This window comes from Ammodytes marinus (assembly GCF_949987685.1).
Source record: "Ammodytes marinus genome assembly, chromosome: 1".
Taxonomy (NCBI): Eukaryota; Metazoa; Chordata; class Actinopteri; order Uranoscopiformes; family Ammodytidae; genus Ammodytes; species Ammodytes marinus.
The window spans coordinates 26282720-26426898 of NC_137230.1; the positions used below are offsets into that span (position 1 = coordinate 26282720).

The 144179-nt window shown below is 40.4% G+C and overlaps 1 protein-coding gene across 1 annotated transcript; it reads left to right on the top strand.

The window, feature by feature from the left end:
• Positions 1-56837: 56837 nt before the first annotated feature.
• On the top strand, positions 56838-105832 carry LOC307251363 (nuclear receptor ROR-alpha A-like; the record flags this gene model as incomplete). The annotated part of the gene is made up of 12 exons (XM_080028712.1): positions 56838-56865; positions 64718-64803; positions 65897-66038; positions 66350-66612; positions 66721-66931; positions 68532-68653; positions 68796-68928; positions 69602-69709; positions 70058-70168; positions 70298-70410; positions 70525-70683; positions 105713-105832. The coding sequence occupies 12 exons, from the start codon at positions 56838-56840 to the stop codon at positions 105830-105832; spliced, it is 1596 nt and encodes a 531-aa protein (XP_079884838.1).
• Positions 105833-144179: the final 38347 nt, after the last annotated feature.

Genomic DNA, 144179 nt, shown 5'->3' on the forward strand with positions numbered 1-144179 from the left:
CTAATCTCACAATGGCCTATTTTTTAAAAAAGAGTTGCAGGTCCCCTCGTAAATATACAATCTTTGAGCTCCCCCCGCCCCCTGTCCGGAAGCGAAGCCAGATACGCCTCGCCCTCTGTCTGTCAGGGCCGTGGACCAATAAGAAATAGGGGTGTGGGCTGCACAGTGGAAGCTTCTGGCTTTACGGTTTGTGAGGTCAGAAAAGGGGATAATTCTGACTGGAGTGTTTTTTGGGGGAGGGGTGGGGGTTTCAGAAAAGGGGAGAGTGAGAAAAGGAGAGATTGTTATTTTTTTTGATATTTTGGCAGTCTCTAGGCACACCGTGGACGCATGGATATGTTGGAACACATTTAAAAAGTGCATTTAGCATAATATGGGACCTTTAAGTACATCTTTTGTAACATTCAAACACTAACTTTTTTAACCAGCATGATGACAGGGAATCCCAGCTGAAGTTCTGTATTTGTCTGTCATGTCAGTCAGACCTGCTCTGTGAACTGATCCTTTCCTTCACTCGCTGTGACTTCAGTGTCATTCACAAACCAGGACAAACCGGCTGCTGAAGATGAATGATGTCTTGAGTCTTGCAGTCTCTACGCAGCATGGACATAGTCCATGAGCCAGGGGGGTTGATCGGTATCATTTTGGGGACAATTGCTAACAGTGATTGATGAGTGATCCACCTCTTCTCCTCCTGTTTAATGACACTTCTTATGGACAGATTACACACAGCTTCTAACTCAGGTAAGTAGCAGAATACCCCAAGGTTACTTTGAATGTGAAAATAAGGTTGGAAGGGTTGAGTAACTGCAGATCAAATAACAACTAGAAAATCCCGCAGAGATTTCATCCCGCCGACCGCCAGCCCAGCAAAAGTCCCCCCCCCACCCCCCGTCGGCCTGGGTCGAGAAACGCTTCACCGCACCGCCACCGCGCTCTTTCTGAAGTTGGGGCCAATCAAACAGTTGTCATCATGACTAATAAGCAGCAAAGGCCTGCTCTTGCGAAGACGTTTTGGTCAACGGCGGCCATGAGTTATCTCGCTAAAACTTTATGTGTATGTCGGTCCCCGAAGGCTGTGTATACAATTTGTTGATGATAGGTTGGAAATCCATAAATTAGGTGGCACTTGACTGTATTTCAAGTCATGCAAATTACGGACCAAAATAAAACATGGCTGACCCTTATGGTCCAAGAGGCTTTATTGGAGAGCACCATGAACTGTACATGTGTAAGACATTTCAAGTCAATCAGAGTAAGTGGGCGAGGGGCGTGGCCTGTCAAACATTGCATTTTTGAATTATGGTTTTCGCATTTGTGGCGCCCCTATGGGTTAATCTCGACATTCTTAGAGGGACATGCTACCACATGTCTTCTGCACATATCCAGCAACTTTAATGATGATAGGACCTATGGTCAATTAGTTATGGCCAATTTGCTAATAAGCCCCGCCCCTGTGTAAACGTTTTGGTCAATGGTGGCCATGTTTATATTAGTCCCCAGAGGCTTCGTGAGAAATTTGGTGTTGATACAGTGAAATTTGAGAACGTTGTGGTTAAAACCCTGTTTTTCAGTTTATGCTAATTAGCAGAACATATTCCCAGGCGGATTTATATTACCCTCAATACTTGAGAGCCTGTACTTAACTAGTGATTTATAGTGATTACTTAAAGCCAAAGTTTTGTTTTTGGGGACAGAGTGTTTAATTTAGCATGTATCTATCCATCTATCTAATATATTCCTCAAACGTGTGTAGCATATCCTGTGAGAATGTATCTCTTAAAAGTAGACTTTTCATGAGCTCAGAAAAACAGCCCTGTTGGATCAAATGCATTGTTAAGGAGTGCTTTACATGCTCCAGTATGTGTGAAATAAAAAAAAACTAAAAAGAAAATACCTCACTAATTTAAACATGTTTTGTATTCACTAAGAGTCACATTTACAAAGTCATTTACATCTTTGCAGTGTCGAAAATCATGCACACACTTAAGAGTTTACTCTTGTTTAACTAGATGATATTATTATCATAAGTGGTACTACTTTTCTGTTTAATTTGTGTAGCAGCCAGTTCCCATCACCCCAATCTGTTCCCTGTTTCCTCTGACCTTTGGGAGAGTTGGAGACCAAGCAAACTTTCTCCACAACTTGAGCTCAGACTTCACACATACGAATACCAGATCAATGCTTAAAATGCAAAGCATTGCATGCACCTTCTCTGATCTGGGCTCAGTTTGAAGGTGGATGGTTTCTTTAATCCGTTGTGAGATGGAAATGAGTAAAATGTGAGTGTTCCCAGGGCTGTTCACTGCAGGCTAACCAAAGACTGCTAACCGCTTCAGTCCTTATCCAGACTCTAAATAATCATTAGATTCAGCGCTTTTTATTTCATCTGAACTAATTAAAGTGATGCAATCTGGAGCAATATCCTAGTTTTAAAATGTTCCCGGCACTGTGAAGCTTTTGGCCAGAGGAAATTAGCAATAGTAAAAGGCTGATGATGAAAAGGTAGAGAGGGAGGCAGTAACAAGCTTGACAGGGTTCGCTGAGTGGAGTAAGGCTGTGGTCAGACATCATGCAAACAGGGCCGTATCTAATCATTATCAGCATTGAAATATTCATATTTTTATTTTATTTTTATCTTGATAAATTGATCAATTGTTTCGTCTGACATAGCCTTCTCAAATAATTTGTCTTTGTTGAAAAAAGCATCAGAATCTCTTTATATTTTTGCCTAAAAAAGTGATTAATTTTATTTTTTTTTCATAAATGGGGACATTTTCTAAATAGCAAATTGTGAAATATAAACACACACACACATGGGTAGAGAATACAGATTTGAAAGTTTGAATTAATTAAAAGTTTCTGTCTGAAGGAGAAACACCTTGTAAGTTTATGATTCAAAGTGCGTTTTGAGCAACTGTTTAAACTAGGCTACAGTAGGCTATCAATCCAGCAATAAAACAAAAGCCTACTCCTATTGCTGGATTGTGCAGTGATCCTTTCTGCATAATGTGAGTATAGGCTATACTTTCGGTAGGCTATTTGCCCAATTTGGATGTCTGTCATTCTGAATTCGGTTAGCCTATATCTCTATAACCTACTGTAGGCTATTAGGCCTAGTAGCCTACTTTAAGTAAAAGTTCTGAGTAGCCTTATAGCTTTTCCCTGAAATAATTAAAAGTGCCTGTGCAGTGTGGACACAGTCCGGGTCTCAGCCTCCAGGGAGGGTAGACCAGCTCTCCACAGCACCGCCCTCCCTCCCTCTCTCTCTCAGCCCGGCACCTTCTCCTCCAAACGGCGCTCACAGCAGCGAGCTGACAGCCGCGCAACTCCCGCTGTTCAAACACTACACCGCTCCGCTGGCTGTTCGCTTGGGTTTATCGTAACAAACACAAACCGCTGAGGGAGGACGTTGTTCATTTCGAGAGTTTTTTTCCTCGGTGAATATATGGAGTCGTCCCTGCAGGATTCTGAGAGCGACCCTGGCATGAGCGGCTCTGAGCCCGCTACGCCTGTCACGGAGACGCCGCCGAGCCAGGAGACTCTGCGGGGCGAAGAGCACCTGACTCCGCCTAGGAGACACAGCAGCCCCGGCTCCAGCTCTACCGGCTCATGCCACAGCAAAGGTCAGGCTGGTGTTTGTGTTTGTCATATTTGACCAAGAACAGTAGGCCTATTGCCAAACAGTCGTTGGCATCATGATACACACATGCACACACACACATGATACACACATGCACGAGTGCGACATTGTGTGACACGGTAGCTCTGGTGTTTGTGAAGCAGTCGGCGGTCGGAGTGAGCACTGACCGTTCAGCAGGAGGAGCAAAAGCTCTGAACTGTCACTTCAACTTTAACGAGCGGAATAAGTGACTTCAAGTTGACGCCCACGTACATAGCCTAGGTATTTTTCCTGCTTTGGGTTTATAGTTTCAGCGTATGAATGTATTGCTGCAGTCCACAGTGATATTTCAGCTGTTTTCCGTATTAAATAAACTCCCATCCAACATCTTTGAGATGAACTGGAACTTTATGCTATGATAAATCATAAATCGATTATTGGATAGTATATTAATTGGCGACTATTTTTATGATCAACTCATGTAAGCTACTTTTTATATCAAAAATGCAAACATTTCATAGTTAATGTCATGATAGGCTACTGAAACTTTGAATATGTCACATTCGGCTCTGGGAAATTATAAAGAGCAGTGTATGTTGCACCATAATACAGAATAATAATAATAATAAAAAAGATGTGTGTTGAGGTTTGAGTTGGTGTGTTCGTAAAAAACAAATTCAAACTGAATGTGTGCTTAAACGTTGATACATGAAGCATGTGACAACACTTTTCACTTCCAGAGAACTATGTGGAGCAAAATTTGATTACACTTTTGGCTTCTGCCAAATGTATTATATGCATTGATTAAGAGATGATAACTGCCGTATGATGACAGTGTTCATTCTGTGGAGCTTTATGGGCTTTCGCCTCTATCTCCTCTGCAGTTGTGCTTTGGGCTTCTGCTCTGCTATAGAGGCACATCCTGAGGTGTCTTAGGGAGAAAACACTGAACCCGTACTTGCAACTTGTTGGTTGGCACCCTGTGTGAGTGGGTGAATGGGAGGCAACAATTGCTCATGAATTGCATTACCATCCGTTCGTTCCATCTTTATCATATATATTTAATATATTTTTTTAGTTTCAGCCCTACTCTGCTGCTTGGATATGCTTTATTTGCTTGTTCATAAACCGTCACACATTATTCTCTTACACACATAATTAAACGCAATGAGAGAAGTGCAGTGAACTCCCGAATGCCCCCTGTGTGCAGCTCTCAGGCCTCACTGTTTGTATGCAGACTGGAGAGAGAGAGAGGCGGTCAGATCGAGCTTCATTGAGTTTCTCAGAGCAGAGTCTGTTACGTAACGGTTGTTTAAAGACAAGGAGAAAAAAAACATCCCAGCGGGTGTTTGAGCTGTGATTGAAATTGTTTTAACTCAGGAGGAGTAGGCATAAATTCCTAAAATGTTCCAAATATTGAAGCACTCTTCAAACTCACCTCCCTCTCTAAAATATAGGTTTCAAACTCATTTTGGTCATTACACTGCCTTTAATGTGTTAAGTTCAATATTTCTGGCGTTGTATTCGTCTGCGCAGCATTTCTGTCCTCACACAGTTCTCTTGTCATTTTGTTTTCTTCCTCTTCTCCTCCGGGACGAGGCAGCGCTCAGCCCCGAGGGTTCTCCTTCTCGCCCCCACACAGCTTTTTCTTCTTTTTCCATTTAGTTTTTAGCATTATTACAAAACATAAATCCTAATGTGGTGAGTTTGACTTCTTGTTGTTTTGGTCGGTAAAAGCTGATTGACACTGGACTCCTAGAGAGAGTGCATGAATGAACATGATTTTTTAATTAAATTGTTCCTTTAATTAATGATTGATCATTGTAACAAATTATATAAACAGCGCTCAATTACCCAATGTTACCATGGTGATCCAATCGATATGTTAGCATCAATGTTCAGTTGTGTGCCGTTCTGATCAATGGCAAACAAGTTATTTATTTTTTATGACGCTTTATTGAACTGTTCATATTCTAGTGTTGACCGTTGACTTCTATGAATTCATAAAAGTTAGTCACTTGTTTTGACTTCAGTAAAAGTTTCTCTTAGTAAATCCTTGTTGTAACACTTCATCTGTTCTCTTCTGTGTTTTTGAACAGTTGTATGTGAGCTGAAAGTTTCTGTCAGTTAATATAACTTAACTTAGTGAAAACTGAACACACACTTGAGACTGAAATGCTTTCATTCCTATATCTTAAAGTTGAACCAATGAAGTTGGGCCTGGTTTCTTTTTCTGAGACTTGTTATTAACGGTGTCCATGCCATGGTCAGATACATATCACCCAGTTTCACAAATCCCTGAGCTCTGACTTTAAAGCATCAAAGCTGCGCTGAACTCCACAAACTCTGCCAGGTCAAAGGTCACATACCGTTTATGGTGTTACACATCGACCCTGATGCACATGCAGCTGCGTTTACTTGAGCCTCGCCTTCAACTGCCGCAGTTCTTCTCAGACCAGGTCTTTATGAACTGCTTTCAGAAAAAGTTGAATGTCAACGTGTGACCCAGTTGAAAGTGTTTCACAAACTGGGTGACGATGTGCTCAGAAACATTGCTGTGAAGTTATTTTGGCCGACAGGTCCCCGATGGCTCTGAGGTTTGGATGTGACTTCTAGGGCTTTCATCCTGCAGCTGGATGTTGTCATGGCAGAATTGAACTAACCAATGTTACCCCATTCACACCAAAAAGAACCAAGAGCCAGTTCCGGGCTGGTGCTTGGGCCAGTTCAAAACTGGTTACAGCAGTATCCCAGTTATGAACCGGTTGGTTTCACACCGACCAGAGCCAGCCATGGAGCCGGCAAGAGAGCAACGTCATGACGTCACTGTAAACGTCTGTGTACGTCGCCCGGCGCCGCTGCTCTCGTGTCTAACGCTAAAGATAGCGCTAGTGTTACAGATATACAAATGAAGCTTGGCTCTCTCCTCTGCAACACATTTATTTCCTGTTGGAAATATAAACAGTTCACATTAAAGATGCGCTCTCTTTAGCGTAGCATACATTCATCAGCTATACTTTTTGTACTGTCCTACTTCGACGCTACTGGCCCATATAATCTAATCTAATACATCTCCAAAATACATGCTCTTAATAACAATACACTTTATAATACACATTAATCATATACACTTGCAATAGACCTGCTACTCTTAGCACAATACTCAGTATCTATTCTACTGTTACTAGTCTAACTACCCATGCTAGGCACCTAAATACATGTTCACTTTACTATCACAGGGCCCACAGGTAAGTATTAGCATGTAACCTCAGCTATGAAAATACTGTCTCTTTTAAGTGTAGAAATACCTCTTTAAACATACTGTAAATAAAGGTAAACATAAATGCATAAACTCAAATGACAGAGCCTTAAAATAACATTAGGCTACTCTCAAACCAAACAACAGCATTTGACCACAGACTATTACACTCTTATCCAAACGCTAAACTGTCCCTTTAACTGACGTGACCGGGAGGAAATACCCAATGGCTATTAGCCCTAGCATTAGCGTGCTAGCGGGGTCTAGCTCGGCCCCGTTCATCAATACCCACGGCTCATTCCGTCTCCCGACCCATTCACCCGTTTCATCATGCATCAAACAGTCTGTCATCACTCCCGGTCCCCAACCACACATAGCCACACACTAACCCTAACCCCACACAGGACGTAACTAGCTTATTTATTTAGCCGCGTCATTGCGATCGGCGCCGCGATCTTAAACACTGGCTCGTCCAAATACAACATCATCACCACCCTTAGCCATGGCCAACTTCAATGTTCCTATTAAAACAGGGGAAAGTCTAATCTCTACTATACATTTCACTAGTGTGTATTACAACATACCTGTTGGAAATATAAACAGTTCACATAAAAGATGCAATCTCTTTAGCGTAGCATACATTCATCAGCTATACTTTATGTACTGTCCTACTTCGGCGCTACTGGTGTCAGTCACCGATGCCCATCCACCTGTAAGGCCTAGAGCGCCCTCTGATGGTGAATACGAGTTCATCAATAATGTAACCCTTTCAAAATACCTTGTGATATATTATACGACAGAATCTGTGTTTAGCTTGTTGACTTTGGCATAAATATTTAAAAGGGGGGGCAAATAATCCTTTGTCTTTTAATACACAGTGCCACACTAGCTTTAAGCACAACAACAGCGGTAGAAATGTCTTATTTTTACACGTGTTGCCTCTTGCTTTGCTCTGTTAACCCATACAGCGTATTTCCGCCAGTCAATTTGATCGCTAATTCTGTAATAATGTTATGTTTACGTCTCGTAGTAGCAGTGTTTTTAAATATGGCGGGCTCTAACTCGGAACTAGCTCCGATTTTTCGGCGGTGTGAAAGGACCATGTGTGATGTGATCATCCAGACTCTTGACTTTCTTTCTTATTCTGTATGTCCATTTGGCATTCTTGGGCAGTTTGCAGGGATTTAATTGGCTCAGAAGCAGCTGTGAAAGGGAAGTCTGTAAAGTGCAAGTTACACTTTTCTCTCAGCAGTTCGCTTTAACAACATATATTTCTAGGGAAAAAAATAATTATGTTGATTTGAAGAATGACACATGCTTAATGTTTCGACAAAATTCTGCCCTTTGAAAGAAACATCTCCCAAATGTTTTATCCTCAAGCTTAAAACAGGGCAGTTTTTTTTCTAACTAAACAACCTTTCAATTGTCTGTGTCAGGTTGTTGACTGAAACCATTCTACACCCTCAGGAAAAGCATATATCCTAACGTTATTAAATTATTATTAGGGCTGTCAAATTATTATTTTTTTATCGTGATCACTTGCTGAATTTCTATACTGTTATTCACATTTTTTCTACTTTTTAAATCCTTCTTAATAATGTTGTAAAACAATCCTTTCCAGTGTATCTTGATTGGGAATCAAATGATGACAAGGAAAGTTAGTTCATGAACTTATTTAAAATCCAGAGGAGTGCAATGAATAATATAAATCACAGACTCATTGGCATATTTCCCTGTTTTTTTATCGTTTTATGCATAAACCATGCATCAATTATTCAAGAGCAGATACATCAATAATCAAAATAATTGGTTGAACTTGTTGCATCCATAAATTAAATATTTGACAAATTTAAATGTCCACATGATTATGACGCAAGATGAAAAGTCAATTTCAAGTCAAAAGTTAACAGAGCAAAGGCTTTAACTCACAGAACAAATCAAAGTGAAGTTATGTGCATCCAACACATTGCATGTTTCACAGATATACAGCCCTTTAACATTACAACCCCCCCCCCTTATATTTTATACAACCATTGATGAAGTGAACTCACTAACATGCTTAGACTTAAATTTAACCCTTCACACTTAACATCAATGTAAAGTTCATCTCCATCCACTATTTTTAGATAAATGATATTTTCTTGACTTAATTTCATGTAAGAATATATTTCAAATGAAGGAAAGTAAGGTGAAAAAAAACATTAAGCTTCCTACAGGTTTTTTGCTTTTTTACTTTGTGCGAATCATGAGATTTCACTATAAAACATCTCCCCCTCCTCCTTCTCTTCGTACTTGAGGTTATTTACCAAACGCTTCCTTGTCGTCCAGACTCATAACATGAGGTGAATAACTCTTGGCTCTGATGATAATTACCTAGAGTGCCTCTTGCTCTGGTCTGTAGCCAGCTGTTAATTAGTATGTTGACGGCTCCTTTGTGTGGCAGCGGCCTGTTTGGCTGCACACGCCTCGTTGCTCCCTGATAGAGACAGAAGTGTGCTGTAATGGAAATTTCATTATCTCCGTCAGAACTCGATCCGGGCTGTGGGATCAGATAGAGAGGAGAGGTGTGATCACGTGTCCAGCTGCAGAGGAAGAAAAACACAAAAAGTCCTGACAGACCAGTGGCGAATCAGATAGATTCATCAAGATTTTATTAATCCACAATGTAATGAACGCACAAATCAATAGCTTGGGAACTTGATCAGTTTATTTGATGGATTCCATTAAAGGCAAAGGAAACACTTTCAAAACCAGCAAAATCAACTTAATACTTGTGAGGTTTTTACTTTGTACCCTTTTCGCCATGACTTTTATTTTGAAGGCAGATATGTATATATTCCATTCTGTCTTATTCTTGAAAGGAATCCCAAGCACCGTTATACAAATCTGAAATGTGTTCATCTGAAGGTGTGTCGCCTGTTTCTGCTCACGCTGTACTTACTATCTCGTCCATCCGTCAGAGTGTTGAGTCGGAGCAGCCAAGGAAAAAATAAGACGGATATGGTGGCCTAATTGTAGGTATAAAATATATATCACAGGTGTGATAAATTCACACGTCACTACTGACTGACCACGGCCCTGATTGGACCAGACCATGCCCCTCCCCACTGAAATTGTTAAAAGTCCAGACTGATCTGCAGGCTAGAATCAATATTTATTATTTATTAAGGTGTACTTATGTAGGTTTTCCTACATACCACTACTTAAATGTGTGTGTATACTGCAAATATAGTATGTATACATAATATAATGATATATGAATATATTCACATTATTGAATCTTTTTTAGAATGGCCATTCTTTTTTTCTGACAATATCACTTATAAATCTCTTCAAAGGAAATATATTGACTTTGATCGATTTCTTAACATGTATGTGCAGTTTAGGGGCAAGGGACGATTATGACACTCCTTTCATGTTTGTACCCTACACAGGGCTTTCAGAGACTCAAGGACTCAGGTTTTTACACACACAGGCAATTCATGTAGATACCATCAGATATCAGCACTTAATGATAAAATGATGAGGTCGATCTGTCTGCGTGACGGTTGACTGAGATCAGATGGTCTGTTAACTCTCACTTTTTCAACTTTCTGTTATCAAGGTGCCTCCTGGGGCTCATTTTCAATATATTCAACGTCAGTTGATTAATTAATACAATTAATTAAATTGTTAAAATCTGAATAAAAATTACATTCTTCCATTGCTAATAATAGTGTGTGTAGAAGTTTTATAAGTTTACCTGCAACACAGAACATATCTGATACATTGTTGTTCAAGTGAAGATTCCCTGCAGGAAGACAGTGAACTATCATTTAACTGCTGTGAATCCTGATCAGCTTCTCTCTGTATACGCTCGAGTCGTGTCAGAACGCTGCCTTTGATGTCGGGATGTTTATTTTTCTTTCTCTGGCGTCGGTGAAGGTGGAGTTGGTTTGGGGAGGAGTTGATTTGCATACAAAGCTATTCTTTTCTCCTCTTTGTTCATGTACAGAGTGTGGAAATAATTGTGTGTTTGTTGAAGTGTTTATCTTGTTGGCTCGGTAAAGATCCAGCAGGTAGTCGGGCTGCGGCAGCAGCAAATGCAGAATGAAAACAATCTGCTGGGATCATTGCCGTTCTGTCATATCATCACGGTGAAGCTGGTGTTAACAGTACCAACAGAATCAGCTGAGGCTGTTGTGCATGTTATAAAACGAACAAACAATCAGTCCCATAGTTGTTTGTTTCTCTGACTCAAGAAGAAGATAATTCCAGTTTCTCTTTACAGTTCATCCTCTTCACACTCCACCAGCTGACTCTCAAGCACCACATACTAGTAGTCAGTAAATAGTTTCTATGTCATCTTTTATCTGCAAGACAACCACGGGGTCTCTGTACTTGTGTACATTTTGTTATTTTGAATTGTCTGTGGTGGCAACAAGACATGGACATTTATTTGAATAAATTAACCTATTTATGCACAAGAAGACAAATATTTAAAGCCACACTTGCTTACGGTTTGATGAATACCTCGCTTTTATGAGTGCATTTTACTCACAAGGATGTGTTAACAGTAACAGGGAGTCATTCAAATATCTAAAGACTGTATCTGAAGACACTATAAGGTATTCAAGGTGGCCTGACAATTTTATAACAGAGGTTTTCCAGCTCCTAATGGAGCTTTTGCAGCATTGAGATGAAGTAATGATGTAGTGCTGCAGCGACGAACAGCTACAGTAGAGATGCACACGTCAGATCTAAGGTGTGTGTCTGTGTGTGTGTGTGTGTAGTTGGCAAGTCCCCAAGGACTAAAAGAAAAATGAAAGAAGTTCTTCTGTCTCTGATTATTTTTCTCTCCGTGAATCCTCCAGGGAGCAAAAAATGATGCAAAGATGTTTGTTTTTCCAAAAGATGAAAAAAAAAGTGTGAACAAGATTGTGTGTGTGTGTGTCTGTGTGTGTGTGTGTGTGTGTGTTTTGTACAGAATGCAGACCAGCTTGTCCTTCAGTTTATCATCTGCACAAAAAGCGTGTAGCAACGTGTTCAAGGTGACAAACTGTGTTATCATGTCAGCTGTCTTCTGGCTGCTGTTAACACACACTCCCACACACACATACGAACACATGATTTTCTGTGTTTGTGTTGTGTACGTACATTAGATTGGTAGATTAGATGGATTTAATTGTTATTATTCTTGTTTGGCTCACCCTACTTACAGCAAAGACACTCAACCCCAAGTTCAACATTCAACACTGCTGCTCAGCAAACAGCGGTGAACACTTTTATAATATAACTTTAAGCTCTTCTGTATTATTTATGTCACATTGAAACACCTGTATCCATGTTACTGCTCATTTCCTTTCTGTAGTTTGCTACGATATTTGTATTCACAATATACAACATATAGTGTTGTTATCAACTGGTATTGGTAACAATGGCTAACCAGAGGTGATTACTCAAGGCAAGCTTTCGCTTGTGCTACTGAAACACAGACAACTCAGATGTGAAGTCACTCCCAGTTGAGACCTCCGACTTCTAACGGAAAAAGTACACAGCATAGTAGACCACATTTGCATGGTAAAATTCAAACTCAGAAACCAGTTTTTAACCTCAGCTTTCTGTTGTAGATTTGTCGTTTTCAAAGTAAAGTCAGAACAACACTGATGACATCATTATGACATCACCATTTTTTTTGTCTAATTATTCAGGTAGCATATTTCATAACCTGCGATCACGAAATGAATGTACCGAACCCTGACGTGTGAGTGTCTCACTATGAATCAGTGAAAGGGTAAAAGAGGAGGGAAGGAGCGAGGAGTCGAGCTGATCTCACCAGAGACTGTTTGATTTATATCACAGCACACACCGTCAGAGAGAGAACTGAGGGCAAGGTCCCACATGCGCGCAAACACACACACACACACACACACACACACACACACACACACACACACACACACACACACACACACAATTTGCTCCCTCAGTTAGCTCGTTAGTTTGCGCACCCTCTGTCAACTGAACACAGACTGTCCTGTTAAAACTATGTATTTTTCATATTTTCAGATAAAATAAAGGATAACGTAAAGGATTTAGGGAAAAAAAACATTTTGCACTTGAGACACAATCTGCTCCATACACACATGCTGTATTTATCAAACAGGCCGGTGTTCAGTTCAGTGCAATATCAGTTATTTGAGACTTTGCAGGATTGGGCTAATAGGAGACATGTAGGCCTACTCTGCTGGATTTATCTGCAGTCATAAACACAGCGCAGCCAAGAGGAAGGAACTAAAAAAATATTGTTAGAAATAAAAAATAAACTACTTAAGCCTTGATTTAGGAAAGGTATATATAATTATATTGTAACACAAATAAATAACGAATGTTTTTGTTTGTGCTCATTTCATCTGAACGTGACCAACATCAAACTATAAAATAATTTCAGGCTGCAAATAAACTTTTCTTTCTTTTGCTTGGACACAGTTATCACCCATATCATCGCTGTATCCACCCATTGTTGAATTTGTTGCTCATTCTCTCTCTCTCTCATCTTTTTGCACATGAGTGGAAACTGTTCTGAACTTTTTCCAAAACTATTTGCTAAGGTTAGATGGAAACTTGAAGTGTACTTGGACATCTTATTATATATTGCTTGATATCCTTTAAAATAATAAACAATTATGTTGTTCTCAGCTGTATAACTATACCAGAGATTATAATATCTTCAGTTCTATTTTGAGTAGCAGTAACAGTCGTGGTTAATGAACTCACTGAGGTTCTGGACCAGCCGTATGTGTACACTTTGACAGCAGTTTTTATACCTCACCTTATATTAGGTATTTGTGTTGAGAGCATATTCTCCTACTTCTTTAAGGAGAAGTAAGTGATATGGTCCTTTTAGCTGACTTCCTGTCAGCGACTGCAGTTAGCAGTCCCTTCCCTCGTACTTACGTCAACACCAGATGAATGCGCAGCCAAACAAACGAATTGTATCTGGCAATTACTTGACTACAAAGCTGAATGACTGGAAGACCTGTGTCATGAACTGTGCTTACTGTTTAAGTGATTGCACTATGAATATAGAGTATAACGGGTTAACGGGTATATTAACAAATGTCAATTACTTCTCCTTTAAGATAGATAGACTGTTAATCGATTATGAAGCTGTTGATTTTAGCCCAGGACATTTTAAATTGTCATTAAACCCACTGCAGCTAACAGACCGAACCACAGCATCGCCTCATCTCTGACTGGACTGCAGAGACTTCCAACCGCTGACAGCCAGCAGCTCTTTGAAATGCAAAACCAACACACTCAGTTGAGATCAAAGAAGGTGTATCCTGACAGCCGGATCTGATCCGGTGTCAGTCTGCGGCTCAGCCTGCCGCTGCTCCAAACAAGCTGTTGCAGGCTTAAGGCCTCAGTGCGCTCACAGCATCTACTCTGTATACGTGTGCAGACTGTACAGGGGTCCTCTGCACACTCTGACAACATATAGTAGAACAACAACAGGGCCCAGAGCTCTAATGTGAGCCAGGAGAAACTGGATCCATGTTGCAGACTGACTCTTTGGTGTCGTTCAACCACCCTGGGTCCACTGTATAGAGCGGGGCTTCAATGTCCTCAGTTGAGCCAGCTGTGAAAAGGAAAATAAGCTTTCTGATCACCTAATCACCAAAAGTTCAGAAATATGGCTTCACATTTTTCCAAAAAGTTATGACTGATTATTTACTGTTTATATAGCTGTGAAATAAATTATAGACAAATCCAGGTTGAAGGTGTAAGCAAGAATATGCTAATTGTTTGGGTGACACCTTTCCTTTAAACCTGTGTAAAGGACTATACTTCTTAAAATCTCTTTGCAAAGAAAAAAAAAAAATATTAATCAAAATGTATTTTAAAGAAAGTTGAATGTAATTTCCACTTAACTTTGACATTTTTTAGTCCAGTTTCAAGACGTCTTTTCAGCCGCTTCAGCAACAAACTTTGGGAAAAGAAAAAAAAGGCAAATCCACAAAATTAATTGAATTGTTATTCATCCTCATTAAATCATCACTAAATCCTCACATTCGCTTCATGCAGCATGCCGCCAACATACCGACCGGGAAAGTCTGCCTGTGGCGTTCCACTGATCTCTTGCATAATGTTTTCTGTGTGAAATCCCTATTTTACAATTTCACGTGTTTCATGAAACGCATTCTTTTTTTTATTAAATTATGTTTATCATTTGATTACGATGCAATAAATCATAGATTGCTTATTTGTTGATAATAAAACAGCAATAGTGCAAGTAACACAGTGCTTCCACCGCGACACTGTGGAGGTCAGACAAGGACTTTAGTTGTCGAAGAAAAAGCAAAACAGACAATTTCGCCTCCTTTATGTTGAAAACATACTTCATTTTGTCATTAAATTGTATCACAACATAAACTGTTTTCACGGATGAAGAAATATCTTCAAGAGGCTTGAGGTTTCGGAATGAGAAAACTAAGCATCTACAAGTTGTTTTCAATCAGTTTCTAAAGGTGTAAAGGCGGCCATCCCACCCTCTGGAAGTGGGACGATGTTTGAAAAGCAGGTGATGGATGATGAAGTTTCTCCCATCTTTTATATTGGTGGGTCGGTGTTTGCTGGTATTCTTAGACTGACCTGACACACACACACACACACACACACACACACACACACACACACACACACACACACACACACTCACTCACACTCACACACATACACACACACCCACTGCATTGTATTAATAAATATTCTAAAGGAGGTCGTCATGTCTCTTCGCTGTGAAACGTGTCGGGATGGATCAACTTCTGGTGGTTTATTTGTCTGGTTAACTTTGAGCAAAGTTAACTTTGAGCAAAGTTAACCAAAGTTGAAGTGAAAGCGATGTTTCACTTTTTTCCTTTTTCATCTCTCTGGTCCACCCTAAGGAGCTCAGCAGCTTCTCACATTAGTGATTGATTTCTGTTTCCCAGACAAGATATTTCTGGAGAAATGACATGCAGTCATACTTAAAGCTACAACGAGTAAGTCGGCACGTTGGCGACACCTTTGAACAAAAGCGGTAGTATTTTTACGACGCCAGCTGTCGTGAAGCTGTTTTCTAGCTCGTGCAGGGGGTGCAAGATTCAAATAATCAGGAAGCAATATAGTGCGTGTCCGTGTGTTGAAAGTGTGAGGGCACCGGACTCTTTTCGGCTCGGTGAGAGTGGTTAGTGACACAGCATAAACTACACCTGATTGCAATGAGTTGATCCATTGTCACCTCTCACGGAGCTGAACGAGTATGTGTCCCCACACAAAGCGAATGAACGAGAGACGGCAGTTAGTTATGGATCACGATGAGGTAATGTGTTTATGTTGTTGTAAATAATGACTATTTCAGATGAATAATGGTCATCTGATGATGCTGGTGAGGCAAAGTAAACTTTGTTTTAGTAGGCTACCGCTCATTCATTTAGGAGTAAACACTGCAGTCTAGGTTCACTCCGTGAAATTGTGTATACGTTGCTTGGCAACGCCCTCCAGCCCGCATATCACTCTCCCTTTTAGCTTTTCTTCATTGCATTTTCTTTTTTTTCTTTGATGGTTCAGCCCCGTTATCAATCATTATGACGACAAATAACTGTCTCAAACATGGCTCCCCTTCTAGGGTGACCAGATCGCATTTCCATTACTTTTCACACGTCCCGCAAATTGAGACGTTGTCCTGCATTGTTATTGAAAGTGAGCCCCCCTTTTTAAATGCGTGTTTTATAATCTGGCATTTATCCGATAGCTGTGAGGAGACAGCAGTCTCCGTTTGTCTGTGTGTGTGTCTGTCTGTGTGTGTGTGTATCGGGCTGCTGGGCTCTGTGGCTCTGTGAAGGTGCTGCCTGCAGTGCTTCAGCGTTTACCTTCCTTTTACTTCAAAATAAAAGCCAACTAACGTTTGTCAAGTGAAATGCTAATGTGAAGCCAGTGAAATGCTTTTAATGTGAAGCCGCAGCCTTAATGCTCTATTTGTTTAACAGTAGCTAACTTAACTGCTGCGCGCTGATCTAAAGATAGTGTTTTTTTAATATAGAAAGCCGTGTCTCTGGCATTACCGGTGGTGAAACAAGTTTATTTTGCTAAAAAAACGGCACTTTGTCCCGCATTGTCCCGCACAAACGTAGTCTTTGTCCCACATCTGGTGAATTGGGATCTGGTCTCCCTATCCCCTTCCCTCACCTGGAGTGATAGGCTTCTCAAATCGCGTTCCTGCGCCACACTGAAATCTGCGACCAATACGGATATGTGACCATAGAGCATGCACGCGTGAACCGAAAATCGGACTGGGTGTACGACCAGATCAAATGCAGTAATAAAAACTATATAAAAACGTCTTTCTTTGCACTGATGGTCTCGTTTGCTGTTAAAGGTAATTTATGATTATGAGAGGAAACATGAGGCTGTTTAAAAGATATTTAAATGTTACTCGTTGCCGCTTTAATGATTGATGGCACAGAGTTAAAACAACCCATGGCGCTCTTTTTAAAGGGCAGCAGGGAAGTTATTTTTCTTAAGTGACAGAACTTTACAGATGGGGTGTTAAGTAAACTTAACATCATGAGTCGTGAGTTGCTGTCCCCGGCACAATCTTAAATGCCTAATTTGAGTTTTCGGAAGGAAAACAGAGATGATTTGTAATGTCTAAGCCATGACATTAGACTAGCTAAGCTGTCAATTGGTAGTTCAAGTAGCAGTTAAAGCCAACCTAAACTGATAATGATCGAGTTACTGCTAGCAAAGTATCAACTTATAATAATAAATAAAACAACAACAATGTCCTTAATACTGATTCTTTAGATTTGATTAGATCTGGGAATCAACACTATTTTACCAGAATTTGTTTGTACTCTGAAAGAATTAAAGCCTATATGTATTTGAATTTAAACTCCTTTGAACTAAATGCAAAGCAAATCAAAAGTAAAAAAAAGGTTTAAAAAAGATTCACGACAATATTTTAAATCCTTAATTCACCAGTGTATTAAATAAACATGAAAGTGATGCCCTTTCATCCTCATCAACAACTGTCATCATTAAAGTATTCGACTATAAAAACTGAGCTCCCAGACCCAGCTTAAAAGGTAAATATCATCTCACAATTGTGAAATAAATTACTCATGGGTTCTTGCTGGATGTTGTCCCTTGCCATTCATCAAGCTCAGAGGCTTCAGCTCTAATGATTGACACATTCACAGACCAAAACGACTGAAACTCAGGTGAGAACGCGGCACAACTCTGAAACACAAAGTCGAAAAACAACCTGTCAGCGGTCAAATCCAGAGTTTAATATTTCTCCTGAGGCAGACACCATTATCTCTGATGTGACACACTCACCCACGCAGGCACGCACGCACACACACACACACACACACACACACACACACACACACACACACACACACACACACACACACACACACACACACACACACACACACACACACAGAGTCCAGAGTGTACTGTTATCTGTCAGCCACATATGTGAGTAGTAGGCTGGCGTTTCAAAACCCATTTAAATTCTAATATCAGGCATTATAGCTTATCAATCACACCTGGCATGTTTCTATACCTTGCTTATTTATGGAAAACCTGTAATTAGACAAAGTTGTTTGGTCACGTCAGACCCACTTAAAGCGTGTCATCACACCGTACATGTGCGAAGGGGGCAGTGAGAAGGGTGGCTGATAGGGCTGGCCCGAATACCATTTTACAGGCTTTGAGTACTCGTTGGATTTTCCGAGCGAGCATTCGAATACTCGTTCTAAAAAAACACACCATCAAACCAACATTAATAATCCCAGTGTACTCACTGAAACCGAGTGTGTGAGCCGAGACAGCAAGCTGCGTAGTTTGTTGATGCTTTAATAACTTTCGAACGGTAATAGAGTCGGAGTTCCTTACTTTTTCCAAGGGGAAGCGAATAGCTGTTGTTCCGTTCCAAAACACCTGTCCTCTGCGCCATCATAACCCGTACAGGAGCTTATCAATTCATCCAGGAACGTGCATCTTTTCGGCGATTTATAAATCCATACAAAGATCCAATATTGATAGTCTTTTGTGTCCATATTATATCCATTATTGACCGCCTATTCCCATGATGCAAGCAAGTCACGGTTGATGATGGGCAATAGCAGCACTGAATGTAAACAAACAGCTGAGCTAAGCTAACGTTAGCACTACGCCAAGCATTACCTTTCCTTCCGAAATTGCGCTAATGTTGTGGTATAGAGTTAATAGGAACACCATCTATTCTTCCTCCATCTCTCTCTCCCTCCTCCGCTTGGTACCGCTTTTAGTTTGCCTCGCTCTGGTAACATCACGTAGCCTACTACAGCTGATATCACCAGTTGCGCTTTGAAAGGACAGCGGCCAACTAGGTCAAAGTTCAAATAATTCGATAATATATTTTAAATGAACATCTAATTTGTATTTTACAATTGTTGTATAACTTGTGTATCCAAATATTATTTGTTGAAAAATATACTGCAGTTTGAGCTACCTTTGCAAAAAAAAAAAAAAGAAGAATATTCCGAATACTGAATTGAGCTCCGAATACTAATTTAACAAACGAATACTCGGATTTTCGAATAATTCGGGCCAGCCCTAGTGGTTGATAGGGATGTTTACTTTAGTTAGAACAGTCCCTTTATAACTAATGTCCCTCCCTCGTTAATATTCTTGCTATAACCTCTCACTCCTGTGCAAATTAAACTCAGATTGAAGCTCGACTTCTGCATGGAGAAGTACATTAACTTGGGGGAATTTCCTTTTTTGGGTGTGAAATATTTCTGATGTTTCATGGACAGTGTGGATGTTGGGGTTTTGATGGGGTTTGGAGATCTTCAGTTTTAGCTGTAGCTTTACAGCTCCCACAGAAACTTCACTTAAGATGTATCTGTCTCCCTCCAATCGGTAACAAGGATGTTTGTTTCCCCTTTGATCTTTAGAAAGTCTTCCCTGCTTCTTGTGTCCTAATGAGGTAGTATCCTCCTCCCTTGCCCTTCATATAGAAATGTATTTTTCCCCCCTTCTTCCATCAATGTTAGGAAACTTCCCCCTGCCTTGTCTCTCTGATGCTTCACTCTTCGTTGAATTAGAAAACTTCCTTCCTCTTGGATAATATAGCTTCCTCCTTCTTTGTTCTACACTTTCTAATAAGGCTTCTCCACTCTCTATTCCACACCAAACTATACTATCTATGCACCAAACACACACACACACACACACACACACACACACACACACACACACACACACACACACACACACACACACACACACACACACACACACACACACACACACCCAGGTGGTGTTTGAACATACTCCTCTTGTATTCATGAATACAAGAGGAGTATGTTCAAACACGAAGAGCATGTTGCATTACAACTTGTGGGATTCTATTGCTGCTTTAAGGATTCCTTCTCACTGACAACATTTTCATTGCTGTGGGATTTCTGTGCTGCATAAACCTCGGCAAGTCCTTCAAAAGTATAGACTCAAATCTACTACTGTGTGTGTGGGATTTTAAAAGACTCTGAGAAAAAGAAAGAGGTTGAAAGGGCCTCCCATTTTGTTGCAAGCAAAACCTGCTATCAGAATAAAGAAAGACGAGTCATTGCAGAAAAAAAACGATGAGTGATAAGGTTGTGTAGGTGAAAACGTGTGACAGTGTGTGTTTGATTCACCATCTTGGCTCTCCCCTCCTGACATTAAGGTGGGCGGGGCGTCAACTTTCACCTTGTCAGCCTGGTGGGAGCAGATGGAAGAAGAGATGCCTCGCCACCGTGACAAAACCAAGATGAGAGTTTAGAATGAGCCTTAGAGATGCCAGGGATGACGCCCATGTCAAACCGGCTGCTGCAGAGCTGTTGTCCACCCACCCTCAGTCTGTCACTCCACCTCTTTCAAAGACCTCTAACAACCTGGACCTGAGCTGCGCCAGCAGAACAGGTCAGGACGGGACTAGGTTAATGTAAGGTTCAATGTTGCATGATTGTCGTTAGGACTTTTAGATAGAACTGACTGAGTTTGTGGTGCATATTCATTCTGCAAGTAAGATATGAGTCTTAGGGTTATGCTGCGTTCACATGGATTCAGATGGATTTTAGTGGACAATGTAGAATAGTTAAAGTGTATATATATATTATACTTCACATATTTTTAAACGTTTATATTTAAACGTCAAAATGTCTTTGTAAGCAATATATCATCATCATAGCAAAATATGTTAATGCAGGTTTTATTTTGCTGTCCTGCCTTTCTGTCAGAACTGTTTTTCCTACACTGCCAAAATGTTGTTGTTGTTCTGCCTGAATCCATTGTGGACGCATCATGACAGTGAGGCAACTTAGATGAAGCGGCTTTGAAATCTTATGTATGTTCACATGATGCTATACAATTCAAAATGCCCTGACGCACATTTTATTTGCAGAAAGCTTTAACAACAATGCAATGTCCGCCTGGACGTGGTCTTAACCCAGGTGAAGCTTTTTTGTTCGTTTGACCCTTTTTAATTTTTCAAAGCAGGTTTAGGCAGCTAGCAGTTAAAGGCAGAATTCTTGCCTGCCATGTTTCTGCTGTTATATCAAACACAGACGGATTCTGGTTCGTAATGGGATTTAACTTGTTTGTATCTATTTTCAATTTTATTTTGGCTGGTGTTGAACAGAAATGTGTAGGCCTTTGATTTGCCTGTGACAGTTGGGTGATGCAGAGGCAGACAAACGATGTGCTGCGTTCAGGCTCCTGATGGAGCTTTGTAATGTTGGTCTGTGATATGTGGCTGATGAAACCTTCATGTAACATGAACCCTCAGGGCTGTTTGTAAAGTATATTATGAACACCATAAGGACATACAACACAGCCACGCACTGCAGGCAGCTTCAAATCTGTGATTGAATACATTGATAAAACTAATGGTATTATCCTCTTCAGTTCAGTGATTGTGCAGCCAATCAGATTTCACTGCTGCCATTAGAAAAAGCAAGCTCATTGACCTAAAGGATTGACACAAATCTTTCAAAAGGTTAAGAAATGGATCGGAAAACACTTAAACAACAAATGTAACTTCATTTGGGACTTGATTTAAAGCAGCTCCGAGTAACATTTAAATATCTTTTAAACAGCCTCATGTTTCCTCACATAATCATACATTACCTTTAACAGCAAACGAGACCATCAGTGCAAAGAAAGACGTTTTTATATAGTTTTCATTCCTGCATTTGGTCTGGTCGCACACCCAGTCCGATTTTCGGTTCACACGTGCATGCTCTATGGTCACATATCCGTATTGGTCGCAGATTTCAGAGTGGCGCAACAACGTGATTCGAGAAGCCTATCCCTCCAGGTGAGGGAAGGGGAGCGGGAGCCTTGTTTGAGACAGTTGTTTGTCGTCATAATGACTGATAACGGGGCTGAACCTTCAAAGAAAAAAAAGAAAATGCAATGAAGAAAAGCTAAAAGAGTGATAGGCGGGCGGGAGGGCGTTGCCAAGCAACGTATACACAATTTCACTGGAGCGAACTAGACTCCTAAATGAATGAGCGGTAGCCTACTAAAACAAAGTTTACTTTGCCTCACCAGCATCATCAGATGACCATTATTCATCTGAAATAGTCATTATTTACAACAACATAAACACATTACCTCATCGTGATCCATACTAACTGCCGTCTCTCGCTTTCTGTGAGGACACGTAATCTTTCAGCTCCGTGCATCAACTCATTGCAATCAGGTGTGTGTGTGTAGCACTGACTGGCATTAGTTGATGCTGTGTCACTAACCACTCTCACGGAGCCGAAAAGAGTCCGGTGCCCTCACACTTTCAACACACGGACATGCACTATATTGCTTCCTGATCATTTGAATCTCGCACGGCCGGCACGAGCTAGAAAACAGCTTCACGACAGCTGGCGTCGTAAAAATACTACCGCTTTTGTCCAAAGGGGACACCAACGTGCCATGTTACTCGTAGTGGCTTTAATTAAAATAATTGTGATTGTGATTTGGAGAAGTTGAACCTGAGCTCAAGTTTTCTTGGGATTCCAGATATGTCGAACTTACAAATGAAATGCTGGTATCTGGTTTGGACTCTAGTGGCATTTAGCAGATCAGACCCAAGGAATACACCATTCAGTGCTTCACATAGGCTACCATCTAATCTGAAATGTGGAGTAGCGCTCTAAATTGTGAAAGTTGACTGATTTTGTAATTGCCTTAATGTGGATGTAGGTCAAGGTCCAGGACTACACCAACCTAGTCTGGTTTGTGGCCTTTAACAAACCAAACCAAGCTATGGTAAAGGAACTTGATATAGATTATTTTTGGGTTCAAAGCCAAAGAAGCCAAAATGTCTTCTGATAACAAAAACAGGTTTTATGCGCATGTATTTGCCCGCCAGCATAATATTAATATGATAACTTCTACATATTTGGTCCAAAAAACTTCAAAATGAAGGATGCACACCGTTGTGCCGTGCGCAAGCAATATCCAGAAGCTCAGGCCGATGTGACTAAAACTCAGAGAGATATGCGAGCCACATGAACACAGACACACAGACACACAGACAGACAGACATTTCTTGCTTAAATAGATATCTTTTTGGAATTTTCACCTTTGTTGGAGAGGATGAAAGCTAGAAGGCAGACACAAACCATGGGGAAAGAGAGTGAGGTATGTCATGCAGCAAAGCTTGCTGGCTTGCATTGAATCGAAGACACTGCTATTAACTAAGACTAAGAGGTTGTTATTTGACTTTCTATTTGAGGTGTTTGAAGTTGTTCACTCTCTTATGAAAGTTCTGCTAGTTCTGTGTTTTAATGCATCACTTGGAGTCTGTCTAAAACTCTAGGCGTGTGCATGTGTATGTTTTGTAAATGTATTTTTTTTTCTGACCAACGCTTAAAATCAGTAAATCAGCGACAACTTGTTTCAAAGTACAAACAAACAGTTTTTGTAAAGCAGGATTCAGCTAGCTTTTAAATGTTTTATAATGTGTCTCCATTTTAACCTGCAATTTTTATTTTATTTGCTTCTTTTATTCGCGTTTAAATGTTTTATAATGTGTTTTATGTATTATAATCTTGCCCCTGTAAAGCACTTTGAGTGGCCTTGTGTCTGAATTGTGCTATATAAATAAACTTGCCTTGCCTTGCCTTGCCTAACGTTCAGAATACAGATGCAAGTCAATGCTGTGGCCTCCAGAATGTTTAACTAACAATTGTGAATTCATGTGGAGGATATCAGGGAGAAGCAAAATATCATAACTGTCTCCCATGTTCTTCTGCTGAAACTGGTTGCATCTGAAAGAAGTAGGATAAAAAGAAATGTCCGGGTCACAATGCAGATAAAAACTTAGAGAGTTGATATCAGATTGTGTTGGTGTATTTATAATGGATGAGGTAGAAAAGTTAAGCTGATGTTAAAGGCCTACTTCACCGGTTTGAATATGAAGGTGTATTGAATTCTGAGATCCTATGTAGTATAAATGTGCGAAAAAAATTGAAATCGGTTCATCCTAACCTGAAAAAAAACATACTTTGTAAATATTACTGTGATGTCTTTTACTGTAACATCACAGTAATATTTACAAAGTAAGTTTTTTTTATATAGGGTTAAAAAAACACTCTTTCTGCCTTTTCTCAGGCTAGGATGAACCGATTTGAATTTCTTTTGCACATTTATACTACATAGGATCTCAGAATTCAATACACCTTCATATTCAAACCGGTGAAGTAGGCCTTTAAGCAAAAAAAAAAAATATATATATTGTAATGTTAAACTAGGAATTGAAGATTATGTAATTGCATTTGCTGTAGATAATAATTCATTTGAGTTTTTCCAGAAAAAAATAATAAAAGAAACCAATTTGGTTGACACACAATTGGCTATTATTCAATGCGTTTGAGCAGATGCTATATGTTAGGAACTGTTGCTTTTTTCAGTCACCTTAAAGAAATACTGTGACATTCTTTAAAATATACTTATACATATAGGGGAGAACGGGGGAATCTGAGGCATCGGGTAATGTGAGCCACCCCCTATATCTAGGCAACGGAAAACATTTGTGGTCATGTGAGATATATGTTTTCAAGCCCCTCTCATTTCCCCATGGCCCTGAAAGAGAGGACCTCATGGTGCTGTGGTAAGCATGTTTTTTCACCAAAATAGGTATTTTGCATGTAAAAGTAAATTGTCTTGCTGTCAACTTAATCAACTGTTGTGCCAAAGCAAATGTATTCACGTATAAAACTTCTATCATACGTGTTGATGAACTACCAACATATAAAAACCATGTGATGATATTACACTCAACAAAAATATAAACGCAACACTTTTGTTTTTGCTCCCATTTTTCATGAGATGGACTTAAAGATCTAAAATTCATTCCAGATACACAATTGTACCATTTCTCTCAAACATTGTTCACAAATCTGTCTAAATGTGTGATAGTGAGCACTTCTGCTTTGCTGAGATAATCCATCCCACCTCACAGGTGTGCCACATCAAGATGCTGATCTGACATCATGATTAGTGCACAGATGTGCCTTAGACTGTCCACAATAAAAGGCCACCCTGAAATGTGCAGTTTTGTCTCACAGCAAAATGCCACAGATGCCACAAGCATTGAGGGAGCGTGCAATTGGCATGCTGACAGCAGGAATGTCAACCAGATCTCAACCTCGTGCATTAAATGTTCATTTCTCCACCATAAGCTGTCTCCAGCAACTTCGCACAGCCATTGAAGAGGAGTGGACCAACATTCCACAGGCCACAATTGACAATCTGATAAACTCTATGCGAAGAAGATGTGTTGCACTGCATGAGGCAAATGGTGGTCACACCAGATACTGACTGGATCTGAGTCCCCAGACCCCCACTAAAGCAAAAAAATGCACCTGTGCACTAATCATGATGTCAGATCAGCATCTTGATGTGGCACACCTGTGAGGTGGGATGGATTATCTCAGCAAAGCAGAAGTGCTCACTATCACACATTTAGACAGATTTGTGAACAATGTTTGAGAGAAATGGTACAATAGTGTATCTGGAATGAATTTTAGAACTTTAAGTCCATCTCATGAAAAATGGGAGCAAAAACAAAAGTGTTACGTTTATATTTTTGTTGAGTGTAGCTAAAGATTAGCCTGAAATGCTAAGAGATGTAGTTTTTTCTCAAATTGCGGTGGTGGGGAAAAGTGAGCCAAATGCTGTGTGCCAAATGCCCCACCGTGAGGCACAAGTTAAGTTTAGTCTTACACATATTCTAATGTAATATTACATAACATATGTTTTATTTTAATGTCATACACATTGTAAAGCCATCATGCCAAGGAAATACACCAGGTAGACGACCTGGGGCAACCACACGGAAAGAGCACCTTCCCTGTAACCTTCAGGGCTGGAATGTAGAGTAGGCCTGGTTGTAGAGTATGACAGGCTGATGTTATAATCCAGTTGGGTCTTCTCCTGTGTTCTGAGTCCCAGGCTGTTCTCGCTGGTTCTGATTTTCCTATGCTTTGACCCCCAGACACAAGCTGGCTCTAAGTGTCCTGTGTTCTGACTTCTGACCCCCAGACTGTGTTCTAATCTAACTGGTTCTATCTTTCATTTGAATCTTATTAAAACCTTTTGATTTATAATATGTTGTATTTGATTTTGTTCAGAGTTACTTTCAAGTGTTTAGAAAATTTGCTTCGCTTAATTGACCAAACCCCATCATTCTTTTACCTGTCCGACATTAGTTCTGGGGCCTGTTTCAGGTAGCTGGTTTTACATACTCTGGGTTTAATCATACGCTCTGAGTTGGTTAACTCAGAGCGCAGGGTTGATAAGCAACTCTGGGTTTTCGGTTTCAGAACAGTGGATCAGCGTTGGGTTTATCAACTCTGAGCGTGTTCACTCTGGGTGGAGCGTGTGCATAAAAGCCATCGTCAATGGATCGCTGATAACATGATTCACCATGGAAACAGAAGAAACAAATGATTGATCCTCCCACTTCTCCACTTCTCAAAAAAGAAAAAAAGAAATCTCCGCTCCTCCCACTAGAGTTAGAAATATTAACGAATGAGCTTATGGTAGCATGGAGAAGAATTAACGGGATATTGTCTCATAATCTAATCTCCTCGGCAATTCAGAAAAAAAACAGAGCAAACATTTTTTGTCAAGATAATCATTTCGCTTCCGTATGAGAAGCCATAGTCTATTTTAAAAAGTTACGCATATCAGCTGTAAAGTAATAAAGCTGGCGCGGCACAGCATTGCTTACAGTGCCTAAAGCCTACTGTGCAGTAAACAGAACAGACTGTCGCTTCTTTTAAATGGGGAGTGAAATACATTAACGTCAAGACACATTAGGTGACAGTTTCCATTGAAGAGCCTGATTGATTTATAACCAGATCCATTTTCCTCAAGTGATCACAGTTTAAATTATTATATCATTTTTATATTCATATTAGGCTATTTAACGAGGCTCGTCTGTGACTTTAGGATCGCACAAGTGAACTACAACGATCGCGTGCAGCCGCAGCGTTACATGAATCCACCTGACATAAATCTGTTCAGTGGCACAGACGTTAAAAACATACAATAGGCTACAAATAGGTTTATTAATCTGAATGTAGAGCATGTCACGATGTGTAAGGTGGCCGCCTATATGAACGGACCGAGGGCTGAGAACAAGGCTACTGATCAGATAAATGATTTGTCAAACGTAAAATCATCAGGAAATGATAAAAACATCCCGATGGAGATTTCTATAGAGTGATTTTGCTTCAAACTGTACAGGGACGCGTGTGACAGTGACACTCTTTCTTCAGTCGGAGCTGCAGCGTAAAGTGAAAACAAACTCGGGTAGGTCTAACCACCTATCCAGCAGGTTAGACCCACGGCGTATGTTGCCGCAGTAACTGACTCTCGGTTGCGCTGAACCTGCTACCTGAAACGGAAAACCCAGAGTTTCCACCAACTCAGAGCGAACAAACTCCGGGTTGCCTCAAAACCAGCTACCTGAAACAGGCCCCTGGAATGTGTGTGTTACAATATGTGTTGTTATGGTAGTTTCAGAGTGGAAAAAGTAAGTGGATCAGTTTACCCCCTTGATTTCTCTGGTCTGTCTCAGTTTACCCCACAGCTGGGGTAAAGTGAGCCATATGACATCTTTTTTTAAAACAATCATATTTTCACTGCCCTTTGTCTTGAAAAAAATCTGCTAATGCCCATTTCTAGAAAACATCCTGAATTAATGGGAAATGTGTAAATTTGAGTCATAAATAATTTTAGCTCGCTTAGAGGGGAGCAAATGTAAAAAGTTGCTCAGATTACCCCGTTCTCCCCTATACTGGAAGCAGAGGGAAACTGCTTCACAAAAAAGAGACACACATAAAACTTCCAATAACTCCAGAGTCTGTATGATTCACAAACATATGTATTGATCTCGCTGTGGTAACATCTGTATTTTTTTGTCAGTTGGCTAGTTACAGTTATAGAAAGGAGACAAACTGCTTGACGGCCATATATAGTATATGTGACTTAAAGTACTGAAATAAGAAGCCTTAAGGTGCGAACACACTGCACACCGCCGCGCGGTGAGTTTACATAGAAAGTCAATGTATTTCGCGAATGGGCGGCCGGCGGCAAGCGGTCCACGCGGCGTGGCGCCGCAGAAGTTGAAAATATTGAACTTTTTGCCGCCGGTCACGCCGCGATAGCCAATCAGCGTTGAGCTCCTCCCGACATCACTCACTTCGGGACGACTGACAGAGGAAATTAAGATGGATGAAAACATAATAGTCACAGTTTGCTCCCATAAGTTCTGTGAATAGCCTCTGTGTCTGTTGCCTGCTGTGTACAGCTTTTCAGTTTTGCTTTATGAACCAAGTTAGCACCAGTTAGCTTGGGTAAAGCACCATCAGCACAGCAGACTGGTGCTCTCAGCACCGGTTAGCACCAGCGCCAGCATATCCCCAGAGCCCCAGAGTAGGAGAAGGCTACTCTGGTCGGGCGGCGGACACAATATGACCCAATATGATCACGCGGCGTGGAACCTGCAATTCGCGCGGCCAACCGCCGCGCCGCGGAGTGCAGTGTGTTCGTACCTTTACAAGTTGACTTCGAAGCACCTCCCAGTGTCATATAACTGTGTGATGTGTAACAAACTACACACTCACAGCAGGAGACAATGATCTCCACGAAGCCTCACATTCAAAGTGAACCACTGGAAGATTATCAGTGGAAAAAGCCTTATTAAACCAATTTGCCAGCGCTTTGACAAAGACTGTTTGTGACAGTTGTGCAGCGAGCCACGGAAACTCAAGTGATCATGCATCTGAGGGAAACTAAGGGTATAATGTAGGGCAGAGAGAACTATTGTTTCACAAACTTGTATTTCTTTAGGGATAATTGAGCTGAACAGATTTCTTTCATGGATGTTATGTTGCCATGATTCAAAACCTGTGTGTACTGCTGCCAGAGGGCACTGTTGTGCGTTGCAGTGTGCCTGGCTTTGTTTGTAACTGTTTGTGCGCTGATGAATTGCAGTGCAATGATGTCTGCAGTATGGAAAGCCAACTTCCTCCTTTTTATAAAAGCTCAAATTACTTACCATCCATTTGAATCATTAGAAATGTAAAAACCTCCATTAAACATAATCTCATTACAAAACCCATGCATTGACAACATTGTAAAAGTTCTGGTTTTACAAAAAGATACAAGATACAATCGTATGCACAAAGGAATAGAAGATACAATTATTTTCATTGACTAAAATATTTCAGTATATAGATTTAACGTTTTAAATAGTTATTAGACGTGCTAGCAGCCTGGCTATGTGATCGGTGATGTTGGTCAATCAGTTTGTCCATCACTTCGGTCCAAATTCAAATATCTCAACAGTTATTGGAAATTGCAGTCATGATCCCCAGAAAATGATTACTTTTGACTTTTAAAAATTAGTGGATGGTTTGTCATGCCATTTGGTTTAAATGTTCAGGTTCATAGTGATTTTAATAGCTTTGACTTTTTGACTTGACTGAAAAAGGTGGACCTTAGCAACGTGTTATTCTCCAAGATGTCTTGACAGTGTAATCAGTAGCCGGACAATTACCCTCTCCTTCAGAAAAGCTACACTGATACACAAAACCTGGCTTGTTATTATGTTCTGATCTCTCTCCTCTCTCATTTCAAGTATTTTTAGGTGCGATGTTTCCTTCAAGTTTTTCACTTTTTGTTTTCAGTCTTTGTGTTGAATTACCCGAGTCCTCGACTAACACTGAGGCCCCGCTGTCTCCCTCATCTACCTCCTGTGGCGGCAGAACAAACAGTGTGTTCGTTCATTAGCCGGCTGCTTCTCCTGCAGGCCTATAGCTTCATCCCCGAGCCGAGGATGAGGAGTGGAACAGGAGTTAATCAGACTGTGTGGGAGCTCCTCCACATCCCTGGCAATAGCTGCAGGAGCTCATGTGTTTCATATTACAAACTCAGACTTATGTTTGATTGTTGCACAACTTCAGCTCAGAGGAATGTCAATGTGAACTGGCAAATAAATAAGACTGAAAAAGAGATAGAACTTTTAGAATAGGAAAGAAAGACCTAAATAACACAGCAAAAAGGGACATTTATATAACAGTCTTGCAACCATTTTCCTTATAATATTAGCTTTTACAACATTTAACAGGAGGATCACTTTGAAGATACATTTATAGTTATAATAATAAGTTAAAATAAAACATGTTGCTAATGTTCTTATGTCTGTGTGTTATACGTAGAGAGATGGAATTGGGGACGTGGTTTACTTAGCTTAACAGCTTGGCATGGAGACTGGAATTCCCTGGCCTCAAAGTAAAATATAACCCAACCAACCCCCTGGCAAACACTGTCACAAATCACCATCCCATTTAGACAATTTTAACATGATAAAAGCCAGGAAGCCACCGCAAGTGATAAAATAATTCTGTGTCTTAACTTTGTTTCCCCCGCTGGATGTCAAAGCAATAAGCAGGTTGTGACATCACTGATGGCAGTCCTTCACTCCATACTGCATTCTGATCAGTTCAAGGAATGCACTTAACCTTGAGTGATAACCTCATTATGACAAGTTATAACACACGCACACACGCACACACACACACACACACACACACACACACACACACACACACACACATGAACAAATTTCCCCTCGAATTGATGGCTGATGGACAGGTGAACTCAATATGATGAGTCACCGAGAGTTCAGTGAGGAAAAAATTGACACCTGAGGTGAAAAAATACATTTTTAGATTCAGTAGTTTATCTGTGTGTGTGTGTGTGTGTGTGTGTGAGAGTGAGTGTGTTTGTGTGTGTGTGTGTGTGTGTGTGTGTGCGTTTGTGAGTGTGTTTGTGTGTGTGTGTGCGTGTGTCTCTCTGTTTGATGGGCATGCAGGACCGATGACTCTCTCCCACCATGCGAGCTGCAAGCAGGACTCACCAATGCTGACCTTTAATTGGATTGAGGATTGCAAACAGACTTGCTCTAAGATATAAGATATTAAAAACAAATACAAAATTAGACCAGTCAATTTAATTTAAACCCTACCTTGCCATTTCAACAATTTCTCCACAATTCCATACATTGTATAGTAATTTCACACACAAATGGGGCCAGGGAGATGTTTCAATACTTCAATACTTTTTAGATATATGAGGAAGGTCTCTCTACCTTTTTTAAGTTTGTGTTCACCACATTCACTCCATTTGATAGGAAGACATCATTCAGGGCAGGTCCCATCTTGTAATTTTAGTTAAAGAATACACACATATTTGCATGCTGATTATGAAAAGGAAAGATTAAAAAAATATGTTATTTTTCTCCAAAATGTCCAAAAAAGAGGTCCACCCTTGGTCAGTTCAGAATTAGAGTCCACTGTTGGTAATATAGAAATATATTTGTGCTTAAGTGCGTGTGTGTTTGTGTGTGTGTGTGTGTGTGTGTGTGTGTGTTTAAGGGTGTCTTTGTGTGTTTTAGTGTATGTGTGTGTGTGTGTGTGTGTGTGTGTGTGTGTGTGTGTGTGTGTGCGCATGCTTGCGTGTGTGATGGATTCAGTGCAGGGCCTAAGGTAATAATAGCCGTGATGGATTCTCACCTGGCCCAGCGAGCTGCGGCTCAGTGGATGAAGATAAAGATGTGTTGCTGCTTCTTCTCCCCGGGTCCGAAGAGCCATGGGGTCCACGGAGATATTAATGACAACGCCATAACACCAACACCCCCTACACCCCTCCCTATGTACCACCACACCATTGGTCTTCCACTAACAGCACTGTATTTAGGGCGAGAGCATCAATCTGCGTGGCTCACAGCATGCAGGGTTAATTAAACAGGGAACCAGCGTAGATGTGTGTTTGCGCTATTAGTGAAAAAAAGAGACAACACTGAGTACCATCAGCAAATTTTTAGTGAGTCCAATCTGGATTCAGGATAGCAAAAATACCTGTTTGGGACTCCTCATGCCTGCATCTTTTCAATGTGAATTTAATTATCCCCTTTGCTGGGTAACATCATCAGCTGACATGTTTGCTGATTTATTCTGAACTTGCAGGGTTTTCTTTTCAGAGGCAGTTAACAAAAGGGAGCTTGTAAAAAGAGGCAGTTTTCTCGTCCCATGAGTTGTCATTTTCTTTTCGAAGGCTGTAGAAGTTTTGTTAGAAATGCTTCATGAACAAATTTGAAGGATTGATTTATAGTTCCATTGTTGGAGTTTCAGTTCATCAAGAAGAGTTCTTGTTAAATCACAAATATCTGAGTTAACACTATGTTTCAAGTCATGTTGTGTAGGCTGTTAATGCCAGCTGCATATTTATTTGTTTGTCTGAATGGTTTAAACACAAACAGCAGCTTCTAACCGAGACCGTTTGATGGTTTGATTCCAGCCAGAAACCTTTGTCGCATGTCATCTGTCCCTACATCCTTTTTTTCTTTGTACTATAACTCTAATTTAATATGGGCAAAACAAATTCCAATCAAAATGTAAGAATAAAGTCTCTTGTCATGATGGTAGGATAGATACTGTATCTTGAAAAACAAAACAAAAAAAGACACCTGATTTGGCTTTGCAGATATCGTGTTCTGAGTCATTTGTTGGGGCAGTAGTAAGAAACTTTGAATCTTTTTTTTCTCAGTTTGTCCGAGAACGTTGCAGCCCGCAGCATTTTCAGGGCAGCAGAGATATTTCAGATGTTTCTTTGCGCTCCAGAGGGACGAGCGAATCGGCCTCTCTCTGTCTCTGCTGTCCTGTTTTTAGCTCCTGAATGTCTGAAGACGCTGCAGTGATTTATTCAGCCTCTCTTCTGCTGCTGCTGCTGCTGCTGCTGCTCAGGTGAGAGGCGATTGTACCAACAGGATGAATGAACGGCTGTCACACCTGTTTACTCTCTTACACACACAGGCTTATTTTAGGTTGCCAAGATGGTCTGTTTATGAGTGTGTGTTCACTGTTGATCCAGTTAATGTTGACTGAGTGATAGGACGTGCAGTAATAGGAGTTGAACTGTTTAAGTGTTAGCACTGAAAGTGTCACGTGAGGCTGACGTACTGAACTGGGATTTAAGTGGCAGATGAAGTGCAACTAGGAGTCTAGGGGCGACTTCACACCTGATAGTCTGCTTTAGTTCCGCTTCCTTGGTTCACACCAGCTGAAAGAGTTATACATTGTTTTTGTTTTTCACAAAGTTCTGTTCTCTTTCACACCAATTGTTTCCTCTGGTCCCAATCAGTTAAGTCGGTAAGGTGAACCAAATGCAGCGGCGTAAGCCATGTGAGAACCTTCTTTTCCCTCATTGGTCAAATGTGTTCTGGGCGGGACCAATAACGTAGTTCCTGAACTGCCCTTCAGTTGGTCAGAATTTTCATATGTGAAAACTACAGAAAGAAACTACAGGAAGTATATTGTCTTCTTCATACCATACCGCAAAGCGTAGCTGGCTATGGGATCTACTGTAGTTCAGGTCGAGTATCATCACGTTATCACCAAAAATAGACCGCAACAGAGTTTGTTTGGAAGCGTTAGGACACCACCTCTTCAACAAGGTCTCAGTCTGTGGTGAAAGTTAACCCCAACCTCTGCAGTGTTGCTGTTTTAATGCCCCTTTATCCACACCAACATGTACAGTTACTAGAGAGTTGTGTTAAATCTATTAGGCAGAAGTCACATTTATTCACTTTTTTTTTTTTTACCTTCCAGTAAAATAAAAATACGGTTCACATCTTTATGAGTTCCCTCTCATTCCACTCCCAGGCTGTATTTCCCTGATCCTTCCTCTCACTGTAACAGCTCCTAGACTTTCCTCCTTCACCAGATTCTTTCAAACTCCCATTTCAGCATTAATTTTGGTCGCCCTGAGGCAAGGACACAGCTAAAAGGATTAACTTATCGTCTACCAGTTTAGAGCTCTTAAATTCAGCCTGATGGCCCCCCTAGAAATTGACAAGATGGATGCCATAGAGGCTCCATTTGATACACGTTAAATTAATATCCTCCTGTTTATTACCAAGGGGGATGCTGATGTTTAAAGCCTTAAGCGTTTGAAAGATGGAAGAAATCTGAAAAAGGAAGTTCACTAGTATGCACAGTATGAGCAGGTTAAATGCATGTAAACACCATTCAAGCTACTCTAATAAAACATTGCTTACATTATTAACTTTATCTGTGTTACATTGTAAATACAATGATCTTTAATTCAATATTTCAGTTTATTAAATTAATATTTTATTATTGTTAAAAAATAACTACTGCCAATGTCCTCAATTGCAACAGAATCAGGCCAACAGGCAAACTAAATTCAACCTACAATTAAAACTGCGAGCAGTAATGACCGGGCCCTCGCACCTCCGTGCTGGACGCCGTCCTGGCCGGCCTCGGTGCTCCGGGCGACCGCGTGAGAGAACAGTCGCAGTCTCCTCCTCTTCGGAGCACACGGCACAATAATACCTGTCACCGGAAGTGTGGAAGTTGCCGCGACGCGCTTGATACGGATGCGAGGAAGTCCTCAGGCCTGGGCTCTTACCAGGCAGGTGAAGTTTGGTCACATGGGACAGTGCAGAGCGAAATTACAGCGACTTCCTGTTTCGTGGCGATGACGCCGAGAAACTATGAAGGCCATGGAGCCAATAGAACCGGTTTCCCGTGTTATCGTTGTCTCTGGACCTCCCTGAGCTGCTTTGAGGTTGATTTGATCAAGTGTGTAGGACTTGGAGGTAAATAATTAACATGCAATATTTACTTTGCCCAGCAGGTGGCACTCTCACTTTTTCTTAATATTATTGTGTGGGCTTACTCAGGCATTGGATCATTAAGCATATCAAATGTTGAGAAGATCAGACTGAGAATAGCGAAGTTACAGCTACTTCCTGTTTACTGGCGAAGACGACAAGCTACGGCGAAGGCGTTTTGACAGGTGGCGCTCTCACTTTCTATGAATATTAGTGTTCGGGCTTCCTCAGGCCTTGGGTCTCATTAACCATAACACATTTGGAGAAGATGAGACAGAGTATGGTGGAGTTAGGCCAACTTCCTGTTTTTTTGGCGAATATTTCAAATTAAAAGACTTCCTGTTGATTTTGGTGCGGGGCTTCAAGAGGCTTTTTTGTTTGTCCTGGGATTTTACATTGTTATATGAAATGTTGTGCATCTAGGTGTAACAAAGCCTGAGCTATGATCAATTAAAGGGTTCATGAGGTTAGTTTTTGATGTTTTTTGGCGAATGACGCGCCGGTGCTGCAAGACGGTGGTTCCGATTAAAACAAGCTTTCGGTTATATCATCTTCCATGTCGGAGGACATACCCTATCATATTTTTTTTTTGCACAAAAAGTTGTTATGTGTGCACTTTACTCTGCAATCCTGCAGAGTAATGTGGAGTTATGACATATGACGGAATGTTGGCGAATATTGACCGGCATTTCGTCATAGTTATTCGGAATCAAACAAAACTTTTTTTGGTGTATATTCCATGTCTGATGAGTGTCCCTAGAGTTTTCGTTTTGCTAAATATGTTCCTGCTAGGAGTTATTAATTGTTGAACATTGTGATGATTTGAGAGTCAGAAATTCACATATTTCAAATTAAAAGACTTCCCGTTGATTTTGGGGTGGGGCTTCAAGAGGCTTTTTTGTGGGGCCTGCAAATATACATTTGGGGTTTAAATTTGGTGCAGCTAGGTATAACACAGCCTGAGTTATGATGAATTAAAGTTTCATGAGGTCCGTTTTTTATGATGTTTCCGTCAACTTTGACCCCCAATAGCTCCCTGGTACTACTGTGATTTTGAAATCTTTTCTTAATTTAACATCGGGCAAGCGTCTTGAGTATTTGAGAAGTGGTTCGACGTTCCTGGCGTAAAAACTCTAGGACGAGTTCGTCGATATGTGAAAATTTGTATCATGGCGATTTTAGGCACTAAATCCAAAATGGCCGACTTCCTGTTGATTTTGGCTAATGACATAAAATTGCATTTATGTGCGCCTTGGGCCATTACATGTTGTCCTAAAATTTCAGGCCTCTAGCCCAATTTTTTAGCATGCATTTCCTTACAGGGGGCGCCGTTTTTTGGCCCGGTCTCGAAACCAATGATAACTTTTTTTGCAGGTCTGATGGGTATGCAAAACATTTTCAAGTTATGCATGAGGGGAAGGGGGTGAAAAGTGCCAAAAACGAGTCGGAATATTAATAATAAAAATCCTGGCGGTTTCAATAGGGCTTTGCTCGGGCCCTAATGATGTGAAACAGAGACAAATAGCAGATGCTCCATACAAAAAAACAAACCAAAAAAAATGCTTGCGTAAATAATCCCTGATGAAACCCATTTTGCATGTTTATCATGTGTGAAAACACAATTTATATATCTTTTAAGTGGTTCTTCATCTTGGAAATTCATGTTAAAATGACATGTGATTTTTTACTTAAGGAACAACATTCAACTAAAGTTAACCCATCCAGTTGTTGTTTTTGTTGGTGGAAAATGTCTTGTGTTTTTTTCTAAAACAAAGTGTAAGTGTCCTACATGCTTACACAATGTATGGGTGCCCTGTAAATTTGGAGTATGCATGTAATTACTTAAACAAACAAACAAACAACCAACCAAACAAACAAACAAACAAACAAACAAACAAACAAACAGACAGATAAACTCACACATGGCGGCAGCAGCAATGAAGCAGCAGCCTATCACCAACACACACTCCGTTCCCACCAGATGTCAGTGTTACATAATGACTCTCTGATGTAACAAACACACACACACACACACACACACAAACACACACACTGAACACATGTTCAGTGACACGGACAGATGAAGGAACACAACAAACGATTTCTACGACAAATGCAACCAGAGCACCTAGAGATTTCAGGTTGACAAATATACAATTTGAATGGTAAATCAAACAATTTTGTTTTTGATGATTTTGAATCACAGTGGATGTACTTGCTGAACAAAAACACATGCTGGTTCCATTAATATCAAAATTAAACTAATATACATATTTACTTATACGTTACTATATTAAACAATTATTACAAATACGTTTTGGTTGTTGTGCTCTCAATGTACTAAACCTGGTAAAATATGGCGATGCTCCTCGACCTATGGACCAGCCTCCTCTGGTCTATACTCACCGGCCACTTTATTAGGTACCCCTGTTCAATGGCTCATAAAAACAAAAAGTTCATCTTCCAATCACATGGCAGCAACTCAATGCATTTAGGCATGTAGATGTGGTCAAGACATCATGCTGAAGTTAAAACAGAGCATGAGAATGGGGAAGAAAGGGGATTTAAGCAACTTTGAACATGGCATGCTGATGGTGCACGGCAGGATGGATCCATACTTTCATTTTGTGTACGCCAAATTCTGAACCTGCCATCTGAATGCTGCAACTGAAATCGAGACTCATCAGACTAGGCCTGATTTTCAATCTTCTATTGACCACTGTTGGTGATCCTGTGAGAATTGTAGCCTCATTTTCCTGTTTTTAGCTGACAGGAGTGGCACCCGGTGGGGTCTTCTGTTGCTGTAGCCCATCTGCTTCAAGGTTGGTCGTGTTTTGCGTTCAGAGATGGTATTCTGCATACCCTGGTTGTAATGAGTGGTTATTTGAGTTACTGTTGCCTTTCTATCATCTCAAACCAGTATGCCCATCCTCCACTGACCTCTGACTTCAACAAGGCATTTTACGTCCACACACATGCCATTCTCTGTAAACTCTAAAGATGGTTAAGAGTGAAAATCTCAGTAGATCAGCAGTTTCTGAAATACTCATACCAGCTCTCCTGGCACCCTCAACATTGCCATGTTCAAAGTCACTTAAAACCCCTTTCTTCCCCATTCTGTTGCTCGATTTCAACCTCAATAGGTTGTCCCGTCCAGGTCTACATGCCTAAATGCATTCAGTTGCTGACATGTGATTGGCTGATTAGTTATGTGTGTTAACAAGAAAATGAACCGCTGTACCTAAAGTGGCCGGTGAGTGTATATATAGAGTTTGAAAGGCTTTGTGATTTGTTAAAGTAGTTGTGTCTTTGCATGTTACTTGTTGCTGTATGATACACATTTCAAATATGAAGTACACTGAATAAACCTGCATTTAATGTAATTGATCAATAAGATTACCTTTCCACAAGTATAAACAATACCAAATACCGCTCATACTGTGTCAAAAAGATGGAACCTTTTTCAGGAAGATACAGGTTGATGGGTTTGTTGCAAATTTGGAATGAATCTAAAGTGAAAAGAAAGAGTGATTGAATCACACCCGGACATGTTCACAGTTGGAGTATCGCCAGTCCCTCTGCATCTCAAACAGAACAGCAGTGCAGAGATAACATACACATACATACAGATGCACACCCTGCACACACACACACACACACACAGACACACATCTTGTTGGTATTGTATGGGAACCGATAGTGCCTCCAACATGTCACAGGAGGACGTGTTATCAGGATGTAAGAAAAGTTCCTCCAGACACCAGAGGTGTAGTGCTGTGTATACACTGTGTGCACATCTCTTGTCAGGTACTGTTCTTCATACACAGAGCAGGCGCCATAAACAGGCATCTATACAAAGAGATTCGAATGTGAGCCTATAACTTTTCTCCAACCAATCAGCTACAGGCAGTGTTCGTTAGAGAGGAAGGAGGAAGGAAGAGGGGCTGGGGGTGGATTTGTTTTTTGGTGGTCAATTCGATTATCAACAAGCTATCTCTCCAATGGATGACGGCTTGACATTTGATTTATTGTGTGCGACAATGAAAGACAGTTGTGGTGTAAAGCCGACGTGATGTTCACTACACTATGGAACGTCTGAAGGTTGTGGTCTAAAGTTGTGTAACAGGTTTTCACCATTAATCATGATATAAATGTGGTGCTAAATTGGCATTTAAAAAGATTGCAGCTGCCATTCATGTATACTGTCACACTAACGATCAACAGGGGCTTTTCTACAATTGTTTTACTATTAGTTAGGATATTCCCGCTGGGGGAAGAATTAGGTCTGGCTTTCCTTAGTTTAATAATACCATTTTAGATTTGGTTCAACATACAATTATTGCTGGTTTGATTGGGGATTGTGTGTAAAGCAGATGTGAGGACGACTACAAGATAGAACCTGTATTTAATCTCTTAAACTAGGGTGGTAGGATGGCCTAAGGGTGGTAGGATGACTTAGAAGAAAGGGGGCCGACCATTAACCATGAGGTCGCTGGTTCAATCCCAGGCATCGGACAGGAGGGTGTTACTGGTAAAACTATTGGTGGCTGGTATTACATCGGTGCCCACATTCTCTACCATTGTGTCCTTGATCAAGGCACTTGATCCAGGGGCACTGTACTTTGACTGACCCTGCGATCGGACCCCCACCCAATCGTTGTAACTTGAGAGAGGATATGCAAAAGACAAATTTCAATGTGTCTTGTGTAAATCGATTAATAAAGATAACCTAATTTAACTTAACTAAGAAATTATCCTATTTAATCTGTTTTATTCCAGTAAATAGTCTAGTGATTACACATACTGGGTTCCATAAATAAATACAGTAGAACATTTATAGCACCTTTACAATGTACTGTACTGATAGATTGTAATTGCTGCTATGTGCAGGGCTGTCTGTGCGAGCATCTTTAAGAAGGAGCATCCATCAGGTCCATATGGGGGCCCTGAGGGCGGAAAGGGGATTGTGTGTGTAAGAGTGTGTGTGTATGTGGTTTGAGAAGGGTGCACAGAAGGCTGAGCAGCATGTTTCTCTCTCAGTATGAAGTCCAACTGGAGCACCAAGAGGCTCAAAGTACCTATTTAATATATTTAATAAGCATGGGAGGGGATGGTGTGTGTGTGTGTGTTTGTGTGTGTGTGTGTTTGTGTATGCATGCGTGCGCGTGTGTGTGTGTGTGTGTGTGTGTATGTGTGTGTGTGTGTGTGCGAGTGTGTGCTAGAGGATAATGTTGTTAAGGGGGATGTTTCACTGTCATGTAAAGGGGTCTGTCTGCTTTTCTTTACTTGTCAGCTTATATCATGTTTAGTTCAGTAGAATTACTCTCATGTAGATTAACACTGGGGCAACAATGAAATTAAATGAACCGGATGAAAGTCAGGCTCAGCGTTTAGACATTAGAGTACTATAAATACTGTAGTAATCAGACAACTATTGTGTGTATCACAGACTGATTCTTTTGAGCCATCAATCTCTATTAAACCACATACATTTGCCACACTGTTGCAATGGGTGGCATGTTCACCACAAACACACACACTGTTCTTTTTGGACTGAAACGCACATACACCGTACTGCTGCCCCAAATAGTACTCAGTAAAGAAAGATATGTAACATATGAGTCATCTACTGCTAAATTGAGTCCCAAAAAAATTCAAAATCCTGTTTTGTTTGCTGAAAACTTTGTATGCGATAAAACTTACAGCGTCAACAGCTGCAGTGTTATATGCTGGTAACAGGACATGCACATACAGTTGTCTGACGTCTTTAGCCTGTTGGTTCAAAGCAATGATTTTAGTAACCACAGACACCTTTAGAGCTGCGTGCGCATGCTGGTTTGCTTGTTGGTTGGAACTCCCCGGCTGAGATACCTGAAGAACGCTGTGTTTGGAGGAACTTCAGTTGCAGCAGCATTGTGTCAGTTGTGTTTGGCTGATGTTGATAAGCTGCTGCTCTTTCATGTGGCAGAGAACGTTACTGTGGCAAGACAGGAAGCACTACCAGAAGCCCTCTGTGTGTGTGTGTGTGTGTGTGTGTGTGTACACTGTACTGTTGCAAAATTAAACCTAGTATATTCCTAATAGCTCCTGAACTTTAGTTTCAGTGTGAGTCCAAATCCATCTTTATTTCACATATGACACATACAGTAGGTCCATATTATAATATTTAAACTTTTTGGAAATCGAGCCTTGTTAAACCTTTAATCAGGGTTTATTATATATGATATTGCTGTTTTACTGTTTAATGAGTACAGGTCTGTAATACATGCAAAATTAAATTTTAGCTCTAATTCTCTCAAGGTTTGATCTTTCCTGTGTTGCATTTCAGGATACGATTCCTTCAGCCTCCCGCAGCAGCGTTACTCACTTACTGTTGTCATTTTAAAACAAGTCACCAAAAGTTCACTCACATCTCGCTGTCTAATCCTTAAATCTCATTTTATCTTCACCATCTTAAATCCTCGGTTCATGTGATGCTGCAGGCGACTGAAGGCAGCAAGACGAAGGGGTGGCTGTTTTTTGCTTTTTGTTTTGAGCTCTCTGATGATCGGCGGTGAAATGACTTTGGCGTCTGCTTCTAATGCGCTATAATTGGAACGAGGAGCCACTCGCTCTGAACAATTATAAGACGCAGGAGCTGTAATCTCTGCTGAGACTGTGAGGGATACAGATTCTCTCCATCTTTGGTGTCAGCCTGCCGTGTTTTATGTCTTTCGGAGCTTTTAAACCGTTTTCAGACACAGTGAAGCATCACAGACTCCAGTTTTCTGACAGCACAGGTTGTACCTATACTGCAGCCGGGAGCATTAAGCTTTATTCTTTCTGTTGATTAGTATTAGAGAGACAACCTGACAGACGGCAGACTGACAGCCTCTGCTCCTTTTTAAAAGGTCTTGAATTACATTTGGCAAAGATCAGGCTTTAAATGCAGCCCTGTCTAGTTTTCGTATAAACACACTGGCCCTCATTTATCAATCTTGCGTAGACCAGAAAAATGGGTGTACGTACATTTCCACGCAAATCTCGGCATTTATCAATATGGACGTGAGCGTAGGGTACGCTCAAATCCCACGCCAGCTCTCAGCTCGTGTACGCAAATTTGAAAACAGCTTGGACTCGCAGTGCAGGCTGTGCCGGGTAGCCGATGACTTTGTTGGACAATTATTAGAAGATAATACAAATGCAGTGCAAATAAGACCGAAATAAAGATATTAATCACTTAAAAATGAGCAGCTTATGGTGTGCAACTGAGTAGGAGAGCTGATTCAATAGTGCGCACACGTAAGGGCAGTTGTCTCCGTTTTGGAGCAGCTGGGGGGACACTGAGGCACGGGGGCTGCATTCATTCAAAATGTTAGCCTAAGTATTAAATATGAAGTAGGCCTACACTGCTCTTTATGATACAAAAAAATACACGGCACAACATTCAGCTTAACATTTTATTTATTTGACGCACTTTGTAGATGTTAGTTCCTCTTTTAATGTGTCATTGATGCTAAAGCGAGCGATTTATTTCCACCTTAACCGGCACGTTGTTCCTATCTGCTGGTGGAGCAGGACGGTGGGCGCTCTCACAGCTGATCGCTGCCGGGTCGGCTTGTGCAGCTGACGGCCGGGCTGACCACTCGTGCCAAGCGCATGCTGTCATACAGTAAAACGCTAAATGTGTTATTTTTAGTTTTTAAAACCCTTTTGAGTAGTGCTATCTAAAAGGGCCAATACATTCTAATCATTCAAATCTCTGCAGACCTCTATTTATTTTATGGGGACCATTATCGGACAGTTGGTGCGTCTTTTTCTCCTCCACCACTTAGGCTATATTATGCCCGCAGCCCCGCACCCCCAGTTAGTTGCATTTCAGAACAGCAACACGCTTTTTTTAGTGGCGATTTTGAGTCAACACCAACGCTGTTGACCGCAGCAGTTATTTTCTTCCTAACTGCTGCCTTCTGTCGTTATTTGATGCTGCTTGTAGGCTAATGCTCCGAAATGAAACTCTTTTTTTCTACTTTCGCTGTTATTCTGTCAATTTCTACTTCAGGGAAGTGCCGTATTGCGCATATCCATGTCGCAAAACCTCTGGGCGAGGCCTCTAAACTGAGAAAATATAGGGGCGTGGTACGATTGTTTTCAGCCGCTGCATTTATCAATAATGGCGTGGCGTACGCCGAGATTGGCGAGATACGACTGTTTGATAAATCCCACGCGATACCTGGCGTAGGGAGGTATTTGCGCCAGAATCTGCACCAGTTTCCACGCAAGTTTGATAAATGAGGGCCACTATGTATAAACCTTCCCTCAAAAAACAGGAAGTGAGCTAAAAGGACCAGATCGCTTACTTCTCTTTTAAGCAAACAATGAAGACATGATGAGATTTTCTGAAAAGATCAGTCTCCTCGTCACTTCCCTCCCTCCAGGTAGCTCTGACACTCCAACATGAGCACATTGGTTTGGTTGATCTCTGAGGGTGGGGGTGGAAGTTTAGGAACTATGTGGTTGGAGAGGGATACCTCTGAAGTTATTTGATAAAAAAAACAGAACAAAAACATATCAAAAGGAAAAATAAATATTTAATGATCATGATGGGAAATCACTTAAAATAGATACAATTATTTGGTGGAATCCACATTTTAAAAATTGACAGTAGAACTCCCGGCTCTGTTTAATAGTGAAAGTAAGAGCATGCACTGCAAAGAGAACATAAGGGATATGGACTACGTAGATATGTAGCCTTAAGAAAACCACTTATCAGTGGGGCCTATCAGGATAAAATGCTTCGATTTGCCGGGGAGCATACAGATTGGACTCTTGAGCAATGGACGAAGGTTGTGTGGTCTGATGAGACCATATTGACCCTGTTCCAAAGTGATGGGTGCATCAGGGTAAAAAGAGAGGTAGTAGTGCCTATACTGTACAAGCCTGTGTGGCAGTGTACAGTGGGAAGTTCTAAGCAACCATATGTGCCAAAAAAGGCCGGGCACTGTAGAATGTATTATTATTATTATTATTATTATTATTATTATTATTATTATTATTATTATTATTATTATTATTATTATTATTATTATTATTATTATTAGTAGTAGTAGTAGTAGTAGTAGTAGTAGTAGTAGTAGTAGTAGTAGTACAATACACAAGACAGGACACTCTGGTGTTTTCGACACTTTCATTGAAATTATTTGCGCAATCCTAGAATCTGGTATCTAGTAATGTTTTAAAATGGCCCCAGTACAGTGGTGTTTTGGAGCATTCAACTTAATGAAACGATACAAGTAGACGGTTAACTAAAAAATACATGATTGTGTTGGATTAACTTAAGCTCAGCCTCCTCTGTGATTGTCCGAGCTGTTTCTCTGTCCCAGAGAGCCCTCTCTTCAGCATCCTGGAGGCTCAGCTCATTGTGAGCAAATGTTTGTCCCCTCCATCCATCAGAGCCCTGAGGGATCCACTCAGCATGTCGCCTGCTTCTTCTTGTTAATGCCTCCTCTCTGTGCCACAACGTCCAGCCCGGTTGAAACCCTACAGGGAAGCAGCTACTACACCCCTCATGTGTTTCCTTATGTTGCTGCCTTCTGCTCTGCTCAACTGATGAATTATGTAGGAGAGTCGACAGAAACATAGTATTGAGAGCATACTCAATGTTTGATTCGATTTAGAATGTAACAGAAAAATGCAACCGAGGCGCAGGAAGGGAAAACCCTTCGAGAAAACACAATTGAAGACTAAAAGTCTCCAGTCTCCTGCTAGCAGCTCTAAGAGGCTGCACTTAGGCAGTGTGGTGCTTTGAAATAAAAGCGAACATCAACATGCTAATATTTTAATAACGCTAACATGCCGACCATCTTAGTTGGCTTAAAAAAAAACTAAGCTACTAAATAACAAATTGAGCTTTGAATACTAATGGACGAATAGTAGCATATTTGCATAATTCGGGGCAGCCCTAGGTTACAGCCCGTTTTATCTGGTTTAATGGAGATGAAAACAAGTCTGTGAATCAGTTTCTGGTTTTGGTTGTCTGTGTGTCTCTCAGAAGCTATGTTAGACTTTAAATATTGGTGGGCAGCGGCAACACATTTTCCATGTTCAGTTAACAGGGATTGAACACCATGTTGTGTTTTCACAGTTTGAGTCTGTATTTACTAATGGGTTGTATAATAACACGACTATCTTGTCTCTAAAGAGGCACATCTTGTTTGTTGTATAATGTGAAGCTGTCAAGTTTATTTTTAAGGGAGGAAGATAACAATTTAACATGCTGTCCTCTGTCCTTAGAGTCGTTGGTAACCAGACTGTTAATGTTTCACATGAATCCCTGGCCTTCCTCTAACATACCGGTAGTAAAGCTTTGAATATTTCAGCAGTGAGCTGCAGGTTCTGGGTCAGTGTGTCAGTGTGTGATCAGCCTTGACAGACAGGGAGGCAGGGAGCGGACACATCTTACCGAACTGAAGAGGATGTCGTCTGTTGGTGTGTTGTAAAACTGCTGCTTTAAATCTTATTCTAACATGTTCACTGTGGACACACACAACTCCATAACGCAGGTTACCATTATCTGTGCACTTCACCTGTCACCTGGCCATATTCTTTGTCTCATAGAAAGAACATATGCCCACTTTTACTGGCCACGCTAAGAAGTAGAATCATCACTTTCGCTTCTGCAAAGCTGCAAGGATTTTGAGTTAATCAGATAGCCTACTCACACCAAAAAGTGCACTGTAAATGTGTGTAATGTGTACACAAACACATGGATGGATTTTCTAACTCGCCTACTGGGCACATTTCTATGGGAACTCTACCACTACAAAGAGACGTAAATGGACCATAAAGAGATCTCAGAATACCATAAAGAGACACAAAACAACCACAAAGAGAAATTAAAATATACCACAGAGGCACAAAACAACCAATAATACACAATGATGTATTTAAATGTGTTTTCAATGTGTTTACTATTTTCATTTAACAGAGGATGATCACACATACTTATCAGTTTCACGTCAGTGATTGCAGAGATACTTCTCTCCTTCTCAGGTTGTTGTATTGTGTTCATTGACGTCTTTTACTTTACACCTTGACAGCCTCCAGTCTTTCTGTATTTCGTCGGGCCTTAGCAGCTTCTCCTCCTCCTGCAGCCTGTAGTTGAAAAGGGCAGAGCTAATGAATATTCTAATCTGGCCTAGATTCCATGATAAAGCCTTGTAGGTGAATGATGACAACGCCCATTATCACGTCTTTGAAATATGAAGTGCATGGAAGTGGATGCTTGTGTGTTTGCGTGCAGGCAGGATTAATTTTAGGGGGTAGTCAAAGGTCGCTGCAGATAAACAACGTGGAAACTTAGCAAGTGTTTTTCTGCTGATGAGGGGTTTTCGCAGCCTCATGAAATCAAGTTGTTTTCCAGGTCAGCATTTGATGATCAATGCAATCAACATGATGGTTTATTTTTACCTTCTTCTTCTTCTCCTGGAGAATGAGGTGTTATGTGTGCACCTAGCTTATATTTTTTCTCCGTAATGGGTACCGCAATATTGTGTTTACTGACTCTCCTGGCAGGAAGCAGATCAGGAAGGTGATATGTGATGGCAGTTACTGATAGTGTCAGAGATACTTCACCTCCTTACAGAGCAGGTTTGACAGCAGAGTAAAGGTCCACTTTTTGGTTAATATGAAAAAAAATCTTCTTCTTCTCAACACCAACAAGAATGTGTGTTCAAACATCTTAAAACATACTTTATTACAGCGAGGAATTTATTTATAGTAGCATATCGTTTTTTCCAGCACTCCTTTCATCATATTAGCTTTAGCTAGGTAATTAGCGCTAAATAGGCAATTAGGCGATTTGAGCATTTTGAGCATTAACCTTTTGGTAATTGATAACTTGTACTCTGGTTAACTCTTTAATGTTTCCAAATCAATTGTTTTGAAAGGGGAACATAATTTCGAATATGCACACTATGACCAAATACCTGAAGAAATAAAGGTATTAATTTAATTGTAAGCTCCATCTCATAAGTAAATGTTAGCATGCTAGAACGATACACTAGTATGTGATCATTGTAATCATTATACCTGCTTATTAGCCTTTCAACATTATCTTTTTGATGTTGATGTTAGCATTAAAGGTGCTGTAAGCGGAATGGTTCTTTTAACTAACTTCCTGTCATTTACTGCAGTTAGCAGTCCCCTCGCTCGTCCCTACGTCACCACATTAATGCACTGCGGTCTTCAAACAGCGAGTTATCTAGCACCATCTCAGATAAGTAATTGTGATAAAACATGATAACAACCATCAAAACAGACATTGGGAAGGATTTTTAACTGCTCCACCATTGTAGGCGCATAAACATTCACCCAATCTGTCCTCTGGCGTGCACTGGCAGTGAGACCATTAGTGAGACGGGTGTTGGTTTGTAGCGTTCTCTCTTGTGATTGGATATTAATTTTGGGATCCGACGAAAAGTTTATTTGCCGATTACATGCAGAGCAGCTGACTGAGAGATCGGCTTTACGAAACGCGCACATTATGTAAGTGATCACTGTGAATAAAGAGCGATTGAACACTTATATTAACATAAATAAATCGCTTACTTCACCTTTAAGCTCAAAGCATCACTGTAATTACAGTCTCACAATGCAGCTAGCACGGCTGTTAAGTACAGCCTCACAGCTGAAGGCCTTCTCTTCTAACCTTTCACTACACAAACAAAGTAGTTTGTTGATGATATGCTCCGTGGCTTTGAACGTGACACTGTGTTACCATTATGGGTAACAAGGTGCTTGTGTGTTTTCTGTTCACACACTTGCTCCATTTTTCTCTCCCGATATGACCTGAAAAACTAAAGCCAACAGGCTTGAATCACCTTCTGTGGCCGTCAGGGGACAGCCTACATGTTCTCATGTGCTTAAAAGCTGTAACATTTAAAGTAGATGTCATGTAAAAAGGTGACTCTGATCTATCAATGCCATTACTTCCCCTTTCCTTCTCATTAAAATCTTAAGATTGTTTCACTGTATTTCCTGGACAGTTTGAGGTCAAACTGATGTCAGTCACAATCACAAAGATGTTTATTTTCAACTTTTGTCCTTTTGTCCTTCATCAGTCTGTAGATGGACTGACAATTTATATTTGATTCCCCAGAGCTAAAGGAGCATCTGTCTGTCTTGTGTTCAGACTTGTGAAAACATTAAACATCAAATGTGACCAGGAATAAGCCAGCAAATGATATGAAATGCTCTTGAACATCTCGAGACAGCCCAGCCTGCCACTGATGAAGAATTATATTTTTTCTAAATAATTGCTTCTAACTGTAACACCATATCCAGGTTATCTCCACCTCTCTTCATTACGGTGAGAGTATGAAGAGATACAGTACAGGGGATGGCGATTGGTGACAGTTTTGTGAGCCAAGAACAAGTTAAGAGAGCAAGTGAGAACACAATCAGTTTTTGTCTAAAAAAAGGGATTGTAGCATTAGCTTATCCTCACTCATATCAACAAAGGAATTTAAAGAAGCGAGTTGGTTTAGATTTGTCCACAAGAAACCATCTGTTGACGTTTTGTCATCATGTGTTCATGCTGTCATAATCTACAACTTCTCCATGTATCTTTATTGTTGGCCGTGGAAAACACATCTCGTAGACTCATTACTGCAAACAACCCCCGTATACTTGTAAGACTGTGGTGAATTGTGGGATATGCTAGTGTGTTTTATGTGTTGGGTGCTGCATGTTTTTGAATATGTGTACAACGCGTCTATGGCACAAATATTTATTTTGGTTAACCGTTAATAGCTGTGCAATTTAGGGGGAAGGAGAATCAGATCAGACTTGTTAGTGACAGCAACTAATTATTAGAAGAGTCTGAACTGGATCAAGGCCACATTTGATGGTGACATCCCAAACTACACATGTTTATAGTTGGAGATAACAGCCAGATATGGCATTTTAATTCACCTTTCACTTTCTAAAGAGATCAAAATCAGACAAAGAAAAACTATTGAATAAATTAAAGACTGCGTATACAAGTGGAAAACAATACATTTCATGAGAGACTTTATAAAGTTTTGCTGGCCCTCAGGTGACTGAAATCTCAGGTGAGTGGAACGACTGAACAAGGAGACTCAGCCCTCATGTCTGCCTCCACAGGCTGTTCGACACTGATGAAATCTCATGCGGTGTGTGTGTTGGTGTGTTTGTCTGATGGCAGACGACCAGATGGCTGATGGGAGGAGACTTGACAGAAGAGGTGAACTGTACCAGATTGGTAGTGCCTGGGTTGGGTGGAGGGGTAGTTGAATGGAAAAACATACATAGTACACATACTTAACCTGGGATTTTATCTGAAAATACAAGAAACCCCAACAGAAATGTGCATTCAAATCTCTTTTTTCAATTCAAAATTTGCAGCGTAAACAATTGCAGTGATAGGGATTCTTGTTCCTTCTCGAATTTCATTCAAGACATTGGTGTCGCAAAATAGTGTCATATTGACATTACAGAAGTGTAAAATGAGCTCAACAAAAGAAAAACACAGGAGAATATAAATTACAGTGCAGTAAAACACATGAATAAATAGTCACAAATTTTAAGCGTCAAAAAATAAATTTCTGAGTTAAAATTATAAACTGAAATATTTGTTGCATTATTGACCATTCTGAGCACTACGGACACTTAGCTGCACTTCTTCATCCTTTTTATCATTTAGTCGAAATGGTTGGTTTTGTTCTGTGTAAACCTCATCACTCTAATTCTAATGAAGTTTGAAATAAATGCAGGAGCACTCTCAACCAGTGAAAATACTCCTCATTTTCTTTAAATATTCAACAGTTCACAAGTCTCTATTGACAAGGTGTATAGTGGAGACACTAGATTGATTGATATTTGCTCACATGCTGCATGTGAAGTGACTTAATTCCTTTCTGCTGCAAGTGAGGTGAACGATTGGGATCACAGGGCTGGCGGTTGGTCCCTACTGTCAACATATCGAAGTGTCTTTGGGTATTCTGGAAACTGTGGGGAAGAAGCATTCTCCACCTCGATTTTTCCCAATTTCTGTGTTCAAACAGGCCAATCAAAAATGTTTTATTCCTAAATGAACAGTATGTCACAACAGGGCTGAATAAAGATTTACTCACCCACAGCTGTTCATTGCTTTTGTGATCAGCACTTGGCTGATTGCTTTAGACTACTAAGCTAAGGTAAGACCTGGTCACCACGCTTACAGCTTCCGCCTCTTAGTGGCTGTCTGTATTGATATCTAACAGCAAACTCCACAAATGGACCTGACATTATTATGATCAAGCACACACACACAAACACACTCTCCGCGACCTCGCCTAGATGGGCTGAGTGAGTAGAGCGTTACCAGAGGAGCCAGTCACTGTGGCCCCGACAGATTTTGGCCCGAGGACAGTCTCAGCCCTCCCCCCTCCCCCCGACCCCATAGCCCTCTGGAGAGCAGCCAGACACACACTGATGGTGTGTGTCAACATTTACCCCAATACATCAGCCTCACATTAGCACTGGCAATTAAACACAAGACTGTGGAAGACATCGACGATGAAAGTTAAACTGGAATAAACAAGTCTGTTGTGAAGCTCACAGTGAAAAGGGGATCTTGCAAAAAAGCAAGAATGGACTTGTGTCTTGTTGATTTAGTTTTCATTTAAATTAGAGATGTTCCAGAGTTGGTCCACCTTGTTTGACCAACAGCCCCTCAGTGTGTAGTCACAACTGGGTTAGAATGGATGTGGGAGAAAGAGGTGCTGTAATCATGTCATATAGGAAGTACTGTTAAGATGAGAAACTCGTCATGTTTTCATCCACCATCTACCTTTACATCTTAGAATTCAGCAATTGAGCATTCAGCTCATCAGGCTCATGATGGCTGTATGATCACAGATGGAGTTGTTAAAAGATTTAAATTATTACATTTACCAATAAATACACATTACATATTGCAATTACATATTGCATTTCATTTACTTGAAGGACACTCTTTGACTTGTGTAGTGTCCATATTTGTTTGAATTTGAGGCACTTATCGTAAGTGCCATATTGAATAAATCACAAGTTTCCCAGGACCTTGATGTTGATGTGAACGCTACTCTGAAGTTGGAATGTCTGAATGGCAGTTTGCATCTGGAGTTTCGTTTATTTTGTTTTTCCATGCTGTCACCATGTCATATACCTCACAACAACTTATGATTGACAACAGAAAAACCAATGCTTTCCACATGATCTGCAGCTGAAATTGATGGTTGTATCTGTTTGTGTCTGTGTTGCAGGCTTGTCAGCAGCTGTGAAGAAGACACACACATGTAAGTATTTTCATCATTTGCTGTTGCATATATAATTAATGAATGACTCTGGGTTGGTGGGAGTTTTGTTGACGGTTCAGTTGACGGTTGCTTGTGGATTTTAGGGTGAAACCAGCATTCAGGATGCTGGTTGTATTGTTTTAATATGGGACATGCAGGCCTGTGTGTTTTCACAATAACCTGGTTGTAAAGTTGTAAGGTGTTTGCTTGTTTTCAATGTGTTTAGGTGTGTTATCTGTTGATGAGTGGCTGAGATGATTGTCATGGATTGATATTTGAGGGTATCTGGTGTATTTGCTCTAATGCTTATGTCATTGTTTCAGAAAAATACTATTTAGATTAACCCTAAAGTATATAGCTTTGTTTCAAAATGTATTTCCTGACAAACATCAGACATGAAGCTCAGGAACGGCTTTTGATTTTGAAATCTGTGACCAGTTTTGACTGGGAACTACTTATTTGGTCAGAAGTGGCTAGAAACAGTTGGATAAAACACAACTACCCTCATGAATAGAAACCATGAGGTACAATCCAGATATTTATTTGGATAATTAAGGGGTTTCAGCTGAATTTGAACATATATTAGATGGGTTTTGGATGCAGTTGTTGCCTTCTGGTGCAGGTAAAATAAATTTTTTTTGATAAAAAAATAACATTTATATTTTACAAATTAGCACCAGTTTTGACTGTCAAACATGTTGTGGGCGTACAGATGATGATGAAATTGTGTGACTGGGTACTGCTGCCAGAGTTGGGTCTCTCTCATTAGAGATGATAAGGACGGATAATGAATGTGAGATGCTCCTGTATTTGTCTGTGCGTGGGCCTGATTTGGAGGGAGAAACACTGCTCCTTCAGGCACTGAGGAGGCATTTTCCAAACAATTTCGTACCATTCTGCTGTGAATCTATTGACTGGGTGTGATGAGGGGAGGCAGAGAGTCTTTTAAAGCGTATAACTTCCCCCTGTTCTGCCAATTTGGAGGAAGAATGAAGCTCCCGCTGCTGCTCAGTTTCCTCTCCTCTGCTAGCAGGAGACTCTTTCGCCTGAAGCCCTCTCGTCGTCAGCACACTGAGATGTACTCTGCCGGCGGTTTTCAGGCAGCTTAATCGTTTTCAATGACGCTCCGCAGTCGGGACTTTTTTCTAGTTTTATGAAGCTGAGTGATTGGGATGATGGGTGAGGTGCCCGGTTAGATCGAGATGTGCTTAGGTCTTTCAGTTATGTAACTTAACTTATTTAGGAAGTGTTCAGATTTCTGGTCAATGCACGTATTCTGGAAAAGGGCAACACACGCCTTACCTGCCGTGACACCAGAATGTTTGTAATTTTTAACCAGTGGCTAAATATGACAAGTGGCTTCCTGCATTTTGGTGCTTTGCAAATGATTAAATAAATAATGATGTCACGTAGTAATAATATTAATATTTTTCACATTCAGACTCTAATTTTCACACTTGTATGCAGTGAAATGCTGCTCTGTAGAATCAACTGTCCATAAGGACAGCAGCAGCAGCTGTGGGGAGAAACACAGCGGCAATTTGCAAAGAGAGAATCATACTTTAATTGATCCAAAGAACTCCTCAGTGGTGACAGTGATGGACAATGAAGTAGTTCAGCTTAGTTTGCATTCATACTGTCTTAACCCAAAAGAAGTGAAACCCATACAAATATAGCTGGGAAAGGTCTGTGGATATTTAGGCAAAAAAACAGAGGCCGCAGCCTGGCTTGTGCCCCCCAGCTCGTGTGGAAGGACTTCCGGATATGAGTCTTACAGATTTACTTCAAATCCATGGACGTATATCAGTCATAAAATAAACATCTATCTGGGGTTTGGATTGAAATCAAGTCACTGTTGAGGAAACAGAACTCTCAGTCTCCCAAATATATAAATGTCTGAGAATATTTTAGTTTTGTTGCATTCATTTTCTGGTCCTTCAGTCCATTCTGTTGGCATGTTGTTAATGAGTCGACTTCCTCCAGGCAGAGGATTATTGTCTTTATGTCTACAATTTTTTAGAAAATCCCACTCAACACCCAGATGCTGTACTGATAGAAATACAATTGAATCGTTTATACAGATGATTTTCAGTGTATAATATCTTTATTTTAATACTTTTGTAGCTGATAAGCAGTGAAGAGTTTGACTAGTAAATAGTTCAACAATATTGGTCGCGTTCTCGGTTTATGGATATCTTTAGATTTGTGCTTCTGTGGGAGGATGAATGGATGCCTGTGATTGGTCCAGAGATTTCTGCTGAGGCTGCGTTTCTCTATGGTCTTTCCTTTTCATGTCTTTTCCCTCTCCTCTTTCTTTGAACTGTTTGTTCTGTGAAGCATGTTAAAGAAAGGAGGCGGCACACACACGTCATCTGCGGTTTGATATGAGTTTGTGTGATGTGTCCATCATGATGCTTCTCTCTGTCTGTCTAAAAGAGGAAAAACAACTTATTTTAAATTTCTGTGAGATAAATTTAATTGTATAATCCAAACACAAACCCACCTCTGTTTCTCCTGTTTTTACTGGCTTGTTCCATCAAAAACCAGTGCTCATTAATATTCAAACCCCCTGTCTGTTTGGAGCTGACCGATCAGAGCAGACTGGTCTTTTTAGAAAAGGGCGCACTCACACTTGGCTCAGTTGATCTGTGCCGTGCTTAAGCGTGATTGTGCCCCCTCCAACCTCCCCCGCTGGCCAGGCCCGGCAGGCACTCACCAACCATGTCTCATCAACATTACGTTCCCAGAGAACTGTTCGGCATTCTCAATTACATTTGGCTGACAAACGTATTTTGTCCCTGATTACGTTTTATGATGCACGGCAGACAGTCTAGGAGTCGAATGGGTCCACCCAGCCCTAAAGAATGATGGGAAATGTAGGATTACATAGCAACGGTGGTAAATACGTTGGCAAAACAACTATCTGGGAACGTAATTTTGATGAGACAGGGTTGCACTCACAATACTGCATCAAAAGATCAAAGACATAGGCACGATTGCTTTTTGCCTATACGTCATAATTTCATGATACAACACACACACTGGCGTGATCACGATGCGTCTTATGTTTTAAAAATTTGTGTTTTTTGGGCTTTTAGTGTGTGGTATCCAATTTATTTATTTTTTTCACCTTTTTTCAAATTTACATCAAAGATTCCAATTCTGGATCAGACGGACGCAAACCTTATGGCTTAATTTTTGAAAATGTCCATCATGGTGAAATTTGACGCCAAGGCCGCCGTGTATGTGCGTGCTCTTAAATGTGCCAAAGCACACCTCTTCCAACAGGGCCAGGGCCGAGGATGTGTACCGTGATTGACCCTAGTACAGATCACTCACCTTAGTCAAATGAACCAGACTTTGGCCATCAATTGCGACTCAGACAGAGGGTGAAAAGGCTGATGAAAAAATAGGCAGTGTGAGAAAATAATGTAAATTTTTCAACAATAAACCATTAAAACTGTTTTTACACACACGATACAAATTTCAATCTTGAAATAAGCATATCATCACTTTAAAGAGAAAACAAAGTAGGGATTTGAAAAAAACAAGCTATAAATGATTAGTTATTGCTGAGAGTTAAACATTTAGATTAATACAACCCTTTGTCAAATCAGTGTTAGTTGTGGGATTATGTGCTGTACTATTAAGCCTCATATGTAGACATGAGAGTAATAACATTAACAACAACAATGATAATAATACACTTTATAAATATAGAAAAATCAAAACAAAGCTACAACATGCTTTATCGTTGATAGTTTAAAAGTACTCAAATAATTTCAAATAAGATCAGGAAATTCAAAACTATACTAACTAATATGTAAAATGTAAAGAACATAAGAAAACAATCATTTTGGAACTGTCCTTGCAATTATCACTGAATTTAGACTCAGGGTGTATTCACACATGCTGTGTTTAGTTCGGTTGAAACGAACTCAGGTGCACTTCCACCTTCGGTGCGCATCTTTCAGACAAGTGTGAATACAGCAATCGCACTCGGGGGCGGACCAAACAAACGCTCCGAGACCCAGCTGAAGAGGTAGTCTCGATGCGCTTCAAAACGCACTCTGCTGCAGTTCGTTTGTGGTGTGAATTTGGCCGGACTCGATCCGACCCAATTACAGGAAGCACTGCACCTTTTCTTTCTTTTCTTTATAAATAAATCGCCATCAGCTTCACATTATGGGAAAGTGTTGCCATTGTTAGGAAGATTAGTTGTGGTTTGACCGGGAGCCCCGAGCGAAAATATTACATTTGATAATGACGCGTGCGGCGTACACATGCTGATATGTTCAGCGATCAGATGGAGAGGAGCGTCTCCCGTAGCCTACAGTGCCAACAGGTTCACGCTGCGCTTTGCATGAAGTGTGTGTTTTTATTGTTCTTCCCAACGGTACCGTCAATACAGTCCCCATGTCAGTTTGGTGCTGAACTGCGCCGAACTGACACCCAGCTGATACACAGCTTAATCAGCTGTGTTTCAGCTTGAGCCTATTCTTCACGCGAGCCGCGCGTCCAGCTGCAAAAATACAGTAAACATGATCTTTCACATCGTAGGCTAGAAGCCACATAACGTGGCATTGTCATGGGGCTACATATTATAACCATATAAAACAACAATAATTTAATGTTTTTCTTCTTTATATATAGGCTAGATGTAGGCATTTTTATTATTTTTAACCCCATATTATATCAATGATAAATTCGCAGTTTTTACTTCGTTCTTCCTGCTTCTCTCCACCCCAGAATGTCTGTCCAATGAATGAATGACCTCAGATCACGTGTGGTTTTGCTTCGTAATGCTGGTTCACTTGCAAAAGGGGCAATATGAAAGTGGACCACACCAACAAAAAAAAAATCCAAATTCTATTTGGTCTGGACCAAAGCAAGTGAACTAACGGACTTTCCATGTGTGAATACACCCTCAGAGTCTAAATTCAGTGATAATTGCAAGGACAGGAATTTAACACACAGACACAGACACAGACAGACAAAGACACACACACACACACACACACACACACACACACACACACACACACACACACACACACACACACACACACACACACACACACACACACACACACACACACACACACACACACACACACATACACACACACACACAAAGGGGCTGTCTTGTAACGCCCCTCTCTTCTCATTGGCTTTTATCCCTGTCATTCAGAGCAAGGGATGATTGGGGGGCGGGGGCTCATTGATGATGTCACAGTCACATGGGTCCTCATGTGGTGCAGAGAGTAGCAGAGGATGACAGAGCTGAGAGAGAGCTGCTGCTGATCACACACACACACTGAGAGATCTCTGCTCTTACTGTTCCCTCCATGAGTTTGGATTATAAATATGTATTTTGTCATTTCTGCAATGAAAGGTAAGACTTCATTTCATTCTGTTTGTCTTGATCCACCCTGACAGGCCGATGCTTTTCATGTTTATTAACTTTCTACATGTCACCGTTTCTTAAGTTCAGTCAAATATGTTATTATGACCTAAGCGATGTTCCACTTGTCTCGGTCCTGCTGTCTTTCCCTGAATAGGTGATTTGTACATAGCACCCAAGTCAGTATTTTTATTATGAATCTGTAGTTACTAGATGTATAGATGAGTACTTTAGTCATCCTTTTCCGCTTTGGTAAACAATGATTCGCAGTGGTGTACTACTGTACTCATCTACAGCTTTAAGGTTATTAAATAGTAAGTTAAAAATTAATAAAAACACTAATGCATAACACATTATAATCCAATAATATAATATGTATGATTCAGAAATGGGCCATTCTGCATAATGAGAAGTTTTACTTTTGCTAATGATGCATATACCTTTGTACTTTAAAGTTATATTTTGAATGCAGGGCTTCCATTACTTCTAATAGAGTATTTTGACAACTAAGTATTACATCGTACTACTTCTACTGAGGTAAAACCTCTGAGTACTTCCTCCACCGCTGGCTTTCAGTGTGTAGTACATGTACACGTTCTTCTGTTTACTGCACAGCTCGGAGACATGACACCTTCACTGATCGTGTGAATGCTATTTCGTGAGATGTCAGTCAAATGAATTACATTGTAAAGGAATGTAATATGAGAGGAGATTGAGCAGGAGATGATGATGGTGTGTGTGTGTGTGTGTGTGTGTGTGTGTGTGTGTGTGTGTGTGTGTGTGTGTGTGTGTGTGTGTGTGTGTGTGTGTGTGTGTGTGTGTGTGTGTGTGTGTGTGTGTGTGTAGTGGATTAGAGGAAGATGTGAAACATGGATGATGAGGATGTGGTTTTCAGATCTACTCGTGTTAAATGTAATGTGGCAGTGGTCAGAATGAAAGCTGTTGAGGTTTGAAACAAGCACTCAAAGCAACAGCCATGATGATTGTATATAACCTTCCCCATAAATGTTTGTGTGTATATGTTTGTAAATATACTGTATATATTATATAAAAATCCTGCTTGCTGACTTAGATGAACTGAGATTGTATCTAGTGCTGCATGAGGTTGACATTTTAGTTTTTTGGGGAAATATCTCATCACCTCTTTAAAGGGTTTTCCATGAAATTTGGTTCAGACATTCATGTACCCCTCAGGTTTAATTGCAATCTCTTTAGGGAGCCGTTTAACTAAGAACTTCACTTAACAATTCATGCACATAATCACATTGATTCTTTATCATGTTATTACAGAAGTTTTTTTTAAAAGCATTTTTTGAGCCAAATATAATGTCATCAGTAATGTTCACTGTATGCACGGAGTCCCTTCCACTGGGTGAAGAGCAGAGCTTCATCACTTTTCTAGCCCCTCTGTGTGCACTTTGTTTGGATCAAGTGTGTTTTCTCTTAGCAGACTGAGTTTCCTAAACCAGATGAGTTAATTTGCTTTTACGCTAGATTTGTGGATTTGCCTTCATTATGTAAAGAGCAGTAATGGTAAACCGTATTTACATTACATCGCCTCTACATCACTGAACGATCACTTTATTTACTCTGAAGAGCTTTTTGAATTGAAATTGTTAATATCATTAATTTAACTTTTTAATAAGGCTTTAGTGTAGTCCATAAACTTTTAAATCTGTATTTTCTAGGCTTGGCACAGTGTGTGTGTGTGTGTGTGTGTGTGTGTGGGTGTGTGCGTGCTTGCGCGCGCGTTTGTGTGTGTGTATGTGATGTGTGTGTCGAATTTGTCTGGTCCAGATTCACAGTATGTGAGAAAATGCTGCAGGAGGCATTCAGTCAGCCTGTTATGTCACAGGATTACAACAGCCAGGAGATTATTTAACTGTTCCCTGCAGGGAGATAGAAACGGGGTGGGGATGACATCACTGGTGACATAATTTTTACCTCAGCAGCTCAAAACACACAAAGAAATGGCAAAGATAGTTACAAGCATCTTTCCAACTTATTTTCTCATGAAACGACTGCATCTGTGTCCCTTCTACCATCACATGACAATGTGAAGTCAACTCCGCACACTGTTTGGATACATACATGAACGCAAAGTCAAAGGGAATGGAGCCGAATGGATGCAGGAAAATGGTGGAGACAGAAGGAGGTTTATATGATTGAAAAAATTAAGGGTTTGTCAGGAGGACACTTCCTTTGAATTGAAAACAGATACTGTATAAGGAGATTAACAGCAATGGCCAGTATAGTTCCATACGTAGCTTTCCTCAGTTTGGTAACCTAATCACATGCACATGTGGAACATACATTTCCACCCAAAAAAGCTTTGGCATTGTTATGTCAGAAGAAGTAATTGAGCCTTATCTCATTGTGTACTGCATTTTTCAGCACTGTACACTACGTATATAAAATAACAGTCGAGTACTGACCTCCAGCTAATGAGCGTGTTGACACGGTGATACATCAGCTGATTTTCCAGCAGCCATGTTCTGTAAACACACACACACACACACACACACACACACACACACACACACACACACACACACACACACACACACACACACATGCGCGCGCATCCAGATCTGAAACATAAACACTGTTCTGCTCTCTTCTTTACAACTTTTCGTATTTATTATGTACAGAAAATGGAAATCAGGAATTCAGGAGAGAAATTATAGTCACATAAACTAAACTTCCGCTGTGACAGAAAAAAAAAATGCACACATTTGAAACCAAACCTTGACATAATTCAAAGGCCTGGGGTTGCCCACCCCCCTCTCCGCTCCCTCTTTGATCCGGCCTCTGATAAACATTATTATCTTTTCGTGCTGGATTTCAGATAATTTATCCATCAGGGACTTGTTTTGCCCAAGTTTTTTTTTATTTTTTCAGTAAACACAGTGAGCGGCGGTGGTTCTCAAATTCTTCCAGCTCATTAGCCTTCACGTCGCGTGGCAGTACTGCTAATTACACATTATACATACAGTATAAGGTGAGCATGCTCTGCAGGGAAAACTCTGGACGGTTCAGTTGTTCACATGGAGAGCTGATTTAATTACTTTAGATGCAGAATACATTAGTACTGTCCGACCAGATCAGCTGAGGTACGAGAGGCAGAGATGTTCTCTGAGCACAACCACGTCCGTTTTCTACAAGATAAGAAAGTGTTTGACTGACTAACAGCAGTGCATACTCATACTCAATTGATCCTAACATTCAACATTGTTGGTTCAACTTGAATTTAATTGTTCACCTTCTCTATACAGCTGTAATGCCAGATTAAATGTTGTTCCAGCAACACTTGGTAGTACTAGATCAAAGCGCCGCTTGCAGATGAATTTTTTATTTTGTATGGCGATGTGTTTGTGATATATGAACAAAGCTTTCTTAATTCTCGCATGTTTTAAAGGACACTAGTTTTTCTAAATATTGGTTGGCTATTAAGTGCACAAGTTAATACATGTACATATATCTTAATTACTTACTTCTCAGGATTAAAAGTGTGTTGACTTTGATGCTTAACTGATGTGAACCAAAGAGCGAATATGTGCGACATAAAGGAGAGTCGCAGTTTGCAGACTGCAGGGCAGCTGACCCTCTAGAGAGGTGACTACGTGAACTGCCAACTGTGGCTGATGAACAAAGCTGATGCTTCATCTTGTTGACAGGCTGAGTAAGTATGTCGGGTTTGTGCATGTGCGCTGCCATATGTCTGCCGTTATTACATCCACTCCGGGATTATCTAGAAGGGGACGAGGAGATTAAGGAACGGAGCCTGCTGGCAACGTTTCGGTAAGAGACTGGATGCTTGGCCCCCGTGAGCAAGGCATTTCATCCTCAGTTTGCAGACTTAAAGAAGAAGTCCTTTACATGGGCTTGTGTGCATCATCAAGTCATGTCAGCGGCCGCAGTGATCTGTCAGTTCAACATTTGTATCGGTTCAATCCCAGAACTGAAGTGCACTGGACATGTTAGACGTGTTAATCATACATGAGTGTGTAGTGAGCTGGAAAGATGGAAAAAGAAAGCAAATGGACTCATAGAAAAACACATTTGAAATGCATCCAGTGAAGATTATTTTGATAGCTAAATAAGGTTTATCAAGGGGAAACAGACGTTGGGCAGTCTTTGTCGATCATCTTAGAGATGGAAATTGGTCCTATTGGGCCCCAAGTTCACATACCATAACACATTCAGTCTTTTGTTAAAGGAAATACACTGTATGTTTTGCTGAACTCTGGCCACCGTGCCCAAAGGTGACAATGTTGGGGAAATGATTGAATGTTGGAAAATAAATCAAGTTGATAAGAGTCAGAAAGTCGGCCAACCAACTCAAGCACTGTCAGTTCTATCCTCCTTATGTTTGCTCTCATTAGCCAACAATAACCACTATAATCTCTGCAGGCTACAGGCTCCAGGCAACATGAGCAGCTATTAGCATATAACACCCCAATCTCTGACCACATTTTCTAGTTGCATTGTGGGTAATGTAGGTGCCAGGTTCTGACGATGAAGAAGACCAGTAGAAGATAGATGTGAAATGCTAAATGGGTGGAGTAGTCTTTTATTCATTTTTTGTGCACCAAAGTTCGGATTTCAGATTATCCTGTCTCAAAAAGTGGACAATAAGTGATGTTGCAAGAACAGTATTGTCCGAGTTGCAATTTGAGTCTCAAACAAGGAAAACAATCACATTTTCATTCACATGTTGTCTGTGAGCGGAGGATGGAGCAAGATGAAGAAGAAGAGGAAGATATGCTCTCTCAGGGAGCATCATGCACAGGTCCCGTATTCCTCTGATTAAACTGATTTGCAAACACAGAGGCCTTGTTACACGCTTGTAGTGTGCTGACGAACATGAAAGCTTTCTGTGTGCTTGACGTCCGCCGCTCTGACGGCTGATGAGTCATTACAACACTATCCTCTGAGGTTCTCTGATTTAAAGACCAAGGACAAAAACATGTTGTCGCATCTTACTCATCAAATGAATAAATGTCATCATGTGACAAGATAGATATGATTATTATTACTGCCTCCAATTGTTTTGTGTGTAAAAAGGCAGTTAAATGCAGAATGCATTTGCTCAGAAACCAAAGGGACCTCTTCAAATGTCTTGTTTTGTCCAACCAACAGTCTAATGCTTTTTTTGTATTGTCTGTGTTTTTGTATGTATTTTTTATGGACATGAGTCTAGAATAAAGTCAATGATACAAAAATATAGTATTGGGATACAGCCTTTAAATATAACATTGTTATGTAGACGCCATATCGCCGACTCCCCACATCTAGAAACAGTTTGTTTGCTTTAAACTGACAATCACTAGCCTGATATCCGATGCGGTGCTCGTCATTTCATATTTACCATGCAGACATGACAGTTGTGTCAATCTGAACATGTAACTCTCGACAAGAAAGAGCAGTAGTATTGAGGTGTTGTAAAAAGATATCAATATTTCCGTTTCCGTTTTCATTTAAAATCTGATTTCCAAGGTTTTTTCACATCACTTCCACCACACCTCCATAGCTTTCTTATGTTTCTTCTCGGCCAGAGAAGAAGCTAAATATGTAAGACTCAGTAGCCTTCACAGCTCCTACAGTGAGCCTAAGGGGTAGCCTACACTACAAAACAAAGCAGATGTTTGTGCGTGCAGCTGGCAGTGTGTAAAAATATCTTCTGCTCTCATATCAGCTCTAATTTCAGGCGGTGGCTTTGTTGAACGTCGTCTTTGATGTTGAAATGCAGAATTCAGATGGGATTAACACTCACACAGCTAATTACTGCAGAGAGGAAATGTGGTGTGTGTGTGTGTGTGTGTGTGTGTGTGTGTGTGTGTGTGCGTGTGTGTGTGTGTGTGTGCTTGTGCTTGTGCTTGTGTGTGTGTGTGCGTGGTTTCAGTCATGTGCTTGCATGACATGGTTTGGTGTGAATGTGTGGGGCTTTGTTTTTGTTGTTGACTATTCAAACATTTAAACAAAATATCTTTGATAGCCGAAATATTTTCCTTTATTATCAGCATGCTTCAGTTCAATGAACAGTATTGCCATATTGATTCATATGTGTAGATTACAACGATACATAATAAGTAATTGAAATTAAATTAATCGTTAAGTTAGCCGTAATTAGGTTAACAGTTAACAATGTATGTACGCTAATACCCAGTATAGCGTCCTATACATTGTGGGCCACAGTTTCTGATAATTTTAAGGAAATTAATTAGAATATAAATGCAAATATGCCTATTTCATTCACAAAATACCTTTGCAAGCATATAATTATAATAATTATTCGATTGTAATAATATTTTATAAATATCACATCCTATAGTATATTTAACTTTTCTATTCGGGACATTCACATTTTTCTGTGTTATTTTACGTTTATATTATGACGTATGAGTGATGGAGTATACATTTTAAATAGGAGGATTTCCCTCATCCTGTGAAACACTTATAGTTCTGTTTTTGATCTTTGTAATATCATTCTTTGAGCCGGTTTTGCACTCGTTAAGAGAAGACTCTTCATCCTGCACTAACAAACACACACACACACACACACACACACACACACACACACACACACACACACACACACACACACACACATACACACACACACACACACACACACACACACTGTGCTGCAGTTAATCTTACTCCTGATCAGGTTCACTGAGTTCAACAGAGGATTGTGTAGATATTAATCAGTGGGTCAGGTGGTCAAGCCTTCTCAGAAAGCTGTATGGTCACTTGTTAGGCATGCAGTGGGACTCTTGGCCCTAATTGACATACTTATATCAACTTAATAAATCAAACTGAACTGCTGTTTGAATTTGACACAAAGACAAACACACTGCTTATTTAAGGTGTGTGTTTACTTTCAAGACAAACAGACCTCAGACAAATCAAAATGAATGATTATTTAATATGACAATGGCAAGTTGTTGGTGTTTTTTGTTGATGATGTTAATCGAACATAAGCATTATTAATTTTTCGTTGAAAGTCTAATTTGAATTTACTTCAACAGATGAACAACATAACGAGCACATGTATAACCCATTAACAACAACAAAGTGTCTATGTACTGCAGACAAACAGTTACATGATCTGTCCTTGCCACTATGTCACAAGACTCCTCCACACCTTGTTTGTAATGTGTGTGTGGTGGAAAGCTTTTGTCTTGTGCCAGTATGGGTGTGTGTTTGTTAATGTTCATGTGCACTTATATAACTTCCCTCTGCTAAATATAACAGCTCAGAGTCGAGATGTCACTCTGTTACAAACTGCTGAGTGTATAAATACTCACAGAAACACACAGGCTGTGTGTTCATTTCACTCTGTAAAGTGTCAGTAAATAAGATTTGTCATTTCTTAACTGATCTTTCTTTTAACAAATGAAACTGTAGCAAAGTGTGAAAAACTGCTGCTTAAGTTCTAGCAGCAAAGCTGGAGCTTAACTTGATATCTGCATATTAATAGGTAGATAAGTAAAAAAAAGTTATTTGATTGATTTCCGTAAGATTTGTTCAGAGGAATTGCAGGGAAATTGCAGCAGAAATAAGAGTCCTGGTCAATGAAGCAGTTAAAACATTAAGAAATATTTAAAATAAAAAGGTCCATGTAATATTTGTTATAGTACCTTATCATTATTTCACATTTTTGTATGTAGGCCTGCTGCATTTTAAGTGAAGGATTTTCATACACATGTTTATTTCTCTCATATGTTTTATATTTTATTGTGTTTGTATTACTGCCATTGTAATTATTACCTCCTGACATATTTTGATGTTTTGAGTGTGTGACCCTGACCGTTTATTTGGTTCTCTCTGTCTACAGCTCAGATTGAAATCATTCCCTGTAAAATCTGTGGAGATAAATCATCAGGGATCCACTACGGGGTGATTACCTGTGAGGGCTGCAAGGTAAGCCAAATCTACTGCTTCTTCATCACTTCCTGCCTCTTCTCAGACATTATCAGGGCAAATATGTTTCTTTGTTTGTTCCACAACAAAAAGTATTTGTTCCACATTAAACTGAGTGAAAGTCTTGGGGCTGTCATCTGAAAAAAAATAAAAATAAATTAACAACAAAAACACTTTTAGTCTGTTGGACAACTTCTTAAAACTAACTTCTTCTGCGCTTTTGATTTTGATGACTTGGTTTTCCTGGATGTGAAGTGATGATGTGTTTTGCTCGGTATGGAGAAATTTGATTTAGTACGATTTATGTCGGACTAACATGTTTACCTGCATTTTAAAATTCCTGTTTCAGTTGGGCTGGCACAACAAATGGATTTTCTCTAACGTCATGTAAACCTACCGAGTGAAGATCCACCTTTTTACAATAGGGTTTTAACAACCTTAACTGTCAGAATAACAATCCAATGGTTTTAAATGAGTAGTTTATAGTAATGCATCTTTATTGTTTTTTTAATTATTTAATTGTGTTTTTTATTTCGCTAGCACTTGACAACTAAAGACAATTAAATGTTGTTTTTAAATTACTTAACTTGCCCATTGCTTGCTTTACTAAAACACAGGTTTCCCTGAACTTCACAGTTTCCATTAACACACAAATCAACCAATCATTTAAACATATCTTCCTCCAAAGCTGTTCTTTCCCTCGATCCACCCACAGTCTAATTGACAGATCGGAGGAAATATCAGACGTTAATGTTTTAACATCAGTTTGGCACAGAAAACCTTCTCCTGGTTGGAACAGGTCCCTAAACAAGCTAATATGCAGCTGCAGCAGCTGCTGTTGGTAGCTGGAGGCTCATTTTACAGTCAACAAGCAGCGGATGGAGATTAATCTGTATACAAACACAAGAGATAGTGGGGTTGATTGGAGCTGTGGGCTTGGTTAAAAGAGTCCCTCAAGTGCATTAAAAAAGCTATCTTTTAAATGTGCTGAAAAGACAAGTGAAGCCCTGCATATTGTGTCATTAACTGAACACACTTGCATATAAAAGTAAGAAGTCAGATGTTCCGATACAAATAATCCCTCTTCTTTCAGGGTTTCTTCAGGAGGAGTCAACAGAGTAATGCTGCTTACTCGTGTCCTCGCCAGAAGAACTGTCTGATTGACCGGACAAGCCGCAACCGCTGCCAACACTGCCGTCTGCAGAAATGTCTGACCGTTGGCATGTCACGAGATGGTGAGAAACCCACATGTCTAACAAACTAATATACACTCTCTCACCTGCAAAAGTATCTGGCACTCGGCATTTTGCAAGATGTTAAGCTGAAGACAAGACACACCTGCAAACTGTCTAGCTGTGTTCAACACATTGTATGTGTTTATGTTCAATGCATGCTACACTTATATGCACCCTTTCAACCATAGCGGGTAAACTATACAGTTGAACATAAGTGACTTAAAGTAGGCTACTCCTGCATATTTGCGTATCAGCTTTACATTTTAAACGTCACCCTGAAAGTAAATTGATTAACTTCTCCACAAACATAGCTGTAAAGTTTGGTCGCATGTCCAAGAAGCAGCGGGACAGTTTGTATGCTGAGGTTCAGAAACATCGCCTTCAGCAGCAACAGCAGCAGCAGCAGCAGCATGGTCCCCTACTCCTGTCCCACTCCAGCCTTGGCAGCCCGGGCGAGGATGAGCCTCTGTCCCCTCACTACGGCCTCTCCTCAACGGGCCTCACGGAGCTGCCAGATGAGCTGGGAGGTTACATGGAACAGAACTCACCTGAAGGAGGATCAGTATCATCCAAGGTGTTTTTTTTATTTATTTATTTTACTTTTCAGAGGTATTTGAGCAAAATATGATTTATTTACCTGCAACCATTTTGGAAGAGATTTGACCTTCTCTTCCAAAAACAGGCAGACTCTGGAGAAGGAGGAGGAGGAGAAGGAGGGGGAGGAAGTGATGTGTTCTACCTGGACTTCCAGCCATCCCCGGACCAGTCTGGGCTTGACATTAATGGCATCAAACCAGAGCCTCTATGTGACTACGAATCCAGTAACAGCTTCTTCCCATATTGCTCCTTCAGCGATGGAAACACATCGCCAACCGTGTCAATGGCTGAACTCGGTGAGATGAAGGAAATGGGGGAGTGGTACCAAAGGTGGAGGCAGAATAGGAGGGGCCAAGAAGGACATGTCTGCCCCTAACCTTGAAATAGACATTCCATTATAATCTTGATAAGGGGTGATCTGAGGTGGTAAAAATCCTATGAAGAGAAGAAAGGATGGGCGGTATCTTTTTTTCATGGGGCAAGGGTTACTTGCCTGGTCCCATACCCATAAGTCAGTGTCCACATCTCTGAAGTCAGTGATTCGAACCCGCCTGGTGTTGTGTCAAATGATAAATGTAGCTGCCGGTTGGAGAAACAATTGACAATTTTAATTTAAAAACAAGATGTTCCTTCATGTCTAGGAAGCAATCTGACTCCTTTCTGAAAAAAAACGTGACAGAAAAATAGTCGCAAGCATGGATAAGATTGTTGAAAATTGCGAACAAAAGGAAATCACCCAGACAGAACACACTGTTTTAGAGATTATGTATGCAATCTGGAGCTGGGGGTGGCTCGGGAGGTGGTTGGAGAATGTAGCTGGATAGTGACGGGATAAGCAGAACATGGATGGATGACATTAGCTGATTGTTTGAATTTTGTAAGTAGAGAAACAGTGTATAATAGCTCTTCTTCGATCGTCAAGGTCCGTTTTTCTAAATCTCAGCTCCGGGTGTCCCCCCGGATTACATGTCTGATTCCCACTGTGACCTCCAACAATGCTCCAGTGGAATGTGTGGCGCTATGAACAAGGGAAAACCATGAAACATTGCCATGGTACGGCAGATGTTGGATAGAGCTAGAGGGGAAAGTAAACAGAGGGAAGATGAGGAAATAACCTAATAAAGCAGACACAGCAGATGAAGAAGAGAGGAGATGGAGAAAAAAAGAAAGCACAAAGAAGAGTTAGAAAGAAACAAAAGAAATAAAGTAAGAGAGAGAACTGTGGGGCAAACAGAGTGAGAAAGGTGGTTTAAAATAGCAGGAGGTTGGAATCTCATCTTCAGAGCTCATTAAAATCTCTGTGTGGTAATTAGCTGTCTGTTAATTAGGGCCAAGTGGGACGTGGCAGGAGACGTTGGGGGAAATCATCTCTTTATTCTCCCTGCAGATTTTTTTTTCTTTGACAAAAGCATTTATCATTATACCCCTCCCCCAACCACCTCCTGATCCAGAAGCTGTACTGTATATGAAAATACAACACTGGGTCTATGGCGTTATTTCATACTTATTCATTCATGCTTGAACAATTAGCAGCAACACAGAGACGCTGCAACTTCAACAGTAGTTACTGTATTTTATTTCAAGGTTTTCTTCTAGAATTTTATTTTCGTGCAGTAAGTTTGGATGAAGGACCTACATATCTACTGGATAATTAAAACATCACAAACAAAGACTTGATGTAGGAAATGGCTAAAGTCATTCTGAACGCCTTCTGAGGATGTGCTTGCATGCAATTTACGTAAAGATGTTGTGCTTGATTGTCCGTCCAAATATATATTCAAAAAGGTTGGAATGTAAAAAAATATTGTACATAATGTCACAAGAAGATTGCCATGCACTTCCTTCTCTCGCTCCACTATCAGGAACAAAAACTCACTGTCAGGTGTTTTGCTGCAGATCACCTGGCTCAGATTATCTCAAAGTCTCACCAGGATACGTGTCAGTACCTGAGGGAGGAGCTACAGCAGATGACCTGGCAGAACTTCCTGCAGGACGAGGTCGAGACCTACCAGAGCAAGGTGTGTTGACCACCTAATTAGACACTGTAGCAAACACTACAGTTTGTCAGTCATATTTTGACAGATTTATGCCCAACAAGTTTTAATTAACTATAGTTTATGTACTTTTTTTATTGATATCTTCCTACTCTACTCTGTGCAGCCGCGGGAGATGATGTGGCAGCTCTGTGCAGTGAAGATCACAGAGGCCATACAGTACGTGGTGGAGTTTGCCAAACGAATCGACGGCTTCATGGATCTCTGTCAAAATGACCAGATTGTGCTGCTGAAAGCTGGTGAGAAAGACCGCCGCTGGTCATATCCTGCAAAAAAAAACAATTAAAAAACATGTCAGTGAGCCACACTGTTGCACTGGGTGACATGATCCTTTACTACAATGGACACACACACACACACACAAACAGTATTGAGTATTTAGGTCAGTAGGACAGTGTATGCGGATTTGAATAAAACAAATTATATCATCAAATGTAGATCCACATCTGAAAAAAGGCCCCGACAAATGCACTAGCATAACAACTGTTTTGGTCAATAATGTTGCCTTTTTTTGTTTAAATTAAACTATTGTATATGTTCATCACTTTAAGAACAGTGTGTGTCTTTTCAAGGAACCAATGGTCTTGGAGTTGAGCGACACAGACAGGAAGTGGGAGAGAATTAAGAGACACACTAACACATTGTTGGTGTGTCACATTTACTGAAATATAACACATTTACAAACATAACAAACAGAGGACCATCCCCCTGGCATTTCCATTTCCACTTTGCTAAAAAAAACTGTATTGAATGGAGTAAGATGGGTTAAGCTTCCACGTTGTCCAGCTAACATTAACTGGCTAGCTATTGTAAGTTAGTCCATTTGTTATACCTCATCCTTCAATGTCATAACCATGTTTTTAGTAAAAGTACCAGTTTTGCCTGTGAACGTTTTATGTTTTGCTGTTACAGGCTCACTGGAGGTCATCTTGGTCCGAATGTGTCGAGTATTTGACTCGCAGAACAACACGGTTTACTTTGATGGGAAATTTGCAGGTCCCGATGTCTTCAAAGCATTAGGTGAGTGCAGGAACTTTCTAATATGCTATTTACCCTTTTCCTACTGTTCCGTCTGTACTCTGTCAAGAGGAAGGCAGCCTCTCCTCTTCCTTCTTGTTCACACAAAGTGTTTGTGTAGTTTAAGATTAGTGGGAGATTTTAAAACATTTGTTTGACAAATGACAGGACAACTATGTCATGGAATTCCGCAAAGAATGGATTGCGCTTGCTAAAAGCTCCTTTTTTCACTCTGGAGCTATCAAGAAACCAAAATGTCTCTCTCTTTCTCGTATGTTACATTCAGAACCTAATTGAATACTTTTAATCACTATCTCCCTTTGTGCGTGTGTGTTTGTCTGTTGCGATCAGGTTGCGATGACTTGATCACGTCAGTGTTTGACTTTGCTAAAGGCATGTGTGCGCTGCATCTGTCTGAGGACGAGCTTGCTCTGTTCTCTGCATTTGTTCTGCTCTCTGCAGGTACGTCTCTTCTTTCAGGTTTAAAAAAAACATCAGAATATGCATTTATCGTAGTCTGTCATCGTAAAACTTCATTTAGTTTGACCTTACCACAAGCTGAAATAATGAGTGTGTGCTTGCTTTCTGCAGACCGCTCGTGGCTGCAGGAGAAGTTGCAGGTGGAGAAGCTGCAGCAGAAGACTCAGCTGGCTCTGCAGCACGTCTTGCAGAAGAACCAGAGAGAAGACGGACTGCTAAACAAGGTACAGTCAGCACAGTGACAGTGGTGGACAACATATTCAGATCCTTTACTTAAGTAATGGTACATTAGAATCATTTCTTCCTCTATTCTCTCCACTCCTGTTTCCTCTCCTCAGCTCAGATGTAAGGTGTCAGCGTTGCGTTCACTGTGCAGTCGACACACAGAGAAGCTGTCAGCATTCAGAGCTGTTTACCCCGAGATCGTTGGAACGCACTTCCCTCCTCTTTATAAGGAGCTGTTTGGGGCCGACCTTGAACTGAATGTGCATGCTGAGGTATAAGCTTTGACTGCGAGCTGGGCAGTGAAGCACTGGACCCCGCCTGGTTTCAACGGCCAAACGAGGATGGGACGATGACTTACACAGCCGAAGACATAAACTGTGTTGCCGTTGCACTTCTCCTGGACAGCTGAGTCCACAAAAAACGGAGAGACTTGAACTTTCTTTTTTTTCACCTCCTGCTTCTCTTCCTCTCGTGGCTATGGGTTTGAATGCAGTGAGGAATCAGGTCTCCTCCCACCTGTATTAATACACAGGATCTTGGATCAGGATCAAATTCAGTTCTGACATTTAAAGAAACCTCCAGTATTTACTTTTAAAGACCTGGCCTCATCCTTCATCTCCTCTTCTAACCGTTACTTCACATCCAATCACACCAGCAGTGTCACCGCAACTTCAATTTGTATGTCCTTAAAAACTGGTTTAGCCGGAATCTTGGTATCCTCTGATGGTAAGTACTGTGGCAAGTCAACCAAATCATGCAGGCTTGTGCTATCAAGCCAAAATTGCTAACCTAGCTAACAAGCTAATGTGATAGGTTCTTCTGTTCCCAGCTCTCCTTAGTCTCAGAGGTTAGATCTGATGAGGCAGTTACGAATCATGTAAACTATGATAGTAATTTGCAAATCTTTAGAAAAGCTGGCGTGTAAGTCTCCTCAACTTTTAACCTCCCCTCTATTCTGCATCATATTCTCATGGTTTTATGGCTGCAACACAGATTTTCCATAATTCAATCTGACATATTTGCTACTTTTTTGGAAACTTAATTTTCCATCCAAGAAGAGAACTTATAGTTTTGTGGTTTATAATAATGGTCGACTTAACATTCTGAGGATGGATAAAGCCAGTGGAGTGCACATCAAAATTTAAGAAGGCGTTAAAAAGAAAATGGTTTGGAAGGGGGAACTGAAATGGATCCACAAGAAGTCCAGCCGACTTCAACTTAGCAATTATAGAATTTTCCAAAAGTTAAATACACATTCGACTTAGTGTGCATTTCCAGCAACCGGTGTAAGAGAATATGCTGACAAAGGGGGAAACTCTGCTCTATTACTCTTTGTGCCGTTCTATTGCTGCTTTTTTATTTTCTTGTTAGTGTATTGATATTTAAAATAAAACTCTGGTGTCAGAGTTAATTGGAGGATCACCGGAGCAAAGATGAACAACTAATTCAAAAACTCTTTTGATCTCAGCAACAAAATAAATATGGACAAGTGGAGCTCAAATCGCAGGCCACTGAATCAAGAGAGAGACAAACACCTGAAGAGGTTTGTAGGCCTACCTAAAACTGATATCTACTGTTTAAAAACATAGAAACTTCTGATGAGATGATATCAATGTTGACTTCTGGCTGGAGTCTCTTCTGTCATATGCTGAAGTATTAAGAGTTGTGTGTTCAGAAACACACTCCCTGAAAGGGCTACATGTATTTTAACAGTGAAAGTCAGCTCCAGAACCAGCAGCTCTACAGTATTACAAATATAATACAGCTATACAGTACAGATTTTTGGAACATACTTCCATTCGGTCTCACCACAGATCTAACTTGAAAATGGACTGGTCAGTTTCATTCATGATTTTTTTTTTCTCTTCCTGCCTTTCATCCTCCCAGCAGCCTCCTGAGGCACAGAGTGGCTGATCCATTCTCATGTAGCAGTTAGCTTGTAGCTCCATCCAGTGGCCCTAACAAGAAAGTGCAGGTTCACTTATTACAACTTAAATCTTAAGCATGTTAATGTGGGAGTTCGGAGTTGATTTGATTTTTTTTTATTGCCAGCAAATGCAATTTGTAGAGCCAAACCAACAATGTGCGTCTCGGTATGTTGTTCACATTCTGTCTCTGACTTTCAGTTTAAGGCTGCAGATGTACATTTCACGTGTAAAAAAGGCTAAGTCATTTCCTAAAATAGCTGATCACTTTAGGTCGGAGAGGTGTATGTTTAAGGGAACACAAGCATATCTAAAGCATTTCATTTGTTGTGGACTTTTTTCAGCGGCAGATTAACATTTTGAGACAAATGAGACAACTCAAGGAAATATGAATAATCTTTGGTTGAACTGCTCAAAGCTCATATGCATACAAAAGGCTATATGACATTATTCATTCAGGAGTTCACTGAAAGCAATATTTAAATAGTATCATGCTATTATGAGCAATACCAACACTGCCTCATAAAGACAAAACTATGCAGAGTCAACTGGTGAAAATATGTGTTGCACTACAGAGAGTATCTACTGCCTACATGTGTTTTTCCATTATCCACACCCTTACTTTATATTTATAACAGTTAATCAGAATGCATTTAAAACTGGTCAAAAGGATCACATAACCTGACTTTCCAAAAAACACAAGTTCTCATTTATATGTTTCAAGTATTTTTTTATTCTGTTTTAAGCACTACAGTAGAGTGATCCTGTATTGGATCAGTGTAGTCCAACCTAGACTTTGAACCTGAACATGCAAATACATGCTCCATTATGTCCAGTTGTTCGTTGTAAAAGTAACAGTGTCATTCACTTGAAGCAGTGACTAATGACATGTTGTGGGTTACTGTCCCATTTCAGCATTTTAACAGTCAACAATACAATCAATCAAACCATTACTATCAGTCTCGAGGTCCAAAGCCCCCAAGAAATGTGTATTTCTGGCAAATATCGAACACAACTTTAGCCATAACGGAATGTCAAGCAATAATGTTACAATAATGTAATGTGTATTTTCAGATGTTTTTTGGCATTTTTATGCTTTATTGATAGTGTAGAGACAGAGTTGAAATGGAGCAGAGAGGGGAGTGACATGCAGAGAACGACCGCGGGCTGGAATCGAACCCGGGTCCGCTGCTAGCCGAGGCCAATGGGGGGGACGCCCTACCAACTGAGCTAAGGGCGCCCCCATGTGTATTTTCATCTTTGTTTATCATGTATAGTTTGAAAATATGGCATGCCAATGCAGATTATAGTTTTGAAGATTTCATCTGGGGATTTTCTTTTTAACCTTGTGTGTTATTGGCTTACTATTTTGTCTCGACCTGTCACGTGATCACATATGCTGATGACGCACTTTTCTCCCTTCATGCCACCTTATTGGTTTGAAACTCGATTTATAAGTTGCTTTATTGATAAGTTGTACAGGCCACAGGAAAATACTGCTATAGATGCCCAATGAGCATCAAACTTTTGATCTGTTGATTAATATGCATCATAATGTATAATATCTGGTTTGATATGCACTGCTCTCCTTTAGATTTAGTTTAGTTACAGAGAGCATTTTTTGTGTTTGTAATATGTGTCGGGGTAATAGGTTACCTTGTGTTGGCAGGGTATTGATTTTACCAACTATGCCACATCGTATGTTTCTTTACAGGGTAATACATTGAAATAATAATGTTCTGTTTTTTAACAACCTGACAGCAACAACAGCTACATATGTTTTGCTTACGTAGAACCGTTGCTGGTTATTTGTCAAACCTTTCAGGTTCCAGGTTTTCCCTGGTGCTACAACTGCATTGCCATGAGCAAACAATTGGATCTTTTTGGCAATGTTGCTTGAACCACTAATATATTTTAAACTCTAAAGTTTAGGTTAAACAATGTTTATTGAATACAACTGTTACATACCAAGCACTTGAAAAACATGTCAGGAGATATTTAAAACTGCTGTTGGAGTTGTGTAAAACATGTATTTCTTTTAAATTGTCAATTTTGTTTATTATGATATTCAAATATCATAGTACAAAGGTGTTATTGCCCAGCCTGCTCCTGTATCAGTGTTTCAGGCTGGGAATTGTTAATTTTTTTGTTTAAACTGGTCGAACATGACTTATTTTGTTTTGATACAAAGCCAGAGCTGCTGTATCTGAAATGTATTAAAAATAAAACAAAGCTAAAAAAAATGCATTTATCTGTTTTTTGTTCTTTCAAATAAGAAGTACTGCTTCGTTGAATACAAACTGGCAATACATAAAGATTTTTGGTGTTTTAAAATTGTTGGTGTACATAGAGGAAGCAACCAGAATGTCTTGTAGAGATTTATACGTTAAGAAAAATATTATATATAAAATGTCTCCTCAATGTTTAGGGCACTGCCCTCTGTGCCATCAGATACTGTTGATTGTTCCTATGTTTATTAAAGGGGAGATTTGTATGCTGTGAGCACTACTTACAAATGTTTTTGTTTTGAGTCTATGTGAGAGATTTTGGTCAACTGACCCTTAAACTCTCAGTCTCTGTGTTTTTCATGAACATTTTCTCCAGCTTCTAACGATTTTAATCTAATTTGATTTTCTAAAAATATTTAAGAAAAGAAATGCAACGGATGGAGGGAAGGAAATGAGAAAAGGAAAGAGGTAATAAAAAAGAGAAGGGTGTAGGAAGGAGGATCAGAAGGTTTGTCTACCATATAGTTTCCTATCCAGTAGATGTCAGTAGAGCACAGGTGTATCTGTTTTCCTGCAGACTAAACCTACTTTGCCAATGGCAGGGCCTGCAGGAGGATCACATACTGTGTGTGAATGAGATTACTTCATGGTTGGTGGACTTTGTATCTCTACTTAGGTTCAGTATCAAGTTGAAAGTTTCAGCGTTTCACATGAAGAAAAGGCTGACAGCCAGGCATTTCTCTTTCACTGACAGGTGTTAGACTCGCTCTATTTCTCCTTCAAGCAACAGTGTTTCTCTGCTGCTTTTAATGCATCATTTTTACACTTCAACACCTTTCCTCTTGTGGTTATGTATTTCTCACCTTCTCTTAACAATCTCTGAACTTCTATGAGTGATCGCTGCCTCCAGAATGGAAAGTAGCTTCTGCTGTTTCCTGACCTATCTAACACCTTCATCCTTTGAGTTTTTTTTTTATTATTCCTTTCAGCCCCCATGCTCTGCAAACTGTCTTCATGACAAACCATATCACCTTGAAATGTCTGTTCATTCTCACTTACTATCGCACTCTGTCCTGAATGTCTGGTTTGATGTTCAAGAAATTCCAGGATTTTTTTCTGTGTGTGTGTGTCATTTTAGATGCGTTATGGTTATGCATAGTTAGGCATTAGAATCTGTACCGTTGAGAGATACATTTTAATTAAATAGTAAAAAAATATTAGGTATATTTTAAAAAATAAGTTATGCTGTGTTTCTCCTGCAGAGCTGTGAGAGCTCAAGTGGGGAAATGAAAAGCTCACACTTTATTTTACGACTCCATAATTTCTCCCCTGGAGGTTTCCTATAAAGAATGACAGTATGTAATGTGGTGCAATTTATAGAGAAACACAGAGACCAGCTTCCGGGACAATTTATAGTTGTTTTATAGTCTACAGTTTATCAGCTGCTTTTGATATTTAGAGGATTTTTTTTTCTAAGAAAGAAAATAAGGCCTACTGTGCTTCCAAAAATTTGGAACTTTTTCTCAAAATAATACTTAAAGGTGAAGTAAGCGATTTATTTATGTTAATATACGTGTTAAGTCGCTCTATTTTCATACAGTGATCACTTACAGTCCCCTCCATAAGTATCGGAACAGTGAGGCCAATTCCTTTATTTTTGCTGTAGACTGGAAACATTTGGGTTTGACACCAAAAGATGAATATGAGACAATAGCTCAACATTTCAGCTTTCATTTCCAGGTATTTACACAACTTAGAAGATAGCATTATTTGAAACGGAACGCCACATTTTTAGGCAAGCAAAAGTATTGGAACAGATAGACTTTAAATAAATTAAGGTGAATGAAATGTAATATTCTGACGCAAACCCTTTGCTTGCAATAACCGCATCAAGCCTGTGACCCATTGACATCAGCAAACTTTTGCATTCTTCTTTTATGATGCTTTTCCAGGCTTTTACCACAGCCTCTTTCAGTTGCTGTTTGTGTAAGGGGGTAACTCTCTTAAGTCTCCTCTTTGGCAGGTAACATGCATGCTCTATAGGGTTTAAGTCTGGAGATTGACTTGGCCAGTCTAAAACCTTCCACTTTGTGCCCCTGATTAACTCCTTTGTTGTGTTTTGGGTCATTATCTTGCTGCATGATGGAGGATCTTCCAATCAGTTGGGTTGCATCTTTCCTTAAATTGGCAGACAAAATGTTTCTGTGGTTTCTGTGAAGAAGCCATGCAAGCCCAAGCTATGACATTGCCTCCACCGTGTTTCACAGATGAGCTTGTATGTTTGGGATCATGAGCAGATCCTTTTTTTCTCTAAACTTTAGCCTTTCCATCACTTTGGTAAAGGTTCATCTTGACAACAACACGGTAACACATGATGGCGGCAGCAAAATTAACTCAGAAGTCTACAGAAACATTCTGTCTGACAATTTAAAGAAAGATGCAACCAAACTGATCGGAAGATCCTTCATCATGCAGCAAGATAATGATGCAAAAAAACTGCAAAAACAACAAAGTAGTTCATCAGGGGCAAGACATTTTAAGTTTTAGACTGGCCAAGTCAATCTCCAGACTTAAACCCTATAGAGCATGCATTTTACCTGCCAAAGAGACCAAAGGGTAACCCCCCCAAACAAACAGCAACTGAATGAGGCTGCGGTGAAAGCCTGGAAAAGCATCACAAAAGAAGAATGCAAAAGTTTGGTGATGTCAATGGGTCACAGGCTTGATGCAGTTATTGCAAGCAAAGGATTCGCGACAAAATATTACATTTTATTCACTTTAATTTATTTAAAGTCTATCTGTTCCAATACTTTTGCTTGTCTAAAAATGTGGCGTTCCTTTTCAAATAATGCTATCTCCTAAGTTGTGTATCAGATCCAGATGTAAATACCTGGAAATGAAAGCTGAAATGTTGAGCTATTGTCTATTCATCGTTTGGTGTCAAACCCAAATGTTTCCAGTCTACAGCAAAAATAAATGAATTGGCCTCACTGTTCCGATACTTATGGAGGGGACTGTATATAGTATGCGTGTTTCATAAAGCCGGTCTCTCTGTCACTTGCTCTGCATGTAATCGGCTAATAAACTTTTCGGGATCCCACTACTGATAACCAATCAGAAGAGAGAATGCTACAAACCAGCACCCGTCTCACTGCCGGTGCACATGCAGAGCGACAGATGGGTTAATGTGTATGCGCCTTCAATGGCGGAGCAGGTAAAAATCCTTCCCAATGTCTGTTTTGATGGTTTTTATAATTTTTTTATCACACTTATGGATCTGAGATGATGCTAGATAACTCACTGCTTGAAGACCGCAGTGCATTAATGTGGTGACGTGGCCATCCAACGGACACTGCACACTGCTGGGTTCCTTGGCCGCAGAACAAGGAGGATGCCACTTCTCCAGATAAGGCACACAAAAGCCCGCTTGGACTTTGCAAATGCTCATCTGGACAAAGAATACTTCTGGTCTTCTGTTTTATGGTCAGATGAAACTAAATTGAATTTTTGGCCACAATGATGTATCCTTTATTTAGCATAAAAAAGGTGAAGCCTTCAACCCTAAGAACACCATCCCCACTGTCAAACATGGTGGTGGGAACAAAATGTATTAAAGCCACTACGAGTAACATGGCACGTTGGCGTCCCCTTTGGACAAAAGCGGTAGTATTTTTACGACGCACGCTGTCGCAAAGCTGTTTTCTAGCTCGTGCTAGGCGCGTGAGTGTGAACTGAGAAGGGAGCAATATAGTGCATGTCCGTGTGTTGAAAGTGTGGGGACTCTTTTCGGCTCCGTGAGAGTGGTTTTGACACTGCATGAACTAATGCCAGTCACTGCCACACGCACCTGATTGCAATGAGTGATGCAGCAGTGTCACCTAACTACTCTCTCTCTCACGGAGCTGAAAGATAACGTGTCCGACCGTGTCCGACTCCTCACAGAAAGCGAATGAACGATAGACGGCAGTTAGTATGGATCACGATGAGGTAATGTGTTTATGTTGTTGTAATCTATTTCAGATAATGGTTATCTGATGATGGTGAAGCAAAGCAAACTTTGTGTTAGTACCAACCGCTCATTCATTTAGGAGTAAACACTGCAGTCTAGTTTCGCTCCCGTGAAATTGTATACACGTTGCATGGCAACGCCCTCGCCCTCGCCCCCCCCCCCCCCCCCGTAGCCTATATCACTCTCCCTTTTAGCTTTTCTTCATTGCATTTTCTTTTTTTTCTTTGATGCTTCAGCCCCGTTATCAGTTATTATGACGACAAATAACTGTATCAAACAAGGCTCCCGCTCCCCTTCCCTCACCTGGAGGGATAGGCTTCTCAATTCACGTTGCTGCGCCACACTGAAATCTGCGACCAATACGGATATGTGACCATAGAGCCTGCACGAGCGAACCGAAAATCGGACTGGGTGTGCGACCAGACCAAAAGCAGTAATAAAAACTATTTAAAAACTTCTTTCTTTGCACAGATGGTCTCGTTTGCTGTTAAAGGTAATTTATGATTATCAGAGGAAACATGAGGCTGTTTAAAAGATATTTAAATGTTACTCGTAGCCGCTTTAACTATTGTTGTCTTGCAGGTTACGTGGTGAACCTCGTTTATATGGAGGGTGGTGTGACAGCTCCTGGCACCTCCTGATTGGCAGGCTTCCAGGAGCTGATTGCTAATTACTAACACCCATGCTGGCTGATCTCCTCAGCTATATAAGCTGCAGGAATCAGACACTTAGGCCCCCTTCCTTGATGTATGGTTTGGTTTAGTTTGGTTTAGTTTGGTTTGGTTTGGTTTGGTTTAGTTTAGTTAAGTTTAGTTAGTGCTGCTTTACACATACCATACACTCTTCACTCACACAGACACCGCACCCATTACTGATTACTGACATTCATGCAACATTTATTAGATTACTTAAAAATTGGTTTAAATAAATTATTATTTGGTAGCTAATTCTCTTGTGTGGTTTCCTCGTTGTCCTTCCCTTGAGCCGGGATGTGACAATACCACAGACACCCAGTGTATCAACTGTATAGGTTGCATGATACGCATCGAGCATGTTTTGTGGAGCTTGTGTAGGCAGTGTTTGTGTGACAGCTTAAACGTCCTTTATCCTTCTATTATTTTTATCCAGTGTCTGCTTTTCTTTGTTACTCAAGCCAACAGATCTTACTTTGGGGTGGAATTCAGCGGTCTCTCTCCCTCTCTCTCTCTCTCTCTCTATGTTATGGATATTTCAGTTTTCCACAAAGTTATGTGGTCTCTGGAAACAGACAACCATATAATTACATTATAGAGTCATCAAAAACTAAAAAAACACATAATGAAGTGATACACAACCATGGATTTGTTTCTAATTGGATTTAATCCATGCTACTCAGAAGGGTTCCACTGTCTGTGTTGATTTTTCAGTGATTAATATTTGGAATGGACTGGTGTTGATTATTGGTGGTTCGTTGAGAGCTGATTGGACTCTGAGGGGTTCGTTTCAAGCTTAATTAAATTGTTGTGGACTGAAACATGTTTCTAGTGTTGTTCTTTCACAGTTCTTGTCCAATTTCAGAAATGTGGATGAAACAGTCAGAAAGTAAACCACCATACATTTTGCTTCACATAAACCATCGAACTGGCGACAAAGATGTCGGAGAGGAATCGCTGCTGTCTAAATAGAGTTGAAATGGGGGTGGCAGCCTTTTTAAGTTAGCCATCTGTATTTATAATTCCTTTGGCAAATTAGCCCCCTGCTAATAAACAAGCATCAGAAGCTGTAGTGAAACAGGACATTTTAAACTAGTAACAGCAAACAGCAGCTCACACATTCAATGAGCTGATCATTTTGTCCTCATCGCAAGAGGTGGTCTATTTTCCCTCAGGGCCTGTGTTCCCTCACATTAATAAAATAAAGCTGCTTTTCATGCACTAAAAACAAGTAGCTTTGAATAATGAGGGAACATAGGGATGACCCTATCATCCAACGTAAAGAACATTAGGGAATACCTTTTTTTTTTTAAACATTTCCCTACCCCTCCCTACCATGACAATGTTATCGTCTTTACTATAAAAAGATGTGTTGAAATAAAATACGGTGACCTGTTTTAAAATCAATCAATTTGGGGGCGGTCTGAAAAGTTTAGAGATGTTCTCCCTCCCTCATGGGTGAAATAAAGAATTTTGTAAAAAGCAGAGTCTGGTATTGAGTGTCTATTTACTAATGGCTATTCCGTTAATGTACTAGCTTGGTCACTAAGTAGTTACAGCTCACACAAAAAAACATTCACCTATTCATTAAAACGTTATGAGTGTATGATGTGTTATTTTAATGAAAAGTCATTATGAAACATCATTTATCAAGTTTCAGGTCAGATATGTTGACCGGCTAACTTCCAACTTTAAACTTGTCTGCCCAGTTTAAGGTGTACGAAGAAAATTGAAATACACAGCAAACTATTCTGTGAGCCAGCAAACTCTATTAGTATTGGCAAACTTCTTTTTGTTTTTCACACAAAACATTAAGCGGCTGTCTGTTATTTCTGTCCTCCTCCTGGCCATGGCTGAAAACAATCTCCATTAAATCCTGAGAGGCAGCCGCTTTTAAAACAACCAGGATGCACATCGGAGCCAAACCACAACTCTGCAACGTCTGTCTGTTCATCGATATGACCAAATACTTACTCCCGTCTACTGAATGAAACTTTGATAGAAACAAACAGACGACATGTGCCTCCTCTTCTTTTACCTCTTTTCCCCCCTTCATCTGGCCCTGCAGCTCTAATTACAAGGACGCACGGGAGGGTACGGGGAGAGGACAGAAGCCTTTGGGGACGTGTGTTTGTTAATGAGATGGATCAGACTTGGCAGGCAGCAGAGCCTGGCAGCAAAATGTTGACAGAGAGACTGACACCCAAATCTGTGAGCTCCACTAGCAGTTAAACAAACAAATCTGGAGCAACAGCAAAAGACCTGGACTGTAAATAGCTTCAGAGTCCATTTTGGCGCCTGGGGATTATATGCATTTTCATACCGTCAGTTTTTTAATAAAACCTCTGCGAAGTATATGTGAAGTAGGATTTGTAGTACTGATTTCATGGTGGAACACCGTGAGTGGAATGTAGCTTTAGTAACAGAAAGGTTTTTTTCAGAGGCAGAAATAGTCACACTGAATGATTCAGGCAGGAGACTCAAGCTCTTTATAACGTCTGGCCAGTGACGCTGATGTCAGAACAGGTATTTGTACTTTGATATTTAATGGGTAAACCTTAATTGGGATATGATTGGATTGTGTGACTCACATCCAGCTGTCTTGTCTGTTTTACAAAAACTTCGACCTACTGGTAGCTCTAAAGGCCAGGACACACCGGTCCGACTACCCGAAAATGGAGTCTGCCGTTTCAGGCAGCTCCAGTCTGCCCGTCGCGGCCAAAAAAGTGCCAAGAACACACCGAACCGACTACTAACTTTCCGTACGCTCTGCGCTTTCGCGGGACGTAATGTCTCCATAACAGCAGGCGGCGCTAATCTGTATTGTGGCCCAAAAAAACACAGAAGCCGGAAATTATGGGCAGCTCTCTAGACCATAAACATAAATAGAAATACGTATTTATATTTATGGACCATAAAGAGCACCATTTTTAGCAGAGAGTGTCGAGCATGGTGTCGAGCAGTCAACAAGGGTTGATGCATGTGAGTACAGTACAGTAACAAAACAAACAAACACATTTAAGCAATGGCTAACTGTTGTTAGCTGTTTGTGCTACCCGTCTCACTTACGGGCTTCATTGATTCGCTAGCCCTCCACCAATGAAATTGCTCCAACTGAAAGACTGCTCGCCGCCGATGTTCAAAAGAAGCCCGACGACATCTACGACGACCGACGTCACGGCACACACCAAACAGATTTGTGTCCCTGCCCCTTCCAGACTCTCCGACGGCGATTATCGGGCCAGTGTGTCCTGGCCTTAAAAGGACAGTCAGAGGGGAACCAAAGTCAGTAGGATTCATGCTCTGAGGACCACGAGTGTCTGCAAAAAAACAATCAATCTCTTAAATAAATAATAATAACAAACTAAAAAGTGCAAAAAAAAACATGCCATGCCAGTAGTATAATATTTCCCTCACCCCTCCCCGAAGCTTCTCATAAAAGCATGGCATTGGACGGAAGAGCGGAGAGCGATTGAGAGCAGGAGGATCAGTGGCAGCAGAACACAGAGCTGCAGGATAGACCCCCCTCCGGCTGTCGTTGACTTCAAATGGTTCACATTAAGCAGCTTTTGGCCCCTCCACTCTCCATCCTCTGTTCTCAATTGTTTCTCATCTCCACTCCAGCTCCCCCCCCCCCACACACACACACACACAGTGTCTACTCCTGTCCATCATATTATCAGCTGAGCGAGGCCACATCTTGTCAGCACACTGTGTCAGGGCTCTGCAGGGGTTTATCACCCTATCAGACCACTCAAGACCGTACGGATCGTCAGATAAAATCTCATCACAGTGTCTGTCCAATGACACGCCTGAAAGTGCCGTGGGCTATAGCCATTAGATACTCTTCACAGTTATTTTCACAAGGGTCCTCAAACACTGCATGCTTCATTCACAGGAGGAGTTGACATCTTTTAGATTTTCGTGCTTTCAAATAATAGGTATTCTCAGTGTGCCTTGTAGGAACCAGTGTAACAATAAACTCACCAGTCCATTTGTCATAACCAGCTGCCTCACATATGACACCTGTCATAAGGAGGAAGTTGGGATGGTGGAGCTGCAGCAGCAAATGTAGGAGCCTGAGGCTTAATACTTTCATTGCCATTGACTGCTGCTGTAATTGTTGTGTATATGACCAATAAACATCTTGAATCTCTCAAATCTAATCAACACAGTAATAGTCACCAGTGGCAGATTTAAATGTCCCCGCTCTCCACCTGCAGAACTCCCTCAAAGTACCAATGCCATGGCTTAGAGCAGCCAGTAGACATAGAGGCAAAAACAACGATAAAAGAAAAATCCACCAAGTCCACTGGAAAATGACACTGGAAAAGTAGGTGGAACATATCTCCCCAGCTTCTGTGGTAATTACACCCCTGTGTTTTGCATTAGTATCTAGTGAATCATAGAGACACAGGGCTCGTTGATGAATCTGCTAACAACATTTTATCTCTAAAAATTAAGATTTTTTCTTTTATTTCCCCCCGTGAGTTACCATTTATTCATTGTTACTTCAACGTTTCCACTCCATCTAACACACACAGGCACACACAGAAAGGTAATAATCAGTCATGTAAAGTTATATAACATGTCCATAGTTCCTTCTGCGCAGCAAAGTCTTGAAGTTTTAGTTTCTAAGTTTCACTTTTTCATCTCTTTTTCTTTGGCACTTTGGCATCCTTCTAACTACTTACCCTGTCTTTCTCCATTGCCACCCACTATATACCATTACCACTACTCCTTCCATCCCGAATCCATCTATTGTTTCCTCTTTCTTTGTTTTCCTGACTAAATCACATCTGAGTGCCAGCAGGACTGATCCACACCTTCCATTACCTGCACCCTGTGCTTCTGCTGCTTCTCACTTATTTCCCAGGTTCCCCCTCTCTCTGGTGTGTTTCCTTAACCTCTCCTGTGGTGTGTGTAGAGTCGCGGTGCAGACCTTATAGACAAGCTTTCTTTTCTGCTCTGTTGCATTCAGAAATAACTTCATGTTACCTGAGTATCAGGTAGAGATTTAACAGGGAGTCACTTCCTCACAGTGTTTCACTTTCATTCTCCTCTCCTCCACTCTCCAGCTCTCTCTCTCTCTCTCTTTAATGTCTGAGTAACTTTACTCCTTCCTTCTCCTTCTGTTTGCAGTGCAATTTTCTCATCTTTCCATCTCCAGACAAATACTCTGTGTTGTCTTCTTTTACAGTTGTTGCCACGCCAGATAGGCAACTGAACTGCAGCTTGCCTATGTTGCTGGACAAACAGCCAAGATATATACAAACCAATTACCTAATTAATACTCTCAAATAAAAACCTGAACAGATAAATTGATGGATTATATTTTTGTTAGTGGCTTTCTTTGTAGGGTACATCGTGGATTGGTGCTTGGTCACCTTCTACCTTTTTTCTGTCCGGCTGTGTTTAGTATGCACACTGGTTCCCCCTCCTGAAGTGGTGGACAACCCGAATACAAATATTGATTAATTAAGGGGCTAATTTCCAGCTCCATGAATCCCAGCTCCTACATAGCTCTGCTACTATCCTCAGATCATCAATAGACAAACCCCCCAAGGTTCATGCATGCATGTTGATTTATCTGCACTCCTTATCCTTGAAACATAGCTTTTACTATTTAACATTCATGAATTTTATCTGTGTGTCAGTAAGGTGGGAGCTTCAACAATTTATGGACATCAGGGGAGAGCGATATTTTGCTCAGGGTTTTGCTGTAGGTGGGGTCAAAAGGCAACATAACCCTGCCAGCCAGTGAGAGTATTGACTGGCATTTCGCTTCACTGGATCTGCATTACATTTGTAAGGGATTTGTTCATGCATGATAAACATCTTGTGATATACAAGGATTAGACAGAAGCTTAAATATGTGGGTTTCATGTGTTACTCCACTGACTCTTTTGGCTGGCTGTTGGGCTCCTAGTCACCCATTCTGTGACAAACTTTTAGTATTTAGTGAAACAAATCTTATGGAAAGAAAGACGCAAACAGTCATGTTTAGATACGTATATATATATGATATATATATATATATATATATATATATATATATATATATATATATATATATATATATATATATATATATTAGAGGTGGGCATAGATTAATTTTTTTAATCTAGATTAATCTAGATTAATTTTGGAATTAATCTAGATTAATCTAGATTAAAATGGCTCATTTGAATTCATTCATAATATGTGTGTGCTCCTAAATAATGACTCAAAGTAAGTCTCTGAGAACGTGTTTCTCAAGCCAGGTGGCGCATCAGACCAGGGGCTCATCTGCTTGAGGAAGCTGTTCTACTATGATAATTGGTGATGAAAATAAATAATGTTCAACAAGATGTTACTTAGTAACGCGTTACCGGCATCGGACCTCTTTTTTCAGTAACGAGTAATCTAACGCGTTACTATCTCCAAACCAGTAATCAGATTAAAGTTACTCATCAAAGTCACTGTGCGTTACTTTTTCTGTAATTTTCCTTAGTGAAACATTTTACATAACTGCACAAATGACTGCGATTGCGATTTTATGTAAATAAATGTGCACGCATGTGTCTCTAAACGCTCCAACTGCTCCAACCGCTCCTCTCGTCTTTTTGGTAGCGCCCCTCTCTGACATGCAGCGTGTGTGTGTGCGCCTGTGTCTGTGTCTGTCTGTGTGTGTGTGTGTGTGCAGCAGCAGCATTACGGCCGAACTGTGGCGCAAAACAAAGTTTCCCCCCCGATGAAATATAGCGTCTGCTAAGGGGATATTTAGGATTCGGGTACGGTGACGTTGAAGAGATAGAAGTGTTTAAAACTTGGAAACTTATAGTCACGTGGCGACCGGTGGCCACACACACCCACCCTGCGTTCCAATACCCGATTGTGTCGTGGGCAAGTGATGGAGAGAGAGAGCGGCGGGTGTGTGAGAGAATAAAGGCTCCTCAAGTGTCAACAACGGCCCCCGGCTATTATTATCTCCCCTGAGCCGAACAGGAGGTGGAATAAGAGATTAACGGCGATATTTTTTTTATCGCCGATAAGAGTCTTGCGTTAACTCAGCACGTTAACGCCGATAACGGCCCACCACTAATATATATATATATATATATATATATATATATATATATATATATATATATATATATATATATATATATATATATATATATATACAGTATACACATGGTAACAATTTACAAGAAGGTACATAACATTGTAGTAACTAATATATAGTTATGCATTACCTACCATAGTTTTTTTTTCTTTAGTAACTACTACATAGTTTTGCATTACCTACTACTGACGTTACGTTAAACACAGGGCGTCGGTAACTGTCAATTTGCGACCAAACCTACTGACGTCGTCTTGACTGGAGTCCTTTCAGACACTAACCATAAATCAGAAGTTCCCTGCTCTCCTGATACATGCAAAGCCATTGTTCTTTGAAGGAGTAGTGCCTTGCTTGTGGACGTCTATTCATCAAAACTTTGACGTAGGCCCTTAGCAACGGTGATTAGACAGCGGTCTGTCTTGCTGGAAATAACAGAAATGTAGAATGCCGTGATTGACCAAACAGAACAGAGGATTTATAAGTGCCATGTAATAAATATATGACCCTTTCCTAAAGACCAAAGGTTGCACTTATCCAAGAGGAGTATCCTAAAACAGCATAAAAGCAGAGGGAGGAATTAGCAAAGACATCACACACGGACAAGTACTCCTGCCTTCACATTACTGAGAGTGGTATCAAACAAGCATCAACTAAACATAGATGTGACTCATAATATGCATTAGAAAATCACAGAGTACCACAGTGGCAGGCTTTGAAAACCCATGAAATGCATACATAAATGGAATTTCTAACCACTCATTAATTGAAAATTAGAACATGTTGGAGTCTCTCAGCTGTGTGAATGTATAGCTTGAATTATGTTCTTCTGTGTTCAGTGTCTGTCTGTCGTACCAAGCTTGTAAAAAGAATGATCCTGAGACCAGTGATGTAAGCAGTGTTTAGGAATCTGAGCTGTAGCCACTTTTACTGTCATGTCTCTCTATCTCCCTGATAAAAGCAAAACAGCATTATGCTCAGAGATACCCACCAAGCTTATCAACAATTCGACCATCGTCTAATGTGTTTATCTGGCTTCCTGGAGTTCAAAGTAGCTTTGTGCTGCTCAGATATATCCCAAATAAATGTTCCTATCTGGCCACACCCACAATGCTCCTTCTGAAATAATAAAAAATGCTAGATATTATTACTGTCAAGGTTATCTACTTGTAAACTTGATGCACTACACACACACACACACACACACACACACACACACACACACACACACACACACACACACACACACACACACACACACACACACACACACACACACACACACACACACACACACACACACACACACACACACACACACACTCAGCGATTTTTACCAGCATCCAATAAGGAAGTGACCAAAATTGTAGTACCTTCCGGTGGCCACTGGGGGTGGTACCAAGACTGATCAATCACTTGTTAGACAGGCCGTTTTCAAAGTCTTATTATACCTACAGCCTGGTCCACAAAACCATTCTAGTCTGTATGTTTAGTTCATATCTCCATGACAGCACTGAGGGGGGTGTTTTTCTAGCAGGCTAGTTTTTATTCTTTTGGAGGTTAAAATGTATTGGCGCGATCTCTTGAGTGACAGCTCTCCGCCCGTTGTCCCTCATAACCCTCGGAGGTATACGTCAGCCAGATGGGCGTATATCTCTCCCCCCGACGTGAGGCGGAGTGAAAATCTCACAAAATGGCGACGCGCATAAACCCGGATTATTGGATGCCATTTGAATAACTGAGGTCAGCACGAATGATACATCCATATTATATACTATCTATGAGTTCTACAGGGCATTGTGTGATCTAGAACATGTTCTAGATCACACAATGCCCTTTATATTGCGCTGTGTCTATTCTCTTATGTAGCACTTCTCATCATGACCATAGCGTTATTAGTACTTCTCCTTTCCTTATTTACAGTAAATACCTATAACAATTTTATAGGTATATTATAAAAAACTCAGTTCAACCTCTGGGCACAATCAAGGAAGGAAGAAAAAAATAAATATTAAAAACATGTCACAAAAATAACTCAATAGATATATCGATAGAAACCAGAGGGCTGATTGAGAACCCATTGAGGCAGATAATGATACTTACAGGGACAATATGTGATGTGTGTCGGAAAGTGTGTGTGTTTTCGGCATGTTAGGATTGGGTTTCCTGAGCGCAGAGAAAATGCAGCACTAACAGCCTGTATCCTAAGTTTTCTCCTGAGGTGTTTGAAAGTGGAAAGTTGAGAGTTTGAATTAGATCTCTCCTCTCATGATAATAGCACGGTGCCGCCGGGCGCCATCGACCGTCGCCTCATGAGTTCCTCTGCTCTGCTCCCGACCCAAAGCAGCCGGTAATTACACCCACTGCGCCGGAACACAGAGCCACACCGCCTAAACAAAGAGTCGATAAAGTGCTGCAGCTTTTAAACAACAATAAAGAACCAAAGGTATAAAAGAAGGGCATCTGAATATTACTGAGAGTTAGAGAGGGGATGCATTTGCAGCTTTTATTTAGCTGCTAATGGCCGAGGTGAACGTTCGATGGAGTGGAATAATGAGACGGATCAATGTGCAATCGAGCTGCTGTCCAGCCCGCCACACTTCCCATTCCCAGTGAGGCCTCAGGGTCTGTCTAATCTGCTCTCTAAGTATGAGGGTAACTGGAAATAACATTCAAGAAAAAAAGAAGAGCCGCTGAGTTGGGAAAGTTTATTGATTCTTGCCATAAGTGATAAAAATATTGATTTCTATATATTTATTTTAAGGGTTCAGGCATTAGTTTGGACCCAGAGAGGCTCTATGGATAAAAAAGGGAATCCTAATGAGTTTTTGGGTTATTGTGAATTTCCCAAACTTGGGGTACCTCAAGTAGTTCACAAAAGTACACATTCAAGATGCTTGAAGATTATTTAATCTTCTGCAGTTTCATATGTTTACTCCACTACATCTCAGAGAGAAATAGTATCCTTTTAGTTACTAAAAAGAAAAAAACTAAAATAAAACTATTAGATTCTTATACAAAAACTATGTAGTAGGTAATGCATAACTATAGCCTGGTCCAACCAGACCATCGTACTTAATTTCATTTGTACAGAAGGTCTGGAAGTGCTGTAATTGGCAAACGTTCACTCACTTGGAGGCGGGTGTCTGTCGAAGTTTAAAACTATTGGATCTGCCCAGTGCCACTCTGGATTAGCCAACCAATCACATCACGTTTGGTCGTCACATGTGTCATGAGCCGGCTTTTGACGGTGCGTTCCAGTTGGACAGGGAACTCGGAAATTTTGGACTTCACTACATATTGTAGTCTATGAATCTACCGGTACCTGGCAACAGTAACTTGTTAGAGCCTAACGTTTAGTTATTTGGACGAGAAAGGTTTTAGGCGTCCATACTTTCGCGAGCAGATGCACTGAAACACAGACAGGTCAGAACTACCAAGTCGGAAATCTCCTTCTTCCGAGTATAAAGGAACGCAGCATTCAACTGAAACTGGAGCGTGACTTCATTCTCAGCCACTCGCTCTGTTCGCTGATTGGACGATTGTAGATTCTCCGGATAATCTGGGAAATGCACTGTACACCCAGACTGACTACTGAAGGGAAAATGAAATTTGGCCGGAAGTAGGTGGGCGGGCGGAGCCAGGCTAGCATAACTATGTAGTTACTAAAAGAAAAAAAAAGAAAAAAACACTATCTAGAGGTGACTAAAATAATGTAAATAAAAAACCTATGTAGTAGTTACTAGGGAAACAACAAATAGAAAAACATACTTAGTAGGTAATGCATAAAAATATATTTTTAACTCCTTTTAACTTAGCTTCAGTTACATTACACACGTGAATTTTGACAGTGAAAACATCTCCAAATGTTTGTGATAAACTGAAGGATGAATGCCTAAATTCCTTTATGGGGTGAGAAAACTCTTCTACTAATTAACTAAATTAATTATTCAAACCTCCTTGGATAAACTGGAAAATGCATCATCACAAATCTGAACAAAAAAGAGCTGGTTTTGAGCTCACACAATGTGAAATCTTTAAAGATACCTGGTCCTCACAGGACAGCAATGCTACAAACTTATGATGATCTTATGGAATCTGATGCATAACTGTAGATGATACTACCAACAGTTTATAAAAAGTTAAAATGAGCTCAGCCTTAAGAAAATACTACAATGCAGCAGGAATAATCTAGAAACATCGGGTGTGAAGTAAAAGACAGAGGATCAAAGTTATCAGGATATACAGTAATTGAAGAAACACATGTGTACAAAATGTTTTGACTAACTGATATATTTAGTCCAGTAAGATGTGAAGTTAGAGGAATAAAAACAGGTTGGATTTACCCTTGAATATCAATATCAATATCACACACACACACACAAAAAGAGGATTCTCTGTGCTAATTTACATTTATGAGGTTATTGTGCTGCCGCTGTGTGGGTAGACACAATTAAAAAAGCACTCAAGCCCATGAATTTATACATACACATGCACACACACACACACACACACACACACACACACACACACACACACACACACACACACACACACACACACACACACACACACACACACACACACACACACACACACACACACACACACACACACACACACACACACACACACACACACACACACACACACACACACACACAAAAATTGTCATGTAGAATATAAAAGCAACTCTTACTTGCTTCCATACTTTATCTGGTGTTGAGCGGTTTCACATCACGCCCTGTTATACTCTTTACTTCTAAAGTGTGTTAAACTCCCTCTCATGAGTGTCAAAATAAATCCCTAGCGTTTCTCAAACTGAAAATTGCAAATACTGTGAGATATTCATTGAAGGCACGCTTTCAGAGTACCGGTAGTTGTTGCTCATTGGGCGCTTATCCCTTTGTGGTGAGGTATATGTATTCGGGGGTTTATTTTTGTGTTCATAAAAAGGGGGAACAAACTTGATCTAAAATGAGTGTAAATAAAACCAGTGTAATTTTTTCGGATGGAAATCAATAGTGGACATAGCTGGTAAGCGGAAAATTGTAAATCAGACTGAATGGGACAATTTGCTAGATTTCTTTTTATATACTAACCAAAATGGCTAACTGACTGATGATCGACCAAAGCAGAAGCACGGTCAGATTGCTACACTGTTGTTCATCAATACATATATCCATAATTTAACTCCCCCTACAACCACAATCGGTTCTGTTTTTGATTGGTTTAAAGTAACAAAAGGTACCAGTACCAACGAGGTACCAGTTCATAATTCACCTTCAGATGTGCTGTATGCATCATAAATCAGGTTACGACATCAAGTTGTTACATCACATAAGAAAAAGTGACTTTACACAAGCTATTATGAGACAAGTCCCCACCTCCCAATACTAAAGTGTCATCATCACTATTGAAGGAAATGGGTTGTCAAACAAGTAAAAAAAAAAGCACATCGAACATGACATCCTGATTTATCTGACAAACAGTTCCACACAAACAAACATGCCTCTTATGAAACACCACCAACATTAATTTCCTGTGGCTGCATTGATAGCATATTCTCAGGGGGGCAGTTCAGCTCCGACTGGCTTCCTGGGAGCGTTCCGGGGGGTGCAGCGACAGCCGAGCGGCCGCCACGACTCATTCATTTGTAAATTGGGGGAAATAACAGGACCAGATGTTCTCATTATTTCTACCTGGCGCAGAAGCATCACTACCAGCCAGTGTTTTGGACAATTTTCAACCAGCAGGAACTCATTTTAGAGAAGAATTGTGTCCCTCTTTCCTTCCGGCTGCTGCCGTGACAACAGGTTGTGTGAGGATAATTCATAGAAACCGTGCATTTGATGTGTGTGTAAACATCACTATCATGAATGAAAGCTGTGTAGCATACAGAATATCTTAACATCGTTTATCCATCACTACACCAATGACTGGATTGAGTGAATTACATTTTGGGAGTCTAGTAAATAGATTAGAAAGTTTCCTCTCTGTGCTTTTAAATCAAACATGTTTTGCCCAACCAAGCACCAAAACCTCAACCAGGAAGAAATATATAGATTTATAATCATCACATGTTACAGTTTCCTTCAGCATCAAAGTAATCCAGTGACATTTTCTCTATATAATGTGTACACTGCTTAAAATAACTGCTAACAATTGTAATGTTGCCATCAAGTTAGTCCAGTGGGAACTGACTGACCAGTCAATTTTTTTTTACTTACTTTGTGTTGCAGTTGCTGTTTCTACGGTGACAAGTTGCTCAAACTCTAACACTAACAGGCAAGGCCAACCACTTTTATTTACAGAGCATATTTCATGCACAATGCAGGTTCAATGACCTTGCTATATTGAGCATCAGGGCAATAATCACAGGACTAAAATGGCGTTGTGTACAGTTACACATACAGATACATACACACCCACATACAAAGAAAACAAAAATCAGACCTGTTAAAACACAAATTAGACCTTCATTCTTATTCATGAGTGACAGCCGGAATTCACCAAAACAGGGAAGCACCATCTTCGTACTCTCCTGAACAAAAAAACAACCAACCAGCCAACCCACTTGCAGTACATTAGGGCACACTCCAACGGTTGTGTTTTCCAAATTGAATTTGCACCTGTGGTCTTGTTAATGTGTAGCATCAACAAGGGCTTAACAGCATTGAAAGCTTTGATTGGAGCTGGTGCGTCTGGCCAATAATTCCCTGGCAAACATTGCTATCAGGAACACCAATGACCAGGCTCAGATTAGTGCTGACTAATCCATAATTGGATTTCCTGTAGAGCTAATTGAATTGGGCTAGTTGCGTTCCTGCCATAGTTTGTTTTTGGGTTTGATGTACTGTATCTGCACAGAATGTGAGAATCCTCATATCCAAATATCAATACACGGTGTGAAGATTAATTATGTCATCAATCTTTCACTTTCTTTACATTTTTTACATAAATTCATCAACTGTTTTCAGTATACGTAATATGTTCTTGATCACTGTCCTCAATGTATTGTCCTTTTGTTTTTAGCCATGCTAGCAGAGTTTCTCCATGTTTGTCAATTAACTATTAGGTGGACTTTCATGAAATGTGGCTCATATATGCTAATGTTCTCTTTAGAATAACTTGTTATAACTATGGTCATCCTCTGACTTTAATCTCTTTCCATCATCAGGTATGCTAGGTCATGTTAATATCTACTAAACTTCACTTCTCCTACTGCATATCACATAAGTCACACTTTTGATTTTCCAGTATAATATCTTTTGGATCAGTTGACATATCAGGTCTCAATGGTGAAACTGGTTATTTGGCTTTGTAAGCATGATGTTAAATATTTTTCATGGCCAAAATCACTTTCCTTTTGACTTGGATAATGGTTTTGATCATGTTAAAGTAACAACAGTAGGGGAGAACGGGGTAAGTAGGCACACTTTTTACTCTAGTGAGAATTGCTCATCACCAAAACATCTGTCAATAGCCATTCCTACATTAAATTGAAGCTTAAGGTGTTGGCTAGAAATGTGTGTCTCTCTTTTTTTCCAACTTATTGTAATGAAGAAGTAATTTACCATCAAAGACACTCTGACACATTGTGACAACCAACCCCATCAAGGGGTCGGTTGTCACACACTATGGGGTTGTTTGTCACAATGTTATCTTAATGGGAAAAATCTTAAAAAGAAGGCAAGGAGGCAGAACCAAATTTGAATGTTTAATTGCATTGTCAAGTTGACAAATAGGCCTACATAACCAGGGTTCTCAACCCTCACGCAATGAGAGTGAGACACACGCATTTCAGGCAATTCACACGCTCCACGCCACACCTTGCATTTCTCACGCAAATTATAACTCTGCCAAACAATTTTTTTTATATAGCCTATAGCTTCGATAAATCCTGGCCTTCACCACCATCACCTAGTGTTGCCACCTTATTTATACTATCTATGGTTGCCACCCGTCCCGTTTTTCCCGAAATTGTTCTCTTTTTTCACCAGCTGTCCCGAGGAAAGAAAAACCTCTCCCGGGACACAATTTATCCCGTTTTTTGGGGAAAAACTCATTCGTTTTTTTGGGGAAAAACTAATTTGATTTCCTTCGTTCAGTAGTTAAGGCCGTTTCATACGGGCCGTGGCGTTTGTTGCGCCCACTAATGCATTCTGCGAGAGCCGAGCGGGCAGAGAGAAGGCGCAGCGTTTCGTCAGGCTACACGTCAAGCGTGCAGGGGCGGTCCTAACGATCTCGGGGCCCGTTTCAAGACCCTGTGTGGGGCCCCCCACATTTATTTTTTATTTTTTTCTATGAATAATGCTTGTGCATGCTCCCCGCAAAAATAAAAAAGATTGTGGAAACTAGTTGGTTCATAGACGGATTATGAGATAATAGGCCCAGACACTTAAAGCCCCCCCGCCCCCCTCCCTATCCAGTCAGTTACATTGACTTTTCCGCAAAGATACATACGTTTACTGGCATAAACATATTAAGGGAGTCAGTGTTTCCCACAGGATTTTGGGATACTGTGGGAGATATCCTGTACCTTGTTGGGGGGTCCGGGGGCATGCCCCCTGGAAGAAAATTGGTACAGTTTTAAAGTAAAATGCATCAATCTGAAAAATCAATCTGGAAAATTTAGATTTAAATCAAATCTTGAGCTGCAGAAGGAACATTATTTTTCTTTAACAGGCAGCACTCTTTACTCTGCAACTGTAAAAACATTTCAGAAGATTGGTCTGCAGACCCATGTTATATGATGGAGGGGCCCATTGCAACAGATACAGGGTGGAAAGCTACTTTTTATGAACAGTATATAATTTACACGTAGAAAGCTTATTCCTGTATGTGTGTGGGGGCCTTAGAGGCCCCTCATGAAGCCCATAAGACATAGCTAATAATGCTTTTGTTTTGCACTTGCTTTTCGATTTTTCACCTACTAGTTGAGGGGCCAAGTTGGTTTTAGTGCTCCCACATTCAAATGCGGACGCCGAAAGAGTCTTCTCCATGGTTGGTCTTCACCAGCACCAGAAACAGACTAGCCCCAGAAGGAACATTGTCCTCAATTATGATGGTCTAAATGGCTGGTGTGGAGCCACAGTGCTTCAAGTGGGAGCCAGAAAACCCCTATCCTGAAGGCCTCAAAATCTGCCACTCGAAGCTACAACAGCAAGCATCAGTAATATCCAGTATCCATATTTGCTGAACTGAACTAAGAGTTTTACTGAAATAACTACCCCGAAGAACTACCCTAGGCCTACACCCATCTCACTAGTCTGGCATTTGGTATTAATCCAGTTATACTTTCATCATAAAATTACTACAATAGGCTATATTTTAACTAAAACAAAGAAATTATATTGAACTGAACTTGTGTTAAAAACCATTATTATGCTTTAAATTAATAAATAAACACACAATAAAATGTTGCTCGCGCGCTTCGCGCGCTCGCATGGGCAATCCGCTTCTGTCTCACTCTAAACAATTTCCAAAAGTTGAGAACCCTGCATAACGTTCTGTAGCCTTGGCAGCTGGTCTAGTTTGGGATGCACTGGGTTGTTTTGATTTTGTTGCCCTTTTTTCTTTTGCTTGCTAGCTGCCTTTTCCTGCTCTATTCTTTCCTTCTCTGGGGTGTCAGTGAGGATACAGCTTGACAATTTCTTTCGTTATTGGGTTCCTTTTCTGGCTGCAGCCTTGAGATAACATGTGACAACCAACCCCCCAAAAAATTTGACGACCAACCCCAACTTGAATTTCTTGCTAGCATCAAGGCCAACAACCATCTGACAACTAATTAGCTTGCTAACCACAATATAAACTATAGTTTACCCTACACTTTCTGAGGGTAACAAGTGTTTTGTTATAAACCCATTGTGTAAAAGCCTAGAAGAAAAATACTGAGAAGCAAAATATTTTGAATTTGACATGAAAAACACAAAACATCCTCTCACCTGAAATGCAGCAGTCTAACTCCAAGGAAGTCTATGTATGTGACCTCTGATCCCAATTCTGGACCTTTTTTATATCAACATTTCAGAGCTAGCGCGCTCTGGTGGCGAGATATAACGAATGTGACATCCAGGGGTGGACTGGGACAAAAATTCAGCCCTGGCATTTTTGGCCATGGCAGCCCACCATGATTATTTATACGATATGTGGAGGCAGGGGCGTTGCTCCAAATTCTGGGCCACTATACAGGAAGTCCTGATGGGCCCTCTGAGAGGCAGTCTTACAATACAAACATGTAAAAGCTATGTTTGTCTATAGTCCAAAACATATGAGTGACTGGTCACTCTCTGAGCCAGATAACAACACAATGTTTCTATTGATGAATGACCAAATCATTACGCGTACTTGAACACAACCCCTGGTCCAATGACTCTTAATAACCATGCACACACACAGTGTTTCTCACAGGAATTTGGGAGACTGTGTCGTGGACCCTGGACCTTCTAGAGCAGGGGTTCTCAACCTTCTGCAAGCTGGGCCCCCCCAAAGCTGGGTCATTGCAGTTGGGCCCCCCCACCGACCCTGACAACCCCCCCCCCCCCACACACACACACACCACCCTACACAGATAGATAGATAGATAGATAGATAGATAGATAGATAGATAGATAGATAGATAGATAGATAGATAGATAGATAGATAGATAGATAGATAGATAGATAGATAGATAGATAGATAGATACAGTCATATGAAAAAGTTTGGGAACCCCTCTCAGCCGGCATTATAATTGACTCTGCTTTCACAAAAAAAAGATAAAAGTGGTATGTCTTTAATTTACCAGGAACAGCTAACTACTGGGATGTTTTCCAAACAAAGATTTTTTGAAAAGCAGTATTTGGTTGTGTGAAATAAAATTAAATGTGAAAAACTGGCTGTGCAAAAATATGGGTACCCTTGTGGTTTTGTTGATTTTAATGCCTGTAACAGCATGTAAAACTGATGACTTTAAACACAAAGTTGGTTGGATTATGTTGTTAAGCCTTGAACCTCATAGAAATGTCTGTTTAATCATGAGAAAATGTATTTTAGGTGCCTAAATGCAAGTTGCACTTCTCTTTGACTCTCTGCTGAAGTGAGACAGAATGGGACCATCAAAACTGCTCCCAAAATATCTTAAAAACAAAGATTATTCATTATCATGGTTTAGGGGAAGGCTACAAGAAGCTTTCCCAAAGGTTTCAATTGTCAATTTCTACTGTAAGGAACGTTGTCAGGGAATGGAAGGACACAGGCACAGTTGCAGTTAAACCCAGGTCTAGCAGACCAAGAAAAGTACAAGAGCGGCATATGCGGCGGATTGTGAGAATGGTTGCACACAACCCAAAGATCACCTCCAAAGACCTGCAAGAACATCTGGCTGCAGATTGTGTATCTGTACATGGTTCAACAAATCAGTGCAATGTTTCCGGCTGAGAGGGGTTCCCAAACTTTTTCATATGACTGTAGATAGATAGATAGATAGATAGATAGATAGATAGATAGATAGATACTCTATTATTGTTATTATCACAAGGGCGAGGCCAGTGGCGCACCTTTGAGTTGAACATTGGGTTTAGGGTTGGGGTCCGGAAATTTCTTATAATTTAAAGTTAAATGCTGGTGCACTTTTATGTGACACTGAGGAAATGTTTATTTTTTTTAAATCTCCTTAGAAGAGAAGAAAATAGTAGCCTAAATAGAACATACACAGAATAAATTCTACAATAGGTATACATGTTATGAAAAAGCTTCACAAAACAAAGTCTATGATCAATGGGAAACACTGCTGTCTGACAACCCAGTTCAGAGAATGTTTCAACTATTGAGTCTTGGATTTGGAAAGTGGCCAGATTTAGCTCAAAATGCTACCTGCGATTAATGTGCTGTGCAGCCTGAACGCGGAGTTGTGTGTGTCTCAGTGGCGATTCCAGGAAATTTTGACTGGGGGTGGCCAAGGTGGGCCACAGAGCTAGAGTGGGGTGACCATCACACCCCTGAATGAATAGCATGTGATATGCTGTACAACCAATTCAAAGATGATTTATAATCCCAAATGCCCAAATCATGTTAGTATCCATTGTAATGTTTGTCAGAAAAGTAAACCCCTGAAGGGGGGTCTGGGGGCATCCCCCCCAGAATATTTTTTTGTGTTTTTAACATGTAATCTAAGCATTCTGGTGCATTCTGGCGAAGATAATAAAGGAAAAAGTCAATATTTATTTCAGTTCAGATGAATAGTAAAATTAGCAAGACAACATAACTTGCTAGCAGCCAGATGCCTAACAACTGCACAGAGGGACGGATGACCACTAGCTTTTGACCAAATATCTTGCTAAAAAAATAAACCTTTATTTATGAAATTCTGCCCTAAGAACATGTTACACTTGCTAACTACAAACTTACATTTTTTTATTCAGATTTCAAAAATCTGCTGGGACACGTGCCCATACACATGCATGGGTGGCACGCATGTCACAAGTACACTTATGCTGTTTTCAAGACCTTTGCTGACCAGAGACCAGTTCTAGTGGCCACAGTCCTACCATTAATTCAGTACTTGAAAATTGCAAACTGATCTCATATCAGTGGATTGGAGTGTTTGTGTGATGAACTTGGCAACTACCTATCAAAAAAAGTTAAGAAAGAAAAAAAATACATATCATCTCTGAACTAGGCTACATATCAGGAATAAAATTTAAATTACAAAAAAAAATAAAAAATTAAGATTAAGATTTTTTTCCTATGTAAGCTATTTGGTAGGCTATTATTTGCTGGAATAATGTATAGACACAGATGACCAAAAAGCAGAAAGAAGAAATGTACATGTTTAAAAAATCCAGTCAGCTTCGGGATTTTTTTTCCTTTGTTTGTATTTTTTAATGGCCCAGTATAGGCCCCTGATCTTCGTAGCCCCGAACAATGTTATTTAAAAAATAACATAAATGTACTGACGAATGAAAGGCCCATGAAATCTTTTTTTTCCCTAAATAACGTTTTTCTGGGCCTTCAAAGATCAGGGGCCTATATTGAGCCAGTAAAAAAAATATATATATATATATTTTTTTGGGTGCAGCCCCCCTCTGCCTTGGGCCCCCCAAGCCTGTCCGCAGTCCGACGGCCCTGAACGTAACTGACCATCGTCAGATGCTCATAATTACGGAGTAGAAGTTGAATGCATGATAATACAATTTAATGCAGCCTCTGAATGGGCGGCCCTCTGCTGTGTGTGTGATTGGACCAGGCCCAGCCTAGAACCAATCATAATGACTAATGGCCTGGGACAAAGTTTTATTTAACTTTCAGGTGAAGTTGACAGCCTGCATGCACAATTATATGTCCATGGCACTCCCGAGAGGGAAGGGCCCTCGGCCCTCGGCTGTGTGACTTGGCCGGGCCGGGCCGAGTCACACAGCCAAGGGTCCATTAAAAAAAAAAATTTTTTTTATTTTTTTTTTATAAATGGACCCGGCCCAGCCCAAAATGCCTGCCGGCCCACCGGGACGATGCCCGGTATGCCAGATGGCCAGTCCACCCCTGGTGACATCCAACCCATGTGACAAATTACCCCGTTCTCCCCTATGTATACGTAGCAATTTAAAGAATAACGGTGCCAAACAAGACGAGAGTGCAGTGCGTCGATGAGCCTGCAGTGCAGTGTGGGTAATTAGGCAGCCCAGACTAATCAACCATTGCATTCCTCCTCCTCTTTCAAAGGAGGAGCGGAGCAGATTAGCAGCTGGGTGGTTCTTTAATCTGTTACAGTCAATCAAACCAACAGCAGAGGCCATTTTTTACCTGCTAGCTCTTATTAGATTAATCACCCAAAGAAACAGATGTTGATCAAATGACATACCTTTGCCAAAAAATTACTGATCATCATCTAACAACAAAACAAAAACTATGTGTTTTAATTGTCAACACAACCTCTAAACTGAAAGAAATATTTAGCATTTATTAAAACGACATATAAAGCTGGAAGTATTGGGTTACAAATTCACCAGTTCCGAACATACACAGGGATTGGTTGAGTGTAATTTTAAGACTGATTCCACAAATTTTAGACTTATTATTCTTAAAGTGTTTTATGTCACTGTTTGGGATTCACTGATGTCTGCGCAGTGATTGTTCTGTGTTCACTTTAAATATTCCCATCCAACACCTGGACATACAGTAGCTGCAACGCTTTACAACTAGTAAATAGCCAACCAAGGTCCAATATTAAACCTGAAGTCTCTAGTGCACATACACTGATAATGGTCCTTTCAGTGAAGTAGGAGACCTTGTGTGTCCAGCTGTTACACTTTTGAAAAAAACACTATTTACATATTCTAAGATTCTGGATTGTTTTAAGCAGTGGCTGTCAATCAAATCATTTGTAATTGCCCTTATTTAAGTGTTTTTGTAAAAAAATTAAAAAATAAATTATTTCTTTAGGTTTTCAGCTGTTGTGTTGTCACTGTTGCTTGGGCTCCTTTAAAGCCTTTCTCCAGTAGGATGAAAGGCAGAGTGCAGTGATATCCCCCGCGGAGGCTACCGGGCTCTGCCAAGACTTTCTCCAATAGCACAGCATGAGAAAAAAGCTCTTCGGAGTCACGGTCGATTCATCATGGTGCTGAGGAAGCTTGGAAAACATCACCTCCGCTGGTCCGCCGAAACCCCACGCTGAACCTGTGGAAGGGAACGGAGGAATTAGATTGAAGAAGCGTAGCAGCAGAATAAAGTAGAGGAAGACCACATTCCTTCAGGTCATTAAGTCAGATGAAGTCGATCATGGTGTCAGAAACCCTTTGCTTATATCAACGACAGGCAACATGCTGGAACCAGCCCAATCTCAGCTCTCTGCGTAATACACTTAGACACCCAAGGACACTAAAAACTGATGTTTCTGAATGCAATCAGAAACTGAAATCACTAATGATCTCAAATCAATAGCAGTGAAGGTTGGCTGTTTCTTTTTCCCTTCAGCACCAGACAGCTAGGTTAATTAATGGTCCTTTCTCTATAACCAGCAAACAGACATGATATGACAGGATATCGGTTTCCAAAAAACAACCCGAGCACTGTTAAGCTGTAAACCAAGTAGCTTTCACAGTATCGTATTCAGGTCGGCTCATGTTCAAAAATTGTATCAGAATTTTTTTAAACTGTATTTACAGTACAGGGGAGAACGGGGGAATCTGAGGCATCGGGTAATGTGAGCCACCCCCTGTATCTAGGCAACGGAAAACATTTGTGGTCATGTGAGAAATATGTTTTCAAGCCCCTCTCATTTCCCCATGGCCCTGAAAGAGAGGACCTCATGGTGTAGTGGTAAGCATGTTTTTTTCACCAAAATAGGTATTTTGCATGTAAAAGTAAATTTTCTTGCTGTCAACTTAATCAACTGTTGTGCCAAAGCAAATGTATTCACATAGAAAAACTTCTATCATACGTGTTGATGAACTACCAACATATGAAACCATGTGATGCTGATAACTGAAGATTAGCCTGAAATGCTAAGAGAGGTAGTGTTTTCTCAAATTGTGGTGGTGGGGGAAAGTGAGCCAAATGCTGTGGGGGAAAGTGAGCCACTGTCTCACTTTCCCCCACCATGAGGCACAAGTTAAGTTTAGTCTTAAACATATTTTAATGTAATATTACATGACGTGTTTTATTTTAATGTCATACACATTGTAGAAAAGCCATCATGCCAAGGAAATACACCAGAAAGACGACCTGGGGCAACCACAAGGAAAGCGCACCTTCTCATCTTTCCCTGTAACCTTCAGGGCTGGAATGTAGAGTAGGCCTAGTTGTAGAGTATGACAGGTTTATGTTATAATCCAGTTCGGTCTTCTCCTGTGTTCTGAGTCCCAGGCTGTTCTCGCTGGTTCTGATTTTCCTATGCTTTGACCCCCAGACACTAGCTGGCTCTAAGGGTCCAGTGTTGTGACCTCCAGACTGTGTTCTAATCTAACTGGTTCTATCTTTCATTTGAATCGTATTAAAACCTTTTGAATTATAATATGTTGTATTTGATTTTGTTCAGAGTTACTTTCAAGTGTTTAGAAAATTTGCTTTGCTTAATTGACCAAACCCCATCATTCTTTTACTAGTCCGACATTAGTTCTGGAATGTGTGACTAGCTTTCAGGATTCTTACTGTTACAATATGTGTTGTTATGGTAGTTTCAGACTGGCAAAAGTAAGTGGATCAGTTTACCCCCATGTGATGAAAAGTTAATCTTAAAGCTTAATAAGCCATTAATGGTGTGAACACTTCTTGCCCCCAGGGTCACCAACGTAGGGAAACACTGCTTAAGTGAGCGCATTACTTAATACCCCTTATAGGTTAATGACATTATTAGTTGTGATGTCTGAAAGGGGGACAGATTCACACATTTGGTTATTTTTGATCAGCTCCACCTCTTCGGTCTCGTTAAAACGTTTGTGTCCTTTATGTGTCCTCTAGCAAGCAAGTCTGACTAAGAAAAAGCAATATCAACCCTTGTGAAGAACTCTTTGCACAGCAAGCATTTTAACATGTCACGGCAGGATAAGCACAGTGGTAAGTAATACTGGTTTTAGGGGCTCACTGGCTTTATTTACAGAGTCATCATTGGTGTTATCAGTTGCGTGTGTTTCCTGGTATGACAAGTCAAAATTATGCTGTGAAAAAGGTCTATATTTTCAAGGTTTTCAGTATTTCTGGTGTAATGTATTTCTCTTAAAACTATTTAACTGTAAAGGACGCTGTAAGAAAATACTTACATCTTCGTATAATCATGCTATCATATATTTGGGCAGGCCACTACAGTACATGACCTAAAAATAGCTTTCAGGGCCACAATTGCTCCATCTTCAGTGGCGATTGCATCGGCTTGTTATGTGCTCTCAATTATTTCCCATGCCCACAACATCATCTGCTTTGGTATTCCTGAGCGAAGTTCAAGCTTGTCAGAAATTTGCATTGCGTGTTCCCTGTCTCAGTACATGTTTACCCTGTCCGGACTGTGATAACACAGGCAAAATAACAGAGCGGGGCCGACCTGCTGTATTAAGAGATAAGAGGCTGCAGACGAGGGTTACGACGGAGGAGCCAAATGTCAACCTGTCAACGCGCTGATGAGTCGCAGGGTGAAAGAGCTGTGCTGACATTTTCCCACAGAGAAGGTGTGATAGATGGATGGGAAAGATGAGGAGGTGGGTGGGCAATAAAGACATTTCTCACCAACTAATGTACTTAGTGGGATACAAAACAAAAGGGCTCATATATGCCACGATTGGCTGGTCAGTTATATTTACAGTATATAGCTGATATGACAATTCTCAAGGTGGGGCATTACAATTTGTATAGCACCCTCTGTCCTTGGACCATTGATTTAGATCACTGACAACTTCTCAATAAACTATTTCACATGAAAATAATCCTTAAATAAGAAGAAGGGGTTCATCTTTTAGGATGGACAGTCATGAAATACAGATATAAGGTATGGATGACAACATTGTAAATGGGTTGTAACAAGAGACAAGTGATGAACAGTGAACTAAGTGGTTTCATAAGCTGGACCGTCCAGTTGTACCAGTTTGATCTCCCGACCCCTGTAGAGAAGACATGATTTTGGCAACATCAGGCAAAATAGTTCTGAGGGTCAGAGTAAATTAGACAGATGTTGGTTTTGCCATCGAAACTCATCAATTGACCGAAAATGTTTTAAGACATGTGAGATTGTTGATTCCGTAGTTCCGTACAACATCCTGCTCATGACTGGTTTCCCGGTCCTTTAAAAGGAGCTGCAGGCAGTGTCAACCATTACAAGCTGCCCCTCACACACTCCAAATACGAAGAGAGGCATTCACAGTATTGCAGTCTTGAGTGTTGTGGTTTTCCTGTTCTCGTAGCAAAAATACTAACAGGAGCTGACATGACATAATTTCTTCTGCACATATTTGTTTCTTAGAATGTTCAGTCGTCATTGTCTCCAGATTACTGATGGGGAAAGAAACAGACATGAAGGCAAACTGTAGACCTGGATCTTTTTTAGACAGGGTTAATAAGAAGTTTTAAATGAAAATGTTTTAATGGCCCGATATGACAGGGAATAAATAAAGTAGAGATAGCGTTTAGGTGAAATGGGTTTTTCTATAATTAAAACACAGCCTGTGTGGTCCTGGACACACTGAATTAAACAGACAGCGTTAAATCCTCAAAGATCTCTCAGATTAGGACTCATTTCAGCGGATTTGTGTGGCAGTATGGCAGGAGATAAGAATGACTTAAATAAGTCGACAGTGTGAATGTTTGACATTGTGATAGTTTTAGACATGGCTTGCATCAGTAATGCACACACATGTGGAAATAAGTTGTCCCCCTGAGAATGTGGCAGGTGTTTAGCAGGGGAGTTGACAGGCGTGGCCCTTGCATATTTTGTGGGGACCTATGAGCAACTTGCGCAGTGATGGTATGAGGCCACACTACTAAAATGTGAGCTTCAACCTCATGGAGAGCTGCAATTGTATCACCCGCTGTTTCACCAGCTTCTTTAACTCAATGCAATCTACCAATCATCTTTTAATTTTATTGGCTTTCCAATGGACTTGGACTTGGACTTGACTTATATAGCGCTTTTCTAGCCGATTTTCTCAGCCCCAAAGCGCTTTACATATCTTACCACATTCACCCATTCATACACACACTCATACACCGATGGCAGTAGCTGCCATGCAAGGCGCTCTCTGAACCATCGGGAGCAATTTGGGGTTCAGTGTCTTGCCCAGGGACACTTCGACATGTGGCGGGTAGGCGGGGAATCGAACCTCCGACCCTGCACTCCAGAGGCAATCTTCCTACCCACTTCGCCCCAATCAATGTTGCCAGATCTTACTCATACTTATACTCACTGTTAAAATAATAAAATATAAAAAAAATATATATTTTAGTTATTGTTACAATAAAAGCCTTCAATCATATACAAAGTAATTGAAAGAGGGAAAGGAATTACTCAATTGTAATTGTAATAAACTGAAATTATATCGTTATTGCATGTTGAGCTGAGTTGACATAACTGCTTGTCAGAATAAGAATACAGATAATTCATTATCATATTAGCAGACATGGTCTAAAAAAAGGTTCCTTGGAAACATGAAGTTTCTGACTTACTGGTTGATCACTAAGGACTGACTCATACATTCATTTTAAGAAGGTGGATTCACAATGAGAGTTTTCTTCTCAAAGGAAATATCAACCATTGAGGTGGGTTCCTCAGATGTTGTTTTGTAGTTTCTGCTCACGGAATGAACCTGCAGAGCTACATGAGAACTGTAAACCTAATTTTGGACTGATCTTGTGCCCCTCCTCTCTCTCTTGAGCCATCCCCCTAGGCCTATGATGCTTTGGAAGACTCTGCTGAAGGCTCCAACTCTGATGTGATTAATGGTAATTCCGATGGCGAGCTGTGCGCCTCCATCGACAGCGGAGATCAGCCGCTCCACTCGTCCTGAATATCAAACGGCTCACGACCTTCACCGAACTTCTTTCCAGCAATGAGCGACAAACATGGAAGGCACCGTGTGTGTGTGCATTGTGGTTCTGTTTGTGCGTGCAAAGGTGCAACTTCTTCCCAAGATCTGATACCGTTCTCGTCTTGTCAGTCTTCGGTAGAGTTTTGAGTCGTGCAGCAGCATTTTTGTTATGGTAAGTATGACAGACACTTCTGTCAGTGCCACTCTTTGTCCGTCTTCAGTAAAGGGAGTATCTGACTGTGTATATCTACTGGCTAGAGTGTGTTTGTTCCTCCAAAGGACTGTCTGGGTAAATACCATTGCTCTTAAGGTCTCAGACCCTCGGGAACACTGTTGAGTCAACAGCCTTGCTCCTCTTTCTGGGTTAGTGATGTCTGAACTACCCCTGGAGGAACCCACTGTACCGAATATACCTGCCATGAGATTGAGTTTATTGATTTTCAAAGACAGATTGATCCACAACACTGCTGATAATCAACTGTCCCTGCAGCTCCAGGCATAGGTACCCCTGAGGTGATTTCTCTCAAATACACAAACTTTTTCTCACTGGAAAAAGAAAAGGAAAGATTTAGTTTCAAGGATGTGCAGGAAACTTTTACAATTCAGATGTCTGGAGTTCTCCAAGGTTTGGGTAGGATTTCGAAAAGTATCTTTCAAATTGGGCCACAATGTGAGAGCTGTGAAAACGAACTGATACATTATTCTGGCCTCAGCTAGTTACTTGTTCCACTTAAGTTGGCTGAATGAAGTGATTTAATGATTGACACCGGTTGCGCATTCATATCCGTCTTCCATTTCAATCAACATGGAGGGTAATAAATAAAGCAAAATACAGGACTTTAAAAAGGAGAGCTCACTTAAGCAGGGAGCTGTCTCTTCTGCCACAGCATCCATGAACAAACTGCCCTATGACTACAAGGAAGTACTGCAACTGTGTTGGTTTGCTTTTTACTAGGAAGTGGGAATGTGTTGTGTGGGTAATGTCTGCTGCTTGTGATAACCTTAACCTGCATTTTATCAAATATCCTAAAAGTTTTATCATCTAAAGCCCAGCTGATGGACTGACATAATTGAAAGAAAAGGAGGCTTTCTTCTACGGCAGTCTAGTAAACACCAAATATCACACACACACACACACACACACACACACACACACACACACACACACACACACACACACACACAGGCCTGTGTTTGTGTACCAGCAGCTTTAGCTGCTAACACAGAGTGTGAACGTTGTTAGAATAACAAAGCAGTGTGTACCAGTGTACCATCAGTGTGTGCAGGGGAGAAGGCTGAGGTTATTAGTGGTCCAGTTACCGTCAAGATGACAAGAGCGCACTGACCCTCTCTACACACAGTCACACCTGAACAAAAACACACACAAAAACATATTCAGATGTGCTCAGATCTCCCAAAGCATTTCTGCTCTATTTCCTCTGATACGGCCGACTGTCTCTTGGTGTGTAGTTGCGCAATTAACACACAGTGCAGTACACTGCATTGCAGAGTCATGGAGAGGTCATGGTGACTGAATTCTTGTTTTATTTAATATAGGCTTTGATGCAGATTGTTCTCAGAGGAACCTCTATCATTCTTGAAGATTTAATTTTTTTTGTAATATTCAAAGCACCATGGGGCTTGGAGTGTATCTCTGCTCAACGGTTTTACTCAAATCTAAATCCTAGCTGGTAGCCACAGTGCTTCTGCTTCTTACTAAGTTACCTGTTAACACAATAGTGGATTGAATTTACTGAAATGAAGTATTTAGAGGAAAATGTAAAACAGCTCCCTGCTCTCCACTGGTAAGCATCCGAGGTGACCTGAAGAAAAAAACTGTCGGGGCATTGAACAATATTACAGGTAGAGACTGGATTTGTGTAAGATCTTCTTTATATAACATACTGTACTGTATATTACTCAATAATATAGGAACAGATAGGCTTTATAAATTCCCATTGGATATAGCTACTACAACCTCAAAGTAGCAGGGAAAGTCCATTTAAACATGCTCATCTTTTTTAAATATTGTCCTTACGTTACACGGCAGAGGTGAAAAGCAGAGTGATAAATATGCATGAGTACCTTCACCGCCTTCTCTGTATCTGTTTCCCTCTCCGTATGTTTGTGTGCGTGTGTCACCTTAACAGCAGGTGGTGGGGTGGTTTTGACAATCATTACAGCTGATAAATATTTAAAGCGTCCCTCTGCCTCAATGGCAGCAGGGAAACATTTACTGTGGATGGGAACAGAAGCTATTTGCTTTACAAGCCTGACTGCACCGCTCACTGCGATCCAATAGAGTGAGGAGGAATACGGTTCACAGGTGTGTGTGTGTGTGTGTGTGTGTGTGTGTGTGTGTGTGTGTGTGAGAGAGAGAGAGATGGTTCAGTGAGGAGGCAAGGAAGCAGTTAAAAAGACCGGCAAATGTAATTATTCCCAAATTAGACTAACTGCACAACAGCTGAGCAAGACCTGCACTGTGTCTGCTTACCGATATATCAGACATATGAGGCAGGGAAGCCTCTGTCCATAATGACCTTGAAAAAACCTGCTCCTGTCTGTGAGGCTGAAAGACAAACATGAAAGAGAGACAGCAGAAGGAAAAAGCTGTGTATACGCACAAAGGCCTACAGGCTACAGTACATTCAAATATAGCCTAACAGTATATTAATTTTTTTAACTGGAAGGTTGTATTACAAGGTGTACAGACAGACGGCAAAGTGAACTTGAGTCATTGGTATCAATTGAACATGCAGTCTGTGTTTATTTGCTTCACATTACCAATATACCAACTATTAAGATGTGAGGTGTGTAGGCCTTAGACCATATGTGTTTGTGTTTGTTTGTGTCTCGTTACATTGATGAATCATACAGACGTAGGGAAGCGCAATCTTTGTTCGTTGTAGTGGAAACCTTTTCGACTTATTTTGCAATGCCCTAAGCAAATTTGTTTGGAGTTTGTTCCATGTCTTTATGAAAGAGAGTGGTCTTTTGTTTTAAGAGCATTGGTTATTTCCCTCAAACTCTGCCCTTGTGCTTACATTGAAATTAAAATTGAAATTGAAATTCATACTGCTGTGCTGACTTGTGGCTCCAAACCAAGCATAGACTTACATTTTCAGCCAGTTATCCCTACATTTGTCCTTTCCAGCAGGGGGGATGCATTCTGATAGCTTGTATATAATACTATTCTGCATTCTTATGTCCCCCCTATGTTATATGTGAAAGCAAGGTCATCTCAAATTCATACTGACTCTTCACACTGACTTGTGGCCCCAAAGAAGGCTACTACTGACATTTCTAGCCAGTTATCCCTTTAATTTGTCTCAGCTTTCTTTCCTCCTATGTTATGAAAGAACGATAGGAGAAAATTTCAATATATTTGCAATGAATTGAATACACAGTCCAACGGCTAGTATAATGGCTGGCTGGTTAGAAAAGCCTGAAAAGGAGGTATCGCTTTTGTACAGTTTTAAACTGGATATAATCCTTTTTTTTATAATTATAATAATTATACCATCCTAAACAATGTCACAATAGCCAAGCCATCATCCAAACATGGCCTTTCTGTTACTTTTAATGTGAAGCAGATTACAGGCACTATTCCACACAGAACTGATGTTTTTGGAACCTTTTTTTGTCTCTTCACTAGAGCAAAAGCTTCCGTCGACAATTAAGTTACTTGCATTATATACAATCTACAAATGTTTCCACCTAAGCCTAGCATAAAAACTTTATTTCCACCTAGGTTTTTTATGTGCATAAAAGTGAAAATGCACATAAAAACATGGCGTAAACAGACCTAGTGTGAGAGGTGTTGCTCATACCAATAAACCTACAGATGATTTTCAGCTGAATCCGCAGCTCTCGGCTTTACAGAGCTTAATGGTGAGTTTCAGCTCATTTTTTTCTGTCTACAACTTTACAGTTTTTTTCGATTGCTTAAGCACGATTTTGAAAACAGGGCCCGATTTCTCAAAACACTACACACAATTAGCACACTAAACACCCAATTACCAAAACACCTCAGACCCTTTGCAAAATGAAATACTCTTTTCAAAACTATACACTATTTTATAAAAAACATATTTTGTCGCCATATGAAACACACACTTTGCATATAACTTAATTCTGTCTGAACCAGTTACACACTGCTGTTGCTAACCTTAAACACTTTTAGTAATTCTACTTCTCAGTGATTTGAGTAATGTATATAAAGTACACAGAGAAAGTGCAAATATACAAGAAGTTCACAAAACACTTGACAAGACCAATGCTGCAGACTGAGGAAAATATAATTTATTTCTCATACACCCAAATCAGTCAACATGGAAAATCACAACCAAACATGTGTGCAGTAGTCTGCATACAGTAACACTGTTATCCAAGGAAACAACAACACCCATAACATACTGTATCTAGTACAGCTTACAAATTACAGATACTGTAATACATAAATAAAAAAATCTGATAAAGGAAACAGAAAATACAGTATAGAACATACTAGACATTGTAGTATCTCTTCGCCTAGCTGGATCTGTCCGGAGAATTTCATCCACATCCTTCAGAGAGTATGGTGGAAGGTATAGAACTGTGAACTGTGGACTGTGGATGGTGTTGAAACCAGTTTTGGACCAGAGCAGCACGATGGAATGACACATTGTCCCAGATGACAATGTATTGCATCTGGTGCATTTGGTTACCTGCTGTGACTATGTTGTGCAATCAGTCTAAAAATGTGAGTATGTGAGGTGTGTTGTAAGGGCTAATATTGGCATGACGGATCTGTGGACCTCTGTGGATTCCCCCTCTCACCCTCACTCTCACTGTTCTTCTGACTCCTTCCATTTTGGTTACTGTAAAGGCAGGTGAACTTACCTGCTCCATTTGTATAGTGCTTGAACCTGATTGGAGTGTTTAGAATAAAGCAATAATGTGTTTGCGCACCTAATGGCTGTGTTTACTGACTGGCTCATGTGTTTGGTAGTTTGACAGTCAGTGCTTTGGAATTGCAATGAGGTGACATCATGATATCCTCCTGTGTTTAATGTGTTTAAGTGTGTTTAGTGTTTTGTAAATCACTGTGTGTATTGTTTTGCAAAAAGTGTGAGGCTGACTTTGTGCTTATAGTGGTGCACATATAGCCAATGGTTTGCTTCTTGAGTTTAAGGTTTTGATAGTTGTGTAATACTTTTGATTTTAGTGTTTGTGCGATCGTAAAAAACTGTAATGTTCTGGTTTACTCTCACCTCTCTCATAGTTTCATTTTGAGCTATAAAACACAATGCACACTACCACCGGCAGCAAACAGCAGACAGTCACTCAGACATTAGCTGGTGAACAAAGCGGAGCCTTTAGGGGGCTAAGGTGACACAAACACTATTATGTGTCAAAGGTGTGTTCACAACTTGTTCCCACTGCATGTCATTGATTATTGGAAGACACAAGAACACAATTTATTTTCAAAAGGATGGATGGACAGCTGCTGACATGTTATAATTATATCCTCTGAACCAAACCTCCTGTGCAGAATACAGGCTGCGTGATGTACCCCAGTAACAAAAAAAGGTTTTAATGCAAGAGAATCTGAGTGAAACCTAAAGATAGATTTCCCTCTAGACTCACCTATGACAGAAGCCCCGACCCTTTTTGAGTTGATGGTAATATTGAGAGATGTTGGCTTCTGTTCCATAGCTCAGACTATGGTGCTGAAAGAAGAAAAGTGATGTATAACTTGTTTTCTGGCATGTGTTTCTATTTACTTCAAGCTGTGTGTGTGTGTGTGTGTGTGTGTGTGTGTGTGTGTGTGTGTGTGTGTGTGTGTGTGTGTGTGTGTGTGTGCATGTGTATGTATAAATGAGAGGAAACAATGAAATCCTAATTCTAAACACAATCTGCAAACACAGAGGCTGTTATTGGTTTGAATATTGTCTATACTCTTGTGGAACACAACAGATGTTGAACCTCTAACTCAACAATAACTCGCCTCGTAAACTAATGATCCGTGCTGAGATAAATAGATGAAGAAGTTTTGCAGCCGGCAGAATACAACTTTTTGTCTCTTACAGCCGACCATATGCTCATTCACACTTTAAATGCAATATTGACTCAGTTGGAGGTTTGGGATCATGCTGTGATCTGAGACCGGCTTGCCACACGGCGGTGAGCTTTCAATGGGAAAAAGACTAATAATGAAAAGTCGAAAGAAAGTGGCGACAGGAGAAATGACGGAGGAGCCCACATAGGCTCAGCTTTTAATTTCATTCAATGTAATCATGAATATGAATGTTTGCACCAGCTCCCCTCCACTTCATCCACTTGCCTGAAATTGCAACCAGCAGGAGACAAAATGATACAATCAGTCGTTGCTGCACATAACAAAAATCGATGCATATCACCCATAGGGCAAAAACAAATACAGTTTAGCTAACATTGACAAGGTAAATGTAGTTACAATGGGCTAAAACAGCTGGGCAGCAGCTCCTAATCAAATGAACTGACAGCGAGCATGTTCTTTATCTAGTGTGCAATAACCACAAATGAATTCCCTCTGTATTTGTGCTGGGCAATACTAAGCGTTGTTGAAAGAAAACCTGAAGATATTGTTTCTGAAAATCCTATGAACATGGAAGAGAGATTCTCTATGGTTTATTATTTCCAATTTAATATTGTTGCAAGCATAGAAATATTGTTTCAAACGTCACATTTTCAGGAATCAATCTGTTAGTGCTTCTTCTTCCTGATCTTCGCCAAAGTGCTCCATTGTACTCTACCTGCATGTCCCTTGTTATGTAGCGGCATGCAGCTTAAATAGAGTGCTGATGGCATATAGGGCAGCAGGTTTGATTTTGAATAATTTATCAGCTGACAGTCACAAAGCAGCAAGTAGTTGAAGTGTTGTGTTAAACTTAAAAGTTGTCAACAGTTCAAATGTAAAGTGTTGGCAAAGATATGACAGTAACTGCTCGAGCTGGATTCCAACACAAAAAGCCATAATGCAATGTATTTACTAGTTTGTATTGTTTACAACACTTTTGTTCTTTTTTTCTTATAGACTGAAAATATGAATCATCTGACTCTCTACATCAGGGAACTTAAAGATATCTTCTTCTAGACAACTTCCCGATTAAATGCCAATACTTTTGTATTGGCATTTAATGTGCAGTGCCACGTTTTTTGTGTGTGTGATGTTGCTAGAATAAAGGTACAAAAACCTTTGGGATTTAAATGACTTTTTCAAAGTAATGACTCTAATGAACTGGTATGCCCAAAACAAACAAACAATGAGCATCACCGAACCATTCAATGTTTCTTTCCATAGCCCATTTCTTTAATTTCAGTCTTTAGGATTTGCGAATAACAAATCACCAGTGAGAGAATGAGTACAAAATAAAAAAGAATATGGAATCTTTGCTGCTGTTAAACATGCGCTTAGGAGCTTTCCAGCCACCCTCCCATGTTACAAGCAGAACAGCACTGCTGCAGCCTCTGGGCTCAGATGAGGATCTGATGCACACCAGCGGCCTCATCAGTCTGTGCGACCGCCCGCTGTGCATCAGCATTGATGCAGAATATGTAAACGGCATGAGTGCACTTAGGCACATAACACATTGATGATAACTGTATAGGATTAGAGCATCTGTTGAGAATGTGAGCTCGACGTCAATGTGCAAGCAAAATGTTCTAGCAGCAGAACAAATACTTAAGAACTTAAGTATTTCCTTACCTGCTCTGTATCAACATGCTTACAAAAGGCTGCGACTCAAGGGATTATGTTCAAACATTGAACGGCAAACTGTATGTGTACATGGATGAATAAAAAGCTGCATCCCACCCTGCACTGAAAATTCCTAATTGTAATATTTACCTAAATGTTAATTTCACATTATTGACATTGTAACAATGCCTACTTCAGAAAGCATGTTCGCTTTTATTGTTTCTGGTTTTCAAAGCTTATGTTGCCTCTAACCAAAAGCTTTCTACTGCACTGACTCCATCTGCCATATGAACAAGGTCTCAGCCTAACTGCGCTAGAGGAATAAGAGTTATATAAATAGTACAACATTACTCAGCAGTGATGTTTTGTTGGGTCTGGAGGTATACATATGTGTACATGTCTAATATATGTGTCAACTATAGTAAGGGACGCCTGTATTTTCTTTGGCATTTAAGGATAATATTTTTTTCTGCTCTAACTCTGCTTTCGCCTCAAAATGATAGCAGAAGCCCAGTGTGTCTCCTTGGGTTAAGAGCACTGCAGGAGGTTGTTATCATCTATAGAATGACATTGATTCAGTAGCCAGTATATTACTGTCTCAATGCACATTGCGTGGACAGATAGAACAAATCACAGCTGCATTAATACTCTGCAACGTATCCCTGCCGCGATGAGTCAAGGGACGTTTAGGGAAATATTTCAGCTGAAAGACTGCCGATGTTCAGAGTGTTCCAGGATGTTCTGATGGAGTGATGTAATTCACTTCTATGAATCCATTTTACCTCCACCTTCCTTCCCTGTCCACTTCAGTTAGTCATTTCCAGCATTTCCCAAAATGGGTTTGACAACCTCCACAGAGGGGATTTAATGTGTTGTTTCGGCTGTTGGGGATTGATAGAAAATTTGTTTTTTTTTCAGTGAAGAAAAAGTGTGCAGCAAACCACACCAATAAAACTAAGGCATAACATGGGATATAAAGTATCAGCTGATAAAAATGTATATATGTTTTGTGTGTTATATTACAGTATGCTTATTAGTTCAAATAATCCCAAAAAATTGTTTGAGGAACAACGAGGAAAAGCACTTATAGTGGGATGTACAACTGTGGTTACATGTATGCTGGAACCAGGTAACAATGTGGTCAATATGAGAAAACATTCACTACTGATAATGTAACAAATAATATACTGTACTTTCGATTTAGCAATAACATTTTATGTAGAATACTGCATTCCTTAAATAATTGATTGTTGCAGCCCTACTTCAATCACTTCAATCTATGTATAATGTGAAATGGTGTGTTCCATGTGTTAGACTTATTTAAAAGAAACATGCCGAGTTGCTCTCAATTTTTTTTTCATACTGTCAAACCCGCGATCAAACCCAATTATTTGTCTATTTATTATATTTGGCTACAACAGTAAAGCATTACGTCAGCTATTATTGATGTCATGTTGTTCTGCTGCCGTCCATTACAGTCAGTGCTCTATGTTAAGTGCCCTCTGCACTTCATAATGATTTGAGAGGCTATTATGGATGGTGATTGGCTTGACCACCATAAGAGAAGCTTTTAGCATGCCTCAACAAGTCAAAAGATAATGTCAGCTGTTGAGACAGGCGGGGCTCAGTCTGAAAGATGTAAGGCACAAGAGACAGTGAGAATGGAAGTTCAACGGAGCCGAAGGGGTAAAAATATTTTTATTACATATCACAACAGGTTTTGGGACAGCTGCATATTAACATCACATTCACAACAGCTCAACCAACAGTGGCGACCATTGGCAGATGGCAAATGGAGATGGTGATGATCAGTAAATACACACAGAGCTTTTGGGTGTAGTTCAATTTTGGAGACACACATTTGCTCAGAATGGAAGAAGCTATTGGCTTCCAAATAACGAGCGACACTATACTTTGGGTTTCCATTTCTCCACAAATGAAACTAGCAACAAACAACTATTGACACTGCACAACCTACAACTAGTCGCCATGTCACAAAGATTCAACACAATGTTGTGTTTCATGATGAGGTGCAAATATATTGCCATTTACCTCTTTCCGATGTGACTTAGCACTAAAACAGCCTGACACAACACAAAACAAAGCAGCCAGTGGCTTTCGTCCATGTGGGGAAATATATTAGATGCTTAAATCTTAGTTTAAATAAGTCATTATCTTGATGAAGAAATAAATCGGTTTAAAATGCATATTTTCGGAAATCATAAATTAAATGTTTTATATATACAGAAACATTTAATGCAAAGGGAGGTTTCATTTGAATCGTTTAAGAAATAATTAAGGGAGAAAGACCAAATTTGGACCATCAGCCATTATCTGCCAAAATCTAGTCTGACGTAGTGTCAGGAATACCACACATTTTCTAGTTCTAATTCAGCTTTTATTTAGTATTGAAATATTTCAATTGGATTTTGACAAGCTGTCCTCTCACGTATGTGTTTTCTTTCTCTCTGCATGACTGTTCCTCAGTCAACCGACAGACAGGAGCTAATTGCAGCTGTTTCTATTCTCAGAGTAATTTATAAAACCCTCAGGAATCAAAGAGCAGCTAATGACTTGAGTGGCAGGGACTAACTCTGTTAACGTGCTGCCAATGCTGAACTTGTCTGAGGCTGTAGTCCTACTAAACGCCAAATGCTAATATCCCTCTACTGCATAGTGTTGCCATATGGCAACAATTACTTCAACTCAGTTTTACTAAAAGGCTGTATTATAAAATCATTTTATTCTTGATTATTTTTGAACAGGGGGCTTTTACTTTGAAGAACAAATACTTCATGGCATCAGATAACCAGGATATCCTGAATGCCACTCCTCTTTTCCTTTGACTTATGAAGTAGTGGAGGCCATGGCCTCGGGGCTCCCAAAGTTGACTTATTGTTCAATATTTAAAGAGATCCTATTATACTACTTTTCTGGTCTTAATTTCTTGTTATAAACTGCTATAGAGCAACCTGACACGAATCACATCACAAAAAACTATGTAGATTTTCGGGAAGCTCTTTCTCTTATTTTGCCGATCCAGCAGGCCCTGTAAACACTTTGCTTCTGCCATCTCCGCCCCCTCCCCCCCTTCCTGCAAACCCAACTCCGTTGTGATTGGTTACCTTGCGAAGGGAAGTCGTGATTCTAAATGTCTGCAAAGAATCAGCCCGGGCAGGACGCGAACGCGGGTCTACTGCTTTGTAAAGAATCTCTCTACCGGCTGAGCTAAGCGAGCACTGGTCTGGTGTTGTCACCCCCTGCTATATATAGCAACCTGGGAGCTTGCCTGACCATACATGACAACAATATCTGGTGACACACATACCGGAAATTTGAACAAGTTCGGCTCGACTGGCTGCAATAGTTTTTAGTGCTCTGCACAGCCACCCCAGACAGTCAGCAGGGAATACGTCGAAATGCATGTACGTAATTACTTGATACTCTAGTATGGTTAAACATGACTATAAATCATTATAACAACGTTTACAGGTCATAAAAGTCGAAAAGTATCATAGGTCCTCTTTAAGCAAAATTCCAACAGAAAAAAAATATAAATGCTATCACAGGATAGTTATCTTTCGATTTGTATCATTAAAACCAGTTTAGATTTAATATTTTTTTTGTAAAGTGATTAAATCTATTTGTTGCCGTATGGCAACAATATGCGAATTGGAGGTGATTTTGGTGCATTCAACCTATGGACTGCAATTGACTGACATAGTCATATGCACTATTCTTGGGTACTCCAAGATTATGTTCACAACTTTTATTAGTTTTTATAAGGGAAACACATTTTATTTATGTTTTGTAAGTTTAGGCATTTTGGAATAAACCCAGAATGGCCCAATCCCAAATGACTCCCTAGGCACTCCCACTCCGTGGGCGAGTGTCACTCGCTGTGGAGTCACCCTCGCGGCTGTGGAGTGCCACTCGATCATTAAGGGGGAGGGTATAACAACGGCGCGGCTTTGGCAAGCCCTCACCTTTGTCAGACGGAAACAGGAAGTTTGTTCAGTCTTTATTTCTCACCATTAAATAAAATTCCACCGCATTTATATTGTAAACACTAATAGGGGAGAGTGGCCTAAGTTGTGCATTTTGGAAGTTGTTCCACCCCTTGTTTCTAGAAAACCGTGGAAGAAATTGGAAATGTGACCACATATTTAAGAAGAGCCATCCATTTGACTCATCCTGTAAAGAAGGGAGACACAAGGAATAAGATATAAGCACATTTAAGCTAAAACAACTGTGTTTTGCCTTTCAAAGTAAAATTTCCATGATCAAGGTATTTTGATTATTGTGTCTGAACAATTATAGACAAGTTTGAAAACATTTGACACATGTTTTAGTGCTTTGGTATGCTACATTTTGAGTCTATACAGTTAGCACGATGTCAGCCCTAAACTGCTGCATCATGCTTATTATCCAAAATTCTGGGGATGGGGTGATTTGTGCCTAAGGGCCTGGGTGAGTTATAAGTAAGTACGTAAGTAAAATGGTGGTTCCTCATTAACAAGGACAGCACCCATCCTTGTTAATGAGGAACCACTTGAGTTTGTGGAAGATTTCACCTATCTTGGCAGCCTCATCAGTAAGGACAGCGGGGCATCAGAAGACATAAAAGCAAGGCTGGGAAAGGCTCAGGGGGCCTTCTCCCAACTCCGTTCCATCTGGAGATCAAAACAATACAGCCTTAAAACAAAGATGCTCATATACAACAGCAATGTAAAGTCTGTTCTTCTGTACGGTGCAGAGAGCTGGAGAGTTGTCAAAACAGACATGAGGAGAATGGAAGTGTTCCATAATGGATGCCTCAGACGAATATGCCAGATCTTTTGGCCTAATAAGATCTCCAACATTGACCTTCACAAAAAAACGGGAAGCCGGAGCATCACCAAGGAGATTACGCACAGACGCCTGAGATGGCTAGGACATGTGTTGAGGATGGAGCAGGACCGCATCACAAAAGTCGCCTTGAGATGGACACCACCAGGCAAAAGAAAACCTGGGAGGCCAAAAACCACCTGGCGCAGAACTGTAACAAAAGAGCTGGAACAGATGAACCTGTCATGGGGAGAGGCCCAACATGCTGCCATGGACCGAATGCAATGGAGAGTGCTCATTGAAGCCTTATGTCCCATAGGGGACGAAGAGGAGTAAGTAAGTAAGTAAGTACGTAAGTAAAATGTATTTATAAAAGCACATTTATGACAGTTTTCACTGTCCAAAGTGCTGTGCATAGCGCATTCAGTAGGTAAACAATGAAGGTAAAATAACAATAACCAAAATAAAAGACGTAAAGCCCATACATCCACATAAACACAGATAGTAGTGCAGAGGTAAGATAGTTAATGGGGAGGAAACACCAGGGTGTACATATGGGTTTTGAGCCTTGATTTAAAGGCAGAAATGTAGGGGAATCACATTTGTCAGGTTGGTTCCACAAGCACGGAGAAACTAGTGCAAAGTACATTTCTGAGAGTTGTGCCAGTGGCATGGCTGTATACGCTGGTCACCAAAAGAAAGTGATTGTCTACAGTAGCTAAGAAGAGAGTGACATCTCAATTCCACTTAACGACACCACTGATGAGAGTTCAGATGGCGAGAAAGATGATGATGGTGACTTTGTCATTGTGAGCTTTGCAGATAAAACCATTAGATCTGCTAGGCCTTGTTTAAGAAAATTGTCCTTCATAGTGCAGCTGGTAACCAGAACGATCGTGCATTTTGTGATAAAAGCATGAAATTTGGTATACTTATAGCCAAAGGCATTCTCAAAAGATTTGGATATGGAGCCACCATGAATTTTCAAAATGGCGCCCATGGCAGCCATCTTTCAAAATGGCTGTCAGTAACAACTGTTCGCTTATGAATGATGGATATAATATGATGTTTCAGACTTATTTACCATACATAGTACTTGGTAAATGTCTTTTGGATAATCTAAATGTGTCATTAAATATTCAAGATGGCTGACATCTTCAAGATTGCAGCCATCACAGGACATGGAGCTCTTTTCAAGGTTATTCATTGCTTGCCAGACCCGAGATGGAAACCTAGAGGAGTTCTTTCGACACGAGAACCAACCATGTCCACCAGCGCTTTCTGATGGGGGAGGTCTCCGACTGGGAGTGAAGAGTGATCTGCTTCCATGCCTGGAACAAGTTCACAGTGCATACTCTGACAGTCCAAAGGTTACCTGCACCATTGTAGATGGGGCAGCCATCATCCAGATGCTGAAACCAAGTTCAGTAAAAACCTTCAATGACTATGCCCATGTGATCTTCATTCCATATCTGACCAGAAAGTTTGAAACTGTGTCCAGGCTTGATCTGGTGTGGGACCGCTACTTGTCTGACTCTCTGAAAGCTGCTACGAGAGCAAAGCGTGGCACTGGAATTCAGAGACGTGTGGTAGGTGATGCAGCCATTCCCAGGAACTGGCAAAACTTTCTTAGAGTTGACAGCAACAAGACTGAGTTGTTTGCCTTTCTCTCGGAGGCTCTGCTCAGATGGTTTGTGCAGGAGGATAAACAGCTTGTCATCACAAGTGACATGGAAGTCCTTAGCAAGCCACCTCTCCCAGATAGGACATCGATTGCTCCTTGCACGCATGAGGAAGCGGATAGTCGCATGTTATTGCACGTAGCCCATGCAGCAAGAAACGGCCACCACAAAATTATGATTCAAACAGTTGATACTGATGTTGTGGTGCTGGCTGTGGCAGTGGCTCAGACTCTACAACCAGAGGATGAGCTTTGGTTGGCTTTCGGTACTGGTAAGAATTTTCAATATTTGGCAGCCCATGAAATTGCAGCAGGGCTCGGGCCCGAGAAAGCATGTGCACTACCAGTGTTCCATGCATTGACGGGTTGTGACACTGTGTCAAGCTTTGTTGGCCATGGGAAAAAGACTGCATGGGCTGTATGGTCTGTGCTTCCAGAACTTACACATGCCCTGTTGAAAGTGTCTTCAGCCCCAGATGACATACCACAGGAGGTAATGGCCACAATTGAGAGGTTTGTTATCTTAGTCTATGACCGAACCAGCACATGTACAGAAATCAATACGGCAAGGAGGAAGTTATTTGCAAAGAGGCACAATGTGCAAACAATCCCCCCTACCAAGGCTGCCCTAGAAGAGCATGTTAAGAGAGCTGTATACCAAGGAGGGCACGTGTGGGGTACAGTCCTGGTGTCAACACCAGAACTACCTTCACCGTGCGAATGGGGCTGGTCAAAGTCACCTGAGGGGGACTATGAACCCTTCTGGACATGCCTACCAGATGCAGGCCAGTCAAGTTATGAACTTGTCTCATGCAAATGCAAGAAGGGTTGTGTTGGGCAGTGTAAGTGCAAAAAATCCCACTTACAGTGCACAGCCCTTTGTGTCTGTGAAGGCGAGTGTGACTAGTCTTCCCTGCGATATACCCTAGGTTTCCCTTGCTTAACATGACTATTTTGAGATAGAAAGAAGATTCTTAGAAATTCCAAAGTTCCCAATTCAAATTCTGCATCAAGATAAATGTATAATTAAACATAGAGATCATCCATATCTAACCAGTTGGCGGCCATTTTGAATTTTCAATGAAAATGTTCCACTATCCAAAAGACATTTACCAAGTAGTATGAATGGTAAATAAGTCTGAAATATCATATTAAATCCATCATTCATAAGAAAACAGTTGTTGCTGGCGGACATTTTGAAAAATGGCTGCCATGGGCGCCATGTTGAAAATTCATGATGGCTCCACATCCAAATCTTTTGAGAATGCCTTTGGCTATAAGTGTACCAAATTTCATGCTTTTATCACAAAATGCACAATTCCTTTATATTTTGGAACTAACCTCTTGTACTAATGAACTAGCGCCGAATTTTCTCAAAAAAACAAGCAGACAAAATTACGACTTTCCATCTCCCACAACAGACAGCGCTGCACTGCCACCATTTCGTAGCCTACTCATAGGCAAAAATATTGACACACACACACACACACACACACACACACACACGGGGCGGGTGCTAGACAGCTAGCAAACAAAATTGGAGGAAGATTGAGAGATATGGCCTACTCACTGTTTTGAACCTAGCCTACATTGTTGCACCCACTAAATAAATAATGCACGGACACTGCGGAGAATTAAATAAGATGTCTTCCTACCTTCATGCATCCCATAAACCGTCCATAGAGCCCTCGAGTCGGCCCCTTTCCCTTGCTTCTCTCTTTACCTTTCTCCCTTTAACCCACGCGCCCGGCCCGGCGAGCTACAGGTGCAGCTCCGCACCACTTTTGCACCGGGTCAAAAGGCATTATAGAAGTGCGATTAATCTGCGTTAATTTTTTTAATCGCGTTAATTTTTCTGTGATTAATTAATCGAAATTAACACGTTAATTTGACAGCCCTATTATAAATAATATGGTATCAAAAAACCAAGATGTAACAGAGTAATGGGCTAATAAGTAGGTTTGACTCTTGGAGCTGGTGGAGAATTAATGACACATAATGTTGGTAACCGGTTTTGTATTTCACTTAAACAAATAATAATCACTTGGAATCAATCAAGGAAATATAAATGAACATAAATAGAAAATAGGCCTTCAATTCAATTATCTTAGATATTCACACTCAGTATGGGCACCTTTTACTCCATACATTTAAATCAACAGTTCCCAGTTCTATTCACACATTGATCCAACTAAACATAAAACGATGCATCCCACACAAATCATGTACTGCAGGTTAGATGTGTTTGTGGGTGCAGAATGTTCAATGAGGTCAGTGTTTGTTTGGGTAGGGGAAATCCTACCACACTCCAAGCAGCCAGGCTTAAGGCCTGCCTTTTGAGGGAATTGGATTTGAGTTTGTTCTTCTCCTTTAGCTCGCCATCATCTTGCTCCGGCAATAGGGCCTGACCTGTTTAGGCAAACGGGTAAGAATTACAAGTCTGCTCAATTTGGGAGCAGCATTTTAATTAAGCTTTCCATTTTGGAGCTCTCACTAGTGATGGCAGTCTGACACTGAAGCTTCGATACGTGCTTCAAACCCTGATCTACAATTCCCAAGAAGCACTGCTTCGAAGCTTGCTTCAGTACGAAAAAAATCACGTGACATATGACGTCCGAAGCAGCAACTGCTTCGTTGCCTGAATCACTTCACTGGTCCGCGGCTCGGGGGAGAAGCTTTGAGCTATAAAAGAAACCGGCTCAATCCATAACTAAGGCAGCCTACCTCAATACAAATCTTTGAGTGTTCCCCATCCCACATAATTACCCTTGCAGAGTTAGGCTACTCAAGCACACCCAACCAACCTTGCCCAAAGCCAGCCGGTCACCGCGGCACGGCCTAATTATTTAATGGAAAAAATAATCACACAATCGGCGCTACAACCGTTTTCGGGAGTTGTGTCCAGTATGTAATAAAACTGTTTGAAATGTCAATTAGATTGGGCTAGGGGATAACACACTGACTGAGGTGTGGAAGTCTGGGGTTCAAATCCCGGTTGGACGCTGACGTCATTATATTGTAGGTTTTTATAAAATGCTGTTTCAATTATATCCTAACCTAAATCAGTTAGCCTATTTGGACATAGGCTAGGCCAATCCTTTTAAGAACAATTTAGACATCTGTATTTTGATCAATCTTTATTTGTGAATAGATCATGATATTGAGTATTTGAGTATTTGGGTTTGTGGGGTGTGTGTACGTCAAATAATTTTCAAAGCAGGGATACTTTGAATCCACTGCAGCCTCGCACTTCGCCAGCAGAGGTCATTGTCACTGAAGCTTCGAGTAATGAACCTATTTTCGAAACATTGGCTCAACTGGTTCAATGCTTCATAAAAGCTTAATTTGCCCATCACTAGTTGAAAGAGTCCTCCTCATCAGCAGATCAGCTCCTCCATGTTTGCGGTCACAGTCCAGGTAAGTACGTTTTGTTTCCAGAGTTGGTAAGTTTAGTTGTGTGTCTCTCCTGTGTTCCTTTGTTGTGTTTCTCCCCCAAAAGTTCTCATGGACAGGGGTTTTAACTGTGTCCTGCTGCCTGAATGCTTAATTAACTGATTCGGTTCACCTGGGGAATGGGGGTAGGTTCCATTGGCTCAGGGGATTTGATTGGCTCAGGGGATGTGATTGACAGTTTGCCAATTTCAGCAGTGTTACAATAACAACACATATTGTAACAGTTAGAATCCTGAAAGCTAGCCACATATTCCAGAACTAATGTCGGACTAGTAAAATAATGATGGGGTTTGGTCAATTAAGCAAAGCAAATTTTCTAAAGACTTGAAAGTAACTCTGAACAAAATCAAATACAACATATTATAATTCAAAAGGTTTTAATAAGGTTCAAATGAAGGATAGAACCAGTTAGATTCGAACACTTTCACTTTGAGTTGAGCTTGCCGTGGGGGTAAGACCTATTTACCGAGGGCAGCGGAGAACACAGATTCACTGCCTGAAAAATCTCTGGAGATGTCCAGAAAACAAAAAAAACATTGATAAGCAGGAGAAGGAGGAAGACAAAGGATATGCGGTATAAATGAAAAAACAGTTGGCAGACTTGATGAGAGAAATGAAAAGTGAGAGGGAGTCTGAGCTGGCACAGCTGCAGGCTGATTTGGTGCAGCTAAAGGCTGGGATCATTGAAGAATGGATGGGGCGTTTTGATGCAAAAATTGAAGAAAAAATTGCTGCTGGTCTGAAGCCACTGATGATTGAATTGAAGGAGCTTCAAGCCGTCAATGTGAAGAAAGATCAGCTCTTGAAAGAGCTGGGAGATAAAATTGATGACCAAGAACAACAAGCAAAAAACAGAGATGTGATCCTGACTGGTATGGTTATTAATAGGCCTCGGTTTTCATCTGTACACTAAAACCACATCAACAGGCATGTCAAAGCTGTGTAGAGGGAAGGAAATTAAGGCAGCAACAATGTCCAAGGCAACAGAAAAGAAAATATTGCAGTGGCCAAGGAAACCAAATGCTTGCTGCTCAATTTTCCAAGGACTCATTTTCTAGTCACCATAACATTCCTGAGCCATATTTCATGGTAATCCACCCAATAGTTGCATAGATGTTTCAATCTGGACCAAGGTGTGTAAGAACAGACCAACATTGCCATCCACAGAGCCAGGTGATCACATATTTTGTTTATATCACACACTTATCAAAGATACAAGGTTTTGATCTGAAATCCTGCTGCAATATTAAGCTTTGAGGTCTATTTTGGGTTCCGTCTGACTTATTTTCTACTGTCAAGTTAAATGTGGCTTTGTACTCTATACGTGTACTTTTCATGCACAGGTGGAGTCACATACAGTCATATGAAAAAGTTTGGGAACCCCTCTCAGCTGGCATTATAATTGACTCTGCTTTCACAAAAAAAATATAAAAGTGTTATGTCTTTCATTTACCAGGAACAGCTAAGTACTGGGATGTTTTCCAAACAAAGATTTTTTGAAAAGCAGTATTTGGTTGTATGAAATAAAATAAAATGTGAAAAACTGGCTGTGCAAAAATATACGAACCCTTGTGGTTTTGTTGATTTTAATGCCTGTAACAGCATGTAAAACTGATGACTTTAAACACAAAGTTGGTTGGATTATGTTGTTAAGCCTTGAACCTCATATAATTGTCTGTTTAATCATGAGAAAATGTATTTTAGGTGCCTAAATGCAAGTTGCACTTCTCTTTGACTCTCTGCTGAAGTGAGACATAATGGGATCATCAAAACAGCTCCCAAAAGATCTGAAAAACAAAGATTGTTCATTGTCATGGTTTAGGGGAAGGCTACAAGAAGCTTTCCCAAAGGTTTCAATTGTCAATTTCTACTGTAAGGAACATTGTCAGGAAATGGAAGGACACAGGCATAGTGGCAGTTAAACCCAGGCATGGCAGACCAAGAAAAAAACAGGAGCGGCATAGATGGAGGATTGTGAGAATGGTTGCACACAACCCACAGATCACCTCCAAAGACCTGCAAGAACATCTGGCTGCAGATTGTGTATCTGTACATCGTTCAACAATTCAGCGCAATTTGCACCAAAACATCTGCTTTTTATAAAGACCAAATAACTTAATTTTTGTCTCATCAGTCCAAAGCATTTTCTTCCAATATGAAGCTGGCTTGTCTAAATGAGCTTTTGCATACTCCATGCAACTGTATCTGTGGCGTGGGCGCAAAAAGGGCTTCCTTCTCATCACCCGGCCATACAGATGTTTTGGTGCAAATTGCACTGAATTGTAGAACCATGTACAGATACACAATCTGCAGCCAGATGTTCTTGCAGGTCTTTGGAGGTGATCTTTGGGTTGTGTGCAACCATTCTCACAATCCGCCGCATATGCCGCTCTTGTACTTTTCTTGGTCTGCTAGACCTGGGTTTAACTGCAACTGTGCCTGTGTCCTTCCATTCCCTGACAACGTTCCCTACAGTAGAAATTGACAATTGAAACCTTTGGGAAAGCTTCTTGTAGCCTTCCCCTAAACCATGACAATGAATAATCTTTGTTTTTAAGATCTTTTGGGAGCTGTTTTGATGATCGCATTCTGTCTCACTTCTGCAGAGAGTCAAAGAGAAGTGGAACTTGCATTTAGGCACCTAAAATACCTTTTTATCATGATTAAACAGACGTTTATATGAGGTTCAAGGCTTAACAACATAATCCAACCAATTTTGTGTTTAAAGTCCTCAGTTTTACATGCTGTTACATGCATTACAATCAGCAAGACCACAAGGGTTCCCATATTTTTGCACAGCCAGTTTTTCACATTTTATTTAATTTCATAAAACTAAATACTGCTTTTCAAAAAATCTTTGTTTGGAAAACATCCCAGTACTTAGCTGTTCCTGGTAAATGAAAGACATACCACTTTTATCTTTTTTGTGTGAAAGCAGAGTCAATTATAATGCCGGCTGAGAGGGGTTCCCAAACTTTTTCATATGACTGTAAGTGCTCCAGGGGATATCAGTAGTTTCCCTCTGGGCAACTTATTTAAAGATATTTGTCCTTCAATTTTTTTATTCCCGGTAAAGGGTTTTTGCTGGGAGTTTTTTCTCAGCCGAGCTAAGGGTGTAAGGGCAGGGTGTCATATTGTATCATATTGTATCATATCATATTGTATGAAATGTAAAGCCCACTGAGACAAATGTATTTGTGATTTTGGGCTATACAAATAAAACTGATTTGATTTGATTTGATTTGATTTCACCTTTATTGTATAGTTTCAATAACATTGTTGAAATGAGGAGAGAGAGGGGAAAGCCATGCTGTAAACGGGCCGAGTCGAAACCCTGGTCCACTGGGACTAAGCCTCAATGGCTCTGCCGGTGAGCCGCCTCCACCCGCCAAACTATAAATATCGGTGAATCAAATCTAACAGAGAGTAGCATAAAAAACAATATCACTATGGTGTTGCTTCCCGTTATCTGAGCTGTCCTGTTTCCACTGTGTGATGTGGTGTAATGACAGGTAAACTCCGGCACCCTATCTATACCACACATTTCAAGGAAATGAGGAGGAGCTGAAAGTAGCTCCAAGTAGTAAAGATCCAATTTTGAATCAGCCAGGTATCTGCCACTCCACTGACTCTCTCCTCTCACAGATCTGAAGAGCAGAGGTTTTAAAATGCTAATCCTGTCGACCTTGAAGCCCTGAGGCGCCAGCTGAACTAGCGAGGCACATCTCTCCTGAGCTTCCTGTCACTCAATAATCAAACAAACAGGCAGAACCTCCCCGTACGCCTCTGCAAACCTCCTCGCCAATGATCCCAAAGCACACGCACATTTAGACACACATACATGCAATTGACACAAACGTTGCATCAACATTCCCCTTAGCCATTTGCCTTGGGAAACACAAGGGCATGCAAACACACAATTTGACCTGCACACACTTTTAGTCCAGGGTTCTCTCTTTTTGCATTCAGTATGCAGTAATCTGTCACACGTGACTAAATGTGCTAACTAATCAATCACAAACATCCTGGCATGTAATGAACCATAGATGGTGCATAAAATGTATTCGAGACATAACATCTCCCTGGATTAGATTAGTGAGGACCCTCTGTCAGATAAAACATCTCCAAGGGAGCAGATTGCTCTTCATGCCTGCATGCTTCAACTTCCACCATAATCACGTGCACCATTCTGGTCTCAGGAGGAGCTCAACCATCTCTCCAAGACCCCTCCCCTTGAAAGGGATATATTCTTATTCCAAATCTGGATGTAATGAGGTGTAAGCAGTGGAGTTCAAAGGGAGTGTTTGCTGCCTTTGTTGTTCACTGTGTGGCTTTAGCGTCAGTGTGTTTGCATCATTACACAGCACTATTATTAACATGGTATTTGCATGCGTCAGTTTCACCATTATATCAAATGAACAGCCACCTTGCATGTAGTATTGATGCCAGATGGAGCAAAAAGCGCATTAATTTAAAGCCACTACGAGTAATATTGCCCGTTGGCGGCCCCTTTGGACAAAAGTGGTAGTATTTTTACGACGCCAGCTGTCGTGAAGCTGTTTTCTAGCTCGTGCCGGGCGTGCAAGATTCAAATGATCAGGAAGCAATATAGTGCATGTCCGTGTGTTGAAAGTGTGAGGGCACCGGACTCTTGTCGGCTCCGTGAGAGTGGTTAGTGACACAGCATCAACTAATGCCAGTCAGTGCTACACACACACCTGATTGCAATGAGTTGATGCAGTGTCACCTCTCACGGAGCTGAAAGATTCCGTGTCCTCACACAAAGTGAATGAACGAGAGACGGCAGTTAGTATGGATCACGATGTGGTAATGTGTTTATGTTGTTGTAAATAATGACTATTTCAGATGAATAATGGTCATCTGATGATGTTGGTGAGGCAAAGTAAACTTTGTTTTAGTAGGCTACCGCTTATTCATTTAGGAGTAAACACTGCAGTCTAGGTTTGCTCCCATGACATTGTGTATACGTTGCTTCATGGCAACGCCCTCCCGCCCGCCTATCACTCTCCCTTTTAGCTTTTCTTCTTTTTTTTCTTTGATGGTTCAGCCCCGTTATCAGTCATTATGACGACAAACAACTGTCTCAAACTAGGCTACCGCTCCCCTTCCCTCACCTGGAGGGATAGGCTTCTCAAATCGCGTTGCTGCGCCACACTGAAATCTGCGACCAATGGATATGTGACCATAGAGCAAGCACGCGTGAACCGAAAATCGGACTGTGTGTGCGACCAGACCAAACGCAGTAATAAAGACTATATAAAAACGTCTTTCTTTGCACTGATGGTCTCGTTTGCTGTTAAAGGTAATTTATGATTATGAGAGGGAACATGAGGCTGTTTAAAAGATATTTAAATGTTACTCGTAGCAGCTTTAAACCTAAGGGCACTGACAAAACTTCATTATTTCAAGAGTTGGTAATAAGACTGTGTTGGTTTTGGACGTACAGGATTTGTTGGACAGTGTGATTAGTAGTTAGCCTGGTGTTACCAGACCATCGTACTTCATTTCATTTGTACAGAAGGTCTGGAACTGCTCTATTTGGCAAACGTTCACTCACTTGGAGGTGGGTGTCTGTTGAAGTTTAAAACTATTGGATCTGCCCAGTGCCACTCTGGATCAGCCAACCAATCGCATAACGTTTGGTCGCAGCATTCAACTGAAACTGGAGTGCGACTTCGACATCATTGTTCTCAGCCACTCGCTCTGTTCGCTGATTGGACGGCCGAACATTTTCTTGAGCTCAAACACGTGAATTCACCACAGCCCCAGACTGACTACTGAAGGGAAAATGAAATTTGGGCGGAAGTAGGTAGGCGGGCGGAGCCAGGCTAATTAGTAGTGTGAGTTAACTAACATATTGTTGAATTGTAAAGTGTGTGCCCCGGCTTGTGAGCTACTGTAATAAGAGTATGAACACTGGAAACAAGGTTGTGTGAGAATGTGCCCGGTGTTCCCTGTAACATGTCCCTTCTGGGACTTGACCGACCTCAATATTCCTGTCTCCACTACAGGTTGTAGAGGTCTCAGTGTTAACAGTGTAGTTCCGTCCTGGGCCGGCTTCAAGGCCTTAGTCCTATTGTGGAAATATAATAAGCACTGTGCCAGCCACACAGTCAGTCATGCCATGCTGGGATTTCCTAGAAGGCATCTGTGGTGAACACAGAGTCACAAGAATAAAGATCATCTCATCTGACTGGGCTGTCTGCAGTAGAGGCAGAGGAGGAGAGAGTAATCCCAAACCTGTGCAGAATAAATTAATTTAAAGAAAGGAGCTTGGATTATCGGTCAAAGTGGACAAAATATTTAGTTAAATGTAATTGGCACAAGAACAGGGAGCACCTGATTGATTACGGTAACCTTCACCGTCCCAGATCAATAGCTCAACGCTCTCCCGCCATCAACTGTATTAAAGTGTCAGATACAGATGATTCCACAGCAACATCATAATTAGCCTTTAGATTATGGAAATCTCCTCAAACAATATGCAATTGGTCCCTGAAGCACAGGTTTCCAGCATTATCAACATCCAAGGCAGGATTTTACACCAGCGTTCATCTCAGCTACTTAGGTCTCTCTCTCACAACACATCAACTATAATTCATACAGAAGGTCATTTCTGTCCACATGGAGAATGTATTAGACTTTTCCTCAAGAGATTATTCATACCTCTTTACATTGTTCTACCTCGCTCTATACATTTGTTACAATGACAGAATTTGACCTTAAAAAATACTGAAATACGTTAAGGCAAACTATGCAACATTGTGATGAACAATATAGTCAGACAAAAATAAATACCTCAATTATCACTTCTGTCACACTACACTACAATGTGTTGTGGTGTGTCAATTATTGCTCTTTAGCAATTGTGGTCAAGACCAAAATCCTTATTTTAAACCCTTAATAAACCTGAACTTTTATATTTGATTGCGCACTGATGGCTGTTAATTCTACGTGGGTGTTTTATATGTTGTTGCAACATCTGGTTCCAGCTTTAGACACACAGCAAGCGCTGATGCAAAATGTTTTTCAACAATCTTTGTTCTTTTATGATACATCTTCATTACAAAGCAGCTGCTCTTCCTGGGGTCTTCATTAAGAAATAATTAAAAGTACGCTTGCAACCTAAACACTGGAAGGAACTGGGAGTTCACTGACAAAAATCCCAAAAGCCACGATACCCAATGCAATGATTATGATACCATTTCCTGGCGCCCCTGGCTTTTCAGCAATTTGTGTGGAATTGGCTTTTGGTCTAGTAATGGAGAGCAGATCCTCTGTATTTGTTGGTATTTTATTGTGATGAAAGTTGTACTGCAGCTTGAATAACAAAGATATGTAATGGACTGAAACAATGAGTACATATAAAGTAACAGCAGAGGCAGAGGGAGGGATATTAGATTTCTAAAGAATCAAAGATAAACTTGTTGTTGGCAGCATGCCTTCTCATTTCAGCAATGTAGACACTCCGCATGGTAGCGTGTTTGCTTATTGGCCTGCGGCAGACGGGGAGACACTAATATGATGCTTTTATCCATGCTAAAGAATAGTTAACAATTTGTTCAAAACAGACTTTGTGTTTTCTGTCCCTACTTTGTCTTATTGAAAAATAAATGGCATTAGAGTTGGAGGGAAAAAAATATGATTACAACTAGACAAGAGCATACACATAGAAGCAGAACAGCACACTTCTAATATAACAAATAAACCCCTTCATAACCTTTACAGTAAGTGAAATAAGAGCATTGTAAAATCGCTAGATGTTAATGTTGCAGCCTTGGGTGGTTCTTCCCAGACATGTTTCTATTATTCAGACCTTGTCAGGGGTCCTTTGATTTTTTGGGGTCTTTTTTCCCCACATGGATTTTCTGAAAGCCATTCGTTGTCCTTTAGTCACCGCAACAGTTTTACAGCCACGGTTTGCCCGCGGTGAAGGAGCAGAAAGGTCATGGCTGCGATGCCCCACCAAAACTCTGTGTGTGGGAGCTTTGCCCTGACATATGTTTCACTCTGTGGGCCTCTTTCACACAAAAAAAGATGAAGGAACACCATGGACCAGTCAAATATCTTCCACACATACAGCATGTGTGTGAGTACATGGATATGTGTGAAGAAAAGTATGAACATGTGTTGAAAGACAGTTAGACAGAGGATTCAGCAACACTGAAGACAGGAAGGGGTAAAAGGGGTTAAAAGAGGCACAGTCCGGTACCAGTAAACATTATGTTATTACCTTTACAGATATCTGGACGCCTTAAATAGTTATACACAACACAGCGGAACTAGTTGAACCACATGCATTGCAAATTTCGACACACTTGCGGGTCGATTTCAGTGTAGACTAGGGGTGAGGCAAAGTCCAGCTGGGAAAAATAAGAAGCAAAAATAGATGAGGCATGGAGTCCCAACTGAAATATATCAATAATATTTATTGGTGTTGTTTTAAATGTTTCAATCAGCTAAAACTGGAGTATCGAGTATGAACCGGATAAATCAGCATCAGCACAGTACAAGATGGGATTAACCAAAACCAGCAAGCTGTCATGATCCTGCTTGGGCCTCTAGCCCTTGTGTTGTTTTTCCCCTTTACCCTTGTCTGTGTTCTGGTGTAATTGCAGGGCTGGAGTCAGGTGTGCTGGAGTCAGTTACCAGCATTCACAGCTGCCATCAATCAACAATCAACTGCTCTTCATATACTCGGCCCTACCTTCCAGACACTGCCAGATTGTAAACTCTGTTACCCAGTCAGTAACTCTCCAGCCACCTAGACCTTAGCTTGTTGCTAAATTCTGTTCTTTTTTGCCACAATCTCCCAGCCTGACTCCTGCCACCAGCTCCAGCCCTCGTCAGCCAGCTCTCCCTTCCTGGACCCCTCTGCCTGCCTGCTCTTGCCTGCCTCTGCTCGTCTCCCCGGATTCTCCCCTTGGCACTTCCCCCTGGACTCCCATGCCTGCCAGCCCACTCCAGAGCCCGGCCCAAAACCCCTGATTCCTTCTAAATAAACCCTCTTAAAACCCTTTGGTGCTCTTGGGGACGTTTTTGTCCTTTCACACTTTTTTTACGCTCTTTTTTGTGTATAACTTTGGCTGTGCTTATGTTAGCTGAAATATTTTTGGCCAGGGATTTTTTTTTTTCAAATATTTTGTTTATTTCTACTCAGCAACTTTGTACCATCTATTATAAAGGCTGTACACTTTTTTGTTCCTCTCAGCTCCCTAAGGACGTTTTTGTCCCCTATTGACTCCCATTCAAAATGGCCTTTTTTCACCAATTTGATCCTGCTGTCATTACAGCATAAAATATTTTTTTCAATGATTTTATGCTTTCATCCTAGACACAAAGCATCAAAATTGATCATTTTCAACACCATCAAAATGTTGAGCCATTTCCCTATATTTGGCATAGGGTTGAATTACAAGCAATTTTCCAGGTTTTCGGTCCTGCCCCCCACAGTGCAATAGAAAAAAAAATTCAACCTAAATGGTGTGAGTGTGATGGTAGGGATGCTAGTGTGTGGTGCATATGTGTGTATTGAGAAAATATAGTGTGTGTGTTTGTGTACACACAGCCAAACTTTACAAACTCAAACGTGTATGGAAAAAATGGCCCAATTTAAACTTTATTTTTTCAAACCATAGCCATGATGACAAACACATGTAAATGTGATGATATTAGGCAATAATCCAACACTTAAGACACCAAAATTGCTTTTTTAGCCCTATCTAGCTCAATCATTTATTTTCTCCAGTTTTTTTTGAGGATCAAATATGCTCCCTAAAACCATTTTTGTACTTTTTTGTAATTTTTTAGAGTTGCAGGCCTAAACATAAGAAATATGAGAAATTAATGGAAAGTGTGGATCCATATGGATACCTTAGGGTTGTGTCTGTGTGTGTGTTGTGAAATTACTATGTGTGTATGTGTGTGTGTCTTTGTGCGTATGCATATGTGTGCAGCTGTAATGTGCAATTTGTGGGTTTTCAGGTGGCTGCAGGTTTACTTTGTTACTTTGTTGACATCATCAAAGAAACTGGAATTAAAAGGTCAAAAGCAACTAACAATGAATTAATATTTGATATGTATGTAAAGAGGTCAAGTGGGATAAAAGGTTTTAAAAAAAAAGTAGAAAAAAATATTACTGTATAATGTGTTTAGGGCAGTTTATAGGGAGGTCATGAGAGGGAGTATTTATTTGCATCTGTGACTGCACAAATACTAAACATGTATCAAAAGCAGTTTTATTGCAAATCATTAACATATCCTAGAGTCTAATTATCCCACTCAAAAAAATCCACTTTGCATCTATTATATGAGAAATTTTTCAATTATTGTGTTTTTTTTTAATAAAAATGGCTCACGTCATCACATAAGCTTGCATGTAAAGGGTTAAAAGCAATTACAAATGAATGAATATTTGATATGTATGTGAAGAGGTCAAGTGGGATAAAAGGTTTTAAAAAAAAAAAGTAGAAAAAAATATTAATGTATAATGTTTTTATGGCAGTTTATAGGGAGAGGACGTTTTTGTCCTCTAAGGTCATGAGAGGGAGTATTTATTTGCATCTGTGACTGCACAAATACTAAACATATATCAAAAGCAGTTTTATTGCAAATCATTAACATATCCTAGAGTCTAATTATCCCACTCAAAAAAATCCACTTTGCATCTATTATATGAGAAATTTTTCAATTATTGTGTTTTTTTAAAATAAAAATGGCTCACGTCATCACATAAGCTTGCATGTAAAGGGTTAAAAGCAATTACAAATTAATGAATATTTGATATGTATGTGAAGAGGTCAAGTGGGATAAAAGGTTTGTAAAAAAAAAAGTAGAAAAAAATATTAATGTATAATGTTTTTATGGCAGTTTATAGGGAGAGGACGTTTTTGTCCTCTAAGGTCATGAGAGGGAGTATTTATTTGCATCTGTGACTGCACAAATACTAAACATATATCAAAAGCAGTTTTATTGCAAATCATTAACATATCCTAGAGTCTAATTATCCCACTCAAAAAAATCCACTTTGCATCTATTATATGAGAAATTTTTCAATTATTGTGTTTTTTTAAAATAAAAATGGCTCACGTCGTCACATAAACTTGCATGTAAAGGGTTAAAAGCAATTACAAATGAATGAATATTTGATATATATGTGAAGAGGTCAAGTGAGATAAAAGGTTTGTAAAAAAAAAAGTAGAAAAAAATATTAATGTATAATGTTTTTATGTCAGTTTATAGGGAGAGGACGTTTTTGTCCTCTAAGGTAACCAAGGCGTAGTAAAAGTTAAGGATACCCAAGGGTTAAACTGGTGCTGTCTCTGCGCCTGTGTCCTCCCTGTCCAGCTGTTACACAAGCAAGTCATTAACTTGGCACATAGTGTTCACCGTCCAGGTAAAAACTTATTTTCACACAAATGATGATGATTAAAAGAATAAAATGAAACAAATGCCGATACAGAAAACCAATGTACTATTTATTAACATTACCACCATACATGTGTACTGTTTCATTAAAATGTTTTAAATGTTGAGTCAGCGATTCTTCTCACGCTTGTTGTCAAAAGCAGTGAAGATCTCCTCATGATCATCTACCTGTAGGTACTGTGTGTGCAATGAAAAAAAAGAGCTGGTGTTCATACACAGCCTAGGCTCTGTAAACTGTGGTCATCCCTATGGTCACTTATTTCTATGAAAAATCTAAATTAGGCCCTAGTGTATGCAGGCCTAAATGCCCCCAGCATCAGGGCTGCCCTTCCATAATGCAAATAATGTGTTGTTTTTTTGTTTATATGTTTGTTTTTTAGATAATTGTTCTAAGCTTTGTTTCTTGTTGTTGCCATGCTAATATCCATGAATTATTTTTTAAACATGATAAAAATCTTTTTATGTGTTTTTATTATTTAAAATAGCTTAAATAGAGGAAATATGTGAAAATTAAAAAAAAAATGTTTTAGGGGGGGTAGTTGATAAATTGTTGCCATTTGGCAACAAGGCACAATCGAGGAAAGTACCATAAAATCACGTTCTTTGTCAAAACATAATTTTATTGAAAATAAAACAACAAAAGATACATCTTAGATTGTGTAAGATGTATAACCCAATATGTATGCAATTAAATACATTTAATTTCAGTTGTTTTGGATTGTGTATGGTAATGATAACATCCTAGACACCTGTAGTACAAGAGGTTAGTTCCAAAATATAAAGGAATTGTGCATTTTGTGATAAAAGCATGAAATTTGGTACACTTATAGCCAAAGGCATTCTCAAAAGATTTGGATGTGGAGCCATCATGAATTTTCAACATGGCGCCCATGGCAGCCATTTTTCAAAATGTCCGCCAGCAACAACTGTTTTCTTATGAATGATGGATTTAATATGATATTTCAGACTTATTTACCATTCATACTACTTGGTAAATGTCTTTTGGATAGTGGAACATTTTCATTGAAAATTCAAAATGGCCGCCAACTGGTTAGATATGGATGATCTCTATGTTTAATTATACATTTATCTTGATGCAGAATTTGAATTGGGAACTTTGGAATTTCTAAGAATCTTCTTTCTATCTCAAAATAGTCATGTTAAGCAAGGGAAACCTAGGGTCTATCGCAGGGAAGACTAGTCACACTCGCCTTCACAGACACAAAGGGCTGTGCACTGTAAGTGGGATTTTTTGCACTTACACTGCCCAACACAACCCTTCTTGCATTTGCATGAGACAAGTTCATAACTTGACTGGCCTGCATCTGGTAGGCATGTCCAGAAGGGTTCATAGTCCCCCTCAGGTGACTTTGACCAGCCCCATTCGCACGGTGAAGGTAGTTCTGGTGTTGACACCAGGACTGTACCCCACACGTGCCCTCCTTGGTATACAGCTCTCTTAACATGCTCTTCTAGGGCAGCCTTGGTAGGGGGGATTGTTTGCACATTGTGCCTCTTTGCAAATAACTTCCTCCTTGCCGTATTGATTTCTGTACATGTGCTGGTTCGGTCATAGACTAAGATAACAAACCTCTCAATTGTGGCCATTACCTCCTGTGGTATGTCATCTGGGGCTGAAGACACTTTCAACAGGGCATGTGTAAGTTCTGGAAGCACAGACCATACAGCCCATGCAGTCTTTTTCCCATGGCCAACAAAGCTTGACACAGTGTCACAACCCGTCAATGCATGGAACACTGGTAGTGCACATGCTTTCTCGGGCCCGAGCCCTGCTGCAATTTCATGGGCTGCCAAATATTGAAAATTCTTACTAGTACCGAAAGCCAACCAAAGCTCATCCTCTGGTTGTAGAGTCTGAGCCACTGCCACAGCCAGCACCACAACATCAGTATCAACTGTTTGAATCATAATTTTGTGGTGGCCGTTTCTTGCTGCATGGGCTACGTGCAATAACATGCGACTATCCGCTTCCTCATGCGTGCAAGGAGCAATCGATGTCCTATCTGGGAGAGGTGGCTTGCTAAGGACTTCCATGTCACTTGTGATGACAAGCTGTTTATCCTCCTGCACAAACCATCTGAGCAGAGCCTCCGAGAGAAAGGCAAACAACTCAGTCTTGTTGCTGTCAACTCTAAGAAAGTTTTGCCAGTTCCTGGGAATGGCTGCATCACCTACCACACGTCTCTGAATTCCAGTGCCACGCTTTGCTCTCGTAGCAGCTTTCAGAGAGTCAGACAAGTAGCGGTCCCACACCAGATCAAGCCTGGACACAGTTTCAAACTTTCTGGTCAGATATGGAATGAAGATCACATGGGCATAGTCATTGAAGGTTTTTACTGAACTTGGTTTCAGCATCTGGATGATGGCTGCCCCATCTACAATGGTGCAGGTAACCTTTGGACTGTCAGAGTATGCACTGTGAACTTGTTCCAGGCATGGAAGCAGATCACTCTTCACTCCCAGTCGGAGACCTCCCCCATCAGAAAGCGCTGGTGGACATGGTTGGTTCTCGTGTCGAAAGAACTCCTCTAGGTTTCCATCTCGGGTCTGGCAAGCAATGAATAACCTTGAAAAGAGCTCCATGTCCTGTGATGGCTGCAATCTTGAAGATGTCAGCCATCTTGAATATTTAATGACACATTTAGATTATCCAAAAGACATTTACCAAGTACTATGTATGGTAAATAAGTCTGAAACATCATATTATATCCATCATTCATAAGCGAACAGTTGTTACTGACAGCCATTTTGAAAGATGGCTGCCATGGGCGCCATTTTGAAAATTCATGGTGGCTCCATATCCAAATCTTTTGAGAATGCCTTTGGCTATAAGTGTACCAAATTTCATGCTTTTATCACAAAATGCACGATCGTTCTGGTTACCAGCTGCACTACATGTATAAAGCTGGCTGAGGGGAGGAGACAGAAGTTACGAGAGACGGAGAGCGAGCGCGCGCGAGAGAGAGAGAGAGAGAGAGAGACAGAGAAACAACTGTAGTAGGCTATACAGCTGTTTACAAACAGGTATAAAAGTGTCATATAAGTATGCGATTAATTTAGATTAATTAATCACAGAGCCTGTAATTAATTAGATTAATTTTTTTAATCGCTTGACAGTCCTAATTTATAAACATATTTCATTTAAAGTAAAATTGTGTATCCTAGTGTTACATTATGGTAGTTTCAGAGTGGAAAAAGTAAGTGCATCAGTTTAACCCCAGCTGGTTCACTTTACCCCCTTGATTTTTCTGGTCTGTCTCAGTTTACCCCACAGCTGGGGTAAAGTGAGCCACATGACAACTTTTTTTAAAACAATCATATTTTCACTGCCCTTTGTCTTGAAAAAATTCTGCTAATGCCCATTTCTAGGAAACATCCTGAATTAATGGGAAATGTGTACATTTGAGTGATAAATCATTTTAGCTCGCTTAGAGGGGAGCAAATGTAAAAAGTGGCTCAGATTACCCCGTTCTCCCCTACTCCTTTTTTTTTTTATAACAACCTTTCTGTTCATATATGCTCTCTACACCTAGTTTTTGTATTCAGTTTATGAGTGGAAAGACAGCTCACTTTGTAACACCACTGTAAGATATGAAAGTTTGCCCTGGTGGAGACGAGACGGTGTGGATCCCCCTCCCCCCCAAATTCCTTTGTGATTTTTCTCTACTTATGACATCTATTGCAGTATGTCCGTCCTGGGAGAGGGATCCCTTACTTTGTTGACTCTCCCTGAGATTTCTTCAAATTTTTTAATCCCGGTAAAGGTTTTTTACTGGGAGTTTTTTCTCAGCTGAGCTAAGGGTGTAAGGTCAGGGTGTCATATTGTATCATAGTGTATGAATGTAAAGCCCACTGAGACAAAACTGATTTGATGTGATTTGGGGCGACTGTGGCTCAGTTGGTAGAGCTGGTCGGCCGATGATCAAAGGGTTGGAGGTTAGATTCCTGCCCTGCCACCTGTGTCATAGTTGTTGTGTCCTTGGGCAAGACACTTCACCCACCTTGCCTCGTGTGATTGTCGATAGTTAGCCTGCTATCGGTGTATGAATGTGTGTGACTGGTAACGTGGGAATGGAAAACAGGTCTTCCTTGAAAAAGAGTCTCCGGTCTCAATGGGATATACCTGTATAAATAAAGGTAAAAAATTGATTTGGCCTGTGGCGGTAGCTTTTACCAAACAGTTGGTAGGATTCATATCATATCAACATTTAAATATGCTTAACTTCATAGCTGAAAATTAAGTTATGGAAAAATTGAATTGGTTTCTCTCATTCTCCCTGTTCTGTTTTTAAGCTGGTAATACACAGACATTATCCGTTTGATATGTGTTGAACTTAAAACATGATTACACCATCATATGTTCAGGATGGTGTTTGATTTGCCATACATACCCAGACCATCAAGATGACCACTTAATCTTGGTTATTCAATTCAATTAACTTTATTTATCCGTTAGGAACCTAATTTTGTGAAGAGCATCAGTGTGTACAGTTCAACACAACACGATATGCAACACACACACACACACACACACACACACACAGTGGTAGAAATGGGGTGGAACGCATGGGAACGCCCTTCCCAGCTTAAAAATCAGGAGGGAAGAGTGTTCCATCTCATATTTCGAAAATCTATTCTATGTTTTTCAGGTAGTCAAGGGAAATCTCACAGCTTGCTTTGTTACGCTGTTTTTAAAGAATGAAATTGTGTCTGAGTGAACCTGAATGCACCAAGAATCTGTACTAGGCTACAGCTCATGCTACAGCCGTGGGAGGATTGGAATCGGGAGTACGCCCTTTGGGGGGGTTTATTTAAGGTATCTCTGCTAACAGTTCTTACAGTACGAAGAGGTGACATTTTCTGGGTTCATTTTATGATCATTACAAATTAAATGTAATAATTTGATGTAAAATGACATTAAATATATTCCAGGGAATTTTCCCTTGCACATTGAAAATTCAATGCCCTTTAAGTGTAAAGACTCAGACAATGAAGGGAATGTAAATGCAGGTTCACTGCGTTTGCTGGAAATATTTTATCTTATTTCCTCATCGTCTAGTCACAATAACATTCCTGAGCGATTTTCAGTCTTCTGCATTTAATCCTAAACTCAAACACAGTACTCTCACATTTGTGCTCTTAGAGTGTAATTCTCATTTTAACACACCGGGCTCATTTCACAACATTTCATCAGACCAGGTTGGTTTTATGAGTGCAGCTCACATACTGTACAGAGGTCTTACAACAGAGGAGTAAGTGTTCTCTTTGTCTTCCTGGGGCTGAACTCGACTGACATACATGTATTTCCATGCATTTACATGCCATTAGTGTATATGATACAGTAGATCTTCATCACATCTGACATGCAGACCATTAGCAAACGTACCCCCCGGCTTTCTATCATTGAGTTGCTGCAGCGCAGGAAGAGTGGAAACGATAAAAGAAAACTGAACATAAGAACAGAGTGGGTAATAGTTGAACAATTAAGATGTCAGGATGACTTGCTTATTAAGCTGCTGCTCAAGTATGTAACTCTGACAAGGATCAGAATAAAATTATCTGAGGGCACAAAAACAAGTCAGGCCTTTAACGTGCTGTAGCCAATTTTCCTGTTGATGAGCCAGGCTGGGATAAGTTATGGTCACATTATTGAAAGCGTTCCTTACTTTCCATATTTTGCAGGCAGCGGAAACTGGTCGTTCATATGGTTCTCTTTGAAGAGTTAGCGGCTCTGCATTAACTTACTTTGGTGCTTATGGTGAATTTGTATTTTAAACATTCCTCCCATGACCAATTGAATGAACCGCATTAAATAAAATGTACAGGAAATATCAGTGGTATCAAAACTATAAGAAAAAGAGGGTGAAAAGCTGTGTAGAGTGGGTGATTATTCTCTGTATGGTTGTTCCCTATACGTCAAACGATTCAAATGTTTTTATGCGATTAATCACATTAATGGCATAGTTAAATCGCGATTAATCGCAATTAATTGCAAATTTTTATCTATTGTAAATGTCCCTTGATTTCTTTTTGCCCCATTATTTTTTCTCATTGTAATGCTCTTATCACACACATTCTCTACACCCTTGTAATTCAGTGTATTTTTTTAAAAATAACATAATTTCCAATTCAGTGCAAATAGCCCACAATGTAGATCATAATAATCATAATACTAAAATGAACGCCGTTAAAATTGGTTTGTGTTAACGCCGTTAATAACGCATTGAACTGACAGCACTACTTTTTACATTAGGTTAAGATCAAGGACTGCAGCTAACATCTGTAACGACATCTCTCTCCACAGCAACTACAGTGCTGCTTGAAAGTATGTGAACCCCTTGAGCCTTTTGGAATTTTATTTATTTTAACCATTATTAAATAATTTTTATCAATACCAGTATTTTTTATTATATGAAATAACAGATGTTTGTTTATCAATTCAACATTTTTCTTTTCCGGAAATCAATTGTTAAAACAGACAAAACAAATGATTTGCCAACTTTCGTATGTGCAAAAGTTTGTGAACCCTGAGCTGCATTGCTTAAATCGAGCAGGTAAACACAATAAGGGGGGGCAAATTGAGTGATGAAATGGACCGATGTAATGAGAGATCTTTAGGGACGAAATTGGCAGATGTTCAGTCACTCTTAAAGCTCCCCATTTGTAGATGATTTGCCTCAAGGTGGACCGATGGAGCTCAAACTTTTTTTTTATTAATTTATAGCTGTCCCCGGACAAATATGCTTCAAATATGCTTCACAACACTTTCGTGGGCCTAAACTGACCTGGTTTGATCTCTGTTTTATCTTATCCGCCCAATTTCTTCCCTAAAGATCTCTCATTACATTGGTCCATTTCATCACTCAATTTGGCTAACCTAATTGTGTTTATCTGCTCGATTTAAGCAATGCAGCTCAGGGGTTCACAAACCTTTGCACATAAAAAAGTTTGCAAATCATTTGTTTTATCTGTTTTAACAATTGGAAAAGAAAAATGTTGAATTGATAAAGAAACATCTGTTATTTCATGTAAAAAATACTGGTATTGATAAAAATGAATGATTAATGGTTAAACTAAATAAAATTCCAAAATGCTCAAGGGGTTCACATACTTTCGAGCAGCACTGTATATTGCAGACAGTTTAACAGTATCTGAACACACACATATTGCAAAAGGAGAGTAACAGCAGGATGTCTGGAACATTTCCTGTAGCCTGAATATAATGCCAGGCCACAGTGCTGACCGCTGGGCCTGCATAAAATCACTACTGTGTAATTTGCATCTAAAACATTTTTATTTCTGTATTGTTTCTGCCTGTGCCAGATTTGTTTTCTGGCTGTACCTCCTTGTAGGTTTTTTTATTTGGATTTTTTTCCTTGAAAGTATTGATTGGAGATAGTAAAAATGTGTGCAGTTCAACAGATATGTATCTCTGTGTGGTCATTTCCCTTTCAGTGCCAAATAAGTGACACTTTCAAAATGCCCCTTTTTTCATTTCAGCTGGGATTTTACTGTCTGCAGCAGTCTGGGCCAGACGGAAGGCGTTTGGCTCAAATTATTCCATCATGCTCTATAATACTGACCAGGGGCGTCACTAGGTTTTAAGGACAGGGGGGACTTAGCCCCAAGGAGATGCACAGAATGTGAGCGAACATTTAATTTCACCAGAGCCGGCCCAAGCCTTCAGGGGGCCCTAAGCGAAATATGATTAGGGGGCCCCTCTCCAATTGTAGCGCTGCTGAAACTATAGATCTTTGTTAAATATCATTCACACACCCAGTGTTTTCTGCTAGTGCCTCCACTGTGCAGCTGTGCGAAAATAATAGCCAGCTGAGATCCTTACCCTCCTAGGGGGGTCCGGGGGTTTGCCCCCCCGGGAGATTTTTTTAACTTTTTTAGAGTGAAATGCATGAATCTGATGCACTTTGAGAGGAAAATTAAGAGGCTAAAACTGTGGAATTTTGTGTGAACAAATCATTTGGAGACACTGGGTCAGATGAATTAGAAGCTATTGAAGAAGGACACATGGATTTTCCATAAAATATTAATATAAAATAAAATATTATGCAGGGTCCTCTGGGATGGGCTTGGAGCTCTTTTTCTTTTACGGAACACATTTCTCTGTAATATAATGAATGCATTTAAATGCAGTGAGAGGAACGAAGCATAAGAACCATTGTCCAGCTATCTTTTTTTCCACAGACGAGGCTGAAGGCTATAGACTATACACAGTGCATGGGCAACTGAGGCAGCCCCATTTCCAATTGTTTTTAAATAAACTCAATACACACTGTGCATGGATGTGAACGTGACATGATCAGATAATTTCGGATTACCTCCCAGATGAACTGATTACATTTTTAGGCTATTAAATATCTAGACCAAAACATTTTATCCCTTATTTTGTATGATAACTTACATTTGCATAATATGATATGTAGTATATGAAAGTTCAATTATTATCAATACATTATGGAAAAGAATCAACTTTATCACAATATGCTAATTATATGAGAAGGACCTGTATATATATATATATATATATATATATATATATATATATATATATATATATATATATATATATTTTATTTATTTTTTTTTTGGAGGGGGCCCCCCTGGCAGCATTAACAACAACAAAAGAAAAAAATCCACAGCTCCGCTCCAGGTACACACACTGCAGGTACCCAGGTACCGAGTGCAACCTAGGTTGCAGGGAAAACGTGGACTGGATTTAAGTGTAGGCGTGCTCTATATGAACAAGTGGAATGGACTGGATAACGACGCACTGACTCTGACTCTCTACCGCTTCCACTATGAAGTGAAGGGAAACTAAGGCTGTGTCTTGATTCAGGGGTTGCGGTCTTGGAACCGGCCTCGTAGGCTGCATTTGAAGACCGATTGCGTCATAGCGGCGCGCAAAGGCTGTCCCATTTGCAAGGCTCCTTGCAAGGCTCCTCATATGCGGTCGTGAAATGCAGCCTTCGTTTCACGGTTTTGAAGCAGTTTTGAAGGCTGCATCAGATGTATCCTTCGTGGCCCAACATATCCCAAGATTCATTGCGTTTTTTTCAGAGATTGCATAAAATAAAATAAAAAATAACAAAACAGCAACGTGTTGCTCCATCTTCTTAACTTTTATCTTCCTTTCTTTTTTTCTTGTACTTTTTTTTCTT